At 39.6% G+C, this 144,179-nt stretch overlaps 3 protein-coding genes across 7 annotated transcripts; 2 read left to right on the top strand and 1 right to left on the bottom strand.

The window, feature by feature from the left end:
• Positions 1-34,090: 34,090 nt before the first annotated feature.
• STX16 (syntaxin 16) lies at positions 34,091-56,309 on the top strand. Of its 5 annotated transcripts, none has more exons than XM_026697439.2 (8): positions 34,091-34,787; positions 43,096-43,203; positions 44,750-44,890; positions 46,711-46,873; positions 46,976-47,067; positions 47,856-47,999; positions 49,582-49,662; positions 50,530-56,309. In XM_026697439.2, exons 1-8 carry the CDS (start codon positions 34,707-34,709, stop codon positions 50,632-50,634), a joined length of 915 nt encoding a protein of 304 aa, XP_026553224.1. In that variant the 5' UTR covers positions 34,091-34,706; the 3' UTR covers positions 50,635-56,309. The 5 variants fall into 5 exon arrangements, 4 of the variants coding, with proteins under 4 accessions (XP_026553224.1, XP_026553222.1, XP_087785082.1 ...); XM_026697437.2 differs by having other exon boundaries at positions 34,177-34,841; XR_015742681.1 differs by lacking the exon at positions 34,091-34,787 and adding an exon at positions 36,339-38,806 and having other exon boundaries at positions 49,582-50,396; positions 50,530-50,611.
• Positions 56,310-57,329: 1,020 nt separating this feature from the next.
• NPEPL1 (aminopeptidase like 1) lies at positions 57,330-80,650 on the top strand. The gene is made up of 12 exons (XM_026697435.2): positions 57,330-57,539; positions 63,373-63,558; positions 64,816-64,986; positions 66,882-66,971; positions 68,622-68,703; positions 69,530-69,672; positions 70,106-70,183; positions 73,859-73,959; positions 74,850-74,973; positions 76,302-76,478; positions 77,300-77,410; positions 78,820-80,650. Exons 1-12 carry the CDS (start codon positions 57,390-57,392, stop codon positions 78,976-78,978), a joined length of 1,572 nt encoding a protein of 523 aa, XP_026553220.1. The 5' UTR covers positions 57,330-57,389; the 3' UTR covers positions 78,979-80,650.
• Positions 79,215-143,753, bottom strand: LOC113434536 (piezo-type mechanosensitive ion channel component 2-like). The gene is made up of 45 exons (XM_087928753.1): positions 143,736-143,753; positions 143,027-143,141; positions 141,257-141,390; positions 139,964-140,227; positions 139,447-139,552; positions 137,944-138,125; positions 137,123-137,271; positions 135,034-135,207; positions 131,366-131,407; positions 130,404-130,432; positions 128,598-128,761; positions 127,949-128,125; positions 127,320-127,463; positions 126,646-126,846; positions 125,667-125,871; positions 125,380-125,481; positions 124,825-124,990; positions 123,713-123,956; positions 122,763-122,859; positions 118,933-119,095; positions 117,262-117,351; positions 116,389-116,480; positions 115,486-115,557; positions 114,761-114,873; positions 114,000-114,129; positions 113,685-113,756; positions 113,608-113,614; positions 112,480-112,696; positions 111,605-111,771; positions 104,804-105,046; positions 103,886-104,144; positions 102,423-102,611; positions 101,380-101,536; positions 97,765-97,891; positions 96,540-96,687; positions 95,120-95,331; positions 92,312-92,470; positions 89,990-90,137; positions 88,462-88,644; positions 87,757-87,849; positions 85,654-85,823; positions 84,895-85,011; positions 84,433-84,512; positions 83,356-83,581; positions 79,215-81,942 (listed from the first exon to the last, which is right to left on the bottom strand). The coding sequence occupies exons 1-45, from the start codon at positions 143,751-143,753 to the stop codon at positions 81,687-81,689; spliced, it is 6,603 nt and encodes a 2,200-aa protein (XP_087784879.1). The 3' UTR covers positions 79,215-81,686.
• Between the last annotated feature and the right edge of the window lie 426 nt (positions 143,754-144,179).

Below are 144,179 nucleotides of genomic sequence, written 5' to 3'. Positions count from 1 at the left end.
TTGTGTCAGGGGCCTTCCAAATCATTGTAACAATTTTCCACCACCTAATCTTTCATTTCCTTTCCTTTCCTCTTCTACTTCCTTCCTTCCTTCCTTCCTCCCTCCCTCCCTGCCTTCTTTTTATATATAAAGCTTATATGAGAAAAATAGTATGTGTCCCTGAATGCTAGGCACAAAGTAGGGAATTACATTTTTAAAAGGTGATGATACACTGGGAAAATATGATACAGTGATTTAAAGCAATGGGCCAGGACTAAGATCTGTGTTAAAGTCCGATCTCAGCCACTGAAAGTCAATGGGTGATTTTGGGCTAGTGTTCTCTTTTTAGTCCACTCAGCCTGCCTCCCAGGGTTGTTATTGTGGGTATAAAATAAAGTCACTTTGAGCTCTTGAAGAAAACATGAGATATAAAGATAACAAGTCTGTACTGGAAAAATTTCTTTTAAAAATAACAATGTGGAGTTAACTCAACACTGAATCCTATATGTTTGAAGACACTTTAAAAAAAAAAAAAAACCAGCTCTGATGTTAGGATATAGTAGTTGGCAATTAAAGTGAATTCAGATTTTTAATTTTGTTTTGTTTTTAAATAAAAACAGTGGAATGGAATACTTCTTTCTAGCCAGTAAAAGAAATCAGATATTTTTTCCTGACCAACAAGAGTTCATGGCATTTTTTTGTAACACCAAGCATTTTTGCAAAATTAGGCGTATTGTTACAATGCTTTTCTGAAAATTAACAATGCTGCTTTTCATACGGGTGAAAAGTCTTGAAATAAACTGGAATGTGCATGCCTGCGAATGCATAAAATATGATTTTCCTCAACAGATGGGGAAGGGTTTCTTTCCCTGTCTTTTTTAATTACCCCAGATCCTTATTTTCATATTAGATGTGCAGATTCCTGATATGGATTGAATACGAACCCAGCTTTTCTGGAAACCAGTGAAAAAGAAGAAAATAAAATTTGTTCAACCAGGCCGTTCCTTAAAACTGAGTTCAACCTAAGATGATACGCTGCTCATAAATTTTCCATTGTTCTTGAGTTACGTTGACTTGATTTTACATGAATAATAGTTTTATTCAGCGTTTTAAAATATGTGTGCCAATTTGTGAAGCTTTCCAGGAAAAGAAATGGAGTAAGAAAATTATAGACTTTTTGTGGAAATTGGCTCTTCCAATGCTTGGCAAATTCAGAATTTGGAAATCCAGTGTACTAATTTATCAGTAAATCAGATATGTACTACCACACAAATTTATTTTTAGGATACGGCCATTTTGATCTGTTGCAGTGGAAAAACAACAGACCCCCATCACAGCATAATAACTAATGTACTTTCTCCAACTTTTATAGGTATGAAAATACATTTCCCATTGATTACAGCAAATGCAGTGGAAGCTGTAATCCAATAACTGATTGCACAATTCAGTGGCTTAAAACCTGACTAAAATAATACATCAAATCACCTTCATAATTAAACCATTCAAAAAAATTAATTGAGGTAATTGTATCTTAGCACGTTTACACATTTAATAGGTTTCTGAAGTATACAAAAATAAAAAGATATACAAAAGATGTAAATGCTCTTTTGACCAATAGAATAAATATTAATGGATTCAAAAGTGTTCCCTGTATTCTACTTAAAATCTTTAAACTCAAGATGGATCTTCATTAATTATGACTCAAGTATCTCCAGAAAGAGATGGCTGGAACAGTGGTGGTCCCTGTTCATCTATATTTATAGTAGTTGTCAAAATTCAATAAATGTTTTGTAATTACTTATTGATTCACCTCTCTGCCCTGTATGTCTTTCAAAAGGGCAATGAAGGAGAATGTCTGTAACCAACTTGAATGAATAGTTCTACTCCATTTTTCAATATTGCATTAGGCTGCATAAAGAATATTAGTGATGATATTAGCTCTTAGGATTATGTTTTGTAACAGGTTCTAACAGATTATAAAACTAAAGACAGATTGAATTCAGTTATGTAAGACTGGATTATGTTCTCCAATTATTTTTGATTTTTAAAAAAGTGATACGGCATTGCCACCACTGTAGTTCTCAATTTATGAAGGGGTGCTTAGTCCCAATTTGCAGTTACATCTAACCCCAAAAATGGCACTTTAACGTTTGAAATTCTGACATCGGCCTAACCTGCCCATAGTCATGTGACCACATTTTGGGCCCTTAGCAACTGGCCCAGATTTACAACTTTTTGCAGCATTCTGCTGTCTCATGATCACAACTTAACAAAGTTTTTCCACCCCAGAAACTTGTGTTTACTTTGAGCAAAAAAAAAAAAAAGCCCCATAGCAAATAATGGGTTCACTTAATGACTGCCACATTCATTTTACGATGGCCACATTCATTTAATGATGGCTATATCCACTTAATGAATTCTGTGAAAAAGGTCATAAAACCAGGCACAGCCACATGATGAGCCACTTTTCAATGAAATTATCACTCAATGAAATCATGTATCAAGGACCATAGGTTTGTGTTGAATTTATATTTACTGCGGAAGCAATATGCTCCATCCCATATTTGGGTAGATCAGGTTACCCTCACTGGAAAAAAAAACATTCAAGGACCATAGGCTTTCTGCATTGTGACACCTTTCTAAATGTGGAAAAACTCATCACAATATCCCAGAGAACGTATGCCTTCGTTTGGGAATAACACAGCAGAAGAATACGTAGGAGATGACCAGACTGAGCCTGAGGGAGGGGTCAAACGCATAATCAGTCATGAATCCCTGTGCACCCACAAGAGATCCAAGTCCAGTACACTTTGAATGTCTTTCTTATCTCCTGCAAATTTCCCTTGATTGTTAGTAGCTCAGATTCTTGTAGAGAGCTTAAGATTCCAATAAATCTGTATACTCATCTGAATTGCCTGATTCTCCCGATTTCCCTGACAGAATATCCTCTTCCATGTAGTTACTATGTTCCACTGCATATCAGGTAATTTAGAATAGCCCTAAAATTTAGAAGAGCCCTAAAAAATTTGCAATCCTCCAAGCAAGAAGTTTATTACATCCACAGCAAATGAAAACAAATGGTAGTTGGTTTCAAAGACATTGTCATCTGCTGTATCCCATTCTGCAATTTCCAATGCATCAACTCTTCTTTAAGAACCACCTTTTGAGAATATAGAAAGAGCTACCTATTTCAATAATAACCAACAATACAGTAATAATTATTACTAAGTTCATCATAGACGTAGTCCACAACTTACAATCATTCATCTAATGACTGCTTGAAGTTACAATAGCCCTGAGAAAAGAGTGATCCTTCACTCCCTTCCCAACGCAGCAGCAAGAAATTGACTCGTAAGGCATAAACATAGTCTCCATCTTCCCATATTTCTTCACAGCAGCCCTGTAAGGAAGGTTGGACTGAAAGTCATCAAAGTCTCCATCTGTGGCAGAGGTGGTATTCAGCAGGTTTTGACCAGTTCTGGAGAACCGGGTAGCGGAAATTTTGAGTAGTTCAGAGAACCAGCAAATACCACCTCTAACTGGCCCCGCCCCCACCTATTCTCTGCCTCCCAAGTCCCAGCTGATCAGCTGGCTTTTCTTTTGTTGCCCTGCACAGGAGAATGGAGCTGGAAAGCAGGTTAGTGGGGGTGGGGAGGGAATGAGATTTTGCAGTAACCTTCCTCCAGGAGTGGGGACGGAATGGCAATTTTGCAGTAACTATCCCCTGCCATGCCCACCAAGCCACGCCCACAGAACCAGTAGTAAAAATATTTGAATCCTACCACTGATCTGTGGCTACAGATATAGTAGAAACAGAATCTCTCTGGTATCGGTCAAATACATTAGACTCTACACCTCAGTTCTTGCCTTTCCTATTTCATTTTTCAATGGTGTCCTACTTTGACGGGGTGGAGCGGAGGCTCAGCAGTTAAGATGCTGGGCTTGTCAGCTCGAAAGCCAGCAGCCCAGCTTCAAGACCCAAGAGCCATGCAACAGTGTGAGCTCCCATCCTTGCCCCAATTCCTGCCAACCTAGCAATTCGAAAGTATGTAAATGTGAGTAGATAAATAGGTACCATTTTAGTGGGAAGGTAACAGTGCTCCGTGATGTCATGCTGGCCACATGATCATAGAAATGTCTTCAGATAGCACTGGCTCAATGGCATTGAAACGGAGATGAGCAAAAAAAATTTACTATTCCTTGGTGGGCTTGGCTTGATGGGCATGGCAGGGGAAGGATACTGTAAAATCTTCATTCCCTCCCACTCCGTTCTCCTGTGTAGGGCAACAAAAGAAGACCCAGTCAATCAGTTGGGACTCGGGAGGCGGAGAATAGATGGGGGCAGGGCCAGTCTCAGGTGGTATTTGCCGGTTCTCCAAACTACTCAAAATTTCCGCTACCGGTTCCCCAGAACTGGTCAGAACCTGCTGAACACCACCTCTGACCCATTCCCTATAATCAGTAACTATTAGCAGAGTAAAATCCACAGGGTTTCTTTTTTTGTTTTAACTTACTCTGATGCTGAGTGTGGACTACCCTTTTCTTTGGTTGCTGGAGATCAGGTTGACTGGTCCCACCCTACCCCTCTGGATATCCTGTGATCCTATTTTTAAGGCATCAATGTTGCTGAAAATACTGGGTGATGCCACAGGAATCCATCTCTCCTAACTTTAGCAAGGATCAAATTGGAACCATCTCTGAAAGGATAGCCGTGAGTTGTCTAATAAATATTAAGAGGAACAACTGGTACCTTCCTCTCCTGCTGGTAGCTGATGCTTTGGTGGAAAAGTGGGGAATGACATTAAGGAATCAACCAGTCACTTTCCTTCACTTGGTCCACATCAAAAGCATAAGGCCAGTAGCGTTTAACTCTTGCAGCTTAATTCTTGTAGGCACTTTTCTCTAGCAATTTGAGCATTCAAAGAATGGTTTAAGATTGAAGGATTAGAAAAGGCCAGGGGTGGGATTCTACTGGTTTGGGCCAGTTCTATACAACCGGTTGTTATGATTCTATGCAGCTTGGAGAACCAGCAAATCGTGCCCCTAGCTGGCCCCGCCCCTCTCTGCCCACGCCTCCCCACCCAGTCATCGTGCATGCGCAACATTGCACACATGCCTGACATCGGTGACTGGATTCTTCTCTGCCCAGTCACTCCTTAAAGTATTCCTTTTATTTTTTTCCCCTCCTGACCATCAACCATTCCTATGAACAGATGTGCCAGGATTCCCCTCACTGTCTTACTGCTTCACCCAGGCTTCCCTGAGGCCCAGGAAGGCAAAAAATGGAGGGGGCGCGCAGCATCACCCCCATCCCACCCCGCGCTCCATTTTTTTCCTTCCTGGGCCCCAGGGAAACTTCTTGGGTGCAAAAATGCCCCCAGAAGGCTTTCCTGAGGCCCAGAAGGCTCCAAAATGGAGGAGGGGGGGTTGCCCAAAAACCCCAAGCCACGCCCACCCAGTCACATGGCCATGCCCACCTAGCCATGCCCACAGAACTGGTTGTTAAAAAATTTGAATCCCACCCCTAGAAAAGACTAAAATAATTGTTAAAGAAGAACCCTTCAATAGTGGCTATCCTCCACCATTAGCCATGCTTAGTTGAAGTTGCTTGCAGCTGGTTCTCCCATTCCTTACATCAGAAGTAGGTAGAGGCTTAGGAAGATTCTTGCTTTTATCTGCTCCGGTAAACCCAGCAGTTGACTTCAACAACACCCTGACAAACCACACAGATTCCATCAATTTCCTATTTCTATACTATGAAGCACTGCATACATGCGCAAACTTGGCCGAGCAAATTCGAAAACGTCTTGATTTTCCATGATTAGAGTTTAACATTTCCTTTGGCTAAAAACGGATGGAAAAATACGTCCAGCTATTTAGCCAAATCTTACTGCAGATCTACTCCCAGCCCACCTGATGTCAGAATAAGGAGGAGCAATTACATTGCAATAAGGATTTTCTCTTTATTCATTTGTCATGCTTATTGCATTCCCCCCAAACCTCAGTGGCTGTTGCTTTTTTGGATGCGCTCCAGAGGTTTGGCCCAACTCTCATTTTACTGATGTCACATTGGGAAGGATGAATGGAAATGTAAAGGGACACAGGCTTGCATCGTTTGGGGCTGATGAATCATTTCAGGCTTACTTGGGGAGGGGGTGTTTGCAAGTGGGCTGGGGAGGCTTGGCCACGGCTTACATGAAAATGTAAACAGGCACCCTGAGTACAATGGACTTGAAGGGGGAGGGTCTTCCTCACTGTTTGTTTTTCTGAAAGGAGGTTGGAGTTGGGCGGGGGGGAACTAAGGGGGAGCCCAGCAAAAAAAAACCAGAAATGGCAAAATGGCTGCTAAATCATAGCAAAGAAGAAACTGGGGAGTAGGTAGAGTGCTTATAAACTGTTCAAACTGCTTTCATTTCCCCTTGTGATGTCAACAGGAATCCTTTGCATGGCCATAGAGTTGTTATCAATCATCCGCCATCTGCTTTTCCTCCCTACTGTACGGTATAGTAGGAGGCATTGGGGTGAAAACAGTTTGCAAAGGCAGCTGGAATCTCTAAGCCTTGAATGAACGCCAGTGGGCTGTGCAGATTGCTCCGAAAATCCAAGCAATTAATCTCCAAAGTCTGAAGATAACGCAGCCCAACTGTTGTAGGTTGGGATTTCCAAACAACCCGATAACCCTCATTATTAAGTGAAGATATCAATGCTATTATTAGGAGTTGGGGGATGATTTAAGCCCATCTAGATATAGCTTCCAGGGCCATGAGTAAATGAGTGGGGTTTTTTAAAAGCAAGATATGAGTAAATAACACAATACAGAGCTTCATTCTTCAAAGGCTAGTGAGTCTATTATCGTTTTCTCTCTCTCTTTTTTTGTCCCCTATTTTTCCTTTTGTTGTGGTCACTAGCAAGACCTGCTATTGCAGTACAGGTCTGCCTCGTCTTATGACCACAACTGAGCCCCAAATTCCCGGTGCTAAGTGAGACATTAAGTGAGTTTTGCCCCATTTTACGACCTTTCTTGCCACAATTGTTAAGCGGATCCCTGCATTCGTAAGGCAGTTAAGTGAATCTGGCTTCCTCATTGACTTGGCTTGTCAGAAGGTCTCAGTAGGTGAACACGTGACCCCAGGATATTGCAAACTTCATAAATATGAGTCAAGTTTCCAAGAGTCTGAATTTTAGACTGTGGGGATTATGCAATGGTCATAAGTATGAAAAATTGTCATAAGTCATTTTTTTCAGTGCCATTATCAACTCATAAAACATTCCTATGCCTCTTTTAGTAGTTGCCATAAAAAGGCGGTAAAGGAAAAGTACATCCCAATCCTTATCTTTAAAAGATGGTAACTCAAATACCAGAGTTTTTGCCCATGAATATATTTAATTGGAGAACACGAACGATGACACCCAGCCTGTGAACAGGCACAATTGGAGAATCTGGTTTATGAGACATCTGGGGGAGTGAGGAACAGGGTCACAGGTGACTGTAAATTAGGTATGCCAGAGTTGGCTTCATACAGGGCAGTGCCAGTATGTGTTCTGACACAATCCCTTTTCTAATAAAACAAACATGAATCAAAGAGAACAGAAACCTTTTAATGATTCTTACAAATCCCCGGTTAAAAGGCTGCTGCCAACTAATTAACTTTGATAAGCACGAGCCATGCCAAAACTGTGCGAGGCTGCCAAGAATAACAGATAAGGTTACCTAGAGATAACAACAACACAAGAGTCTTCAAATACCAACTAAGAGACTGCAATGTCCACAAGGCTCGAGTTTCAAAACGTCTTTGCTTCCTACAAAGAATGTTCAATTCACAGCTGGTTTTTTTCTTCTTGAAGGAGGGGCCATTACCTTGCAGCCTTATTCCCGAGTCACCCGTGCTGCTGCAACTGCTCTTTCCTGTAAATAGCCCTGGCACACTTGGCACAGGCTCCTCGGGAACCTCCTCATCGCTGTTGCCGGCCCCCACAATTTCTGAAGGCAGCAGTCCACTCCCTAATGGTCCTGGCCACTCATCTGAATCCTCGCTCTCTTCAGCTGTCCACACCTGCTATCGGCTAACGACAACAGTATGTCGCCTCTAATGAATCCTTTGAAGTTTATTGAAGTTTGGCTCAAGAATCATGATTTAATTAGAGAGATTGCTGGAATCCTGACAGCCGTTGTAACTTTGAATGGTCACTAAACAAATTGTTGTAAATTGAGACTACCTGTACTACTGAAGATAATGGATGGTGATTTGGGTTTGGACTTCAAAGGGACTTACATCCTTTTCATTTTTGATTCATTTTAGTGCATTTTAGAAAGGCAAACAATCTTCACTGTTCTGCTTTGCAAGGGAAATTTTCAGAATTCACAGTGGTTCTTCACTTCATAAAGGTAAAGGTAAAGGTTCCCCTCGCATATACGTGCTAGTTTTGTCCGAAGACGTCTCCATGGTCATGTGGATGGCATGACTAAATGCCGAAAACACACAGAATGCTGTTACCTTCCCATCAAAGGTGTCCCTATTTTTCTACTTGCATTTTTACATGCTTTCAAACTGCTTGGTTGGCAGAAGCTGGGAGCTCACCCCATTACGTGGCGCTAGGGATTCGAACCGCCGACTTTTCTGATCGACAAGCTCAGCGTCTTAGCTGCTGAGCCACAGCGTCCCCTTCTTCACTTCATACCACCAAGTAATTACCCTCTGTTTTTTATTCTAATTACAGTGGGGGGTTTTTTTAAGAAATGTTTTCATTTCAGTTTTATGAAAGAGCCAGGACACCTAAAGGCACCATCTGCTTCCTGGTTTATGATAAAAATTATTCAAAAATTCAAAAGGCTAAATCTGTCAAAATCTTGTGAGGCTTTGAAGATTCCATAGAAGATGTTTTGAAGCCTGACTTGAGAACAGCTGAACTCCTGCATATAATGTGGTCGAATACCACCATCTCATGCCCAGATTATGAGATTTCAGAATTCCGTTTTGGAGTGTTACGAGATCGGGAGTTTTGACAAGTGGCTTAAAGATCTACAAGTTTTAAAGCATCTCTTGTGCTCCTTAAACCCTCCAGTGCCCCAGGTTCAAAAAAAAGAAAAAAGAAAGTCAATATTTCTGGCACCCATCCTACCATCTGGAAAGGCTGAAAAAGAAATGGTGGCAGACAGCAAGTTTTTTGCACTCCTATTCTGCACAATGCAAAATGGCAGCATCAAGCCAATTTTGCTCAATCTTAGAAAGCTGAGTAGGTTAGTTCTTGGATGACTGACACCCAAACATTCCCAGACTGTAGACTAGACTGGGAAAGAAACATTCCAGCATGGCAAATCACCTCCATACTGTTGCCAACAAATTACATCGATGGGCCCAGGAGAACACCAAAAGTCCAGCTCAGTTCAAAGGAGGTTTTATTTATATGTACGATCCAGACAATTGCAGGTCCTAAGCTATTGATGAGACATCATTGGCAACTTCGATGCTGGCAGTTTGCCTTACCACCTGCCACTTTTCCATTAAGTCTTTGCCTAAAGTAAAACTTGTGACTGTTTCTGTACTGCTTCAATAAACACACCTGGATCCCACGCTCTGCTTCCCCTGCTTTCAATTTCTTCAAAGAGGTTTTGGAGATATTGAGGACTTGGTTTTTTTGCAGCAAAAGGTGCCACAGGATATGGGATACCCACTTTTGATCACCACATTACAAAAAACATGTTGAGACTTTGGAAAAAGTGCAAAGAAGAACAATTAAGAGGATCAAAGGCCTGGAGACTATAATATATCAAGAATGGTTGCAGGATTTGGGTCTGGCTAGTCTAAAGAAAAGAAGAATTAGGGGTGACATGGTAACAGTATTCCAGAATTTGAGGGGTTGCCACAAAGAATAGGGGGTCAAATATTCTTTAAAACCCCAGAAGGCAGGAGAAGAAACAATGAATGGAAACTAAATCAAGGAGAAAAGCAACCTGGAATTAAGCAGAAACTTCCGAACAGTGAGGACAATTAACCAGTGGAATAGCTTTGCCTTCAGAAATTGTGGGTGCTTCATCACTAGAGGCTTTTAAAAAGAGCCTGGAAAGCCATTTGTCTGAAATGGAATGGGACCGTGATGGCGAACCTATGGCACACACGCCAGACATGGCATGCAGAGCCACTTCTGCCGGCATGCAAGAGGTCACCCAGAAGAGCCCCACTGCGCATGTGTGTATGCGCCCCACCAGCCAGCTGATTGTCGGATATCTGCCGTGCATGCGCAGGGGGAGACGCACACATGGAAATGCATGCGAATGCACAGAGGCATGTGGCATGCGGGGGGGTTGTGTGCGCATACGCGGGGGGGGTGCTGGCACATGAGGGCACGCGCACGCACTTTTGGCATGCAACGTGGAAAAGGTTAGCCATCACTGGTATAGGATCTCCTGCTTAAGTAGGGGGTTGGACTAGAAGACCTCCGAGGTCCCTTCCAGCTCTATTCTGATTCTGATTCACTTTTGGCCCTTGCCATTGTCATCACACTCAGCTGTGGCAGCCCACAGTTGCCTTCATTTTGGAAACTGTCATAAAGAAGATGAGTATCGTTCTTTGATACACACTAGGTAACCTTGGCCAGATGCCGTCGCAAACCAGCCAAGCCAGAGCATCCAACCGCTGCTCACTAGAAATGTAGGGAAACTTTATCACCCAGAAAGGAGAAATGAGGTGTACTCAGCCAACAGCCATTTCTGCTCATTGACTGGTTAAAAATGTAATTGATGGCAATTTCCATAACAAAAATCCAGAATGTAGAGTCCAGTGAAAAGGTATGCAAGCCAATGCTAATGGGAATGGAAAGATATTTTATTTCTTGTAGACTCTGTTAACTTAGGGGGAGATTTGAGATGATTAAAAAAAAAAAGCAAACAGATCTGGCAACGTAACGAAGACTTCTTTCTTTTGGGCTGTTATTTTTTCTTTCTAAGAAGTCAGAGTAAGGCTACATGCAGTCTTCAACTTACAACAGTTCATTTAGTGACCATTCAAAGTTACAACAGCAAGAAAAAACTGACTTATGACCATTTTTCACACTTACAACCTTTGTAGCAGCCCCCGATCATGTGATCAAAATTTAGATGTATGGCAACTGGTTCATATTTATAACCGTTGCTGTGTCCTAAGGTCATGGGGTCATGTTTTGCAACCTTTTGACAATCAAAATCATTGGAGAAGCCAGATTCATTTAACAACCGGGTTACTAACTTATCAACTTGCAGTGATTCACTTAAGAACTCTGACAAGAAAGGTCGTAAAATGAGACTAAAACTCACTTAACAAATGTCTCTGTTAACCACAGAAATTTTGGGCTTGTGGTTGTAAGTCAAGGACCACTTCTACAAAAGTATGATCTCTTCCTGATATTGGCAACTGAGTTTGGAATGAAATTTTTTTTTACCCATTTTTAGTCCACCAAATAAGGATTTCTGTCTGTACATTTAGAAGCAGGAAGTTTTGTACAAGTAGTCCTCAACTTATGACTGGTCACTTAGTAAGTGTTCAAAGTTACGACCAACTTGAAAAAGGAGACTTACAACCAGGGGTGCGATTCTACCAATTAGGCCCAGTTCGGCCGAATCCCTTTCCCCAAAAATCAGCTGGCAGCAAACTGGTTCGCTGTGACTAGCTGGCCTGCCTGCCCACCCCTACACTTTACCTACCTATATCATCTCAACTGATTAGTGCAGCACAGTGGATTGCCACTTCTCAGCTGTGTTACTCAAGTGCTATGCATGCATGCAAATTGCGTGATCAGCGAACCGGTTGTTAAACCTGGAGAATCCCACCCCTGCTTATAATTCAGGTTCGGAACTCCAATGGCTGAGCCCCCTCTCCAGTCACGTGATCTGAGCAGATGCTCAGCAACATGGCTGCATTTATGGGTGTTTACAGCATCCTGCAGTCACATGACCATGTTTTACATGGCTTTTGCCAATAACAGGTACTTACTTCCATTTTTTGGCAAAAGTGCACCCAAAGCAGGCCATTGATTTCCTTAAAGACCATTGTATTTGCTTAAGGACTGTGGCATTTGCTTAACAGCCATGATGTTTTCTAATGACTGCCACAAAAATGATCTTAAAATTGGATGGGTCAGTTTTATGGCCATCACATCATATGACCGTAATGGGCAGGCTCCATTACAGTCATATGGTCAAGGATTACCTGTATGGTTGACATAGGTACAATTGGGTGCAAAATGGAATTATCTGCCATAAACCATATGGAAAAGAGTGTTATGAGTCTTTTGATGTGATATTTTTAGGCAATAAAAAGTCTTAAAATTATATTATAATAATGCTAATTATTTATATGCAAAGAATCGCTCAGAACAATTTGCCTCAATCTGGCAGCCTTTCAACCTGTTAGATTATAACTCAACTTGCAACCAGCATAGCCAACACATCCTCAAATTACAAATTACCTATTGTTCAACTGAATGAGTTGTATCAATCATCCTCTAACTCTCATTCTTTTTTTCCCTTTTGGACTCAGTTGTGAGACATAGCTGAAATTTATTATGTTATGGACTTTTAATAAAGGTGAATTTAAAATCACATTTTTTTAAAAAAGGAAACTAATTAAATACTTTAAAAAGCCAAATGTAAATGAATGAATGAATCTACCTACCTACCTACTTATCTATCTATCTCAGCTGGTATATTTGTAAGCCAGTAGAACTCTTTTAGTATCACAACTCTCAGCTTTAAAACTAAATACACATATTAAAAATAAATACATATTCTAGTGGGACAAGCACAACCATCAATCCTTCTAAAAGCCTAGAGGACAATTTTGTCCCCATTCTTTTGGTTTCTACTATACTGTAAATGTCTGCTACTCCTAACACTGAGTAAGTTATCCACTTGAGACCTGATAAAATCGTTACAGGGAAAGGAATTGGTCATGGGGTTGCCAGCTTTCTTTTCCAAATTACCATTAAGGAGATAAAATGGTGTATTTATTCAAGAAGTTTTCCTGCTGGGGATCTAGATGAAAGGAAAGGAAGTGGGAGAGAAGGGATTGAAGAAGCAGTATGAGCTTGAAATGGCTGGAGACCTTGCAAATTACATCTGAGCTCTTCTCCTAAAGCTCTTCTTTATACAAGTTGGGGGACATATTGAGAATTAGTCATAGTTCAAACCCCCTACAGACTGCACTTAACAGAATAAGAGTTGAAAGGGACCTTGGAGGTCTTCTAATCTGACCCACTGCTTAGGCAGGAAATCCTATACTGTTTTGGACAAATGGTTTTCCAATCTCTTCTTAAAAACCTCCCATTTTGGAGCATCCACAACTTCTGAATGCAAGCCATTCCACTGGTTAATTTATTTTTATTTATTTATTTATTTTATTTTGTCAAGCGATTATAAGATAACAGGTATAAGTATAAACATAGTTATGAATACATGAAATGAATACATATAAGAAAAAGAAACAATAGGACAGGGATGGTTGGTGCACTTATGCACGCCCCCAACAGACTTCTTAGGAAAGGGGTGAGGTCAATAGTAGACAGTCTAAGGTTAAAGTTTTGGGGGTTTGGGGAAGAAACCACAGTCCGGTAGAGTATTCCAGACATTGACCACTCTGTTGCTGAAGTCATATTTCCTGCAATCAAGTTTGGTGTAGTTAACCTTGAGTTTGTATCTATTGTGTGCTGTTGTATTCTTATGATTGAAGCTGAAGTATTCATTGACAGGTAGGACATTGCAATGTATGATTTTATATACTATACTTAGATTGGACCAAAGGTGGTGTAATTCTAGATTTTCTAGGTCTAGAGTTTCAAGTCTGGTGGCATAAGGTATTCTGCAATGAGTAGAGGAGCATAGAACTCTTCTTGTGAAATATTTCCGGACTTTCTCAACTGTGTTAATATCAGATATGTATTCTCATTGTCATGAAATTTGTCCTTAGTTCTAGGTTGGTTCTGTCCTTGATTAGTTTCCATCCATCGCTTCTGGTTCTGCCTTCCAGTGCTTTGGAGAATAGTTGTCCCCCTCTCCTTTATGGCAGTCACTTAGATATTAGAACACTATCATGTCACCCTTTTGCAGTTTATAGTATAGAATTATAGTTATAAGGTGTTGGCCAAAAATTAAGGAGACCCAAGTTAAAAGCTCTATGGAGTTTTTTGCATGGTTGAGCTAATCACTATTTTCAGCCCAGCTTTCATAGAGGAATATGTTTTTAGAGGAACATATCCTCTCCATCATCTTCTGTCTCATGTCATAGAATAAGGATGGGATGAATTTTGGGCTGCCTCAGCTCTGTTGAGGAAGTATTCTCCAGACCTATTGGGATTTCAGCTCCCAGAATCCCTAGTCCCTAGCACACTTCTGGAAACCTGGGAGTTATAGTATCTCATTTAGGGAGCACCAGACTGAAGAATTATATAGCATGTATAATTTATCTCTCTTTTTGTGAAGTAGTTAATCCTTCCTATATCCCTGGGATGGAAGCTCTCATTGGTACCAGCAGTTTCCCATCTCTGTTAAAGAATGTTATCAGCAGATACATATTTCATTCTTCATATACCCAACGATAGGGCTGAGCTATTGCTAAGCCTTAGTTTATTTATTTTTCAGGTTTGCCCTCTACCATAATCAAAAGAATCTTAACAGCTGTCATCATGAAAGCATAGAATATTTGGCAAGTTAGCAGAATCTCACAAAATATTACAATAATAATAAAATATTCATCTGGGCTAACAAACCAAGATCCTGCAAGCCCCACCATTCTCTAGATATTCTCCATTCTGTTTTAGCCAACTTCCAAAGCCATCTGCTGCATACCAACCTGATTTCAGCTCTTCAAAGGGCCCAGAAATTAAATCCAAACTGCTTGAGAGCCACATAAGGAAAGCAGTGGAAGAGGTCAAAAAGTCAACAGTGAATGGAGCCATCTGGATCAGTATGATGAAGGCTCTTGGAGACTGAGCCAAGGCGAAGAGCCATTCCTTCTGCTCTAATGAGGAGGCGGCTTAGGAAAGCACATTTTAATATTTTAACATTAATTGCAGAGGGACAAACAGAAAAAGAGAGAGGTCAGAAAAGGAAAATTTCTTCACATCTGGGTCAAAATTTTCTTTTTCTTAAAATAAGTTTAGGGAGATTCTCAATCATCAAGGTCATGGTCGTCCCAAAGGTGCTTTTCAAGAGGCAACTGGACTTTCTAGTTTTTCTTTGAAGACATTTCACTTCTCACCCAAGAAGCTTTTTCAGTTCTGAGTAAGTAGTGGGGAATGGAAAGATTTCCTACTCCTTGTAGACAGCTGGTCATTTGCATTCTTTTCCCCCCTTACAATAAAGCTGTGGGTGAGTAAGACTGTCCAATTCTCCATTTATTTAATACAGGTGGTCCTCACTTTGCAACTATCTGTTTAATGGCAATTCAAAGTTATGAAGTTACATTGAAAAAAATAGCTCATCCTTGAAGTTATGACTGTGGCACCATCTTTGTGGTCATATGATTGAGGTTTGCAGCTTCCAACAAGCAAAGTCAATAGAAGAATTTGGATTTATTTAACAAGCATGATGATTTCATTAAAAACTGTGGTAAAAATGATTGTAAAATCAGATCTAGTTATGAGATGAGTCAACAACGGCATTACTAAAGGACTGAAATTCCAGTCCCAACTGTGGCCATAAGTTGAAGATTACATCTGACCACTTAAGGGCTTCACAATGAGGGTGCCCTTACAATATATGGACTTCTTTAAAAGAAAGGGAGAAGATTTAGTCCCCCAAATTAAATTGACTTTCATTTTGCCTCACTGTCCTTTTCTTATGTTTTTCATTCAGTCATGCTGCGAACTGATATAAAGCTGTCCTTGCCCATGTATAAAGATAAATTTGCTTGTACAAATCTGAGTTATTTCACTGATTATAGGGATAATCATTCACAGAATAACAGAGTTGGAAGGGTCCTGGGAGGTCTTCTAGTCCAACCCCTTGCACAAGCAGAAGACCTTGCACCATTCCAGACAAGTAGCTGTCTAATTTTTTTTCTTAAAAACCTCCAGTGATGGAGCACCCACAACTTCTGGAGGCGAGTTGTTCCACTGATTAATTGTTCTAAATGTCAGGAAATTTCTCCTCCGTTCTAGTTTGCTTCTCTCCTTGATTAGTCTCCATCCATCTGTTCCCTCTTGTCTTGCCTTCTGGTGCTTTGGAATATAAGTTGACTCCCCTCTTTAAACTTATACGCCACACAATTAAATTAAAAATTAAAGAAGATGTATATGCCACACAATTCCCAGTGACGATGGGTAGTTTACAAAGGGTTAAAAACATACAAAAGGAAACACACACACACCAAAAAAAAAAAAAACCCTCACAAAAACAACAAAAGCTGCATGACTGCTTTTCAGCAGAGATGGTATTCAGGAGATTCTGACCAGTTCTAGAGAATCAGTAGCGGAAATTTTGAGTAGTTCAAAGAACCAGCAAATCCCACCTCTGCCTGGCCCTGCCCCCATCTATTCTCTGCCTCCCGAGTCCCAGCTGATTGGCTGGGTCTTCTTTTGTTGCCCTGCACAGGAGAACGGAGCTGGAAAGCAGGTTAGTGGGGTGGGGAGGGAATGGAGATTTTACAGTATGCTTCCCCTGGAGTGGGGGTGAGAATGGAGATGTTAGAGTATCCTTCCCCTGCCACGCCCACCAAGCCACACCCACCAAGCCACACTATGCCCACTAAGTCACGCCCACAGAACCGGTAGTAAAAATAAATAAATACCACCACTACCTTTTAGGTACCAAATGACCCAGAGCTACTTGTTGGAGAAAATCCATGTTTTCCATTTTTAAACAGAAAAGAATTTAAACCCAGCAGTAACATTCTGGAGTTTGACCTTACAGATTAGACTGGCCCCACTCTAATACTTTCGGAAGGCCCCGAAGATGTGGTTCTGCCAGTGGGCCTGGGGAGCCCAGAGTGAAATGGAACCCATTAAATGGCCAGGATGAATGTATGTTGTTGCCAGGGTCCAGGGTGTGTTTGTGTTATTATTTTTCTTTTTATTGTTTTTATTTCTTGTATATGGCATTTTTATATCCTTGTCAACCACCTTGAGTCGCCATGTGCAAGTAAGTGATAATATAAATTTTCTAAATAAATCAATAAATAGTACTTTTAATACTTGGGGTGGCGCAATACCCCAGCAGTTAAGAGACTGGGCTTGTCGGCTGGCAAGCAGGCAAGCCAGGTTCGAGACCCGAGGACCAAGTGACTGGGTGAGCCCCCATCATTTATCTCAATTCCTGCCAACCTAGCAGTTCAAAAGCATACAAATGCAAGTAGATAAATAGGTACCACTTCGGTGGGAAGGTAACAGCACTCTGTGAAGTGGTGGGATTCAAATTTTTTTACTACCGGTTCTGTGGATATGGCAGGGGAAGGATATTGTAAAATCTCCAGTCAGAGGTAGTATTTGCCAGTTCTCTGAACTACTCAAAATTTCCACTACCAGTTCTCCAGAACTGGTCAGAACCTGCTGAATACCACCTCTGGCTCTGTGACGTCATGCTGGCCACATGACCATGGAAATATCCTTGGACAGCGCTGGCTCAATGGCCTCTAAACAAAGATGAACATCGCCCCCTAGAGTCGGCGATGACTAGCGGAGTAAAATCTACAGGGACTCCTTTACTTTAATACTGGTTTTTATTATTCATGGTTTACTTGTGTATCAAGCAGTCTTCTCTCCAAACTGATCTCCCTATTCAATTCCTTTTTCAATATGAAGTTATTTTTCTTCCTGGGAAATTTTTTATGAGTCTATTCTCTCACTCTGCACTCTCCTGGCCGGCATCCAGGAGTTGCAGTTTCTATGTGCAACTGAGTGATACATTTTCCAGTCTTTTGCTCTTCTGCCTCCTTACAGGAAGATGTGATTTTAAAGCTGAAGAACCCGTTTTGCAAGAATTTTCACCGCCTTTCTCCTTCAACCTCAGGAAAGGGAAGAGAGATTTACAAGCAAAAAAATGAAAGTTGTTCGGTTTACCTTTTGCTTTATTTTATTGTACTCTTTTTTATATTATGTTTATGCAGCAAGGAATCCATACACAACTTTTTATTTATTTTAAAACTGTATTCCTGCAGTTATGCAGTTGACAAATACTGAATGGAACATTTTATAGATATATTGACTTAGCACCACAATTGAACCCAAAAATTGATGTTGCTAAGTGAAGCGTTTGTTAATTGAGTTTTGCCCCATTTTACGACTTTTCTTGCCACTAATCAGCCATCTAATCAGTCTTTGAAGAAAATATGAATGGAATGTACTTTTGATGCCATACTGTTGCCTGCTCTTTGAAACTCCCCCACCTTCTTTCGTCAACTATAAAATATGTATACAAAATGTTGTATGTGTTGACATTGCTATTAAGTGAGTCATTGCCATAGTGAATTTAGTATCCTGGTTGTTAAATGAATCTGGCTTCCCCATTGACTTCGTTTGTCAGAAGGTCACCAAAGCTGATCACATGACCCTGGATACTGCAACAATCACAAATCTGAACCAGTTGCCAAGCACCTGAATTTTGATCATGTAACCATGGGGGATGCTACAACAATCACAAATGTGAAAAATGGTTACAACAATCAAAAGTGTGAAAAATTGCTACCATAAATCACTTTTTTTGGTGCCGTTTTAACTTTGAATGGTTACTAAATGGACTATTGTGAGTGGAGGACTACCTGTAATAGGCTGTGGCTTATGGAATGTGATCAGCAAAAGGAATGCACTGATGTCTTTGGCACTAAGTTACATTATAATTGAGCTGGTACTCACACATTCATTGGAATATGCCTAGGAAAAGCCATTGCTTTCAGAAAACAGACCATTCTAGTAATGCTTCAGATCCTATGTTACGTTAGCCAACTCTGGCTAAAGAGACCATTTCACCAAGGCTGCTGTTGGCGGTGACATCTTGGCAACCAAACAAGACAGACACAGACTTCAACGGATAATTAGGACTGCAGAAAAAACAATTGCTACCAACCTGCCTTCCATTGAGGACCTGTATACTGCATGAGTCAAAAAGAGGGCTGTGAAAATATCTACAGACCCCTCACACTCTGGACATAAATTGTTTCAACTCCTACCCTCAAAATGACGCTATAGAGCACTGCATACCAGAACAACTAGACACAAGGACAGTTTTTTCCCAAACGCCATCACTTTGCTAAATAAATAATTCCCTCAACACTGTCAAACTATTTAGTAAGGCTGTATTACTATGATTCTTCTCATCTTTCCTATTACCTATCTCCTATTCTACTTATGATTATAACCTTGTTGCTTGTATCTTTATGGTTTATATCGTTTTATTTAGTTTCCTAGTATGATTTTGATTGTTATTTAGCATCCTATGACTATCACTGTCGTATCTTATGATTGATGATGAATGTATTTATGATAACTATGATCATGATTTATCACTTATATCTTTTATGTACACTGAGAGCTTATGCACCGAAGAGGAATTCCTTGTGAGTCCAATCACACTTGACCAACAAAGAATTCTATCCCATTCCATTCCATTCCAACTCTGGTCAATGACCCTGGATGACCTTCAAACAGCTATGCAAGTTTGATATGGCTACTGTATAAAAGGGAGGCCAGGTTTGCAAGACCAGATTGAAGAACTGAAAAAATACCCTGAAGAAAGGCAATTCCAAAAAAGAAAAAGAAAAAAAGGACCCCAGAGTTTCGTATTTTTGCTAGAAAGAAGAAACACAGGCTGGATGTCTCAATGGTGTCCTAAGAACTCAAGAGAGATTTCACCTTTTTAACCACAATGTCCTCACTACATTGTCAAGTACGCCTGAGAAAGAACAATACTGGAGTTGTTTGCACTCGCTTTTCTCCTCTCAAACTTTTAATGGCATGTTAGAGATTAAGCTCTCGCTCTTCTTCGCAGCCAACAATTGTTATGTGACACCTCTGTGCAACATAAATAGAAGCAATCTCTGTTTTTGATCAGAGCATGCTGGAATGCTGTCCAATCACGCATTCTGATTCCTCCAGTTTGTCTTATTTACTTAGCACCTGGGAAGTGAAATGTTGTGATAGGTTTTTTGGCAGAGTTGTGACTAGAGAGGCTTCCACGGAGGTGTGGTTGCTGGTGAGGAATGCTACTTATTTGTCTTTTTCACTTGAGGACAGCATCCGTGCAGGATTTGAGGCATTTAAACATGCCACTATTGGGGGCTGTTTCCAAGAACATTAGATGCAGAGCCCCCAAAACAGAAATGTCTTTCTATAGGGCATTTTAACAATTGATTTTTTTCCCCAACACCTTGTAGGCCATTTGTGCATATCCCAGTCTTGAAACAATAATGCAAGACTCCATCTTTGCATAACCAGATGGAAGGAGAACAACGGCTATAGTAGTGCTGTATTTATTTCAATTGGTGTTTTTCAAACTTTACAACTTTAAAATGTGTGGACTTCAATTCCCAGAATTCCCCAGCCAGCAACTTAAAAGTTGGCATATTTGAAAACACTGATTTAAATTGTGGTGATCCTATTGCGTGAAATGGGATCAGGTTGTGAACAGCTGTCAAAGATTTATATTCAAAAAAAAATAATCTAAAAGGAAACAGGTTCATACAACTGCTACAAGGGGAAGATATTTCCTTGATGGTGGCTTCCGTGTTTTTTTTTAAAAAACCTTTTCTGTAGTCCTCGGGATACAGGTAGTCCTTGACTTATGACCACAATTTAGCCCCAAAGTTCCATTGCTAAACAAGGCAGTTAAGTGATTCGTGCCTCATTTTACAACATTTTTGCCACAATTATTAAATAAATCACTGCAGTTTTTAAGTGAATCCTGCCGTCATTAAGCGAATCTGTCTTCTCCCACTGACTTTGCTTGTCAAAAGCCAGCTGGGAAGATGGTGATCACATCACCCCAACACAATCCAACTGTCACAGTGCATAGAGTCACGAAACGGTTGGCGTTAGGATTAGGGAAAGAGGTTAGGGTTTATTGAAAGGGAAAGGAAGGAAAAGATTTTCCTCCACTTGTCATTGCTGACTAGAGGGGGCAGTGCTCATCTCCATTTCAAAGGCCGCTGAGTCAGCGCTGTCTGAAGATGTTTCCAACGTCATGTGGACAGCAAGACATCGCGGAGTGTTTTGTTTCCTCCCACCGAAGTGGTACCTATTTATCTATCTGCACTTTCATGCTTTTGCTGGAAGAGATATCTTTCTGGGTTCAGTTCCAAGCGGGGAAGAAAGACACCAGAAACATAGTGACTGCCTGGAAAGATGGTTTAATGGTGAACAGGACCACATGGCTTAGAGCTCCAAAGTGAAAAGGATGATCACATACTTCAACGTGTTGGGTGAAGTAAAAGAAAAGGGGCAAGATGCTGAGAGACCCTTAGTTTTATACGCCCTGTTGGGCCACACCTTAGTATTTCCTGTTCTTGTGTAAGAAATGTATCCCACTGGCTGTCAGACTCCCAGCAGCAGGAGTCTTACCTAACTTTGTAGGCTTCACCTGAGTGCTGGCTGATGCAATCTTCCCAGGACAAGTGGTGAGGTGGATAGAGGGCTTTGTTATGTAGAATACTCTGGCCCAGGCCTTAATGGCCCACCCATTAACAAAGGTGGGGATGAGCTTCTGCTTCTGAGGTGAGTTTCTGCATCTGAGTTTCTACTTCTCTTTTAGGGGAAATATTCTGCCTTTTTAATATATCCTAAAGTATTTCATTTTTCTAGGAGGGGGGTGGGTTATAACTTCCAACACTTTTGAACTGCTAGGTGGGCAGGAGCTAGGCAAAGACAGGCGCTCACCCTATTGTGCAATGCTTGGGTTTCTAACTCAGGTTGTCAGCTTTCTGACAAAGCCCAGCATCTTAACCACTGAGCCACTGCGCCATTGTTGAAAAGACAGATCTGAAAATGAAAGAAGAAATGCAAGGTAAAGTACAGGACTTTCTTACTGAAAAAACAAAAGAAAAAAGCAGTACTGACCTACTTGTTGTAACAATGCCTTTCTGCATAATGCCAAGAATGGCATTTCAGTGGAAGTACTTTATGCTTTGCCAGTTTGCCTTTTGGCACTGCATCGCGTGCCCAGGAAATGTGTGAAACATTAAGCGTTTCATACTTTTGACATTCCATTTTTGGCACGCTATGCATTTCCTGGTATTCTATAAAATGCCTAATTTCACACACATTGACGGTAACATATATACTAGGCTAAACCAGCAGCATTTAAATTCTGCCTGCTAATAAGCTACATTTAACTCATTGTCCGATGCTATACAATAAAGTGATTTTTCTCACCATTTCCCAGCAACCCATAAACTATTATTCTCATCCAAGGGATGGGAAAAGATGATATTTCCCAATTTTGGCTCTGCAGATAATGTCACACCACAGCAGCCAAAGCTCTAATGCTCCTTCATCGCCCCTCACCTCATAAGTTAAATGACAGGAGAAAGTGCAATCAAGAGTGACCATCCTAGCTGGCCAAAGTCAACCATTTCTCTTCTCTCCAGCTCCCAGCCAAGTCATTAGCAGCAAGAGAATATAACTTATTGCTGCTTACAAAGAATTGAACAGCTTCTTTGTTGCCTGAAGTTCTCACAGCTCAGCTCAGAATATTTTGGACCAAGGAGCCAGGGGACAATAAAATCAGTAGTGGGATCCTACCTTAATAACTACTGGTTTGGTGGGTGATTGATTGCGTGCCCCACCCCCAGTGGTGGGATTCAAATATTTTTACCACTGGTTTGGTGGGTGTGGCTTGGTGGACATGCTTTGCGTGTACGCATGTGCCAAACACATACTTTGCATAGGCATTTGCACAGAGGCGTTCTAACTCACCTCCTGCAAGCCTGCACAATCCTGGTCGCTTCAGCAGCTGCCGCACGCAGCACTCTTCTGTGCCACGCAAAGCAGCTGCGCTTCCAATTCAGAAGATAAATGTGAGTATGGGAGCCTGGGCAGGCAGGTGGGCCCAACAGCAGCTCAGCCGAGATGAACATTGGGAGTCACCTTCCCCGTCCCCTCTCTCCATTTTTTCTTAATTTACACCAATGATCTCTTCATCAGATATCCCCTCTCTTAGCAAATCCTTAAAGCATCATGATTTCAATCTTGGTGTCAGCAAAAGTCCTTTAAGAGTCAGAAGTAACGTATTTTAACATTGATCAAATAAACCAAATAAACCATTCAAGTAATGTCAATAAAATTTGATTTCTTTTCTCTTCTTTCCTTTTTTTTGCAAGATTCATACAAACTTTTAAAAAACCACTTTTGCAAATCCAATATATAAGAATTATCCAAGTCACTCTCAGTTTTTTATTTGTAATTCCCTTTTAAATTTTAAAGCATCGACTGATTTCTTTTGTATGTCCAATGAGACATCTCTTTCCATGTCATTCTTGTAGCCTTCATTTGTAGATTCACTTTCATTTCAACTGGGTCTCTCCTGTCAGTTAAAACTTGTTCTTTTTCTGCCAAAACATATTAAAATTTGTTCCTTTTCTTCCAAAACATATTTTAGACACAGTCTACCGATAGAAGCAAACATCACTATTGACATTGTTGATATTAACATGGTTCCATTTTTTAAAAAGTGTCCATCAGTATTTCCAATGTTATAATATTTTGTGTTATTTTATAGCTGTCAATTAGATTTATGTGTTTTTCTCCTTTAATTAAAATCTTTAGTTTCCTCTAGTGTCCAATTTTGAAAATGGCGTAGCTTTGTTATATTTTAGAAAAAAATTCAAACCAAGTCCATTTTCCCGTGGGAAGATTTCTTCATAATTAATTCTGAAATCTTATTTTATACTATCTGGATCCTTAATCCATTTACAACTTTCTAAAATGCAAGTCTTAATCAGCTTTCTGCTGTTTATATCTTTTTTAAAAAAAAATTCTTAAGCTTGTAGTCAATTTTTTCTTTCATTGGGGATTGAAATCAGACCCAACTGCGTTTTTCTAGACTTGTTGATCCAAAGATCTCTAAAACCTGAAAAGTAGTTAACAAGCAAATTAAAGTTAACAAGCAGAGGAAAGATCAGCAACCAAGATAACAGTCGGATAACAGAGATTTGAGTCCAGGGCAGAATTGTAATCTGTGTAAGCATCTCAGGCAAGACTCTTCCTTGTTCTCACAAAGAGGAAAGAAGCAAGGAAGCAACAAATAACAATAGCACTTAGACTAATATACTGCTTCACAGTGCTTTACAGCCTTCTCTAAGCGGTTTGCAGAGATAGCATATTGCCTTCAAGAACCTGGGTCCTCATTTTACCAACCTCGGAAGCAGTGGTGGGATTCAAAAAAATTTAATACTGATTCTGTGGGCATGGCTTGGTGGGCATGGCAGGGGAAGGATACTGTAAAATATCCAGTCAGAGGTGGTATTTGCTAGTTGTCCGAACTACTCAAAATTTCTACTACGGTTCTCCAGAACTGGTCAGAACCTGCTGAATACCACCTCTGCTTGGAAGGATGAAAGGCTGAAGCAACCTTGAGCCAATGGGAATTGAATTGCTGAACTGCAGCTGCCAGAAGTAGCCTGCAGTACTGCATTCTAACCACTGCGCCACCATGGCTCACCCATTATCTCTGAAGGCTCAAAATCCACAGGAAACTGCTGTCTTTTGGTTTCCTTGTGAGAAGCAACTGTCTGCAGCACTTGTGGGTGATCTCCTGCCCTCTCTGCCTGGAGAAGATTGAAGCACCAGTCTAGTCACCTATTCTTTGTTGTTTTCTGTGGTTGTTGGCTCCACTTTTCACTGGAACCATCTTCACACTTTATGACTTTTTTCCCTCTGGAAGTCCATAGCACTTAAAGTGTTAAAACAACAAGAAGACATTAGTGACAATATGGGAAGAGTTATATTATTATATTATATAATATATTATATAATATATTATATTATTATCTTTCTTTCTCCCGTAGAACACTACTGTATAACATAAATATCTGGTAAAAGTGTTCGGCACTGAATCTGCAAAAAGAATTTTATGGCAGCAAACCCTAATGATTTATTGTCCACACACACACACACAAAAGAGGATTTGGACTGGAACCTGTGAGCAAGTGTCTTCACATAGCAATCTTAAACTCCTAAATTGTATCAGATGAAATGGAATCTTTAATGCTCTTGGCTAACATCTTCCATCCAGGGAAGGAAGCGGTGGTCCAAATAAGCAAATTCCTGACCATTAAGATGTTACAACTGGTTTCCTGCTGGCATTGCAGAGCATTACTACAGCTGCTTCATACTTTCAGAATGAACCCCTGTAAAATGTGAAGCAATGAGCAATAATTAGAGTAGCATCTGTGTCCTTGCATTTCTCTTATTTACAAAATCTGCCTCATTTGCAAAAAACAACAGGGCTTAATGGACATAAATATTCCTCATCCGCTATCATGCTGAAGAAAAGCAGGTGGTGATTTGAAGGCCCCATCCCTACTGTTGGATGCTCTTTGCAATCATTTCAGAAGCTGAAGCTTTCTTCATTTCCTAAGGCTTTAACGAGTCCACATGCCCAAGTATTCAAGGAGTTCATCCAAAGTACAAAATGTACTAAATAAAAGGAAAATGAATCAGACTTGCTCTTGCCTTCCCGTCCTCTTCTGATTCACTTTGGGAGGTGAAGTTTGCTCCCGGGTTCTTCAAAATCTCTTTCTCCAAAATGCAAATTGCTTTGAAAGGAAAATTTGGTACTTTGGTTTTCTTCAGACAGAATTCCTTTGTCATTCAGGCTTTATTCAGGCTCTTAAAAGAAAGGCACAGAGAGACAATCTGGTTCTCCTCAGAAAATATTTGAGTGCTGTTGTAAATGTCCTTCTTGTTTTAATAGTTTATTACTGTATAGACTGCCTAGAGTTGCTTTAATGAATGAGGCATCTAATAAATTTGACAAACGAGCAAAAACAAACCCAATTTACTTTTGAACTTTCTTTCCTTTCAGCTATACGTTTGTGCAAAGCTGCAACCAGACACGTGAAATGCTGGATCTGCAGAGATGAGAATGAGAGTTGAAGCCAACGCTTCATTCTGCCAATACATTTATCCTCTTCACTTGTTCTTCCAGATATGCAGAGAACACAAAGATAAACGGAATTGGGGTGATGTGCCTAGTGGTAGAATGGGACAACTTACCATGGCCAACTCATTGTGAGACAGCTCATCGAGGGACATTTCAACAATTCAATGTAATTATTTAAAATAATATATATTTTTATTGTTATCATTCACATTTCATTTTGTCCGTCCACCATTTCTTCAATATATGTAATTCTTGTCCTACAGCAAGCTGTCCCACAATGAGCTGGCCATGGTGAGTTGGCCATGGTAAGTTGGCTGCAGCAAATTGACCACTGCAAGCTGTCTGTGGTGAGTTGGCCATGGTGGGTTGGCCATGGTGGGTTGGCTGCAGTGAGTTGGTCATGGCAAGCTGGCTGGGGTGAGTTGTCCCAGACTCCTTGGTGGACAGTTGTACTCATTGCCCAAGGAAGAACATCTGCACCTCAAGTATTTTTTGGAAGCTAAAGAGGTTCTCCATTATAGTCTTTGTAAGAGGAGAGTTGTGTTTGTCTTTGGTGGCAAAAAATAAAAATAAATCAGAAGTCCCACAGCAATTTTTCTGACAAACTTTATTAAAAAGGCATAAGGTTTTGTGAGTTTGCATCTGATCAAGCAAGCTGCAGTCCACACAAGCTTATGCCTTTTAATAATATTTATTAGTTGAAAAAGGGGTTAGCATATCCTTTTGATTTCTACTAAAGTCCAAATGTTTTCATTTACAAATGATTAGTTTTTCAGTGAGAATTAGCTATGATACCTTAGTAAAACCACACTTGGAATATTGCATCCAATTTTTGTTGCTATGATATATATATATATATATATATATATATATATATATATATATATATATATATATATGTTTTCTGAGGTTCTCATGGTATTTATATGTGGATCTTTGGTTGTTCGGTTTTCTCCCGCAGATTTGAAGTATCTAGGCAACGTTTCGATGAAGTCTCATTCATCATCTTCAGGCTTCTGTCTCCGGCTCTGTGCTTCTCAGAGTAATGGAGATTGCAGCTGCTTCCTCCTTTTAACTGCCAGTGGGGTGGGACTTGATTGGGTGGGGGCTTGGCTGTGTTCTGATTGGTTGGGGGTTAGCCGTCAATTGGAAGCTTGTGGGAATTAAATTTTGATCTCGGCAGTTGCATAGGAATGCAAGGTCACATAAAATGGAGGCTCTTTGACTTCAAGTTTTCATAAGTCCTGGTCAGATGGTGGGTTTCCTCCCGTAGAGGTGCAATATTTGTTTTCTGAGGTTCTCGGTATTTGTATGTGGATCTTTGGTTGTTCGGTTTCCTCCGCGCAGATTTGAAGTATCTAGGCAACGCTTCGATGAAGTCTCATTCATCATCTTCAGGCTTCTGTCTCCGGCTCTGTGCTTCTCAGAGTAATGTGAGATTGCAGCTGCTTCCTCCTTTTAACTGCCAGTGGGGGTGGGACTTGATTGGTGGGGGGCTTGGCTGTGTTCATGAGAGCCACACAAGATGCCACCACCACACTTCCATGTAGAAAACAGACTCACACCCACTCAGAAGATGAGACACCACCATGGACCAGAAGCTGCACTGCAGCTGCATCACTACCCACTTCAAACCCTCCGAGCCATACATGAAGCAAACCGACACCCACTATGAAGATGCAGCACCACCACGAACCTCGAAGCCAAACAGCAAGATCACAGCTCACCAGCTCAAATCCCCCAGCAACTAAGACTAACCTGAGCACAACCAAGCCCCCACCTGAACAGAACACGCCTCCAACCAATCAGAACACGCTAACCCCCAACCAATCAGAACACAGCCAAACCCCTACCAATGAGAACACACCCCCACCCAATCAGAACACAGCCAAGCCCCCACCCAATCAAGTCCCACCCCACTGGCAGTTAAAAGGAGGAAGCAGCTGCAATCTCCATTACTCTGAGAAGCACAGAGCCGGAGACAGAAGCCTGAAGATGATGAATGAGACTTCATCAAACGTTGCCTAGATACTTCGAATCTTACGCTGGAGAAAACCCAACAACCAAAGATCCACATACAAATACCCGCGAGAACCTCAGAAAATATATATATATGAAAAGACTTTAGAAAGAGTGCAAAGAAGAGCAACAAAGATGATGAGGGGACTGGAGGTTAAAACATATAAAGAACACTAGACATGAGTATGTCTAGTTTAATAAAAAGAAGGACTGGGGGTGACATGATAGCAGTGTTCCAATACCTGAGGGGTTACTACAAAGAAGAGGGACTCAAGCTATTCTCCAAAGCACCTGAGGGCAGGACAAGGAGCAATGGATGGAAACTAATCAAGGAGAGAAGCAACCTAGAACTAAGGAGACATTTCCTGACAGTTAGAACGATTAATCAGCGGAACAACTTGTCTCCAGAAGTTATGGGTACTCCAACACTGGAGGTTTTTAAGAAGAGATTGGACAACGATTTGTCCAAAATTATATAGGTGCAGGGGGTTGGACTAGAAAGAAGACCTCCAAGGTCCCTTTCAACTCTGTTATTCTGATCGTCAGTGCACAAAGCGGTCTATCTCCAAAGATTGGAAGCTGATGGCTATAATTGAACTGGCATGTGTGGAGTGAAATTGGCTGTGGTGGACTTAATAGGGCAATTCTTCTTTTGTTTGCTTTCTGGCCCAATTTATTCTAATAGTCTTGGTTGTAGTTCCAAGAATGGCAACCTTCCCAAGATGTTCCATATTTGTCGTCTGGAATGTTGTTTTCCATGATGTACAGCTATCTTCTTAGTCCTATGGGACACTATTTGGGGCAGGAAAATTTGAAAGCCTTCTGCCTTCAGACATCATCATCATCTCTTAAATGTATATGTCACTCAACTCCCAGCAACACATACTGGTATGTGCTTTACTTTCAAGTAAAAGTCATTACAGTGTGTGTACATGAGTATAGGCAATCCTTCAGAGCATAGATCATAGAATAACAGAGTTGGAAGGGACCTTGGAGGTCATATAGTCCAACCCCCTGCTTGAGCAGGAAAGTCTATTCCAAATATTAGCTTCTAGCATTCAGTTACTAATGGTTCAAAATTACAACAGCCTTGGAAAAAATGACTTACGACCAGTTGCAATATCCTGTAATCACGTGATCATGATTTCTTGTCTGTTTTGCTGATTTCTGGCAAAAAAACAACCATTGGGAAACCTGGATTTGCTTAATGACTGCAGGATTCACTTAACATCCATGGTGATTTGCTTAACAACCACCATAAAGATTGTCATAAAATTGGGTCCAACTCGACTTATGACCACAATGATTTACGATGGAAATTTTGGTCCCTGATATGGTCGTAAATCAAAGACTACCTATAGTTCTCCTTCAAAGAAGCAGAACAGACATATAGTCTATGTCTGTGTGTTCTGTGTTTTCACTGTACGTTAATGTTCTTAGACAAAGAATTCTGATTAAGGCATATGGTTTTGTAATAAAGCATCCACGTTACTCAACATTTTCCCCAATGTTCATTCACTCAACATACTTATCTTCTCACCTTAAATCAGCCAAATCATCCAAATCCTAAAACTCTGCAGCATCTCAGTTAAGGGGAAGGGGCTGCATTTTTGGGGTCTTGTGGCTGTGATATATTTGGAAGTTGGAGAATGTCTGGATAATACCACTGATTGTCATTTATTGTACTGCACAGACTTCCTTATTCTTTAATAAAGAATTCAAATCTCTACAAATAGTGTCCATTCTTTAATGTTACAATTATCAGTGCACATGAATTCTTACAGAAAATAAAATTTAAATGCACGGCAGAGGTAATAAAATTTGTGCTGCACGAGGCAAATGACACAATGGAGTACAGAATATATTGATCAAGGAAGAGTCAAGCCCTCAAACATCATTCTTGCACACCCCCTGCTGCTCACAATGGGAAGTACTAAAAATTGGTAGCCCATTTTTCCAAATTCCACTCCTGAAAAAGGCTACTGGTGAAATAACATTTGATATAAAACAGAACGAAGTTGTTTTCACTACAGCTCCAAGAATAAAATAAACATTATGCAATCTTTCTGAATGTTATATTTTTATATTTATTTTACATTTAAATGGCTAGTAATAAGTAATTACTTTGGAAAGACGTCTTGTTTAAGTAGGATAGAAATCTGCCTTGAATTTGAATTATTATTCCTGGAATATTCTTATTAGCACAAGCACTTCTTTATCAATCAACTTGCTCCATTCTTCTAACAATGTGAAATATTCCGAGGCAAGAATAGTGGGAAAGGAATTGGACATTATAATGAAAAAATATTACGGGATCAGAAAAACTACAAACACAAATAGAGAAAACACAGGCATCTAAGGTTATGTTTCTCACACGTACCCAAAAATGTGTTTTCCACTGGCATAGATATGAAAGATAGAGTACAACTCAGTGGAGGAAGATCACACTTTATTTATTTATTGTGGAGTTCTAGCATGCAAAGAAAGAAGAATGGAGAACATTAAAAAAAGAATGATTATAAGAGTTTTGAATTGTGGGCAGAAAATTCTAGGACTCTGATTTGCTCTCAGGATCTTGGGACCATTTAGGGAAAACCAAATAAGTCTGATTGTGTACTATTTATTATGAGATATTTTTTGCTGTTAAGGAGAAAATGTATTTAGATGCAGCAGCTATGCTGAAAATAACCTCTGTCTCTTGTTCATACTGTAAGCGATGGATGTGGATAGGATTTTGTCCCATCAACAAATTAACTTTGTTACAACCGCCTTATGAAGCCTGCCTTAAATTAAAATGAACTTACCATAAAGTTAAAGGCAAGAAAAAAAACAAATATACAGGTAGAGAAGAGGTGGTATCTGGTACAATAGTGTGAGAGGGATCTTGGAATCATAGCAGACAATTATTTAAATATGAGCCAGAGGTGTGCTGCAGCTGCCAAAAAAAGTCAATGCAGTCAGTCCTAGCCTGTATTAACAGAAGTATAAAATCAAGATCAAGTGAAGTGTTAATACCACTTGATAAGGTCACACTTGGAATACTGCATCCAGTTTTGATTGCCATGATATAAAAAAACCTTGAGATTCTAGAAAGAGTACAGAAAAAAAAGAATATTAGGGACTGGAGACTAAAACATATGAAGAACAGTTGCAGGAATTAGGTATGTTTAATTTAATAGAAAGAAGGACTGGGGTGACATAATAGCAGTAATTACTTATTACTAGCCATATTTGAGTGGCTGCCACAAAGAAGATGGATAGCAACTAATCAAGGAGAGATCCAACCTAGAACTAAGGAGAAGTTCTTGCCTTCAGAAGTTGTGGACGCATCATTACTGGAGGTTTTCAAGAAGAGATTGGAGCATAGTTTGCCTAAAATGATATAAAGTCTCCTGCTTGAGTTGGAAGATCTCCAAGGTTCCTTCCAACTCTGTTATTCTGTTTTTCAGTTATTCTGTTAAATGCACAGGACAATGGTAACTTGGGGGGCGGGGGACTTCAAGTCCTGGAAGTCCCACAGCCAACATGATTCCTTTGGGCCTGACAGTGTTATGTAAAGTGAGATTTTGAATCTTGTCCCTGTCACATTTGCAAGGCCTGGGAGAAATATCCTGGACATAAACTCTTATGCTTCGGGCTCTCTCCGCCAGTCAGGGAAGCAGCGCTGCGATCACCTCACCTCCCTGTCCGCGGACAGGTGGGCGCTATCACTGCCTCGGGCAGCCTCTCCCAGTGGCCCCTTCGGGTTCGTGCTGGAGGGATTTGGGAAGGAAGCCAAGCTCAGGTCAGCTCGGCTCTTTTGCTTGGCAGGCAGGTGCGCACCTGCAGCTCGTTTTCCTGGCTCTGCCCAGCCCACACTGTTCAGGCGGGATGAGCAGAGGCCCCAGCAGGGAGGCACTCGCTGCCTTGGCGAGAGCTCCGCCACTGGGCAAGATGGCCTGCCTGTCAGCTGCGCTGGGCGCCCCAGGCGAAGCTCTTCACGCTCTGCCTGGTGGCTGGGCACTTCTTCTGAGGTGGGCCAATCATGCGCTGCGGCCCCAGGAGATTCACCTCCCCACGTGGGGTTGGGTTGCCTTCTTGGGCAAGGGAGTCTTTGTTGTAGTAGGGCGTCGTTTTTAAAATAATTGGCTTTACCTTCGAAGGCAAAGGGAAGGCGGCGACAGGAGCTCCTGAAGCCGAGTGTCTCCGCAGGGAGGAGCCCTGGCTGGCTGCATGTGGCTGTGCCAAACACCATGGTGTTGCTCTAAATGCCACGGCGGCAAGGGAGAAGGGAAAGCAATGGTGACGGAAGGTCTCCTGATACAAAGTGCCCCACCAATGCTGAAGTCAACATCCAAGCTGTCGCTGCCCGCCCACCCGAGGATGCAAGGGGGGGAATTAAGTCACCCCCGAAAAGATGGCCTAGCTGTTTTTGGGGGGGGGGGTCAAAAAAAAATAAGGCCCGGCCTTATTTTGTGAGAAACACGGTAGCAAAGCATGAAATAAATCCTCTATAAATCCTGTGAATTTATACAGCCTTCTTCGAAGTAGATCTAATTTTGGAAAAATATTAGAACCAAAATGGTAAATTCTATATTTTAGCTCCATCTACTGTCCTTTCAAACTGTGTATAAAAAGTACAAAACGAAAGTTGTAAGAACTTCCAACAGAAAAATCAGATGTGCATTTATTTTGACAACTGCCCGAGAAGAACAGAGGATATAACTTCCTAATGATGATCCAATACTGTAAAAGACTTGAATGGAATTGTATTCCCAACACATCTCTCTGCCTAGTAAGTAATGAACGTGAATAGCCGCTGCTATTCAGAGGAGGGCAAGTTCACTTCTCTCCAGCAGCCGAATCCACACAAGACTAGGCCCAGATTTACAAACTGAAATTGCATAAAGTGTTATGCCAAATACATTATGTATTAACAAGCTGGCCTGGCTCCTATAACATGCTATGACCAAAGCTGCATTCTCACATTTAAATTAATCAGAATAGAGCTATTAGGGACCTTGGGAATTCTTCTAGGCCAACTCCTTGCTCAAGCAGGAAACATGCAATTTGAGATGTGTCTCTCCTCCTCCTCCTCCTCCTCTTCTTCCTCTTCTTCTTCTGTATTAGCGTTTATTTAAAGCGACATCATGTAAAGGAAGTAAAGGTCTACTAATTTTTCAGAGCAAACGTAGCTACATCATAGCCTGTTATACTGGTAGAAAATATTTGTGGAAGCTTCGTATTTCTTCTTAAAGACCCCCAGTTACCCCGATTTCTTTCCTGAAATTTCTGCTAGGAGGATGGGCAGAATGCACGATTAATATTTACAGGGAGAAGGATCAATTAATTTTATACATGGGATTACAGTGGTAAGATTCAAAAATTTTTACTACCGGTTCTGTGGGCGTGGCTTAATGGGCGTGGTGTGGCTTAGTGGGCATGGCAGGGGAAGGATACTGCAAAATCTCTATTCCCGCCCCACCCCACTAACCTGCTTTCCAGCTCCATTCTCCTGTGCAGGACAACCAAAGAAGACCCAGCCGATCAGTTGGGACTCGGGAGGCAGAGAATAGACGGGGGAAGGGCCAGTCAGAGGTGATATTTGCTGGTTCTCTGAACTACTCAAAATTTCCGCTACCAGAACTGATTAGAACCTGCTAAATACCACCTCTGATGGGATGCCTAATTTTTCAGGCCATTACTTTCAATCAGTGGTTACTTAGATTTGATCAGTTACTTCCGTAAATGAAAATCGATTCTACTTAGCCTTGTCTAATGAGTTGCCTGAATTCAGTGAGGCTTGCAAATTAAGGCGGTTCTGAACCGGTGACTTAATCTAACCGAAATCTCCCATTCAAAATTGCTGAGGTTGAGAGAAATACCCTCCTTAACCGGACTCTCCCCACTTTCTCCTCCTCCTTCAGGCCACGCAGGCGGACCGAACGGGAGCCAGCGATAGAGGGTCAGCCCCAAAGCACCGAGCCTCTTTATCCCGCCGCGGCTGCTGCTCCTTCTCCTCCTCCTCCTCCGGAACTTTTAGTAACCACGCCTCCTTCGGGGAAGGATTTGAGCGCCGGACTAGGCGGAAGTGAGCCGAGCCGGGCCCGTGATTGCAGTCGGGGTGGGTGGGGGGGAAGTAAGCAAGAGTAGGGTAGTCGGAGGGACTCGGGGTTGGTTCCCTTCTCTTCCGTGCCCGGCCAGCGGCGGGGAGGAGGAAGAAAACAGCTGCATCGCCGCCCGCGGAAAACCTTCCAGGGCTTGCCTTGGAGGTGGGGGGTGGGGGAGGTTGCTTGCAGGGAGACTAACACGGGGAGGCTCCGCGGGCTACTCCCGGGGGCGTCTGGCTGGGGAAAGGGAGCAGTTTCCCCTTAGGAGAAGGCACTTCCTTGGATGAAAGGAGCAGTCCAGTGGAAGGGCTGAAGAACCGCATGGGGAACCCTTGCAGGGAAAGCCCCCACGGGAACCCCTTTGCAACGGCCGCTCCACAACACCGGGGGCCGTTTTAAGAACCGGGGTCCCGCCTGGAAACTACCCCGGTTGTGGGGGTGGGGGAGGATCCCTTGGGGTTAAGCCTGAGTAGTGGGGCGGAGGCGGGGGCTCCTGCAGTCTCTCAGCGAAGCGGGTCGGGGAGGGGGGTGGTCCTACAAGGACCTCTAGGAAACTTTCAGGCATGGCCACCCGGCGTTTAACAGACGCGTACTTGTTGTTGCGGAACAACGCGATCCAAAGCCGGCAGCTGCTGGCCGAGCAAGTGAGTAGTTACAGCTCCTCCAGTCCTCTGACTTCACGTAGCATGGCTGCTGCGGTGAGTCTCCCTTCCTCCTACTGTATCCCACATGACGCTTGTTTTGTGTGCCAACCGCTTGAGATAGCGAGCATGTCTTTAGGGGTTCCCCACCCCCCCGGTCTGAATCCTCTCCGATTTTCTCCCATCTATGAGATCTGGTTGACCGTCCAAACGGGTTTATTTCGCGTGTATTTTCCCCTTTGATGCTAGGCAGCCCTAGGTAGCGTGTGGACTTAACTATAAATGCACCTGGTCGGCTTCTGGGTGACACAGAATGCTGGATTAGATGGGCCTGGTCCAGCAAAGCTCTTATTTTCATAATGTGGGCTGCCAATCTGGTTCAGTCTGATCAAAGAAGGTTGGACTGATTAGTGGGTGTTAACTGGGATCAATGGCTGTGTTATGCCAACATATTGAAGGCCATCTACTGGGAGACCAGTGGGCTTTTTTAGGCAGGTGGTTGCCCCCCCCCCCCAAAGACTGTTGAATGTAGGGATGTAGTCCAGCAGGGCACTGGTTTAACTTTTTATGTTTTTATTGTACTCTGTGATTCCATAATAAAGCTAATACGGCTTTTTCTAAAGATGGATCATTCTATACATTTGTTGTGGAAAAACATGATCTGTAAAGATGTGGTCAGTTTTGGTTTTTAACCAGCTAAGGATAATAACAAAGGGACCAGAAATAGAAGGTGTTCTTTAAGGCCTGGAAAGTAAATTCCCCCAATATTTAATTCATTTTGTTGGATTGGATTTTTTGTTTTTGGATGAGGGAATATTTATTTCTTCCCCATTTTCTAATCAATAGTGTATGTATAATTATTTTATAATGCAAAATGATCAATCCTTATTCATCCTATCAATTGAAACTGCTTATTGCCAGATATTGGTATAGCTCAGAAACTGAGAGAGTTGAAATAGACTTGCCTGGCTGATTTCTTTTTCTTTTGATTTGCCACCCACCTGGCAAGGACACCTGATAATCAGTTTTCTTTTCTCTTGAACACACTCAGAAAAACCCAGGGTTTTTTTTAACAAGCATTTTTATGCCATAACTGTGGAGGTGCACTAAAAAATAAAAGTAGTGAATACTTGTCACTATGATTGGAAATATTTGTGTGGACCTAGGCTGTGTTTCGTTATGTTTGAAATGCCTTTTATAATTATAAAGGGGAAGTTAAAATTAATATAGCCCTGTACTTTCTCATGCCTTCTTTAACCAATTGATTGCCCTTGAACAAGCTTCTTAGCAGTATGAAATGGCCTGTTTCAGTATCAAAATAGAATGTGTTGAGGTCAGGATATTTCTTTTAAAGTTGGAATACCTGTTTCAAACTCCTAATGTTCCTGGGCACAACTATTAAGAGTCCATAATGGGGAGTTTCAGGCTCACAGTAGTATTAATATTCATTTGATATTAGTATTCATTTGAACACCTGAAAACCTTTTATTAAACACAGAAAGTTGATGGTGCAAAGTTAGCAATAGTTCATATGGTTCTATTGATATAATGCTGATAGAATCACATTTTTCTTGAGAGTGGATGTATGAAACTAATTTATAGCTGAGGTGCAGACTTTAGAAAATCATCTAATTTATCTTCAAATGTTTTTGAATTAGATTAAAGAAGGGCTTCTCAAATTCTTCAGCTCATTGACCTCTCCATGAAATTTCAGATTGTTTATTGACACCCCCAAACATTTATATTTGAAAATTTAATAAATACTATTTTAACCTTTACCTCTTTTTACCTTTACTATGAATGACATCAGCTCCTTGAATAGTTCAATCAGCCTTTAGGGTTGATATTGACCACTTTGGAAAACTGGGAACTAGAACTTAGCTTCCTCATCCTTTATATGCAATGGATCTGCTAATGGAGCCCAGAATTCCCATCATAAGTCACAACAGTCATAAGTTGAGGCACTTGTTGAGGACCACCCCTGAGTTTACAACTGAAATTTTAATAAAATAATCCCTCACTTTCCTCCCCAGCAGGTAACTGGCAGGATATATCATTTTTTCATTTTGCTGTCTTTTAGCTGGCAGTATGAAAATTTCCAAGGTTTAAGCAGATCCATTATCCAGCCCTCTCTCCTTAAGGGGCTGATTCTTGCAGTGTGCATTCAGAATAGTTGTTGTTATTTTGGTCTTGTATTATTTCCAGAATTATTCCTCAAGGGGGTAGAGTTGAAATGACTGAAAATGCTGTATAAAGTCACTATGGAGTTCACAGCAGTTTTGAAATGCTGGAGAAGAGTATAATCAATCAGTTAAAGAAGACTATAAAACAATAATCAGCTTAATGTAAAAGGCATGCCACATTGCCTTTTGATGTGGACTGTGCTCTGTGGGTGTGATCAAAGGAGGCAGTTGAAGCCAGAAGAAATAGCTGAATAATCCTGATGCATTACATTTATAGACCTGAAACAAAAGGAGTTTAAGCAAACAGGCATATTGGTGTTAAAGGAAGACAGACAGGTATCTGCAGAATAGAGCAGCATTCTTAGTATCAGAAATTATTGGAATGAACTAAATTGTTAATAGAAAGAAGGATGGACAGCAATATAAGCTGACAGGCTTCATACATCCATCTATCATTGTTCCAGCACTAATGAAGAGCAGATTAAGTTTCCATAAGAAGCCCTTAGTAAGGCATCCATTTCTGTCTACGTCAGGGATGTCAAACTGGCGGCCTGTGGGCCAGATGCATCACGTGCAGGCCACACCCACCCCAGCTCCATGAATGGGGAAAATGTCATGAAATGTCACATTATGGCATTGTGATGCGGCAAGTTTGACTCCCATATCTACATGAACCAATTATACCTGTGCTTTCCTTTTACTTTTTAAACTGGCCTAGTTTCCCCCTCCCCCAGTGACATCACCCCTACAAGTTATGCCTTATTTCTCATTTCCTTTTTTGACCAGCTAGAAAGGATAATTGTTTAAACAGGCAAAAAAACATAAGACTAAATGAGGGATGGAAGTTACGACTAGACAGCAAAATTGTAGGATCGAAAGTATCCTCAAGAATTCATCCTGTCCTCCTAATTGGGAAATCCATTAGTGCAATTCTCTGAATTAAGAAGAGAAGCCTTCTTAAAAATAGGAACAGCGCTGAATGTGAGAATTCTTTTGGCTTCCACTTGGCCACATCTGATTCTGAAACTAATCCAATTTAGAGATTAGTTAATGAATGTTGCAAATACAGACTTTCTGTAATGAATGATCTGCATGTAAACTTTGACTTTTTTTCCTATTTCATTACAACGTCGTCATATGTACATAAGCCAGTAGATTCTTTTTAGACATCTCATGGCTACATAACTTAAATCTTAAATTTAAGATCCCCTACTTATTGTTTCAGTGTTTATTATGCATTTTAATTGAATGTTTGTAAGCCACCCTAAAGTTGCTTTGGCAAGATTTACCAATTCGGTAAATAGTTGTGTTATTTTCATGTAACTGCATTAAGATCAGAACTGAATCAGATCCTCTAAACTAGGAATCAGTGAACAAGTTTGGATTGAATGATTTCTTTTAATGGCTAGGTTAAGTAGAAAGTTCTGGACCCACTATCATACTAAGCATTAGCAATTTATGCTGTTTGTGAGAGTCTTTCTTGTTTTTTTTTTATTTCCTTAATGAACTTTTAAAAAGTTTGTTTTGTAAAGCTCCTAAAATGTGCATTTCTTTACAGATCAAGAACATGATTAGAAATATATTGAAAGGAAAAAATACAATATGCAGCTATTCCCCAAGGCCGAATGCCAAATCCACTTGAAAACTGATACTGCTTTAAAAGACTGTTTTGTTTTCTGTGATAATCTGCCAATGTTGATCAATAAAATACTTGCATTCCTTCATCTGACTGTACCCTGTGTTCTGTCCTGTTCTTTATGTTTCCCTCTCTTAAAATTTTTGCTGTCTCTATATGGATGGGCTGATGTGATCAACAAACCATCTCAGGAGCTGGATGAGGTATAGTGCTGTTTGTCTAATCTGTTCTTTCAAATAAAATGTCATCCAAAGTTGCCTTGTTCTGGCAAGGCAACTACTGCATTTAATTTAGGGTTATCCTCCTGGGGTTTTTCCAAAGAGAAACCAGGAGACGGCTTTGCAAATAGTCATCTGGAATTTGTCTCTGGTTTACTTCATTTCCTCACTTACAGTCGTATGCATGGATATTTTAAGTGGCCAGGATTTAAAATATTACTGTTTAAACCAGGTATATCCAATCCATGGCCCACAAATCGCATGCAGACTTGGCAGCTAGTAATATGGGCCCCACAAAATAATAATAACAATAAAAACCATCCTACTTGGAACAGCTTATGTCCTCTGACACTATCTGAACAGTTCCTGGGACCTTAGTTAGACTTGAGCTGTTGAGCTACCAACCAGCCCCGAAGGCTGTGAATCTCACTAAAAATAATAATAATAATAATAATAATAATAATAATAATAATAATAATAATAATAATAATAATAATAATAGTAGTAGTAGTAGTAGTAGTAGTAGTAGTAGTAGTAGATACCTAGGATGCTGGCAGCAACCCATATAAACCATCAGTGCCAATCAATGATACTTGTGATACATTTTTAAATGTTCAGTTGACTGAGTTTCATGTTTAATGAATAAAAGATGATGATGATGATGTTAATAATAGATATATGATATCCAACAATGCAATACAACTAGAAATACAATACAACGTAACTAAATAAAACAATACAACTAGAAATATAATACAAAATAACGAATATAGAATAACAGAGTTGGAAGGGACCTTGGAGGTCTTCTAGTCCAACCCCTTGCTCAGGCAGGAAACCCTAGACCATTTCAGACAAATGGCTGTCCAATCTCTTCTTTAAAAACTTCCAGTGTTGTAGCATTCACAACTTCTCGAGGCAAGTTGTTCCATGTATTATATATGCAGCCCAGACAATTCCCCTTCACTCAATGTGGCCCAGTCAATCTAAAAGGTTGGATAACCACTGTATTTTATCACAACTACCTCCTCTGAAATACTATAGTTCAGAGTGATTAATGCCATAGAGTGGGCTTTTTGTAGCGAATGCCACAATTAATGCCATAAAGTGGACTTTTTGTAGCTTTTTGATCAGTGATTAATGCCAAAGAGTAGACTTTTTGTAGCGAACCTGACTTTTATGCTTGCTAAACATACTGTATATAGTGGTCACAAATTAAAATGTCTAGTAGAAGAAAGTTCAGACTGGTTCATTCTGATTTTCTAAGGATTTCCCAAATTTTACAGTGGTAATCCTAAATGCCTATACTCTAACAAATGTGCATTGCTTAACTAGCATGCTTGCTATTAATGCAGTATATCTGTTAGTTCAGTTATGTGCTTATTTGCCTTCTACTCAGGAGATAATGTGACTTTGTTTTTCTCCTCATGAGAGTTGTGTGAAGCACTGAGTTATTTCTTAGAATGTTTAGACTGGGGAAAGTAGAAGATGATTGCCTGGTGTGTTAATAAATTTAAGTCTTCTAAGTTCCATTCTGATGCCTTAATAGAAATCTTAACAGTAATAATAATAATAATAAACAACAACAACAACTATAACTATAACTATTATTATTATTATTTGTGGCTTTTGAAGTGGGAGCAAGGGCTGGGAATAATACCTGCCCTCTGGGCTAGGCTCTACGCAACACCTGTGACTGCTCCCTGTGGCTGTACCAGGAAACCAACACAACCTAGCTGGACCCTGCAACCCATATTTAAGAGTCCAGACAATTCTTCCCCAGGGCAGAAGTAGCTCAGTTAATTTTCTGCTTCCTTGCACTCCTGTCCCAACTATGTAAAATGCAATTGGCACAGGCGGATGTGAACATTTGCTGTTTACCCAGGTATTTATATTTAGAGGAACAAAAACTGGAGCTGACTATTGCCCCAAACATTTTCCCTTTTTATATTCTCTTTTAAAGCTATGGATATATGGAGACACTTTTTATTAGCTTAGCTTCAGCGTAATTGCCATTTCCTTTTTCTAGAAAGGACTAAAGCCTAACAATACCCAAATGTCTTAACTGGAATGTTCACTTGGAAATGAAAGAAATATAGAGTTTGACTTTGCAGGTAGGTTTTTAGGCTTAAATATATCGCTAGGAAGACCCTGAGGGCCACTTTTAAAAACATAGCTGCCACTGCAGATGAGCCACCCTGCCTAACAGGGTGGATTGTTTTAAAAGTTCCTTAAGTGCAACATTTTCTCAAACCAGGAGCTAACAAGGTCTGAACAAAAGAGGTTGTAAGCTATAAATAATTTTAATATATCAAGCCTACCACTTCCTTTAATTATAAAGCCAACTGTAGATTTTTATATAGCTTCCTGAAGAAACAATACCCTTTCATGGGTTCTATTGTGAGAGGCAGCCAGCAACTACTTGCCCTTAATAAGCAGATGTTGCCTGGATGTTAAGTGGAAGAATGTAGTGCCAGTATAGACCGGGACCCAGAGCTAGCTAAATTCTCAGATCTAAAGATTAATTTGGAACGGATGCCCCAAATCAGCTCCCTCTAGTCTTTTTTTTTCCCCACTATGCTCTTTGGGCTTTGGTTTCATTCACTCTGTGTGGCTTACTGTGCACATCCAGCTAAGTTGTTACTTATTAAACCATGACTTGTTAAATAAATTATATTAGGATGGTTTTGCCCAACTTGCTGAAACATACAGTTTGCTAAATATAGTGGCTGGATTCTTTCGACATGCTTTGCCAAACCACATTTTGGCTAAGTCCAATGTGTAAACCCAGTCTACTAGATTTGTGCTTTTTAAAACCCCATTATTCCAAAGGTTAAGCATGTTATATCAAATGTAGAATTTGCTTCAAACTCAATCTTGGTTTAAATCAGGATGAAGGTATTTATACCTATCTTCATTTTTGATGAAGTTGATAATGGATAGACAGCTAAGCTGGTACATAAAATGTTCCTTGGTCTTTGAAAACAAAATAGTAAAATAAACTTGTTTAATAGTTACCAACTTGGCCCAAAATAATTTATCAGGTATTAACCTCACTTCAATTGCATAAAAAGCAGATGTATGTTTGGAAAGTAACATAGAAAATAACAAAAGCTGAAATAATTTCATACTACCTATTTTGTTTTCTTTATAACTTTTTGAAGGGGTCCAAAACTAAATTTTGCTTCAATCAAATTGCAGTGTGAGCCTTCTTTCCATTTGCCCTAAATTCTTCAAGCCCTTCTTTTTCCTTGTGCATCTACTTTTCTTGCCTAACTAGATTTACTTTTTCAAACTTGGCTTCTGTTTTAAGTAAAACTCTGCATTTATATGCAGTGTATTTAACATCAGTGTAAAATGAAGCTTGGCCTGGGAATTTGTTTGTCAAATGGTATGAATGAATCATAAGTTCAAATATTTTAGGTATTATGTACAGAGCCACAGCCTTTCCCTTACGCCAATGGTTTTAAACCTGAGATAACTTTGTACATCAACTTGTCTGTGATTTTCTGCCATAGAACCCTTGCAAATTGCAGAGTTCTGAAGAGAGGACACTGGATGCATGTTTGTTTGCAAGTATGTTGGCCTAGATTGTAGGTTCTTATAATGTCTTACATGACTATCTCAAGAAATACATTCAGCTCTCCTTTGCAAATCTAAATTAAAATGGAGTGATCTAACAATGGTCAGACTTCACTTGTCCCTCATTACAGTTATAGAGTCAGTTTGGTCTACTGGTTAAAGCACCAGACTAGAAACTGGGAGACTCTGAATTCTAGTCCTTCCTTAGCCACCAAAGCCAACTGGGTGACTTTGGGCCAGTCACTCTCGCTCTCAGCCAAACCAACCACACAGAATTGTTGGGGGAGAAAATAGGTGGAAGAAGCTGCATTGGATATGTCTGTTGCCTTGAGTTATTTGTCAAAAAAGGTGGGATATAGCAATAGCACTTAGACTTGTATACCACTTTACAGCCCCCTCTAAACTGTTTACAGAATCAGCATATTGCCCCCAACAATTTGGGTCCTCATTTTACCCACCTCAGAAGGATGGAAGCCAACCTTGTATTTATACAAGTCAACCTTGTATAAATAAATAAATAACCATATTTCTGACCAGAGAATCTTGATTAGCATCCAAGAAATCTCAAGAGTTGCAAAGAATCAGAAAACCATTAGCTTGAGTCCTAAATGCTCAAGTTATTTTCCTCTGAATATGGAAGCTGTGTCATTTTGATTCACAACAGTCTAAACACATTTCTTCTATTTTTTCTCCAGCTTGCAGATGATCGCATGGCGTTGGTATCAGGTATCAGTTTAGATCCTGAAGCAGCTGTCTGTGTATCTAAGAGGTTATCTCCCAAGTGGATTGATGGTATAGAAGAAGTAAGTATATAAAGAATGTAATCACATGCATAATTCTGGAAAAGCAGTAGTAAAAACTGGCAGTATTTTGTTCACTTCATTTTTATCTTCCGATGTTCAGAGCAGAATGTAAAATTTAAAAAATGATGTTTAGAGTTACAGTTCTAAAAATAAAACTCCATGAAATAGTCAAAGGTGAATTTGCTTTTTACAATTTTGAAGTTGTACAATTCTTTACAATATATTACAGTAATTCAGGTTTTAAGACAGAGAAGAATGGGGGAGCATAGTATAGAAATATATGGTATTTTATTCTCCCATTTATAAAGGAAGTTCAGAGTATTGCAGCATAAATTCAGTGCCAGAAAAATAAACACAGATGACTGAGGCTTCATTTAACTTCTTTATAAAGATGTAAAGTAAATTTTGCAATACCAGTTGTAGATTTCTCCAACATGGAGCAAACGCAAACAGAAGCAGATATGTTACAGGTTCAGAGCAGAGCTCTAGTTTTCAGCAAGCAAGTTAGTTTCTCTTTCACTTTAGAGCTGAGTATGGAACAGAGATAAATCACACCCAGATTCTCTTTTTTAGTTTCAGCCCTCAATTCAGCTCTCATTGGCTGACCTTGTTACTGAGCTGTATTCCAGTTCTTGAATATACTCTGACAAAGGAGGAGGGTTTTGATAGGGGGATCCTTTTGATTTACAAAAGTTCAAGTTGCTAGCATTAACTGGAAGAGGAAATGCATAGGGTTGAAGACAATAAGATTCCTAAGGCAATAGTTGGATTATATCTTGTTGAAATTGCACTTAAAAAGGAATAAGTGAAATTACAGGTAATGCTTGACTCATGACCACAACAGAGCCCAAAATTTCCATTGCTAAGCAAGACAGTTGTTAAGTACATTTTTCCCCATTATACGACCTTTCTTGTTGAGTTGTTAAGTGAATCCCCTGCGGTTGTTAAGTTAATAACATGGTTATTAAATGAATCTGGTTTCCTCATTGACTTTGCTTGTGTAAGATGGTCGCCAAAGGTGATTACATGCTCCTGGGACAATATAGCCATCATAAATAAATGCCAGTTGCCAAGCGTCCGAATTTTAGTCATGTGACCGTGGGAATGTTGCAATAATCATAAGTGTGTAAAACAGTCATAAGTAACTTTTTTCAGTGCCATTGTTACTTCAGATCGTCACTAAATGAATAGTTGTAAGTCGAGAACAACCTGTATTTCCATCAGTTTACTTTTGACTGAATTCAGTTTCTTGGTCAAGACAGTGAGAGATCAACCATTTCGGAAGTGATCTGAACCCAAAATATGCTGACTTCCCCCCCCACCTCCCAACCCCCATGGATCCAACCCTAAGTCTGAAAAGGGTAAAAGGATTCCACTTCTGTGTATATAGCTGAAATTGAATAGCATTTTTTAATAAAAAGCCAATGTGATCGTTTGAAATATAATCAACTTTTTTTTAAATTTTACTATTGTCTGGAATGTTTTCTTCTCTTAAATTTCTTTGTTTCTAATTTTGCCCTTATTTTTTTTTAAATTTCATTTTAAGATTCAATATGAGATATCCAGGATAAAACAGAAGATGAAAGAACTAGCCAGTTTGCATGACAAGCATTTAAACAGACCGACTTTGGATGATAGCAGCGAGGAAGAGCATGCAATAGAAATAACCACTCAAGAAATTACACAGGTGCCACTGTGGTTCTCTTTTCCAAATAGAATTGGGTTTTACCAAATGCAGATATGTGAGTAAATTGCCCTTATGCCCTCTTGGATAAAGGGAAAAATCCAGCAGCCAGAAGTCAATTTTGTTTTACATTTTAAACAAAAAAAATAAAAAATTCAATATTGTACTGATATATGAATACATATGTAATTTTAAGAAGAAAAATGCAAAGATTTTAAACATTCACAGTCAAGAATTCCAACCAAAACACATTTGTGTAGATTGATGGTAATGGGAAAATGTTATTACTATTTTAAACAATGGAAACCCAATTTGAATAAAACAGTACTTAAGATTCTGTGCTATAGATTTAATTGTTCAGCTGTTGCAACTACATATAATTTAAATGCCACTGATGCAAATAAAGATTTATTTCAGTTTAACAACATTTCGCAGCAATCTAACACTTTGAAGAAGAAATTTTTGGGTTGCCTGGTTTATAAGACTTGGGATTTCCCACTTTTCTTGAAAAAAAATCAAATGCGCTCTGCCAGCAAAGATAATAGAATTTGGTTAGAAACCCTCTGACACTAAATCTACCTAATCTTATGGATTCTTTTGCTGGGCCGGTATTGCAGATCCCATGGTTACTTGTCCTTGGGGATTTCAGTTTCCCACTATGTGACAAGGAGTCTGGAATTTCTCAAGCCATGAAGCTTGGTAGCTCCAGAGCAACCATGGACTTGCCCCAGGTCATTGACAGTCCAGCACAAATTGGAGATTGCACATTGCATCTGAGTTGTTGTTTTTACTTGGAGCAAATGTGGCACGATTTGGTTTTAGAGGACATTACCATCCATCCATTGCCCTGGTCAAATCACTTTCTGATTGCTTTTTGGCTTGCTGGGGTGAGCCATCTTGAATATGAGCCATCTTGAACCCACTGGCTCAAGATGGCTCATGTTCTACTGGGGAGGAATAAGACCTAAGAACTTCTATTGAACCCTTATATAAGGATTATTTTTGCTACGGTATCTTGCTGGCAAATAAAGTCACTGTGATCTCCTCCCAGTTGAAATCCAGTGGGCAGGCCCTGTTGAGATGCCGGAAGTGGAGTCTTGCAGTTATCTGGGGCAAGTTTGAGATTATGACTCATGAGGAAGTGGACATAGTTCTCCAGATTGTGAACCCGGATATCTGTTTGCTAGATCCAGGTCCATCCTGATTGGTCAAATCTTCCTGTGAATTGATCTTTGAAGTTGTTTCCTGGGTTTTGAAAGAGGTAATGGTATACCAGTCCTTCAAGAGACCATTGGTGGACTCAGTGATTCTGGACAATCTTCATCCAGTCTCCATCCTTCCCTTTGAGGACAAGGTGGTTGAATGGAATCTGCTTCCTGCACTATTTTGAAACTTTCAAGAGAGCCTGACTAACTGTACGTAGGCTCCTTATTACTGTATACCTCAGTCTGGATTTTGTTCTGTTTTTTCATAAAGGTCAACACAGCTGCTTTTGCTTTTTATCAAGGAGATATCACAATAGCTTCAGTTATTGTGATAAACTATATGCATATTCTCAACTCTGAGATGCATATATTCTCTTCTCTTGGCTTCAGTTATTCTCCACACAGTGAAAATCACCAGATACTCAGCACAAAAAAATTACTGTGCAATTCAATTAAATAAGCCTTTAAGACATAGTTGAATGCTACAGCTCTAGAAGATAAGCTTAGTTTAAAGAAATAGTTTCTTAGGCATTCTTTGTTGTTGTTAATTGCACGAGCACTGCTTGTTCCTGTTTCACTATAAAAATGATTTGTCTTCACTCTCCCTCTCTTCTGCAGCTATTTCACAGGTGTCAGAGAGCAGTCCAGGGTTTGCACAGCAAGTCTCGAAGCTGTACGGACCAAGAGTGCCGTCTTCTGAAGAACGTTGTGTGTTCCTTAGCTCAGTGTCTGCAGGACCTCTCCAGCAGCTTTAGACACGGGCAGTCTGACTATCTCAAACGTAAGCCATGGACCATTTGCCTCCTTTTATAACAGGGCCTCTTCCCTCTGTGGCTGAGAATTCTTAGTGACTTCTTAGTCAATAATCTTCTTGTTCCTGTAGGCATGAAAAATCGAGAAGAAAGATCCAAACATTTCTTTGATACCTCGGTCTCTCTTATGGATGATGGGGAGGATATGACACTCTATGACAGGGTAGGCACCAAATTGTCAACTGGGTTATTTTTTTGTGAAAAAGTACAAAGGGTCTGGTGTTCATTTGCCTGCTATGAAGAATTTGAAAGCAATGATTGCATGCATCAGTTAAAGTTTAGTGAGTCTCTCTTGTATTAAGGTACAGATTTCTCAGAAGAGATGAACTTTTAAAAACTACATGCTATTAGCTGGCATGCCAAAGAATCAAGAGTGCTAACACCACCCCCTTCTCCCTCTCCTTCTCCCTCCCTCTCCCTTTCCCTTTCTGACATTTTTCTCTATTTCTGATTACCCAGCAGGCTGCAAGGGAAATGATAAATCACTCTTGCAGGAGGGCTTTAGAATTAAGCTGAGAGTCCCATATTATCCTCTGGCTTAAGGCTGACTACCTGCTGTTAAAAAAAAAAAAGGTCTCTAGGATATCTGCCAAAAATCATCCTCACACTTGCTAGGAAAAATTGGGTTGCTGCTGGATTTTTGGACACTTGGTTATAAACTGATTCATTGGAACTCTCAAAGGGTGCAGCTGGGCTCAGAATTATGCCACAATTATAGTGCTTATCTTTTTTAAAAGAGAACTTTTAAGACAAAGATTAAAGAGATTGCAGAGAGTGGGGGGAGAACAATGTTTTAAAAAATAAAGGAGGAATATTACATTGTATATTTGTATGGGAAGCTATGCGTATCCAGTTCAGTTTCAGAAAAACTTTTGGGTTTTTTTAATGCATTTTGAATGTTGCAATATTTAGCTATTTACAGTCTGACATTTTTGTTTTTATTTCAATAAGGGTTTTACAGATGACCAGTTAGTATTAGTGGAACAAAACACTATGTTGGTGGAAGAGCGGGAACGAGAAATTCGACAAATTGTACAGTCCATTACTGATCTTAATGAAATTTTCAGGGATTTAGGAGCAATGATAGTTGAACAGGTAAGTGGTTCCTTGATATCAATGCTGTTTGCATCTTATAAGATCTTGGGTTAGAACATTATATGTCTTCCTGGAGTTCACCTGAAGAAAAGCAGGATGGGAACATAATAAAAAAACACATTGAAGTAGCATCACTGAAACAATGGTCTGTTAGATCTAATCATTTTACTTTGACTTATCAGCTGAGGGTAATTCTGAAACTTGTCCAAACCTAATTAAAATTAATCATTTTATTTTGTATTTCTGTTTGTGTTTGCCTTAATTAGGAATGATTACTACTGTCAGGATTAAAACATTTCTGTGCATGTTTTGGAGTTGCCAACTACTTTCAAACATTGTCAGAAATCCTGAGTTTTGCTAGGTATCTTGTCTCTAATTTTGTACCAACTCTGTGAATACACTTAGAAAGCATGCTGATGGAGTCCTATGCATTCAGAGGCTATAATAAGTGCAGAGTGCAGCAGTGTGGGCAGTTTTGGGAGTGGCCCATGTAACACCACTACTCCGTAAACTGCACTGGCTGCTGGTTTGCTTCCAGGTTGGTAATCACCTTGAAAGCGCTTCATGACATGGGTCCAGGCTACTTGCAGGACCATCTCATCCCACTGGGATTGGCCTGCCCCATCTGTGTCAGCGGATCCTGCAGGCCCCATCACCCACGATATTCTGGCTGGCGGGTGTCCAGGAGAAAAGCCTTCTCTGCCATTGCACCTTCCCTCGGAACATCTTGCCACCTGGACTGAGGTTGGCTCCAACTCTCCTGACCTTCCGCAAGAGCTTAAAGACCAGGCTGTGCCCAGTGGCTTGGGGCTCCAATGAGGCTGGGGGCGGGGGCTTCGCATGGGGGGGTAGTTTGACAGACTAATAACACATCCCACCTCCCCAACACGCACACCCCGCTGGTCCTATTCTGTCTCTCCCCATCTTTTAGTTAGGGTTGGGTATTTACCTTTTTATATTATTTGGATTTTGTAAAGTGTTATCCATTTAATATTGACAATCACCCAGAGTTACCTGGTGATCAGATGGGTGATCAGTTAGATGGATGGATAGATGGATGGATGGATGGACATCCTAAAGTAGGAGGGTCTCATTTGGATCATCAGAAAGGTTGTGCGCAAAACTCACTTAACTGTCTCACTTAGCAACAGAAATGTTGGGCTTAATTGTGATTGTTAGTCACAATTGTATGTGTACATACAAGAAGCAAGAAAAGGATGAATTATATGTGTTTGGTTCTTCAATTTATTTCGATATTGAAATATAGAATATTAAATATTTCTATATTGAAGAATGTGTGTGTATGTGTGTGTTTATATATACCTGCACGGGCACACACACACACATTATTAGAGGTGTAGAGGGAAGCTTCACTTATTTTTGAACATGCTTTATTTTCATGTGCTGGTTTACCATCATATGCTGGTTTTCCAGCATTCAGTAGCCAACCTTTAATTTATATTAATAGAAAACGTTCTATAATTTAAGCCTATCTTAATACATATTGCATTTCAATCAATCTTTATTATGATCACAGACCAGCATTCCAGTCTACAGAACTGATGCATATTTTTTTCTTCAGGGTACCGTACTTGATAGGATTGACTACAATGTTGAACAATCATGCATAAAAACAGAAGAAGGATTGAAACAACTGCATAAAGTAAGCAGATAATGTGTTTCCGATGTCTTATTCTGAATGCCACCATTTCATACTGTTCTGGATCTTGTTATTACCATTCCAGAAATGTGAGGCATAACATTTTCTTTTCCATAGCTATTGTTTTAGAAGTTAAAAGGACAATAATGGGAGTTAGCTCAAATTAAGGAAATGAGACAAATGGCTCCTATCCTAGATATCTCAATATCTAGCATTTAATGATTGCACATGAATGTGATTACGTATTTCCTGATTATTCCTCTGTGCAGTTCTCCCCCAAATCTCTTTGCAGTTGGCAGATGAGTATTGTACCCATTTCTTTTTACCCACAGAACTGTAAAATAGTCTAGGTGTAAAGGTTGAGTTCACCTTTGAGTTCATAGAGTTGAGTTCTATGAGTATTAAGATAATTCCTTATCTTATTTGTGGGATATAAATCAGTTATTAAGACTTACACTACATATACTTGTGCCAGAAAGGGAAACACCACTGATGTATTTATAATCTAATAATAATTTTGTCATAGGACCAAACTTCCTATGACAGTTTACATAAAGAAAAATAAGTGCAAATTTATTGTCTGTCGACAAAACAAAGTCCAGAAAACAACAAGAACAAAAAAAAGTTCATAAAACAAAGGAACTATTAGAAATAAACTCAAACTGGTTCTGTCCTTACTCCATGGGATATAAGAGGAGTGAAGAGAAAATGCTATCAGGCTTTTTAAAGACTTTGAGGTAGGTCATACCAATCAGTCTGAGCCCATTATTTATTTCTGTCTTTTCCAAACTTAAAGAACATTTTTGTGCACATTGTCATCATCTCTACAGGAAAGAATCTGTGTTAAAGTCCTCTTTTCTGTATCTGCAGGCCGAGCATTATCAAAAGAAGAATCGGAAGATGCTCATCATTTTAATTTTGTTTGTCATAGTTATTATCCTTATCATTGTCCTTATTGCTGTAAAATTTCGCTAGGCGATGTGCCAGTGATGCTTTCCTTTCTCTCTGTGTTTGTCTGAGAGGTAGCCACAAATTTTTGTGTGTTGTGTTTCTCCCGTTTTGTTCCTGACAGGAATGGTTGAGCCTCTCTGCTCTTGAAAGCTGCCTGTTGGATGAATGTATGGGATCTAATGGTGCAAAGTCTGTGCAATGTTCATACAGAAAACCTCTGTTTTACATGTTCAGTGAATATGGAAGGCAGTGATTTGTAAAAAAAATCAGAAATGTGCAGAAACGTCAGAATTTCTGAGAAAAGCTACCAAATCAGGCATTACCCAGGCCATTGAAATGCTAGAATGCATTTTTAAAAATGATTTAAACATTTCAGAAAATGCTTTTATTAAACAGGAATAATAATGTGCTTTCTGTTATGGCTTAGCCTACGGTTAATTTTAGGGTAAACTGTCCAAATTGTGATTGTGGACATCATTCGCAAGATTATTAAGTTGGAGATTTTTAAAAAAAAATGCCTTAAAGGTAAGATATTTCCTCTTTACCATCTTCCCCTCCAAAGTTAATATTAGTATGGGTTCACAGAAGTAAAAAAACGATTTCTAATTTCATTCTTTTATCTCAAAAGTGGCTGTTGGCATTATCAGTAATACTCTAACCACAGAGAGTATTATTGTTTTAAGATTATTTTTAAGTTTTAAATAATCAGGAATGTGTTTTGATTTTTTCCACCCCTTCACGCTATTGAGCTGAAAGGTGTTTCTCTGATCTTTCTGAATCTTCCTTCCCAAACTGAATCTGTTAATATACAGCAGCAGTTAACATATTTCATCTTATTATTTTCACAGCGCAAACGGAAAAAGGCATGGTACAATTCACACAGAGTTTAAATTGAACTCTAATGGCAGTATCAGGAACCTACATTTAAATAAAATCACTTTTGTTCTCAGCTGTGAGATCTCAGGAGAATTTGGAATCCTGTTCAGAGCAAATGTTGCTTTGCTTCAGTATTTCTTGTTTCATTGTAGGTGGCTCTGTTTAAAAAGAAAGTTTTCGTGATTAAAAAAAAATCTCGTCCTTTTAAGTGCAACTTAAAATTGCTGCACTATTTGGGTGTTCAGTCATTTTTGTTAAAGCATCCTCTATTGAAGAATTTAAAAGTTGTACTTTGCATCTCTTTTTGCTGTGATTTAGCAACACCAATGGCCAACTTTTTTTTTTAACTGCCTTAGATTCTTATTCATTTGATCGTGGAATAATTGCAATGCTGCCTGTATACTTGTTACACCTTGTTTTCTTCCTTTCATCCAGCTCTTTGCATCATTCAGATTTCTTGTATCTGATGACAGGGAAACAGAAATCATAGTCCTACTTTGGGTCTCTGGAAGATTCTGCTTGCTAGATAAAGGAAAAATCCAAATCTGTAGTTGAAACCCCTTTGACATAAAGAGGATTTTCACAAGAGAATTGTGTTTAGCTGCTGCTGTGATTCTGTCAGTGAGAAGGTGAAGAAGTGCTCTTGGTGAACTCTGCTCAGCTATTTTGACTTACCTCAGTGGCGCAGTGATTAGAGTGTAGTATTGCAGGCTACTTCTGCTGACTGCGGGCTGACTGCAATTTGGCAATTCAAATCCCACCAGGCTCAATGTTGACTCAGCCTTCCATCCTTCCAAGGTGGGTAAAATGACCCAAATCAGTGATGGTGAATCTTTTTGTTGTAGTGTGCCGAAAGCGTGCGCGCATCAGCACCCACAATGCAGTGTGCCCTGCCCTTCTTGCACATGCATGCACACACACCCCTTACCTGCACTGAGTATGCGTGCGCCTCCCAGCTGATTTTCAGACCGTTTGAGGCCTTTTTGTGCTCTCCGGAGGTTTGAGGGAAGCCTCTGCAGCCTTTGGAGGCCGAAAAACGGGCCCGTTTTGGCACCTCTGGAATTTCTGGAAGGCGTGTTTTTCAACCTCCAAAGGCTGCAGATGTTTCCCTCGAGTCCCCGGGAGGATGAAAAAGGCCTCAAACAGGCTGAAAATCATCTGGGAGGTGTGCATGCGCAGTGGGCTCACGTGCCCACACAAATGGCTCTGGGTGCTACATGGGGCACACATGCCATAGGTACGCCATCATAGACCCAAATTGTTGGGGGCAATAGGACTCTGTAAAACCTCTTAGGGCTGTAAAGGACTGTAAAGTGGTATATACTGTATAAGTCTATTGCTATTGCTATCTCCTGTTTACAGAACTTCTGCAGAAGGCTGATTTATGCCTTCCGATACAGTGGTCCATTGCTTCCTGGAAGAATGGAATTCAATCTCTTTATGTTATCCTTTGCAGCAACTACAGTATCAGTTGTACAGGTAGATTTGTGACTTGAACAAGTTCTATTTGGCCCAGCAAAATAGCAGTGAATAACAAAATACCAGATAGCATGAGAAATATAGAAAATAAACATACTGTACTTTATGCACGTGCAAAAATCCATTTGCTCTTTATGCATGCATAAAATAGAGAAAAATGTGCCACGAATGATAGTTGCCAGAGTCTGGTCTGTATTTTCCAGCTGGATAACAAGGGCCACTTATATTTACTGAAAGTATTATTTTGTTACCTAAAGTAGAATACCAATTACACACTGGACTTCTTTCCTTTCAAAACAAGGAAAAGCTGAGCATCAGTTGATTTACATTTCTCCATGATTTGCTCAAGATAACAAATTTCAGCAGGCCATGCTTAACCTCCTTCTGCCATTTATGCAGAATATTATTACTAATTATATATCATTAACATCTTTAATCAACTTTATTAGGTTTCATAACAAGAAAAAATATTTATAAACACGGACTTAAAACCAGTGGCATGATTTGGAAAAGGCCATCTTGGCTGCAGTCTAAATCGGGTTGCCAAACTTTTGGACCTCAGGGACCACCAAACTCATAATTTTAAATGCCAGGGACCACTAATATTAATTTTGACTGACGGTGGCTTGCTGGCATTGGTGGGAGGGAGGGAGGGGGAGAGAGAGAGAGAGAGATCTGATCTAACCTCTCTCTTTCTTTCCCTCTCTCTATCTCATACACACGCACACACGCACACAAACACACAGAGGCAGGGGTGGGATTCAAATTTCTTAACCGGTTTTTGGGCGTGGCCTAATTTTTGGGTGTGACTTGGTCATGTGACTGACTGGGCATGGCTTGTATGTAAATATTATAAATATTTATGTAAATATTGAAGTTTTTATAAAAAAAGAGCAACTTTTACCCAAAATCAGGCAAAGCAGGCAGATAGATTGAGTTGCTCACAGAATCACAGATTCAGAGATCTATCTTTATGCCATCGGCTACCTGAGTCAGTCACAAAAAATTTGCTTGCAAGCAAACTCACAAAATAAACTCACAACACACCATGTATGTTAATACAGAATTTTTTATTAAAAAAAAGTAATTTTTACCCAAAGCAGGCAAAGCAGGCAGGCAGATTGAGTTGCTCACAGAATCACAGATTCACTTAGAGATCTCTGTTTCTGCCATCAGCTCTCTGAGTGCACTGAATAATAGAACCTTCAGTCCTAAGGGAGGTTCGGCTCTGTTTAAAAGCAGAGCCGAAGATGTAAAGATTAGCTAGAAAGCAAGAAATCCAACGATTTCCTACTTTCTAGCTAATCTAAATCTCCCAGCACAGCAGAACAGCTGATGGTTGAGGGGGGGGAAAAAAAGGAAAAATAGCAACTTAGCAGGCAAGTTTGTGAGGTAAGGAGTGAGTGGGCGGAGAGGGTTCCCATGGGCCATGTGGGCAGGGCAGACTTGTGTTCCTGCACAGCTTGGATTAATTTCTTTGGGGGTGCTCTGGGCGTGACATTTCTCTGCGGACCACCAAAATTTTCTCACAGATCACCAGTAGGCCCACCAGTTGACCACCACTTGTCTAAATTGGTGCATGTCAATGTGTGTGTGTCCTTAAAGTCAACCTTTAATCCTTGACTACTCTGTGGATGCTCTGCTGTCACATCTCTTCAAAAGTATATGAAAATGGTTTATCGTTGCCTTTTCTCTGGATGATTTCTAGACTTCCTAGTGTGGCCTACACCTTGGAGACCCCCCTGACTTAGCTCTGAAAATATGCACACATGTATAAATATTGCAATCTGTGTATCACTGTGGGTTTTATTAAGACTGGATCAATTGGATACAGAAACAGATTTTACTTCCTTCTCCTCCCTCTTCCCCCCAGAAGAGGACCAGGAAACAGGTAATCATGGAAAAGCATTGAGCCAAGAGAGAAATGTGTTCTCTAAAGAGGATGGTGGATAGAACAAGCTGGATGTTTGGAAGAAAAAGGTATTTTGCTGCTAAAAAAAATCACTGCTATTCTCCTTACAGGAAAAAAGATGTCTTTTGCAAGAGAAAAAGTTATTTTCATGCCACCACCACCCCAACCGTATGTTGGTTAATATAATTTGCCACGTTACTGCCACTAAGGTTATTTGTGGATACTGTTTTGAAGGTTCATTTGTATATCTGTCTACTGCAATATATTTTTGGAATTCTCCCCAATCCACAGATTCTCTAGTCTTTTTTTAAAAAAATTTAAATCATGAGAACAAATCAGTGTAAGATATGTACATTCCAAGGGGTGGGTTTTGCAGTTTGGAGATTCCTTGTGGTCATTGGTTTCATGTAGCATCACAGTACTTTGGGAAGAATTTTTTTTAAGTTTATTTAAAATTATTTATTTAAAATGCAATAGTTTAATGGTGGCGGGGGCGTTTCTACGTTGAAGATTTGTCTGATCCATTGGTGAAAAACTAAACTTGACTTGTAGTTTAACTGGACTGAAAAAGGGTCAAGCAAGAGATAAGTTAGCAATTTATAAAAGAGTGGCCTGAGATTTGATCATTCTTGTCTGCCTTATTTGGTGCTTCTCTGTTTGGGTAGATTTGTTGCATAAAATTTACTGGGATGTTTTCTCTGTACCAACTCCCCCCAACCAGCAACTCCTCTAGCAGACTCGATCTCCAGAAAAATTGCTGGATGCTTTATTTCTCAGGCTAATATTATTCTTGGTAAGCCTTTTTATTTCCTAAATAAATTGGCTCCCTACAACCCTGCCCTCTTTGCAAAACTGGAAAACCAAAGCTGAGAAGTAGTAGCACCCTTTTACCCAAAGAACCAGTGGTTACAGCCTGATTTGAACCGAGTCTATTAATCGGGTGAAAAAGAGATGTACAGTAACTCTGACTTTCGTGTGACCGTTCACTGTTGAATGTGGCTTGTGGTGTGTTCCGGAAGGTCTTCCCTTCAGCCTGCTTCAGGGTTGGATGCATTTGGGATTAAACAGGATTTAAAGCTACAAAGGAAATCTCCACAGCCTGTCATAGAGGTTCAGCCCCGTCGCTTTGTGGTATTGCTGCCAAACAGCCTTTCAGCAAAACTCCACACCTTGGTTGGGCCCAGAGTGAAGGCTCCTGATACACCCAATAAAGGAGAATCATCCTTAAATGAGAAGTCATTAACTGGATACATCGCGTAGGGACTCCAGTAGGACCAATGGTGGTTTCAAGCAATGATGGATTTGCTTTTAAATCAAATGTATTTATGGTGTATGTAACGGAAGGGATCTGTTTTTACCCAACAATGTACAGTCTATTTTCATCCATTTCTGTGGACAATTTGTAATGTATAAATAAACTATTCAACTCTAACTAGAAGCTGATTTCTTCTCCTTTCTTCCCCTTTAAAACTCGTCACAGGAGGACCACTTGGTCTTCGGCAAGCACCACCGGCCCATTAAAATCTAGTATTTTCACCTATTAATTTGTTTAACAATAATCCAAGGGGGTCTTCTATTAATTTGTTTAACATAAAAATCCAGTGGAACAACTTGCCTCCAGAAGTTGTGGGCGCTCCAACACTGGAAGAGACTGGACAACCATTTGTCTAAAATGGCCGGAGGTTGGACTAAAAGACCTCCAAGGTCCCTTCCAACTCTGGGTCTACTACTGGGCTCATTGCTCCCCTTTCCTTATTTTAACAGATTAACAGAATTGGAAGAGACCTTGAAGGTCATCTAGTCCAACCCCAGTCCCCAAGCAGAAGACCCTACATCATTTCTGACAGATGTCAGTCCAGTCTCTTCTTGAAAGCTTCGAGTGATGAAGCTCCCACAACTTCTGAAGGCAACTTCTGTTTCCATTGGTTGATTGCTCCCCCTGTGAGGAAATTTGAAAGGCTCCATCAATTCAGTTTTGTCCTACTCCCTGTGAAAACTAGATTTCAATCTGGATTCAACTTTGGAACAGTTTTTTCGTGGGCAGTGCAACGAGGGTGGGTGGGGGGGTCACAGGGCTGCTGTTTCCGGCCCACGTGGTGTAGGATCTCCTGCTTGAGCTGGGGGGTGGACTAGAAGACCTCCAAGATCCCTTCCAGCTCGACTCGAGTCTTTCAATACCTTCCAGTGAAGCTTGGCAGAGGCACGTTCCTCTTTGCCTGCTGCTTCTCCTACCTGTGAATTTTCTAGCGGGACCAGACTTCAGTTTAATCTAGCTGGGCCCCCAGGAAACAACCTCCCTGACCCTGACGATGATCCACTGCAAAGAAGGCCAACGGCAGCCGCCGGTGGCATATCGGGATGGCCCGTTTCGACGCGTGGAAACCCGGCCGACCCTGCGGCGGCTCCAATCGGCGGCCGCCTCCGCCTCCTTCCGCGCTGCCCTTCTTCTTACGGCCGCGGGAGGCAGGCGCGGCACCTGCCTGGGAGGAGCCGCCGCGCCGCAGGCAGAAAGATGGCGAGCGTGCAGCTGGAGTTCCAGGCCAGCGCTGGCGAGGCGGACCCGCAAAGCCGCCCGGTGCTGGTGCTGGGCCAGCTGCAGAACCTCCACCGGCTGCCGTGGGCTCACGTGCGGGGCAAGCTGCAGCCCAGGGTCACCGAGGAGGTAACGCGGAGTCGGGCTGGCATCGCTTCGCCTCCTGGGGCGGGCTTGCCTGCCGAACGCCCCCTTCGCCCTTTGGAAGGGGCGCTGCCCCCACCGCCGATTTGCAGCCGCGGCTTCCCACCCCAGCGCGTTGTTCTTGCAGCCGCGGTCCCTGCTTGCTTCGAGCCGGGGTCGTCCTCCCCTCGCCCTTTCTCTTTCCCGGCAGGCCTAGGCTGAGCCGGGAACCGCTCCAGCCGCGGCGATCGGGTTGAATCCCTTCGCCTCTCCCGGCGCCCTGCTCGGAGCGGAGTTCCTTCGGTGCTGCCCGACTTGGGTGGTTTGCCTGCAGATGTTTCATTATCTGAACTAAACTAGAATAGAGTAGAATAAACAGAGTTGGGAAAGGGATCTTGGAGGTCTTCTAGTCCACCCCCCTGCTCAGGCAGGCAGGAGAGCCTATATAACCATTTCAGACAAATGGTTGTCCAGTCTGGCGGTTTTTTAAAAAAAAAACACCTTCCAGTGTTGATGACTAGCACCGATGGTGTTACCTTGTGGGGTAATGAAATGTCACCAAGCTCAGAGACAACATGTGACTCCTCAGTTCGACCCTGACCTACAGATACTCACTTCCATTGGTAGAATAGTTTTCTGCCTGGGGGTGGGGGTGGGGTTGCAGCCCTTTGCCCCCATGGAGAGCTTTGCAAGATGGAGAGAGATGTGTGGAGAGCAGCTGTGCTCTGGTCTTCATTGCTGTTGATTCCGCATGAAGTGGATTTTGAAATTGCTAACCTCGTGGCAATCTGCTGCCTGCGCTTTATCCCCCTCCCCTGTTCCCCCCCCCCCAGCCCTTTCCCCCCCAGTTAATCAGATAGGCTTCCAGGTGTTTGCCTGCCTGTTTTTCGTATCTTCCTAAGAGATATACGATGTCCTTCAGAGAGATTTATTGCTTGGTAATGCTATGTGAAGTCAGAGATTTTTGGGCTGGGCCAAAATGTTGCTTGCTTCTTTGAAGCGTTGGGTAAATCTAATCTAATGCCTAGTAAAGAGTTGTTTGTGGTTTAAGGTGTTGTGTGAGTTCGGCCAATTGTGTTTGAATCAATATGATTAAGCAAAATAAATAATATAAGATGTGGTGTGAATGGAGCCTTAGATCATGCTGGCTGGGGGATTTTCTGAGTTGAAGTCCATCCATGTGAGAGTTCCTGAGATTGAGAAACACTGCTCTAGATTTTATTCCATTTTCCCCAAGGTTCTTAAATTAAGAAGGAAATTGAATGGATTTCCTTACAGGTGATCCTCGACCTAACAACCATTCATTTAGCGATCATTTGAAGGCCACATGAACAAAATTTGGGTTTTTGACTACTACTATTTACAGCTGTTGTGACATCCTGGGGTCATGTGATCACCATTTGCAATCTTCCCAGCTGGCTTCTAACAAGCAAAGTCAGAGGGGAAGTCAGATTTGTTTAACAGCTGCATGATTCACTTTACAGCAGTGGCAAAAAAAGGTCATAAAATCAGGCATGACTTATTTAACAACCGCCCCGCATAGCAATGGAAATTCTGGTCAACCGGTTGTGACTGTAAATTGAAGATTAGCGGGATTTTTCAGCCTCAGCACTCTGAAGGCAAATAATTTCACAATGGTAGTATGAAATTCAAGCTTTTTAAGATTTAAGGTGTTGAACTAGGGCCTAGGGCTAGGCCTACCCTCAGCCATAGAAACACATGGAGGATATGCTGCTTCCCAGTCACTCACAGCCCAATTTACAGGATTATTGTTGAGAAGAATTGAAGAATGCTACAAATGCAGGCTTGACCTTCTGTTGAGCTTTAAATCTAACAAACGTTAGATAGAGCTGAAATAGAACAGTATTTCTCAACCTTGGCAGCTTTAAAGCGTGTGGACTTCAACTCCCAGAATTCCCCAGCCAGCATGCGGAGAGGAAGAATGCTCATTGCCAGCACAGACAGACAGACAGACAGACACACACACACCAGTAGTGGGATTCAATTTTGTTTTACTACCGGTTCTATGGGCGTGGCTTAGTGGGCGTAGTGTGGCTTGGTGGGCATGGTGGGGGAAGGTTACTGCAAAATCCCCATTCCCTCCCCATCCCACTAACCTGCTTTCCAGCTCTGTTCTCCTGTGCAGGGCAACCAAAGAAGACCCAGCTGATCAGCTGGGACTCAAGAGGCAGAGAATAGATGGGAGCAGGGCCAGTCAGAGGTGGTATTTTCCAGTTCTCCGAACTACTCAAAATTTCTGCTACCGGTTCTCCAGAACTGGTCAGAACCTGCTGAATACCACCTCTGACACACACCATCCTTACCCTGTCAGCAGGCATGTGAGATGCTTCCTCATTTTTCCCCTCAACAGCTACCACTATTAAAAGATGCCCAAAGCAGCCAGTGGCCACTCACTTACTGGGTCTTGCTACCAGCCAGTTGAATACAGGGGCCAGAGAGAGTCGGGAATAAAGGTGGGAATACACACCTCCCATCTTCCCTTGTGCTATGCAACCTGTGGGCTTCTGGGAAGTGTTGTCAGAAGCTTTGGCACAATTCTCATCCCCACAGAAATTATAGATCACAGCATTCTTTAAACTAGCCCATTTAAGTTACTGTAGTTCAATCACTCTTACCCTATTCTTTCCCATTTTGTCTCATGGAAGGTTACAAGGCATCAGGCGCAAGAGTTTTAGCATTTTATATATAGGCAGAGTGCCACATAAGCCATAATTTGCTCTGCTGAGCCAGGAGGGACATGTTTTGATTAATCAGGATGTTATTCTCCCAGTTGAGCAATACTGGCAAAGCATCAGGGCCATATCATATCATACACTTGAGAAGCATTTTGTGAAAGTGTGTGCCAACAGTTACATTAAGGACACTTCCCCTTTTAATGACTTTCCCCAGCTATTTTTATTTACTTTTCAGCAGCTGGACTTCCCCATGATTGGAGAATGGTTTTGAATCTGGACTGAAGCCTTTGGGATCCTGGTGGTGTATAAATTTAATTGTAATAATAATAACAGCAACAGCAGCTTTTTATGGCCTTTTTTGAAACAACCCCCTTCTTGGGGATTCTTTAAATAGGCCCATAATTCTTCAGGGGAACTATTAATAGTTAGTATTTGCTTTCTCTAATATTTCCTTCCCCTTTCTCTGAAAAAGATGGGGACTGCCATGAGAAATCCACGTTTAAAATATTGTCTATCTGGGCTCTCCCAGTGGACTAAGACAGAGATAGGCTTGACTTAAAACCATATCTAGCTTTGGCCATTGCAATTTATGAATCATTCGCTTTCACCCAGCCAAAAGAGTCTAACCAAAAAAAAACAAAAACCTATACTTAGCATGATGTGCAAAAGCAGCCACTTAAATGCAAAAGAATCTTCAGATTGTCTAGAAAAGGATTACACATGCATACATTTTTAAAGAACTATAAGTTAGGACTCACTGGTAAATCCCCCAGCCATAGAGGGGAACTAATGAAGGGTTCCTTTAAATGCCCACACTCCCATTGCACTGGGGGTAATGAGTGATTTCTGTTTCCTGTATTAACCGCTATGGGAAGCACTGATGCTGACTGCTATTCCTACATTGACTGCTGTGCCAAAATGTAGGGCTGCAAAAGTACAGGTAACTGCTGGATAGCAGGAAAGAGCTGGAATTTTCCATATTTCTCTGCTACCATCTTGTACTCATCTGGACTGATAGGGTACAGATCTAATAGCTCTATAAAAATTAGATTTTGGAGGCTCAGACCAGTAGGGATGACAGCCATATGTGTAGGTTAACTCAAATGACTTGATTGCCCCTGAATTGCCCAGAGAACTGTCCCTCTCTCTGGCCAGTGGACCTATAAGAGCAGTTAATCATAGCTGCAATTTTTTGGGGGGGACAGGTTGATTGGTATAATTTTGCTTGATAAAGCCACCCGAATTCAAAGGCAGCTCTGGGTAGCATACAGTTAAAACCAGCGCACTCTTTAAAAACAGCAACAAAAACTCAGAACATTACATATTGTAATCAAAACCAGCACTACCTGTCAGATTGCCACACCATCAACTTTTTGAGGGGAAAAAACAAGTTCTTAAAAGAGGCTTGTACGATTAGAGGGATCTGAATGTTGGGAGGAGATATCATTCCAGAGGAAAGTCCGCTTCTTAAGTGCTAGGACAACATTGCTGTTGGTTACATGCATACTTTACATCAGGGCTGTTAAATCCTGGCCCACAGGCCGGATGCATCACATACCAGCCACGCCCATGCCCCGTTTAGCGAAGGGGGGGAAGTCTCAATATGTCACGTGACGACGTGAGTTTGACACCCCTACTTTACATTGAGGAGCATATAACAATGTGGTAATTAAGTGGCAAATTAAATTGCACTATTGAGCCTTGTTCAATCTAGACATCACCCAGATATTGTACTTTAATTCCAGATAACAGATAATCAGAGTTGGAAGGGACTAGTAGGTCATCTAGTCCAACCCTCTGCCCAAGCGGGAGACCCTACACCATTTCTGACAGATGGGAGTCCAATCTCTTCTTGAAAGTCTCAAGTGATGGCGCTCCCACAACTTCCGAGGGCAACTTCTGTTCCAGGGGTTGATTGTTCTCACTGTCAGAAAGTTTCTTCCCAGAATCCCCAGCCATTGCCAAGAATTCTGGGAGTTCAGGAGAAACCACTTGGCAACCGTTCAGTCTAGAAAAAGAACATTATTGACTTTCCAGTATCTCATGATTTCTAACTTTTGGTAGAGGGATGAGAAAATAATCTCCCATAGACAGTAGCAAATTGTCACTTGGTAAATGGTTGCATGCAGATTTACCCCATCATAATAAGAGTACACTTTAAAAAAAACACCTTGAGTTTTAAATGCTCCCATTATCCCTGCCAGTTGCATCAGTCGTTCCTGTGCAGGAAAACCTTCAGGCATCACAGAAAGAAGAGTCCCAACACTGTTCAGATCAGACAAGGGTATCCATCCCATAAGAGCCCAGGTGGCACAGTGGTTAGAATGCAGTACTGCAGGCAAACTGCCCACAGCCTGGAGTTCAATCCTGACGGGGCTCAAGGTTGACTCTGCCTTCCATCCTTCTGAGGTCGATAAAATGAGGAGCCAGATTGTTGGGGAGAATACTCAAATAATGCTTGTACATTGTAAACCACCTAGAGAGTACTTCAAAGCACTACGGGGCGGTATTTAAGCCTAAATGCTGGGTATGGTCCAAAAAGGACCATGATGGCAACCACAAGGGTACAATTGAAGCTCTGCCTGTTTTTTTATACACCACACACATAAAAAAATGGGCAGAGTTTCAGGTGCACCCTTGTGGTTGCCATCTCGACTTTTTGGACCTACCTTTGAGGATTTCCCTGGGCTGAAGATTCTGCTTAAAGAACAGTGTGCCTGCAGAAGACCTAACTGTCAACTCATAAAATATTTCTATGGTCTTTTTAGAGTTGCCAACAGAAAGGGAGGGGGGCGCAGTGCAGCTACTTGCAAACTGAAACTGCATTCCATAAATGTTTTCAAAGATAGTAACTAGGTGACCAAAGTTTTTGCCGTGAAAAATTCTAACTGGAGAGCATGATTGATGACTGGGCTAGGGATATGTCCCTTTGGAGAATATGAATTACAATACACCCCGGGGGAGGGGTGAAAACCAGGGTGAAGGATGACAATGAATTATGTGTCTCATAGGCGGCTACACTGAGGTAGTGGTGGACATTTTAACTCACAATAAATCCTTTTGAAGTTTTGGCTCAAGACTCATGATTTAAATGGGGGTAACTGCCGGAATCTTGACACTAACCTTTTCCCCTCTGTTCTTAGATATGGCAAGCGGCATTAAATACTTTGAACCCCAACCCCACCGACAGCTGTCCCCTCTACCTGAACCATGCCACTGTAGCTGCTTTACCTTCCCGGGTGAGCCGACATAACAGCCCATCTGCTGCTCAGTTCCTGACCCGGGTTATCCGAACATGCTTGCCTGGAGGAACCAAGAGATGCATCCTTGTAAGTGAAGATGGGAGAGAAAGCACTCAAGGTGGAAAGGGGGTGATTTTTCTTAAAAGCCAACTTGTAATTTGGAGGTGTCCTCATTTCGTGATTGTTCTCAGTTATGAAGTCACCTTGTGACCAATCATTGCATTGATAATCTTTGCAGATCTGTAAAGCAAATCTGTAATTAAATGAAACTGCAACTGTGGTTATGATCTGTAATGCTGGAGGAAGATCATAACCACAGTTGCAGTTTCATTTTATGGCCACTTCTCTTAACAACCAAGTTGCTTGTTCCAATTGTGGTTGCTAAACAAGGACTAACTTTAGTTAATTTCTAAAATGAAAGTGAATATATACTTGAGACTAAGTGTGTATCAGTTAAAGGCCTGGCAATTGTCTCTTTGTAGTGTGCAAAATATTGGTGAGGTTTTTTTTCTATGGTGTGTTGTAGTAACCCAGACCAATTGGTTATCTTACTGAGAATATGCTAATCCAGAAACCCATCAGATTAATTGGTTGTGTAAATGCAATTGCTGCGATCTGAATGTTTGCTGTAATTCTCTCTGCAGTCTAAATCAATTCACCTTCTCTGCAATGGACTGTACAAATTGTCACTATTCAAGCAAAGACCAGTTTCTGTGTGGGTGGACTACATAACAACAAAGCAATTATCATTCTTCCAGGAAATTAGCCATCCATCATAATGCTTTGCTTATTTTAATCTTTTAACCTGCTTTCTGTGTCTAGAGACACAGAACGGAAATGGAACAAAATAATTGTCTCCAGCTTCATTGCAACTCAAAAGCCATTGATGAAAATTACTCCTAAGGCTGTAATTTTCCAAGTATAAGTGTGTAAGATGATAGAAGCTTTTTCAAGCTACAGAACCCATTGATTCTTTTTTAAAATCCTCAGAATTGCTGACCAAAAAGCAAAGCTCTAGCGTAGTGTTTTTCTACCAGAGCAACTTCAAGGTATGTAGACTTCAGCTCCCAGAATTCCCTACCCAGACATGTTGCCTGAAGAATTCTGAGAATTGAAGGTCATACTCCTTAAATCTGCCCAGGCTAAAAAAAACATAGCTCTTGTGTTACAAAACGAATATTTGGTTTTTTCTTTGTCTCTTGCAGAACATCACCGGGTTCTTGTGGGATTCAGGGGTTCCAGGAGAGAAGTTTGAAAAACATGGATTAAACTCCTTTTATCTCAGTAAAAGCTAGTTCAACGTACTTGGTGTTTTTTTTAATCAATATTGGTTATCTATTTCAGATGGTATGTGAGCGCTCAGAGGTCTTCGCTTCAGCTTGTGCCATAGCTCGGGCCTTCCCACTTTTCACTCTTCGCTCCAGTTCATCTAGACGTACGGAGAAGAAGACAGTGGTTGTGGAGTTTTTCTTAATTGGGCAGAACAATGGCCCAGTAGAAGTTGAGATGCTGAAAGTAAGTTGACATTTTTCAGAGAGTTCTTCAGATTACAAACAAATTATTTACAGGTAATCCTCACTTACCTACAGAAATTGAAACCAGAACCAAAACCAGGGATGCGGTGGCTCAGTGGCTAAGATGCTGAGCTTGTTCATCAGAAAGATCAGCAGTTCGAATCCCTAGCACCGCGTAATGGAGGGAGCTTCCGTTACTTGTCCCAGCTTCTGCCAACCTAGCAGTTCAAAAGCATGTAAAAAATGCAAGTAGAAAAATAGGGACCACTTTGGTGGGAAGGTAACAGCGTTTAGTCATGCCAGCCACATGACCACAGAGACATCTTCGGACAACCCTGGCTCTTCGGCTTTGTAATGGAGATGAGCACCTCCCCCTAGAGCTGGAAATGACTAGCACGTATGTGTGAGGGGAACCTTTACCTTTAAGCAATGCATTTGTAAAGCATGACATCAAGTGACTGTGCCACTTGGCGTCGGCAGTTTTCGCAGTGCCCGGTTGCCGTTACTAAGCAAATCATTATGGATGAAGTCACATGACTACAATGTCCAACTTCCTGCCAACTTCCCCATTGACTTTGCTACTGGGAAGCTGACAGGAAAAATTTCAATTTGTGATCACATGACTGTAGGACACGGCAATGGTCAGAAATCCAAGCTACTTGCCAAGTGACCAGACTGCAATCACATGACTGGGGAGGCTCTGCAACAGCTAGAACTTCGAGGTTCAGTCATTTGTTCAGCGCTGTCTCAAGTTCAGTCACTGAACTAGTGATCTGTCAGATGGTGCTCCATTCAAAATCCAAGAAAGAAATACTCAAGACTCCCATTAATTAGAGAAGAGATATCTTTTACTGGAAATCAAGCGGTAGCAACAAAAGAATTCTGAATCTGAGAAAATGAGCACGTAAATCACATATACAAAGTGATGGCAACGTTCCCACCCCCAATAGTTCAATTGGCTCATCCAATTAAAAGTTGTGTACCACATCATGTGGGCATCTCCAGGTGGTGAGGAGGCCTCTGTCCATTGACCTTGACATATTTTGATAAAGAGTTGCGTCTGTGCGTAGCATAAGATAGAAGCCTAAGCAAGAACCTCCCCCCCCCAAACTTATACAGTTCTGTTTTGTAAAAACTTCCAGCTCGCTTCCCATAATCATGTCCCCGCTCCTCCCCCCGTTACTTATGATAGCTGAAAGATGCAAAGCAAAGGAAGAAAATCTTGAAGGCTGACATGATCCTTAAGTGAGGACCAGCTGTGCTGATCTCTTCCACCAGGGCATGGTCCAACCTGCCATTAAAATGAACAATGAAATTAAAATGTGTATATATCAAACATATCAGTGGTTGCAAAAATGACCATCAACAAGCTTTTTCGAATATAACATCCTACATGTAGAAGTTCGCATTTCCTGAATAGATACCCCGCAGAGACGTTGGATGATAACACCCATTATCCCGAACATGAGCATTTTTCCTTCCCGGACTCCGAAGGCTTTCCTCAAGCCTCCAGGAGGGCGATAACAGCTTCCCCGGGCTCCAGAGTCTGGAAGCTGGAAACAGGCCCGTTTTCAGCCTTCCCAAACTTCTGGGAAGCCTGTTTTTTGCCCTCCCCGAGCCTCTGTGGGCACCCTGCACTGACATGCATCCCAAATGGGCCGTGTGAGGACTCCTGGGAGGGGAGGCGGGGAGGGGTAGGCCAGCCAGGAGTGGGATTTGGGGGGTTCTCCGAACTGTGAAGAATCTTAGCTAGAGGTTTTCCTGAACCCCCACGAACCCCTAGCAGCCCACCCCTGATAATCCATTTGTAAAAGTCTATGGGCAGTAAAAATGCACTGTTTGGATGAAACAAACCTCCGCCAACACAGACTCCCTTTATTTCTTTTATTCTTTTAGTGTCTAGAAAGTGCTACAGAAGGGGTTAGATTGGCAGCTCGAATCGTTGACACCCCTTGCAATGAAATGAACACTGACAAGTTCCTGGAGGTTGGTAATGCCTTTCAAACATTGGTATTTTTCCAGTGAATTTGAAAAATCCTATGTAGGATTCATTTTTATTTCTACCAAAATAAATAATAATCTACTCCTGGTAGCTCAAAAGGGTGAAGGTCTTTACTTACTATTTTATCCTGAAATAATTCACAGTTACAAACTTAGTTTTATGAAGCAGAGCTTAGAATCGTTATGTTCCCACAAATGGTCCATCCTCCTCTGAATTTGGCAGATCCTTATCTGGCACCAATTTAATGCTGAACTTTAGTTGACCAAATTCCTGTGTATAGGCTTGAATAATTAAATGTTCTAACCTTACGAATAGTCCTGATTCTTTACGCCTGATATTAATCCATTTGTGGGAATACAAGGACTCTAAACTTAATGCTTAACTCTGTCCCCAAATTCTGTGTGCTCTTCTCCTGCACTAATGTCTTCCGGTGCTGGGTCCAAGAAGGCCCCACTGGCACCACAGATACCAGATTGGAGCCCCAAGAGACATTTGAAAACTTGTTCAGTGTGTGTTGAGGTATGAATAGTTGAAGTAGGTGGTGATATGTTTTTGATTATAGGATTTGAATTATTGTGACTGAATTCCATTATAATACTCTTATAACTTTGATTTGTTTTATGAGGATTGTAATTCTTAACACTGTTTTTTGCTGCTTGTGAGAAGCCTAGAGATAAAACACTTGAAGCAGCAATAAAGCACTTTTAATGAATAATAACTGTCCAACCAACAGAATTGATTGAGATTGGACGAGAGGTGCCAGTGATAGAAAATTAACCAAAATATTAATTTGCTTGCCATTTTCTAATTTCTTAAACAAATCGCCTAGGGTGGCTGCCTCATTATTTCATAGTAGAACCTACTGTTGAACTTCTAAATTGTTTCAGGATAATAGTTTATAATTCTGCCATTCCTAATCACTCAAGATCAGAGATTTTTTCATACTGCTTTCTCTTAAAATCAGAACAGAAATGATAAACATTCTTCTTTCAAAGTAGCTTTCCCACCGAATGTTCTCCATAATAACAATGGAAAAATACTATAAAAACCCCCATGTAGAAATTATAATTTCACTGCATATGGGGACTCCTTGCTGTTAGGACATGTTATGGCCTCTAAAGTTTCTCATACATACCCCCACATTTTTTAAAATGAAAAATATTGATCTGTAATATTAGTAAGGATTATTTATTTATTTTTCTAGATAGATGTGTGTGCTTCAGCACATCCTTTTTCACATGGCAACTCAACACTGCAGAGTAGAAATGATATTATTGGCCCAATGGCCCTTAAAGTCCATCATTTTTAACTGACCATGGTAGATAAGACCTTGCCCTTGTCAAAAGGGCGAGAGAGTGGGGACTATAGTGAAGAGGCAGAAACAGTCCCCACCAGCAAGTAAAAATAAATGAGGTAGAAAGAAAAAACTCTCAGGTGAGAGAATTCTGCCTTTCGTGCAAAGAAACCCTGTAATAAGGACCCAGGGGAATTGGGTGTGTAAGGCCCGAGAGTTGCAATGACATAGCTTAAATGTTGGACTTTACAATATGGTTTTGTGTTTTCAACGTTGTTGAAAGCGATTGGTCATTTGATGATGATCAAGTGATGCCTTCTTTCACTTTTTTTTTTGAAAGGAAATCAGAAAAGTGGGAAAGGATTTGGGGATTGTGCCAACTATTTTTCAAAATGAAGAACTAAAAGAGAAAGGATTTGGAGGTCAGTCAAAGCAGTAAAATTTATTTTTCTTTCTTTCTCCTCCCCTATACCCTAGAGAATTATTTCTTAATTCAGCCTTTCCCAGATGGCACTAGAGTTCTTAAGAGTTTGCTGTGCTGGATGAGAACTATAGTCCTAGCCCGATTAGGGAAGACTGGCATCTTATGATTTCAACCCCTTCCTCATTCTGTTGATCAAAGTCATTGATTGATCATGTAACGTCAAGTCAGTCTATAGGTGAAATTGCTTAGTGACTGTTCAAAGTTACAACAGACCCCTTAAAAATCTACTTACAACTTGGTCCAGGAATTCCAATTGATTGATTTGTTCAGTGATCCATTCATTTGTTTTCTTAACTACCATGGGATTCTCAAGAGTCTTCAGCACAAAATTTCAAAAGCATCAATGCTCTTTATCCTGCTTCTTCAAACTCCTCTAATGATTTGGGTCTTGGGTCTTGAAATCCCAAATAAGATTTCACTGGTCATTGTTCTAGACTTAATTCTTAAAATTTGTCCGATGCTGTTCAGAAATTTAAGGCTTGTAGAACAATGTTAAAAATAGGAAAGTGAGGAGCATGGGAGAACCTCAAAGATGTTACAGACTTGGTGCAACTCTTTGAGCTCCTGCCATGTATTTTAGAAGTCCCTCTACCCATCTCTTAAGTAGAACAACGATACCTGATGATATCATGCTTAAAGTACAGATAGTCCTTGTGTAGTGACTGAAATTGATTTCAGCAAAATGGTTGCAAAATGAACCGCACGACTGATGAAGGAAAGAGAGAGAGAGAGAATAATTTCTTAGTATCTTCCTTCTTCTCCAGGCATCTATGGGGTTGGGAAAGCAGCCATTCACCCACCTGCCCTAGCTGTGCTCAGTCATACCCCAGAAGGAGCCACTCAGACTATTGCTTGGGTTGGAAAGGGCATTGTCTATGACACTGGAGGACTCAGCATTAAAGGAAAGGTAAGTTCAGAGTCCTGGAAGGACTTGGCAGATTACTCTAATATCCATGAGTTAAATGGACTCCAAGAAATGTTCTCCTTTCCCTTACTCACATCTACCCCTCGACATCTAAACCGAAAGCATAACTGATGACTAGCTGGCATTAGTTAATTAATTGGTCAAATATGCAGCAGCATCACAAATTAGGATTTATAGTTACCCTTAACCATTTCAGACTAAATTTTGACAAGGAAGGAGAGGCAAAGATAAGCATGGAAGGAAGAGGTGGAAATGTTGTCTTTAGGTCACATCTGGTACCTTGAGTTGGAGGAAGTTCCACTGAACTTGTTGCACTTCGCTTTTGAGAAGAAGGACGTGCAGCTGTTAGCGGGGGATACTTTGTCCTTCAATGGCTTTGAGATAAATGCTTGCATTTCTGATTTTATTTTGCTAGACAACAATGCCTGGAATGAAACGAGACTGTGGTGGGGCTGCTGCTATTTTGGGTGCCTTCAAGGCCACTGTGAAACAAGTAAGTGAAATTCTGTAGATCACTGAAGATAGTTGGTATTAACTATCTATGGTTAAGCCATCTGGCAATAATGAGATTTATTTATATTTCGTGTTTCTTAATTACCCATCTGCCTCAGAGATGGCCTTTTGGGGGTTTTGAAGATACTTTATCTGAATCGGACCCATAGTAAATAAGGGGGTTAGCTTAATAACTCTGATGTTCGCTTAATGACCACCACAAAAAAAGTTAAAGGGCAGGCTCCATTTTGGTTGTAAATTGAGAACTGCCTATAATCCCTTTTCCTCAGATTGTAAAGAAACTGTTTTGGCTAGAGGTAACATGGGTACTCAGGTCCTGTGTATATGAATGCGTGCACACAATTCTCCAAATCTCATCCAAGTCATGGAGCCATATATTCACAGTTCTAAATAAACTTTGCAAGTGGTGTTTCAATATAGGATATCTTTCAGATTCACTTTGAAATGCTTGTGATAAAGTTGGGACATCATTGGAGAATTTGAAAAGTTCTGCGCACCTGTAGACATTTTATTTGATTTTATTGTAATTCTAAATGCTGTGTGCATGTGTTTTTTTTTTTCCTTTTCATACAAGGAAGGCATCTGGAATGGCTTACAAAGAAAGTCAGAGTAAAAAATCAAATGGAATGTAAATCAGTAGAATACATATACAATATATGCACAAATTCAGCCAGATGACAATAGCACAGCAATTAAAGTAATGTCATCAAAAACGTAGCATCCCTTCAATAACATTATGTGCATACTTGGCAATCAGTATGTCTATAAATGAAGAAAAAAGAATCTTCCAAAGTTCTACGTTTCAAAATTTCAACCTTGCAACAGAGAAACCTTAATTCCCACTCCCTCTCTAAAAAATGAAAACTTCCTTATCTTCAGCTTGACACTTCCGGTTAAGCTGTGAGTCTTGTGTGATGGAGTATAGAAGTATGAACTGTAAAGCATATTTGAAGTTCTCAGTAAGGAAATCTAATCTGATAAATATGCCAAATTATGATTTGTTCATTATTTTGGTCCTTCTATTAAGAAGAATCTTTGCTACCAGGCTCCATTTCCCCTAGAATTCATATAGAGGTATGTTCAAGATGCGCAGTGGCCATTTTCATTGTCACTGTGCTCTCAGCTTGTCTGTGTGTGTTCTTCGGTTGAAGTCAGATTTAGCAAATCACTGTGTTGACTTCTGGCTCTGCTGGGAACCCCTGGGAACAACATACGAAGTTGGAAGGAAGCCACCAGCTGCTCCCTTCTCTTGATCTCAATTTATCTTTAAGACCAAGCTTTTGAGTCCATCCATCTCCCCTGTCGGTTGGCAGGAGCCATGCTATCAGATTTAGACAATATTTTTTCCCCCAACCCTACGTGGAAATCCAAGGGATTGAATTTGGGATTTCAACAAAGCACATGCCTTTCTACTAAGCTCCTTCTCTTCCATAGAGCAGGGGTGTCAAATTTGATTTCATGGAGAACCGCATCAGAGTTGTGTTTGACCTGGGTGAGGGGACATGACCTGGGGTGGGCATGGCCAGCTCTATGTCACTCATGTCGGGGGCGCCTGTGGTGGCCCGAGCACTCTGCTAGTGAAAACGGGTTCCTGAGCCCCGTTTTTGGCTGCAACGGCCTCCTGCAAGCTTCTGCCACTGAAAACGGAGCTCAGGAATCCATTTTCGCTGGCAGAGGCACCATGGGCCGGTCCTTCGCTGTTTACAGAGAGGTCCTGTGGGCCAGAAGTAAGCACCCCATGGGCCGGATCCGGGCCCTGGGCCTTGAGTTTAACACCCCTGCCATAGAGTATCATCTTCTATCTTCTTCATTCTGCTGCAGTTTGGAAATGTATGAAAGTGGGGTTGTTCTCTTTGCTAGATTTGACCTTCCTGACATTTTTGTACAAATGTTGACTTCAGAAATTAAATCCCATGCACCTGAACCAAACAAGTCACAAAGATGTGGGCCCAAATATTTTCCACTTGGTCAAGTTTGACAATATCAAAGCTGTATAACAGTTTATTACCAGTCACACCTTCATTTCCTTTTCTCCAAATATTCCCCAGATAGGAGTAGGATCAATATTTTTACATCAAATGATTTAGTGGAGCAGATTGGATCCTGAGATGAATATGCTAATTGTAAACACACTCAATTAATAGGAAAAATTCAGAAGCAAAATTATTTGTTGCTGGTTATTACATAAAATTGAATGTTACATGATTTTTACTTATCACCCAGATATGGAGGATAGATGGAATAGACAGTGAAAACACAAGGATTGGAATATTCAGACATTCGAAGACTTGTTGAAGACTTTTTTTTTCTAAAAAGAAATACGGAAGAAATTTCATTCCCACAGTAAATCCTATTGCTGTGAAGCTTGCTGGCAGCTCTGATGCACTTTATCCCTTACACCAACTGCCTGGGGATCCAGATCTGTAAACACATTCTCTGCAATAATTTAATGAACAGTAGGCCAGCCAAGAAAATTGGTCAGAAGATAACTTAAATGTTAAATTAGCATTTTCCTGGGCAATTCCTTTTAAACAGCATCTCTGTTAGAAAAAGGAGTTGTATCAAAAGTTTGTTAGCAGTCCCTAGTGAACCTTCCTCAAGTGAAAGCTAATTATTTAGATCTCTCCAAATCAAGCCAAATGAAAACATAAGAGAAATGCTTTCAAGTTTTTTAAACATTACATTTAAAAGGAGGGAAGATAAAGGGATGTGTTCCAAGTTAACCAAATTCAGTAGATTCAGCTTTTTTTTTAAAAAACGGACTTTTTGATAACAATTCAGTTTTAATTTTTCTTATCTAAGCTCTTCTATATTTAATTTTTGCTTATATTAATTTCTAGTATTGTTTTGGTAGTATGTTAATTTTGCCTATAATTTTTAACTTTAACTTGTATGTTGTATGGATAGGAATAGAATAGAATAGGAATAGAAATAGAACAGCATATAGAATATAGAATAGAATGGAATAACTTTATTGTCACTTTAAATGTATATAATAATATTAAATGTATATACATTAAAACGAGATTTAGTTGCATACAGCTCTCAAAGGGTAACCAACTCCAATCTATAACTACATAAACATAACAAAAAAAGTATTTATATATCCACATACACACATATGTATGACCCAGAGAAACAACACAGTCTAGTTCAGATGTATGTATCTACAGGGCGAGAAAAAAATCTTGTGAGTTTATCAGACAGATGGTATAGGGGACGAAGCTGTTACAGATTCTGGTAGTCCTGCTAGAAATAGTTCGAAACCTCCTCCCAGAGGGGAGCAATAGAAACAGACTATAAAGTGCGCGAAGGGTTTAAATGTGTAAGTTGGACAGCAGTGTGTGTGTGCATGCACATGTGTGACTCTATTTGTGTAATGTGTTGTCTAGTATTTTTGCATGACTTGAGCCAGGGATACTGTAAAACGCACAGGCTTATATCTATAGTTTGGCTATGGTACATGGACATTTTACATTTCTTTGTATGCCTTCCATTCCCAAAAGCTGTTTTGGAGCAGATAACCAACAAATTTTAAAAGGAGAAAAAAAATGAAGAAAAAAGAAACCTAAGGGAGGGAGCTGTGTCTCCTAGAGAGGTGCTGGTTGAATTCATTGATCCATCATTTGATGTCTTCTTTTTCTTCCTGTAACAGGGCTTTAAAGACAATCTTCATGCAGTGTTTTGCTTGGCTGAGAATTCTGTTGGACCAAATGCAACAAGACCTGATGACATTCACGTTCTTTACTCGGGAAAGTAAGTTTAATCTGCTCACCGTCTCTGCTGCTTTATTAAGTAAATTTTCCACCTGCTTTCTATTTTTCATTTTGTGATTATTTAATTTTGTTAGGTTCCTTCAGTACTCACCAGGGTTGAAACAGAGGATAAAGGAAGGAGGGAGGGAGGATTGGGAATCTTTTTTTTTCACATTAATCTTTAAATTTTCCTTTTCTGGTTGGCTTTTACTTGGACAAATAACTGAAAGAGCCCACATCTCTTTAATCAAAAAATGCTGTAAATACCTCTCAATGGAGGTGCCAGCCCCCTTGAACAAAATTACCATATAGATAGCTGACACCCTACTTTATTTAATTTTTGTCTTTTAAAGACCCCATGATCCCTTACATTGGGGTGGAGTCAGGGCAACTGAGTGAAGCTGAGTGTTTACTGGCTGGAGGCCCTTCCTGTCACCAATGTGGAGTTCGCAGCAGATATATTCTCATTGTGCCCAGAGAAAAATATCTGCCTCTACGTAGGATTGAACTCACAGCCTCCCGATTGTGAGGCAAGAGCTCCACTTCTAGGCCACCGCACCACTTTGTTACCACCCTAATGATGTTCTGAAAATCTTTAACAACTTCACTGTTGTGGAGTAGGATGTTTGCATAGCCCTATAGATGATGCATTTGCTGATATGGGATTTTCTTCTTTTTAATCTGTTTTCTATTTTTAATGTAAGCTGCCCAGAATAATACTTGGGTCAAATGACCTCTAAATCTCATAAATAAATATTCTGTCGCTACTATATTAAAAACACAGCTAACCACAAGAAAGGAAGCCTGTGAAATTAATGTAGGAATGTTAACACTAACTTGGGTGGTGGTTGTGTATAAATGAACCATTACCGCCTTTTGCCTCTTTCCAAGAACTGTGGAAATCAACAATACCGATGCAGAGGGGCGTCTGGTGCTTGCTGACGGCGTCTCCTATGCTTGCAAAGACCTTGGGGCTGACATCATTCTTGACATGGCCACTCTCACAGGTGCTCAGGTACAGTTGGTGAACACATAAATAGCATTGCTCGCCTCCATTCTGCTTTAAGCTGAAGCAGGGGGAGAGATCCTTCTGACACCCCACCCAAGGGAGATGGTGCTTGCACGAGTTTGTGTGCGAAGTCCTTCCTGAGAAACTCAGCAGAGTTTGAAACAAAGGTTCTTCCACCAATGCAAAAAAGCTATCATTGATCTGGTTAATAATATCAAGAGAATAATGGCAGGAGGAAGCAGGGGAATTGTTACTTGTATGGTTTGCACTGTAATTAATAATTCATATCCTGTCATTCAGAACAACAGTCCTCAATTTACAACCACAGTTGAGATTGGAAAACTCATCATGAAGCAGTGTGGTCATTAAGTGAGGCACCATGTGACCACACACCCAATTTGATTAAATGTTTGTCTCATTCGTTAAGTGAACCCCTGCAGCTGTTAAACAAGACACCATGTGATCGTATTTTGCAGTCCTCTCTACTGGCTTCCCCATTGACTTCTTAGAAGCCAGCTGGGACAGTTGCAAATGATAACCATACGATCGCAGGCACTGCAGCAGTTATAAGTGCAAGAACTGGTCATAAATCATTTTCTTGAGCTCCCTTCTAACTTTGAGTAGTCATTAAACAAACAGTTGTAAGTTGAGGACTACCTGTACAATAGCTTAGTGAAGAAACAGGACAGCGTCTCTCTCAACATTAACAGTAGTTCATTAAGTATGTATGTATGTATGTATGTATGTATGTATACACACACACACACACTTATATGCTGCTTATTTATTTTAGTTCTTTAACATATAACAGGATATAAAAGCCACGGTAGCGCAGTGGTTAGAATGCAGTATTGCATGAACTCAATGCTGATTGTCAGGAGTTCAATTCTTACCGCCTCAAGGTTGACTCAGCCTTCCAAGGTCGGTAAAATGAGGACCCAAATTGTAGGGGACAATATCCTGACTCTGTAAACTGCTTAGAGAGGACTGTAAAGCACTGTGGAGTAGTATATATAGTCTAGGTGCTATTGCCATTGCTTGACTCCCAACAACTCTCAGGGAACAAAAATCTGAACCTATGTTTCCTAGGTCCCCAATAGTTTGGGCACCCCCTGATTTACCTACAGCATCCTTTCAGAGTAAGGATCCCGACTTCTTTACAGGTTACAGAGGATACAGAGATACATTTTCTGTCTCCCCATCACATTTTCAGCATCTGAACAAGAAGGAGGAACTCTTAACCCCAGTGCATGAGGAGGCATCTGGCTGAAACACTTCTAAGTGCACATTCAGATAACTTCTGCTTTTACCTTTTGCCCTTATACCCCTTCTAGGGAATCGCCACAGGGAAGTACCACGCAGCTGTCCTCACCAATAATGAAGAGTGGGAACAGGCCTGTATCAAAGCAGGCAGAAACTGTGGCGATCTGATTCACCCCCTCGTCTATTGCCCAGAGCTCCATTTTAGTGAATTTACCTCAGCTGTAGCCGACATGAAGAACTCAGTGGCAGTAGGTTTGCTTCATTTATAATAATTTATCATTTATCAATTTATAATTTGTAATGTCAACTGCCAGGCTGTTTTCTGTCCTCTGGTTTTTTACAACATGGTTTGGGGGTTTTTTTTAGATAGTAGCTTTGCAAATGCATCCTGTATTGTGTGGGCTAACGGCTCCTCAAAATCAGATTATTTTATGTATAAGGCCAACCATGAAAAAAGACAGGGGAAGGGGAAAATTTGAAAAAAAGATTCCAGATCTCCAACTACACTGCCTGAAGGATTTTGAAAATGGGATTCTTCTGTAGAATTCTTCTGCTTTAGCAGCCATAGCAAACTGTAGCATTTTGCAGTGATGGCAGACTGATGTTGTCATCCTGCAAATGCTGATATTGCACATTCCTATTCTCTGATGAGTATATTTACTCATCTCTGCAGAAGTCCATGTCTCAGTTTTAAATTTGATGTTCTAAAGCAGGGGGTCCCCAACCCACAGGCCACGGCCGGGCCGTGGCCTGTTCGCAACCAGGCCTCACATGTGATGGGCCAGTGCATGCATGCATGCGCGCGCGCGCACGCACACACACACACACACACACACACAGAGCTTGACTCACGCAAGTGGCTGGCTGGTGCACATACATGCAAGCTCAACTTGCAGTCAAGCTGCATGTGCATGCATATGTGTGCCAGCTTGCCACTGTCATGGGGTCTGGTCTCTCCACCCCACCCCACCCCCACCCAAGCCGTTAAGCTGCAAAGTTTGGGAACTGCTATTCTAAAGCAGACTGAAATGAATTAAAGGCAACTCCCCTGTGTTGTGTTTTTCTTTAGGACCGGGATAACTCCCCCAGCTCCTGTGCTGGACTTTTCATTGCTTCACACATCGGGTTTGATTGGCCTGGTGTTTGGGTCCACATAGACATTGCAGCTCCCGTCCATGCGGTGAGTAAAAAAGATTTTTCTTAATGCTCTGTCTGGTGCTTGTCTTTCTGGAGCTTTGTCCCAGTTATTTATGTCCTTGACAAAAACTTTTTCCTGATACATAAATGTTTGTTTCTTTCAATTATGATAAGACACAGGGTTTTTTGCCCCCTCTAATGTTATGTCCACTGTAACTGTTTTCCCATTTGTTTTTTCTATTCTTTTATCTAATTAATACATACAGTCTCACTATGTGATTTCATGGTTCTGGATTGACTGCTGAGTTGGTTGCATCTATGACTGTCCTTGACAGTTTTCTGGAAACTAAAAGCCATACATTCAAATCATAACTGGTGATAATTGTAGGCTTCTCACCTGAATCAAGTGCTGGGAATACTCCATTGCTTAAAGAAATACACAGGCTTGCAGAAGGCTTTTGGAATGTGGTACAGATAGTCCTTGATATACGACCACAATTGGGAACCGAATTTCCATTGCTAAGCAAAGCCGTTGTTAAGTGAGTTCTGCCCAATTTTACAACCCTTTCTTTGCCATGGTTGTTAAATGGATCACTGCAGTTGTTAAATGAATCATGTCATTAAGCAAATCTAGCTTCCCCAATTGTCTTTGCTTGTTAGAACCTGGTTGGGAAGGTCACAATGGTGATCACATGACCCTGAGACAGTCATAAATTCATTCTAGTTGCCAAATGCCTGAATTATGATCATGTGACTGTGGGGAAGTTGGTCTGGTTGTAAATCACTTTTTAGTGCTATTACAATTTCAAATGGTTGCTGAACGAACACTTGGAAGTCAAGTACTACCTGTATCAATCTTTAAAGCATTCAAGATTTCCCTGGTGTTTGCATGGATGTCTTTTGGGGGTTCAGCAAACCCAATCATGCTGTATTCTTTGAAAATATTATAAAATATTCTTCTCGGGAGTTATGTGTAGGATTTCTTTATATTAGTTTTAGGAAGAATTTAAACAATTGTTTGTTCTTCAGTGGTAACTCCTAAGTTACAATAAGAAAAAAATTACAATGGAATATTGTGGATGTTACAGATGCTTTCTGCATTTTACTTCTTTTAACAAGCAGGTGGTTGTTCCTTGAATCCTTTTCCCTAAAGTTTATTCTCTCTTGAGAAGAAGGGACTTGTTTGGCTGACAGATGTGCTTCATTATATTTTCTTTTTTTTTAATGTAACTGTAGATTCACGTGTGCACACTTTATGCTACATTTGGATAACTAGAATTTACTGAATAAACCCAAGTGGTTTTGGTTCACACAATAGCCTGAGCCAGTCCCAAACAAGCTGCTTGTGTGAATGGACATTTGGCATCAGTGTTGAGAGTTTTCTCCTAGTGTTTTGTGTGTGTTTTGGGCTCAAAGACTAACCATCTGAGATGCCTTTCTGTTTGCCTCTAGGGAGAAAGAGCCACTGGCTATGGTGTGGCTTTGTTGCTGTCACTCTTTGGACGTGCCTCTGAAGACCCTCTGCTGAATATGGTCTCACCATTGGGCTGCAGCGGAGACTCCTTAGAAGACGACATGGGGAGAGATTGCAAGAGACGGCGCTTAGTTTAATTCCCCTCCTCTCCCTATTTTGGAGCTGGCATGCCAGAATTACCTCACTTTGCACTGATCAATTTCCTAATCCTAAAATAGCATGTGTCAGAAATGGCCATTTCAAGTGTAAAAAGAAAATAGACACAAAAGTTGTGGTTGCTTGTATTCTGGTTTTCCCTGATGATGAAAAGTCCAGTTCTACTGGTTTCTAAGAATGGTTTGCATTACAGTTTTTTTTGCGAATGTGTAACAGCTTTGCAGCTCTCAGCCCTTGTTGAGGAGGGCCAAGAAATGTTTCTCATCTCTTCTCTTTCAAAAACTATCTGAGCCTATTAATAACAACTGCTTGATTTCTTACTTCCTATAGAGTTTTTTTTAGTTGGTTTCTGGATTCTCACTCTTGTCAGGGCTTCCTTAGCCCCTTGTCTTTCACAATATATAAAGTAGAGGGGGAAACACCACCCAGTTGTCACCATACAGTCTAGACCAGTGGTCACCAACTAGTGGGCCGGGAGGGTGGCCCTTGAGAAAATGTTGGTGGTCTGCAGTGAAATGTCACCCCCAACGCAATTAATCCAGGCTGTGCGGGAACACAAGGCTGCACCGCCCACATGGCCCTCAGGAACACCAGGCTTCCATCGCATTGCGAGCAACACGAGGTAGTGAAGGGAGGGGGGGAAAGGCAGAGGGGGGAACTTGCCCCACTCACCCCACGTGCCTCACCTGGCCACCTGGCTGCTTCTTTCCACCTCCTTCTGCTTTTGACTTCATGCAAGGAAAGCAGCAAAAGCCTTTCTTTCTCTCCCCCAAACTCTGCCAGAAATGAGTCTTTGGGGACCCTGCAAGGCCTCCTGCTCCAAGAGGCTGCACCAGCAAAGACTCATTTCTGGCGGAGTTTGGAGAAGAGAAAGAAAGACTTCTGCAGCTTCTGCTGCTTTCCTTGCATGAAGCCAAAAGTCTCTCCTCCCCCCCCCCCAAAAAAAATGGGATCCCAAATAAAGCTCTGTAGGAATACAGGGTGGGGAATCTTCCTGCAGACTTTTTGAGGGATTTTCCAAGGGTCTCTGGTCTGCAGGATTTAAAATTATAAGTTTAGTGGTCCCTGAAGTCCAAAAGGTTGGTGACCCCTAGTCTAGACCAGTGTTTCTCAATCTGGGCATCTTTAAAATGTGTAGACTTCAACCTGGCTGGCTGGAGAATTCTAGGAGTTAAAGTCCACACATCTTAAAGTTGTGACCAAGTACATACTTCATGGTTAAAGGCACTCTGTTTCCAGCCATTCTGCTTCTTGGACATCTCAGCCTGAATTTTTGTCCCCTGCAGGTCGGTAAGCAGGAACTAAAGAGGGAAGATTTGGAAGAAACAATGTCTCTCTTGCCCTGCATCACACTGGGAAATGTGAAGCCCGACACCTGCTTAAGTTGTAAGATGGCAATCGTGGGATAACAATCACTTTGGACTCTGCTGTATCCCATGACATTAATGGAAGCCTTAATCTCTTTCTTTAAAAATAAGCTTTAAACAAAATACTCCCCCACATGCTTTTCTTGCATGATTATTTTATTAGTGTGACCCAGTGCACATCTCCATGAAGTTCTTAACATGCTTGTGCTGATGAATTACATTAATGTTTAGAATTAAAGACCATGTGGGAGGTAACCACGCCAGAATAAAGCTTCTCTTGTTTCAACATTGTTTGGGTTTTTAAATCAGATTTACAATGCATTTTTTGGCTAATTCCTGAAGGTGTTCCAAAGGTGGTAGAGATATTTATGGAAGCATTGAAGATACACAGATTGCTATATTGATGGAAGGCAGCTAAATGCAGCTGAAGCAGTTAATGTCTCATGAGTAAGTCAGGAGAGCAATTGAAACCATGGAGGTTCCAAGAAGAGCAATCTCTCTTGCTCTTCTTGGAACCTCCATGGGGTCTCTGGTTGGCCAGTCTTTTCTGGAAACAAAGAGCTGGATTGGCTGGAATGCATTTTTATTATACCTTTTGTGTCAAAGGCCTAAAGTGGGATCATGCTGGGAAAGTCACTCTGTCTTTTAACCCATTACTAACATTAAAACCTTAGTGTCAATGAGTAAGGACTACCAAGACCATGATATCCAACTAGGCATCCACTGCAGGAATCGCAGCACTTATGACAGATGCTCTGCTTGAATATATCCAGCAAAAGGGAGTTACTATCTTTATAGATAGAATTGGTTCTATTATTGAAGTGCTGTCACTATTTAGAAAACCTTTTAACCTTCAGGCAGACACTTATTTTCCTAGGGCAAAGTCATTCTGTGTTTTATTTTATTTGTATGCCTATGTAACATTTTATTTTGTTCATGCCAAAATTATTTGACAAAGACATAATTCCTAATTCATTGCTAACTTTACTACCCTGTTGAATTGAATTGGTAATTTGGAATCAGACTGCATACAATTAAAAGGGGGGGGGATCATAGGAGCAGTTAACATTTACTGAGGATTTCCCCTGGCCCAAATCACTGTACAGCATTATAAATTCCAATCTCTGTGCAATATAAAACTGCATATCACACCCTGGATATTAAATCTTACATGTAGTTGCACACCTCCACAATGTAGATTAAATATTCAATACACCAAAACAACATTGCCTTGATGTCTTGTGAAGTGATGCCCAACTCCCAAGTGCAGGCCCTGTTTTTTGTAGAGTTTCTTAGTGGTAATCTCCCATCCAAGCTGCTTTTTATTTTTCCTTGCGTTCTCTGGTCCATTTGATCATTGTTTCTGGTGATCTGTACAGAAAAATGAGTTTAGCAAAAAGCTGCTCTTCTAGCTCCAATTCTCCAGCCTCTCTGGCCAAGAAGATATCTGTGCAGAGTTTCAGGATGCGGTCCACATTGGGCAGCTCTTCGAACATGATGGAACGTGAGAGACCATTGAAATACTGTCGGATGAATTTCCCAATAACCAAGACAAACGACATATAGAGACCGGCAATGCTGGTGTTTGGAGAAGAGAAAAGCCAAGGTTATTTTCAGAGTGTAAGATTTGAAATGCATTTTCCTGTTTCTGGTCCTCTGAACTTCTCTTCCAAGGCAAGTCGCTATATCCCAAACTCTTTCTCATATGTTCCCAAATTTGTATATCTGTATGTGTGTCCTGCCTTTGAATTACTGAGCTTCCTGGGCAAGTGAAATCTTAACCCTGATCAACTATCCAAGAGTTGAATCTGACAGTTAACCACAAAAACTATATCAAAATAATATATACAGTCCATTGTCCTTAAGCTCTCAAAGCAAAAACACACGGATGTTACATTAGGTCATGTTCTCATGTTTACATGATTTTAATTTCTCTTGGAGAATTTTTCCTATTTTTACAAAATGTAGATACTATGGGATGCAGGAGGCAATAGTCACCTATATCATGCTGTATTGGAACTAATCAAACAGTCTTATATGTAGAGGCATGACATAATGTAACACCCATATCTGCTCGGAAGTTTAACGATCATGGATTTTATATACCATTCTGACAGACTATCTTCCTACAACATTGGATGGTTTCTGTATAAAGTCTTAAAGTGGAACAGTCCACGAGTTCAATTCCTGGTAAAGTATTAAAACCTCACAGAATAAAATCTGGCTGTTTATGTCTGATGAGTTCCAGTATAGGATGAAACCAGTCGTGCAGTGCTTCCTATTAGTGAATATAAGTAAAAGCTATGTTCAGTAAATTGCTAAACGGGGTTTTCCCAGAGGATTTTATTCTAGAGCAAAGCTATTCTAAGGCTTTAAAGAGGCTAGATTTTTAGTACTTAAAGTTAACCCTTGTTTTTTAATCACAGATTAGCTAGCAGTTTGGTGTAAAATACAATATAAAAATAACAATTATAATTTAAAAAACTGACAACTCCTGCTCCCTTTTTTGAAATTGTACATAGTGGGAAACTTAGAACACTTCTAAGGCTTGTGTGCTACAGCTTGTGAATAAATAAAACATTGGAGATAAGATTGGTGATATAATGAGATTTCTTTTTGATGTTCTCATTAGTTTCTGAGAAAGTTGCCAACTCCGTTTGCATATTTGGATCAACCACCTATAGCACTACCTCAAAACATTGTAAAGTGTGGGCTATGACTACCAAGAAAACTCTAAATCTCTAGGACATGGGTGTCAAACTCGTGGTGTCACATTGCCGTCAAGAGACGTTTTGTGACATTTTTTCCCCTTCATGAAACTGGGGTGGGCAGGGCCTGCGCTTGATGCATCCAGTCTGTGGGCCACCAGTTTGACACCCCTGCTCTAGGACAACTTCCTCAAGTTGGCGGCGTTCAGGTTCATTTAACTCCAATTCTGTCAATGGCTGACTAGGGAGTCAGAGCAGGAAATGTTGGCTCTAAAATCCTTACCCATATCCAGTGATGAATCCCAGGCCAGAAGGACTAACTTTATCGTTACAAATTATAATCTCCATATTCTTGCTGCATCTGTTATCCAAACAGAGAGGTATCTGCTCTTTAACAATCCACCATTCAGAAACGTGACTTGAAGACTTGTCTGGCAAGCGCTGCAGCTTTATGGTTATATTTCTGAAGAAGGCCATTGCATCAATGTCTTCTACCTTCTGGGAATGAACTGTTGAAAGCAAGTTAATTTCTGTTTCCCACACTTTCTCCCTGATAAAGAACAGATGCCTGTGCTGCTCTCAATTCTATTTACATCTTATAATAAGACAGGGAGCAAAACACTGGGTTCTGGCTGGGGAATTCTGGGAGTTAAAGTCAACATATCTTAGTTGCCAAATTTTAAAAACACTGCTTTAGGCTGTGTATAATGCTAAGCTATAATTGACTCTATTTTGTTTTGTTTTCATATGAATATGTGAAACCATTTATTAGGGTTTTTAGGGCATTATAACTTATTCAATTGAAAATGATGATTTAATATTATGTATGAACAGTCAAAAGTGGTTTGCACACTCACGTCTATCTTCTGATTGTACAGTCAAAACTATAGAGCACACTAGCATCCCCCTATTTGTGTGCAATTATTACCAAATGCTTCAAAACACAGGAAAAATGTAGTCTACTACAACTGGACTCGTCCATTCTATTAAATTATAATTTGTTTTAACCATGGTTTGCTAATTAAGCTAGAGTGATCTAGTTCACATGAGATGTTAAACATTGACTATGATTTTCATGCATTGCAATAGCCCCTAACCAATCCAAGCAAACGAATATAGCTCATTGTGATGTGAAATACTCTTTTTTTTTTTCAAAACATAGGAACTAGCTAGCTATGATGGGTAAGCATATGTATTTGATTTTAAATACAAAAAAGGCTTTATATCTTCTCCCAGCTTCTACTCAGCCAAGCAACCGTTATAAAATTTGTCTGTTTCTTAACAGCAGTTTAGAAATTGGATTACAGGACAGTTTCTCAAAGTAGACAGCACATGTTAATCTGCCAATCATAGAACTTACCAACTTTCAAGCTATTTGCTATTTTAGCATCTGCCTGATTAGTTGCTCTGAGATATTTTGGTAGAACACCAGGAAGTATACTTGAGAGGGAGAAAAGAATAACATTGTTATTTTTACAAGCTTCCAAACCAATGCTAATGCTGAATTTCATTTTTTAAACACAATCATCCCGCCTACATATTTTACTGCCTAAAGTGGAGCAAAAATGTTGTATCTTCTCCATCCAGATCAAGAAACATTGTGCCTAAAGCTAGAAAAACAATTATAAACTTGAATCTGAAACCCAAGAAGCATTAGCCTTAACACTGGAAATACAAAAATAGCCTTCCCCAAAAAATCTAATAATGATATTGCATTATTTGATCATGCAATTGCATCACCACCTTGGCTTGTTGCAGACATTCCTGGTTATTGGCCAGAGTGAACTTTTAGATTTAGACTAAAACAAAAAATACTACCTACATTGGTTCAGTCCGAGTCCCAGAGAGCATGTGAATGATTTGATCCCTTATTTCCTTCTCTCCATATCGCATGGTATGTACGCCAGATGCTTCAATATTTGTCACAAGAGAAGCATTCCTGATTTCATAAGGAAATGAACAATAATCTTAAATTGACATCACAGAAGCCATTTGGGGAAGGTCTGATGCATCTTTCTGATATTTTCTGGACTGTACATATTTGTGAAAGCATAACGAATAGGGATTTAAGAAGGGTGCCTCTTTTTGGAAAAGAATATTTGCCTTAGAGGAGGATTACGAGTCTGATGTACATCTAATGCTGCAACATAATATGATTGCTTTGGCTTCAGTGGAATTTGGGAAACCACCTCAAGATGTTTGTAGACAGGGTCAAGGGCAGACAAATGATGGAAGCAGCATTACATGAATATAATGCAAGCCCCACTTCTTCTACATAGATCAGCACATTGCATATACAATGTTCACAAAGAGGCAGGGCTTAAGTTGCAATAGCACAATACTGGTTTCATCCTTTTTAGAAAAGTACAAAGATGCCTCTGAATCTGCTTGACGTTGTTTAGTGTTACAGAGGAACCAGACCAGGGTCCCTTGTTAACCATCTATGGTTTAAAAAGAACCTAATAAACATGGGAACCAGGCCACAATGTAAGGAAATTAATGCAATAACTAAGGACTGTATTTCATTTTCTAAGCTGGCTTCAATATGTGCATAAAATACTTTCTTTTGTTTTTCTTTTACCTGGTAAGTGTCCAGTGGAAGTTGACATAAACTGCAGAGGAATTGGAGAGCTCTGCGATCATAGCTTTCCGATTCCCTGGACTGATGCTCCAGAGCAGGCTGGCATTGCCTTTTATTTTAGCAATTACAATGTCCTCTGGGCTATACCGATCTATAAAGTACGAGGCAGACTATAGGGAAAATAAAATAAATTTGAAAACAGTTTTAAAAGCACAATGTAAAAGTCACAGTTTACCCCAACCCAAGAACTTCCAAAGATATTGGAATTGCAGGCCTTAGGGTTTCTAGCCAACTCAAAACAACAAGAAATTTTCTATCAATCTATGAATCTATCCATCTATCAATCAATCGATCTATGAATCTATCAGTATCTATCTAATTTAGGTATCTCTCATCTCTCAGCAATTATTATTATGGCTGGTTGCACAGTCAATCAGATGCTTACACTGGATTTGGCTTCCCAAGAACCTAGATATCTTTGTGTATTGGTGTAGTACATATGCAGATCCAAGCAGTGTTGTCTTTTGTAATTGTCAAATGGAAATTTTGTCAATGTGCAGATTTTCAAAGTATCATTCAAGATTTTGTGGATGGGTGTCAGTGGGCCAATAATCGCCAAGATCACAACAACTGGTATATGCCATTATCTTTCAATTCTGATGTTCAGATCTTATGATTATATCATTTTATTCGTAGTTTGAATTTTTTTTTATATCAAGAATATGCCAAGAGAGCCCAGAAACATGTGAACAGTCTCAATCCTGTGTCGTGCTGAATTGTCTCATGCCAATTTTGAGATCCAATTGTTACATTTTCTGGACTTTTGTGAGCTGGTTGAGTGTAGGCTAAGCCATAATCATTTATTGATGGCATGGCGTGGAGCCAGCAGAGCTAGTTTGAATGCATTTAACAGGACACCACTTCCCCAATGTGCCCTGCTTTCTATTTCATTATGAAAACATGATAGCATAAGAAATAGGCTATAGTCAACCTGGGAAATTCCTTCCAGGCATCTGGTAACCAACACATTTTACGCTGAATGCAAAGGAGGGGAAGAATACAACTTCCAGCCAACAGCTCCTGCTTTTCATTATGAAAGCAGCTAGTAACTGAAAAAGGGAAGATAACCAATAACAACGTGCATTGTCCCTGCTTCTAAAGCTGTAATATGGACAACACTCCCTAAGAGAGTTGGTTCAGTTTGTTGTACTGATTCAGTTACATCTTCTTTTCCATAATTCTGTTGTTTTAGGGCTTGAATTGAATTTAAATCAGAACTCACCAACACCCTGGGCCAAGAAATGGTTTCTCAGACCAGGATTAAAACCAGGAATAATATGAAATTAACAGTAAAACGGGATGCGGAACGTATTTTTCTCAAAAATGAAGTAACAAAGCCAAATTTGGAGATACGTTGTAATATACGCTGTATATATTTAGTTTTGGATTGTTTCTGTTGGTTTTAAGTGCTTTATTGTTTTAGAATTGTAAGCCACCTAGAATCATTTGGTTGAGATGGGTGACCATAGAAATTAAATAAATTTCCTTGAAATCTGCAATGTGTTTTTGTGGGGCAACTGGAAGAAAAATGCCAGGGAAACATGATCCCTGCAGTTCACATTGTCTTTGTGTATGTATGTATATACAGTACATATATTTATGGTATTCAGCTTTGTTCAGGTATTTTCCCACGTCATTATAGTTGTGCTTTTAAAGTTGTAGCAACGTTTCGGCAGAATCTCATCTGCCATCATCAGGCTTCTGTATTGTGTTCGTCTTTGAGTCAGACTCTCACAGCCGTTTCTGTTTTAAATTTAAACTAGCTATGCTAGTTATGCTAGCAGAACACAGCAAACTCCAAGACCAATAAACACAGACCAAGATTCCCAACCAATCAGGATGAAGAAAAAACCATTCTGACACAGCAGCCTGATGATGGCAGATGAGATTCTGCCGAAACGTTGCTACAACTTTAAAAGCACAACTATAATGACGTGGGAAAATATCCGAACAAAGCTGAATACCATACATATAAATACCCGCAAAAACTTAAGAAAAGAAAGTACATATATTGTGCATATACAAAGGTACATATAAACTTACAGGGTAGAGAGCATATTGAGCGGTTAATTGGTTATATGCTGCACGAGTGAAAGGAACCAGATTTTGTTGCTGAGCACTCATGGTGAACAAGGACTGGGGGGAAAAAAATGAAGACTATATTACAAACTTTTGCAGTGCTAGAAATGTAACTCACTGTATTAACTCTTGTAAATTGGCTTATATTAGCCTTGTGTTAATGCAGCAATGCAGCTCTTTGGATTCATCTCCAAATAATGTTCCAAAGGTGTGGGCCAGGAATTTCACAGCATTGTTTTCCAAATTACACAACTTGTGTTATTTATGTGATGATATCATGACACCTGTGATGTCATCATGGCTTCTATCAGACATTTAAGTCTCCAGCTGACCATTATCTCCTCCACTCATTCTTTTCAGATGTGCTGAATTACAATTTCCAGGATGGGCTCCCAAATTTGGAACAAGTTGGGGAAAAATTATCTATTCTGATCAGGAAGAAAAATCTTCCACATCACCAACTGTGTAATTCTTTCTGATAGAGATAACAAAGACTGAATGAGGCCTTATTAATTTAATAAGTAAAAATGTTTTGCAGGCAAGGATCTGCTTAACCACAGACCCATAGCTCCCTTCTTCTTTTAGTTGATTTAAATTGAGCAGTGGAAATGGAGCTATGGTACTTGTAAAAGCTTTAAATGTTCTCTTCTCAATTGTCCTCTCTGTTACCTCATAACCACTGATGGTAATTTTGACAGAAATATCCAGGGGCTGGTTCGTGACATTTGCCACAGATTTCAATGACATAAGAAGTGGAAACCATACAATGAAGACAAGTAAGAAGATAGTGAAGCCACCCATCACAGATTTCATAATTGGTTTCTTCTTCTGTCCAGGAGGTTGGGGATATTTCTGGAGGGGAAAGAGGAGTTAATTGTCAAAGACTTTGGTTACCCCATATACATACTGAAATAATAGCAATAGCAATTAGACTTATATACCACTTCATAGTGATTTACTGCATTCTCTATGTGGTTTACAGAGTCAGCACATTGCCCCCAACAATCATTTTACCAACCTTGGAAGGATGGAACGCCGAGTCAACCTTGAGCAAGTCAGGATTGAACTTCTGGCAGTGGGCAGAATTAGCCTGCAAACTGCTTTCTAACCACTTTGCCACCATGGCTCAATAAGTAAATAGTACAACCAATATATACAGTATAGAGCCAACTGAAGCCAGAACCAGGAGCAGCAACCTTAAAATTCTACACAAGTGCTTCAGCATTGCTAATTTTGATTTTGAAGGTGATCAAAACTAGCAACACAGCATATTCTGAATTCTATTTCCTAAGCTCTGGTGATCAAAGCGACACTGTTGGTGGTAATATTCCAAGGTAATGCATGACTCAAATGTTTTTCTCCCTTTCCCTTCTCCCTCTCAAATAACAAGGCAGGGAGAGTCAGCTACAGGATCTAAGTAAATTGTGGGAAGTGGCATATAATTTGAATGTTTTTAAAAGGGGACTGGAGAGGTTCATGGAAGATAGGGATAACAGTGATTTCTGCCTTCTGAATTATGAGCAATGGGCCTTAGTACTGACTGCTAAGAAATTTCAGTAAATTGCCTTCTGGTCCAGGGTTGTTAGTTTCCCCAATTATCTAGTTGAACACTGGAGGACACAGATTTATTAATTTATGTACTGCTCATAACAACACTGGGCTAGATGGGCTTAGGGTCTGATCCAGAAGAATTCTGATAAGATTTTTAAGACTTTTTTTTTCTTAAAAAACAACAAAAAAACCCAGCATCCAGGACATACACATAACTGAAAACTCTATCCCTGCTATTGATATGCATCAAGCCCAGCAACCAAGGAAAGCATTTTTTTTGTAGTATAATACAATTTTTCCAGTGCCAAATATTTCAAAATCCCTTTATGATTTATCACACAAACGTACAATGATCTCAGTGTTTTCATATCAGTGTTTCCACAAACCACGTTGCCATATTTCCATATATGAGCAAAAAGATGGCTATCACAGAAGTTGGAAATCTTAAATACATTGTTTATTGTAATATGGCTAATGAAAACCAACCATTTCAGAGGTTGACTACTAGATCATCCCAGACTTCCCCACCCACCCAACCTGACACTTTGTAGAAGTTTTACTCTACAATTTCCAGAGTTCCCAGCAAGTTTATCCTGTGTCACCTGCATTAAGAGGGTTAGCAAGAACCAGAAAAAATACCACTCACTTTTTCACATTCTCTCTGACATTTTAGAATGAAAATATTTGCATAAATATCCTCTAGGCAGATCCAACTGGACAAGCTGAGTGTAGAATCAGTCCAGATCCAGTCCATGGCAGCCTTCAGCTCAATCAAGAAAGGCATTACGCGGAATCTATCCATGAGAGAATAAAAAAGGGAAATTGATATTGGGACTAGCATTTTGTAATAAACAGTTCAAACATAAACATTTGATAAATTAATTTTAGGAGTTTATTCAAAGGCTTTCCTCTAAAGAAAAATCTGCAGAGAACTATCGATCTTTAATTTGGATACCAATAATATCCTGATATCGGTAATTCATCTTTCAAAGAATTACAAATCAAAGCATCTGCACTCATATTAAATGTACACTGCAGAAATGTTCTGCAGATAAATAATTTAACCAATGCTGCTAACACTGGAGCTTCCCTATATGTTTTCAGGTACAAAATATTAAGACAGAATGAAAACGATAAATTGTACTTTTTTACAAGTGGCGTAGAGGTAACCCCAAAAATCATATATTATTGATTGACTAATTGATTGATTTTAGGACCAGTCAATCATAGATTTCCATTTATAACTTAAACAGAAGGATGGCTCATAAAAAATTTATAATCGTAGTTTTATGGCTGTTTATAAAAAAATCTATTCAAATTGTCAAAACTAAGTGACTTATTACTACATGAAAAAGGAAATGGGGATAGCCAGGACTGTTCCTTGATTCCATTGTCTGGGAGCCACAGAGTTCTGATTATCATTCTACTTAAACATAGACATACTCTTGAACATAGACCTACTAGTTCCCCCCCATAAATCATATTCAGTAAATCAATCCCAGTGCATCTATGCTAAGCAAATGGCTATCCAATCTTTTTTCTTGAAAATCTCCAGTGATAGAACATTTACAATAGGTGCTGCTCTCAGTCAGGAATTTCTTCTTATTCCATGTTTGGATCCCTCTTGCCAGTTTTGTCTTGCCCTTAGATGCTCTGGAGAAATAAATCCAGACCTTCTGATATTCCTTCATGCATCTGAAGACTGAAGATTCCTTGTCTTCCCTGATCTTTCTCTTCTTTAAGCTAATCCTATTAAGTTCCTTTACTCAATCTTCAGAGGATTTAGCCCTCAAGCCTCTTGCTAGTTTTGTATTCTTCTCTGCAATCTTTCCAACTCTTCAGCATCTTTTTTTCACATTGTGAACTCCAGATGCTCAAGAGGGCATGTTTAGCACTTTTTCCTCTAATTGCCCCTCCCGCATAGACACATAAACCCTCTAAATCTAGGAAGTTTGATTGAAAGAAAGAGATATCAACCTAAAGACAACTAGTGACCTTCCTTAATTGAAGGTGGAGTAGATCTTGGGTCTTCTAATTCCTCATTCAGTACCATAACAACTTACTGGTTGTTGGGCTGGAAAGAAAAAGTGATCGAAAGTTACCTAGTGAACTTCTGTGCCTGAGGGAGGAATAGTACTTGGTCTTCCAACCTTAGTCCCACATTTTAACCATAAGGTCATATTGTTTAGAATATTGTTTAGAAATATGTTTGGAGTTGTAGAACAGAGCTCACTTTCCCTTCCCACAGTCTATATCAGTAGAATAGTTTGGGCCAAAGAAGAATCTTTTTGCTGCTGAAGTTATTTTATTAGTATGAGAGTCTAAAACCTACCAGTTAGTTCAGTGGTGGGATCAAAAAAATTTAACTACCAGTTCTATGGGCATGGCTTGGTGGGCATGCCGTAGCTTGGTGGCTTGGTGGCTTGGTGAGCGTGGCAGGGGAAGGATACTGCAAAATCTCCATTCCCACCCCACTCCAGGGGAAGGATACTGCAAAATCCCCATTCCTTCCCCACCCCACTAACCTGTTTTCCAACTCCATTCTCCTGTGCAGGGCAACAAAAGAAGACCCAGCCAATCAGCTGGGACTCAGGGGGCAGAGAATAGATGGGGGCGGGGCTAGTCAGAGGTGATATATGCCGGTTCTCTGGACTACTCAAAATTTCCGCTACCGGTTCTCCAGAACTGGTCGGAACCAGCTGAATACCACCTCTGAGTTTGTTCCAATCTCTCTTTGGCCACCTTTTTCTAAGTGAGCACATCAGATGTAGTATTCAGCAGGTTCTGACCAATTCTGGAGAACCGGTAGCGGAAAATTTGAGTAGTTTGGAGAACCAGCAAATACCACCTCTGACTGGAGATTTTACAGTACCTTCCCCTGCCACGCCTACCAAGCCACAGAACTGGTAGTAAAAGAATTTGAATCCCACCACTGGAGCACATGTCCTGTCATGAAATTACTACTTACCCTTGGAATAAGTAGAGGTTTATATAGTTGTAATTCTTGGTTAAAAAGTGGCCTGTGGTCCGATTTGCGTAGCCACATTTGATCTGATATGCAGACAAACCAAAATAAATGCACTTGACCAAATACCACACCTGAGCCAATCTATTCCTGTTAAATCTCCTGCAAAGGAACAGAAAAATAAAAATTTTCTTAGTTCTTGGATGTTACTTAATTTAGTGTCTATGTACAGCCTTGTGAGGCGACAGACAGAATTGTGATTAATTACATAAGAATTACATTATGTATTCACAGGGGAAGAGTTCAAAATCTGCAGGATGGCAGGCACAACATCACAATGAAGCTCTTCCACTTTTGTACATGTGAGTTAAATAGATGCATGGACCAAGATGACAGGGGTACTATTGCCACACTGTGCTTGCCATCTTACAAATTTTGATAGATACTGCAGACCAGTTGTGGATGCACAGAAGAGAGAAAAGAGAAGAGTTAAATCCTCTTCTTCATTCCCTCAATAACAACCGAAGGCTATATAAAGTAAATGGTTACAGCTTTATTAGGGACATGAACTACATGCAGATAATTCTGTATCTTATATTTATCAGTTAATGAATGAATTGAGGGCAGATTCTATGAAGCATTAGGATGGCTATAAATATAAGCCTTTTTTTTCTCCTGGAGAATTGTTCATCAATATACTAATGTAAGCATGCACAATAAATAAACAAACAAACAAACATAATCCCCAAGTACAAATATATGCTCTACTGCTTAGATCTGGGTATACTTTCTGCAGCACAAGTATCATAAACTCAAGTTCCTTGTATACATGGCTATCAAAAACTTTAGGTGCATCCCCCAAAGATCACAAACATTTTCACCAATTTGCATTATTTTAATGTGGCAGAAGAAGAAACATATTAAATACATACTTGGAAAGTAATCTGACTAGTTACCTATATACTACCATGTTTCTCCAACAATACGCCCCCCCCCCAATAGGAAGACCCAGCATGTTTTCTAGGCATAAAATGAAATTAAGCCCCTCCCCCCAAATTTAGGCCTAGTTTAAAACACGCGAAATTGGGGGAGGGAGGTGGGGGGGGGAACTTGCCTCACCATCAGCCGCTCCTAACACCATGGTGGAGCATGGAGGGCTCCCTTACCTCTCCCTTACTCAGGTCAGCAGGCGGGCGGTGTCGGCGTGGATGTCCAGCAGCATTTCAGCTGCTTCTGAGGCCTCCGTAACTTCCACAGTTCCCATTAATGCTGGCACCTGTCTTGCCAGCGCTGTCTCCAACAACAGCATCTGAGTCGCTCCCGCTTTTCCCCCGACCCCGTAACAACAGGAAAAAAAAAAACATTTTGAGGTACCTGGGAGCGCTGCGCACTGCGTTTTGGTTTAATCCCGAGCAGCTGGGTGGGCATGAGAAGAGCCGAGCGAGCGTTTCTGCTGCTGCTACCCTTGGTGCTCCACCCTCGGGCTCTGCAAGTTTGCAAAAGTCCCAATGCGCAGCCTGTTCCTGCATTCCAAGTGCCCAGGCTGAGCTGCAGCTGTCCCTCTCGCTCCAGCGCCATCTCCAATAACTGTGGCAGCAGTGGCGGGACCCGTGGAAGTGTTTCAGCCACTTCTCGGGTGGGGGAGCCGCCTCTGTAACTTCCACGGTTCCCCCCGCTGCTGCTGCTTTTATTGGAGATGGTGCTAGTGAGAGAGGGACAGCTGCAGCTCGGCCTGGGCACTTAGAATGCAGGAACGGGCTAGACACCGGGACTTTTGCAAACTTGCAGAGCCCGAAGCTGGAGCACCAAGGGTAGCAGCAGCAGAGATGCTCACTCAGCTCTTCTCACACTCACCCAGCCGCTCGGGATTAAACCAAAACGCAGCGCGTGGCACTCCCAGGTACCTCAAAATCTTTTTTGTTCTTGTTGTTACGGGGGATGGGGGGGGAAAGTGGGAGTGACTCAGATGCTGTTGTTGGAGACGGTGCTGGTGTGCAGGAGGGGAGAAATTAATTCACCCCCGAAAAGACGTCCTAGCCATTTTTTCAGGGCTCAAAAAAAAATAAGGCCCGGCCTTATTTTGTGAGAAACACAGTATTAAAACTATCCTGTCTTTTTTTTCATTTCAAATGCAATAATATTTACTTTATTACTTTATGCCTGAAAGTAACTAAAGACACTAAACAGAATCATCAATATCGAAAATAGTATTTAACACTCTCAGTCTAAAGAACAATACATATTTCAAACAATCTTTAAAATCATAATTAAAGCAATAAATTATGAAATGCCCAATTACACTCAACAATGACTGAAGGAACATTCCACAATGTGGGTGCAACCACCAACATGAATCTAAAACAGAACTAGGTAAACCATAGGCCATACACAGTACCTAAAGTTGAGTAATCTCCAGAATTCCTTCTTTCATTGCTTCTGAAATCTGGTAGCACCTTTTTGGTATTTTTTTCATTTCTTAATCATTTGAAACCATTACATCTATTAATTTAAGTTTCATGTTCCTATAAAGAACACTTTCACTATAATTCAGCTTTGTAAAGGGTCTTTTTCCTGGACCTACTCATGACTTTTTGTACAGCCCACCACATCAAATTAATACAAAATATAATATTCAACCTGAGAAGACTTGGTTATCCTTGAGGACTTGAAGTAATACCTCGAAGCACATAGAAAAGACACATATAGAATAAAGGCCATTCCACCCACTGAATATATATCTCCCATTTGAATTGAGCCCCAAAAGATCTTTGCAGGAAGCAACTCCAAGTTCCTTCCTGGATGTTGCCATACCTTTGTGTTACTTGTGGCAAAATGAAACACATCCAAATATGAACGCCAAAGACCAAGATCATTTGGAAAACACACTTCCCAAACGTGTTCTTTCTTAGGTAGAGTGCCCTATCAATTATCATGGTGCCAAACTGTATCAAGAGTATCACAAGCCAAGGTACAGGGACTTCATCTTCCAAAAGGGATTCTGCGAAATCATCCTCCGAATGTTTCTGAAATATGTTAAAAAAAAATAATAATAACACTGTGACAAAAGAAATCAAAAGACAGTATTAATAGCAATAGATACCTTGCCATCCCAAAACATGTGAAAGACCACTTGAATACCATCAGCACTGACAAAAACCCTTAACATCTCTGCCTATCCCAGGCCCTTGGGAAAGACTCCATTGGTGGATAAAAATACCAAATTGAATCTAAACATCTAGCTAAATATATATGACCAAACACCATCATAATAATGCCAAATAAAACTAGATTACGTTAAATTTCCTCTTCTTTTTTTTCTGAACTCCAATTTCTTTTGTCTATGACTTTTTATACAGTATTCCTGCACTTTGCTTAGTGCTGTTTATTCCAAAGGAATAGTATGAGACATATGTATTAATATCAATAACCATAACAATAAAAAATCAATGTATTCACATATATAATGGTTCCACACTTTAGACTGGCATTTAAAATCATTTAAAGTTTTAAATGCAAATACTTGCATTTTATTTTCAAATTCAGCTTCATAAATTTATTTAACAAGTATTATCTCTAATTTCCATTGTATCATATAGAAGCCATATTGCTCCTATGTTCCATAGACTCAGTTCCAAATATGCTTCATCAACTTCGGGTTTACTTGTTGCTTTAAAGCATTTGAGTCCTATCCTCTTTGATCTGTAGTGTCTTCTAATATCATTTTCCTTTCCTTTCCTTTCCTTTCCCTGCAAGGTAATCATCTTTTATATTAGGGTCACAATGACTGCATGAGCTAACAGTTCTTAGCTCAAGGTCACCTAGTGGGGATTTAAAGTGGGGATTTAAATCAAGACCCAATAATCGAAAACTAAAATTACTACCCCAAATTGGTTCTTGAGCACTCATACATTCAGAAGACATCACATATTCTTGCAACAAAAATATCTAAAGATATTTTTATAAGAGCATTGATTTCATTGAACTTGAAATTGTTCTGGACTGAAGAACTTGAAATTGAAAAGCATTCATGGATTTGGAACTTTTGAAATAATAGCAAAATAGTAATAGCTTTTGAGCACATCATGAGCATATGAGTATTTCTTCTTCATCACTGAGGGAAGCATTATCTGTTTGAAATTCTGGAGAGAAAAAAAAACTTTCTTCCAGACCCACCAAACATACTCTACAAAACCTTTCTGTTAGAATCTCAACAACGCACATTGCTACTTACCCCAAATGCCCCATAGCCAAAGATGGTAATAATAAAATTAATCACATCAGCAATAAAGATGTAACCATAGATATCGCAGACTGGACTGCTCTTGGGATAAATGATGTCATAGAAGAATTGCTTGATAGGCCGATAAATCCAAAGCACACTGGGGGTAAGAATTTATCTAGATCCGTCAAAGTGCAAAGTGCAAAGTAGAGTCATATTTGTTAAGATAAAGTCCTTGCTTAAAATTCAAGAAAAAAGTGATAGCATTATAGCAGACACTGCAGAAAACACATATGCTAGCTAGTTGAGATGAGGTTGTAGACCCAAAAAGTGGTCTAAATGTGGACTAAGGAACCTATCATTTCAGGACCTCCTATTTCTAGGGCTGGATACCTCCTTCTCCATCTGTTCTTTCACACATACAGTAGTTTGATGCACATTACTTTTTGGTTGGGTCAGATATCTGATTTCATTCTAGGACATCTCAGCTCAGATAACCATGAAAAGGCAGTTATTGTAATCATAAATGAAAGCAAACCACAGGATGTTATTCTATTTTACATCATCTATCTTTATGACAAAAATTTCATCCCGTCTTATTATGGCTAAATTGGAGAGCAAGGTGTGTGAGGGAGGCTGAGTCTGTTTCTCAGCAATTGACTGATTTGTCTATTCATAAAGCCATGATCACAGAGGCATCCCCAGAAGTAAGCAAATGACAAAATGAGCATTACACTGTTGTGATTAAGCTCTGCCCATTTTGTCCATGCATTGTGTTGTGACAGATACATACAAAACATGCAGAACTTAAGTACAACAGTGCAGTACTTCTTGCATCATTCTGACCCCAGATCTTCTCTCAGAGCTATGTTTTTTGCATCATCAAGTCAGCTAAACAAACTCTCAAAGATCTTGACCATTTTATAGTCAGAAGCAAATGTAGCATGTTTCTTTCTTGTAGAATTCTATGTAGAAGCATTATTTTTTCAGGCATGGTCATCATCAGGCAATGTCTACTCTTCCTGACATCCCTTGCCCTACTTGCAACTCTGCTCAATCGGGTTGCAACATCTTACTTTCTTTAGGTCAGTGTTTCTCAATCTTGGCAACTTTAAGGTGGGTGGATTTCAACTCTTAGAATTCCCCAGCCAAGGGAAGTTGAAGTCTACCCATCTTAAAGTTGTCAAGGTCAGGAAATACTGTTTTAGAATAAAAGGAAAGGAAACCCTCCATTTACATTTTAATCAGCAATTTTTTAGTCTTAAGTATCTTCTGGTTCCTTGTTTCTTTAGAATGTCTCTTCTTGCCAGAGGGAGGTTTTCTGAAAAGGCTGCATGTCTTCTGGGCTTCTTTCAGAGATTTGTCTGTCAAGAGTAAAGGAAAACATTCATTATGCTATCTGAGAAGCTTTCACATGACAGGATAATTTTTTTAAATGCTCCCCAACTTCTGATGCAGTTCCATTCCCAAGCACATAACAATTGATCTTCAGTCCAATCATGTCTTCTGAAACATTAAAATAAATGCCCCTGTGCAAATTCCTGTGTGGGAGAATCCCTCCCCAAGTGGCAACAAAAGAATCTAATGAACACAGAGCGATCAAACTTTCACTTTTTGATTGCAAAAGAAATGTGAAACTTCTCAACATAAACCAAACCACAGCAATAACAGTAAAAGTGAGCAAGCTGTTAGGACAGGGAGAGGCCATTCGGTGGAGGTTGAGAGACACAGTGGACAGAGTAATTAAAAAAGGGAAAACCCTTGGATTTTCTATTTTTATTTCCATTTTTAAGGTAGGGGCTACTTTTGTTTCTCAAATAGATTGAGTTTATTTTACAGTTTAAGCTACATTTGTCCTCTCAAAATGATGGGAAATCACACTGCCCATTTTCAGCAATGGCACTGTAGCTGGAAAAGTTTCTAGAATCACAAAAGGGGATTCCGAGCCTATGGTTACTCACTCTAAGATATGATAACAACAAATGCAAATGGACTTCCAGTTTGCTCCTCATTGGAGTTGGAGCAGAATCCGCGATTGTGCGCAGTTTCGCCTGAGCTCACTTGCTGGAGGGTCTCGATTGAGACCAGAACCACCCTGTAGGGGTGGTGAAGAAGGGGGGAATAGCCTGGAGGGTTGAGGGGAGCCGCAACTCCCCTCCCTAACAGGGAAAAACCCTTCCAAAGGCAAGCTGCAGCGGTAGTCTTAAAATGGCCACCACAAAGACAAAGAACACTCCAGGAAATTAAGTTTTGTGCTGGAGCAGAGAAGTTGCGTGCAGAGTGTGAACCAGGCAAAAGACGTCATTTTTGAGGTACCCTGGACTTAAAATAAAGGGCTATCTTGGAGGTAAGTATGTGGAAGTGGTGACCAAAGAAAATGAGAAGGAAATTGGATTTTATAAAATTCAGATTGAATTACTGTATTGGATTAATTTGGAGGAGAAAATTTAAAGGAAAATACTTTAGCACAATACAGGTTTAGAAATTAAACTGGATAACTACTGAACTACTAATGCTAAAACTGAGTGTGTTGAAAAGAAAAGAAATAACAGCTAATGATTGAAGTTAGCGAACTTAATAAAGGTATTACATTTAATAAAGAAAATTAAAGGCAAAAGACTCAAGAGTGCCATCTGATGGTACAGGAAAGTTTTAGTATGTTTTAAAAAGTGCCTGGTCTTCTCTATAGTTTGGATTTTGGAACTTAAAAGAAACTTTATTATTGTCATAGAACCACCTGGTTACTTGCGAAATAGTTGGGGCCAATTAGAAGACCTGGAACAAAGGATCAAGAGTATGGATTGTTGAAAATAAATTGGCTGAAATAATATACTGGACTCTGGGGACTGAATATATCTATTAAAGAAGAGGATTTTAGCTATTAAGGAAGAGGAAAGAAAAAGAGAAAAAAAGAGAAGATATAATGGAGGAACTTTTTGTTGATATAAGACTGGACTTACAAGATACAAGATTGGACTTGCAAGATATAAGGGACACGATAAAAATTAAACTTGACATGTGTAATTACCTATTACAGAAATTAGAAACGGTGACTCAGCATACACAAGAACAAAGTAAACCAGAGGGGGAGGAGTTCTACAAAGAGGAAGCCAACTTTGAAGGACAAATGGAACAACAATAACTTAAACAGGGGGGGAAAGGAATTAGAATTAAAAATTTGTGGTCTGATGGGATGGTAAAAGGGAGAATGGTTCAGGAAATGGATAAAGGGAGAGGGAAAAAGCAGAAAAGAAAAATGCAAAAGAAAAATCGAAAGAGTGGGAGAGAAAAGTTCAAAAACTGGAATGAGAAATGGAGGGGAATAAGAATAAGAATGGGGGGGAAAGGGAATTAAGAAAAAGGACTAGAAAATAAAGAGGAGCTGGAAACAAACAAGGATGAAAAGAAGTTACATTGTCCAAAGACTGAGAGATAATGGGTGAAAAAAAAGGATAAGGAAGGAGATTCTGCAAGGTAGTGCATATGTTGTGATGTATAAGACTATATTGAGAATAGTATTTTTTAATGTATAGATGATTTATAAAGTGTTTGAGAAAATGTAATAAGAATCTGAGAAAAATATATATATATTTATGTTATAATCTAGGTAGAGAGATTAATATTAAGGTAGAATGAAGGTGGTTGGCTCGAATTATTAATTAGAGGGGACAATTATATTTATAAATAAGGATTGATAAAATGACAATGTGACAGAAAAAAGTAATATGAGAAATGAATATAGAAATGTGATGAGAATTTTAGATAACATGGTAAAATAAGATATGAGAATATATTAACATAACATGAATTGGAACTGGATAAGGTAAGCTTAATATTTAATAATAATAAGGATGATGCAATATGAAATTAAACAAATAAAATGAATAGGTAACTATGGTCATGTCTGTATTGAGATGTGAAACCTGGAACCACACTGCTTGCCAAATGAGAATTTTTTTATTTAAAAAAATAAAAGCAGGGAAAAAATTGAATAATGGAATTCCTAGGTATGTTTAATTGATATGGTGGTAGGCATTTGGGGAGAGTATTGAAAGATTGAAAATAAGTAGTGAAGGATTATGAACTAATGTCAATGTATGCATTGAGAGATATGATTGGTACTATTAATTTGCCTATACTAAAATGTATGATATATTGATGCCACACTGCTAATATATCATTGTGTATGTGTAGATTGAAATAAAAATATATATAAAAAAGAACAAATGCAAATGAAATTTGAAAGGATCACCTCAAATTATTCCCTCTCTCAATAAGAGAGAGCTTAAGACATTTCTTTAATGGGCCCTCTTCCTTTGAGAGGCAGATTACAATCATCACTGGGTTTTCTGATCCCCACAGAACAGAAGAGCAGAAATCACAGGCAGGAGGCTGTCAAGGGGAGGGCAGGTTATTATTTTATATTTCTGTCAGATCTTAAGAGTGAGTTTAAATTAAGGATATATATCAGGTGCCAAAATATAACTAGTCTTTTGTATTCATCTTGACTGAGTAGGAAGCTGCTGTTAGCTTCTGCCACTCTGGCAATAAAATGTTCACTTCTCCAGCTCTTCTTGCCCTCGGAAATTGTGGGAGTGTCATCACTTGAGACTTTCAAGAAGAGATTGGACTGCCATTTGCCAGAAATGGTGCAGGGTCTCCTGCTTGGGTGGGGGGTTGGACTAGATGACCTACAAGTTCCCTTCTACTTCTGATTATCTGTTACCTATTTTATTAATATATTTTTGACTTTTACTCTTCCTGATGATCAGGAGGGTCAGGATTACCCTTTTCTCTTCCTCTCCTCCTTTCATAGCAAGAATATTTTGTCCACATATTTGCATTTATCTACCTCTATTAGTCCTCTTAAAAATGTTCCTAGAGAGATGCCATCGTTCTGAGCTAGACTGGGGTTCCTTCGAATGACCTTTGCAACCTTTCTTCTTAGATTTCTTGGCCATGTCCTTTTGTTTAGGATCTAGTATTTTAGAATCCCAGAGACCTTGACACTGTGGGACAAAACAAAGTAAAAGTTATTCATGTGGGAATCTTAAACCACATTTAAAAGAAGTGAAAGAGAATGCTGGATCTATACATGCATAATTCCCATACATGTCAGAGCACAGAGCAGGAAAAATAATTGGAGCTTTCACGAAGAAAGTTGGCTGTCAAATAACCACCCAAATTTCGGTATTTGAGGGAACTCAGACTGATGCTTTAGGACAGAAAAACATTTGAAGAGATAATCCTTCAAATATTATGACCATAACATTGACTACATTTGCTCTTGTCACAGAGCAAATGTATAGAATTAGGGAAACTTCAGTGATATAGCTGGAGGAGTTTTGTGTTAAAAATTACAGCTTGGGAGATTTTAGTTGAAAAAAGAAAATAATTGGGAAAAGAAAGAAAGGTGTAAATAATTATACACAGTATGAAGAATATCCAAACAAGGAACATCTCTCTTTCTCAATGGTAGTACAAAACAACTGGCTACTCAGGACAGACCAAAAGAAATGTTTTGTTACAAAATATTTGGCCAAACTATAGAATTTTTTGTTTCCAGAAGCTGAGAAGTTAGAGACATTAATGGAACATAAGGCTGCCAATGGGTATTAGCTGCAGTTTCAAAGGTAATATATTAGCAATGACATTTCCATCTGCTAGAAAACCTCAGTGTCATTCTCTACTGTATTCTCTATTGCATCAATGTTCTTCTGCTGGGACATGGTTGATCACTATGGGAAAGTGACCGAAAGTGACTAGACTAGATAGTTTTTTGATTCACAGGACTCTTCTGAGGTTATCATAGACATCTGCTACACATGTTAACAAATCCATGCTTGAAAGGGTGGATTAAAGTCTTTCTTCCTTATTAAGGATAGTTTGCAGTACCTTCAAGATGTACCTGTGCAAGAACAAGGCTAGGAGCTGCACTAGATCATACTGTGCATATCCGTCTTTCTTCTCCATCCCAATTAGATTTGGCAAGGCAAATGGTGCTTCTGCATTGATACTGCAATATAACTTAGAAGACCAAGGAAAGAATCCAAATTGGGAAATACATTTGATCACAATCATTATCTGGCAGAGGAAGGAAACATATGTAGATTTATTATTATCATAAAATGATAATTCTTCAAGATTTCTAAAACAGTGAGCAATGCTAAAGTGCGGGGTAGTGATCTGTTCTACGACACAGGCTTCGTATTTTTATCCTGCTTATTAATAATAATCTTTTCAAAAGGAGACAGTCAATAGAAACTGTGGGACAATATTAAAATTTATCTTGTAGGATTCAGCTGAAATCAGTGTTTTCCATTCTTATCCATGTGTTTTCCCAGGATGATTAGCAGGACATATATTCCAGATACAAATCACCAAAAGGCCTGTATTGGAAGATGCTAATAAGAAGTCCTGTTTTCCTAAACTTGTATAAGATGTTTTATAGATGGCATTTTGCACCAGCGCAGTTGGCAAGGATGTTTAAAGACAAATCAGCTAAATGCTGGAAGTGCCACCAAATACCTGGCTCATATTATCATATGTGGTGAACTTGCCCAAAAGCAAAAAGAATACTGGACAAAAATACATCTGTAGTTGGGAAAAAATGATAAAACAGCATATTGATTTAAAACCAGAAATATTTCTATTGGAGATTCTACCTGAAAAATACAGTTAGGAAAATGCATATTTAGTTAATCATATATTAACTGCTCCTAGAATTGTATTTGCACAAAATTGGAAGAGTGAAGATGTGATTAGGAAATGTGCAGAAATGAGTAGATTAACATTGGCAATTAAGGAGAAAGAGCAAACTGAATACTATATGGAATGGGATCTATTTTATCAATGGTTACATAATAAAAATGGAAGTTAGAAACAGGGAAACAAAATTAAGAAGATATGTTAAAAGAGATAAGTAAATATGACTAGTATGTTGAATATTACTATTTTAATATTCTAGAATATATGGAATATTACTATTTTAATATTATAGAATTAATATTAATATAAAAAATGATGTTGCAACTCTGATTGTTTAAAAAGATATTTGTATTCAGACAACACACTGTTCAATTAAAGATGGAATTATTACAATAAACTTTTTTAAAAAATAAAAGAAAAAGATGTCCTGCTTTCCTCCTTTTTGCCTGAGACCTTGTACCATGCTCTGTTCTAGTTTTCTTTCCAATGTGACCAGTAGTTGCTTCCAAGTCAGAGACTAAAATTCTCAGGTAGGCTTGTGACCTCTTAGTATCTAGTCAGTTCTTTATTTCAATGAAGCTCAAAGGGGAGTGAAAATGATGTACAGGGAAGACTAAAGCAGCTAAATGCAGCATCTACTGAACACTTACCTCAGTGTAAATGATTGCTATCATCCAAAAGAATTTGGTAGGCCTTGGAATGGACAACATAGGCCACAGGAATATCAAGATGGAGAGAACCGAAGTAAGAATGGAAGCAGAAACCATGTGGTTGATAATGATAACAAAATAACAAAGCATTTCTGATGTAGAGACCATAACATGGTACAAAGCAACTCCAAGCTTCAAGGGACAAGGAAGGCACTGGTAAAATTTATCGGACTGCTCCAGCTCATTGTTATGAAGAATGCTAGACCATATTTAAGGAAAAAGCACAAAAAATGTCATTAACTAATGCTACTTATTTCCCCTTCTTAGCATTTTCCCTCAGGTGCAGGGTCCTTTTTTTGGATCAACCAAATATTGATCCATTGGTTGTGACAAGAATTAACAAAGTACTTCGTTGTCTGAGGCTGACATTATGGGCTGAGAAAGACTCACACAGACATCTTTTATGCCAAAGGCGGGATAACTCACAGTCTCCTGTTTCTAGCTTGGCTCCTTAACCATCAGACCGAACTAGCTCACAATTAATAATTGTAACTAAAATAATATATACCAGCACAAATATATTCTAGAATAAATAATATCCTGAACTTTAGATACAGTTCATTATGAACACCTTCTTCATTTTTCTCCTGCACTGGGGATTATTAAGGTAGTAGGTCAGCCTTCCTCAGCTGAAGTCATCTAAATGTGGGATTGTGAATCTCGGCATTTCACCCAGTGTGTTGAAGAACATAATAGAGCTTTGAGATGTCTGCTCTGGGTTATGTCAAAACAGCAAACAAGAGGCACTCACTGAAATACTGTGGACCTAAGGATTTTGCAATCTTGAATTCATGCTCTTTGAAAGCAAAGTGAGGTCAGAAGGCAGTTTTAATAAAAGCATAATGGGATATGCCTTGCCTGTTAAGCACCAGCTCACTGGTTGTCATCATAGGAGATATTTCACCTAATGGCTTGTTGGCTTTTGGACTTCTAGTAAACAAGGAATCTGCAGACTCTTGAATTTCTGATGGAGAGCTGGAAAGAACGGCAGGTTCTGCACAGGAAGTGGTCAGAGTGAATCCTTGGGAGAGGGCTCCTTTTTCATTTTCCCCTTCTATCTTCTCAGTCCCCATTACATCTTTGTCAGTTTCACTGGCTCTCCTGATTTCCAAAGACATAAAAAATTGCCCAGAAGTCTTTTAGTAGCATCAAGACTGAGAGGCATTTTTACAATGGTGCTCCTTCCAAAGAGCTGTTAAAAACAATTCATTATCCTTCACTTCTGAACCATTTTTTACCATCAGGGATTTATGCAAAAAAAATGGAAACAAACTTCTTGATAACTATGGACATTTGATTCCTCTGTTAGAACGAGGGCAGGCAATATTTCTTTGCTCAGAAATTCCATATTTGGCCTCCTAAGTAAAATCTCACCATCAAAAATTTGGTGTTTTTACCACCCAGTATAGTTAGGCTGGGAGAGACCACACATTTGATCCAACAGGTTACTTAATCTTGTTTTAAAACATAAAAATCTAATGAATATTTTCTTTGTTCAAAGCCAAGTTGAAAAATCTAAAAAAGCAAAGCACCAAAAAATGGGAAAGTGGGTTTTGTGTTCCTTCTCAGTGTGCACAGAATGTCTCTGTGGGAATCATAAAATCATAGGTTTGTAAGGGATACTTGAGATCATCTAGTCAACCTCACAGGATCCAGTGCTTTTGGAGATCACCTAACTGTAACCTGCCCAGTGTAGAAATCCTCATGCTTGTTTATTTATTTGTTTGTTTATTTCAAACTCCTGTGGCTGTCCATCCTAAAAGCACAGTTCTAAACAGTTTACAACCATTATATGAAAAATCAATGAAAGCAAAAACAAACAAACAATAACTCAGAAAGAAAAACCTGACATCACAACCACTCTTCTATTATGCAGCCAGTGCTGGTACCTTCTGTTAGATCGGTGGATTGGGTCACATAAGAGACGAGACGCGAAAGTGAACAATCAGCTCTTTATTGTAGCTTCTGAACAAGGACAGTTAAAGTGTGCGAGCCGCTTGGCTTTATACAGCCGGCGGCGGCTCGGCGACCAATGGCAGCGCTTTGAATCTCCGCAATCGGCTCGGCCAATCGCGTAGATTCTTAGCGCTCCAATCACAGTCATTCAATGGATCAATCGGGTTGCGGTCCGGGTGGACCAGTCAGAATGCGAGTCTTCAAGAATGTTAATACAGAACACCCCTCCCCTCATGGTTTCGTCCGACGCAGCGTCGTGACGTAGTCGCGCAGGTAGGTGGGGCTCCGAATCTGTCTGGCTGACCTGCGCGGTTCAGTCTGTGTGTGATCGTCGGCCGGTTTGGACGGGCTCCGCGTCGCTCTCAACTTCGTTGATGGAACCGCCTGGAAGGGTGAGCCGGGCCTGTCGCCGCAGCTCCCGCCCGGGCTACCTGGGTTGGTCGAGTTGCGGTTCCTGTTGCTCTCGCTTGGTCTTTCCGGGCTGGTTGAGCTGGCTTGGCTGTACCTTCCAGGTGAAGATCCCGTCTGCGACAGTTCGCGGTCTGCTGGTGAGTATGGCTCGTTATTTGAACGTTTCTGTCTTCTGGTGGGGGTGTTCGGCTTGCGTTGGGGGTATGCCGTTGATGATTCCGGCCTTCCGTCGTTTACCAGCTTGGTTGTTGAGGCTTCCCCTCCTCTCTGCTTTCCTTGGTTGTTGTTGTTGAGGCGTCGGGGTGCTGGCGGCTAGTCTGGACCGTAGCTGGTCGATGTGCCGCTTCCAGCTCCTTCCGTCTGTCGTTTGAAGTCTGTATGATCGGGCCCGGTTACCTGTGTTATTTGTGCAGGTACCCAGAGGGGGTCTCCCATGAAGTTCTTCGCGTGAGACCGTGTCCCCGATGTTGAATGCCCAGTACCGGCTGGAGGAGTCCGGGGTTTCTCTGGGTTGTAGGTGGGGTGTAGGCGGTCCAGTGGAGACCTCAGTTTCCTTCCCATTAGTAACTCCGCTGGGCTCTTGTTCGTGGTTGTGCTCAGCGTGATGTGCTGTATGAAGAGTAGTTTGTTTATTTTCTCCTGGATGTCGCGGTTTCGATTTTTGGATGGCTTTTTTGTGTATTGGACCATCCGTTCCGCCTACCGTTCGCCGCCCGGGTGAGCCGTCGAGGTTAAGGCGTGTCGGATGCCTCGTTCGGCCAGGTATTTCTCAAATGCCAGTGCCGTGAACTGTGGCCCGTTGTCTGACACTATGACATCCGGTAGCCCGTGCGTTGCAAAGAGTTTGTTGAGCTTGTCGATGACCGCTTCTGTTGTTGTTGCCCTCATAGTGCTTACCTCCAGCCAGTTGGAGTATGCATCTACGGTGATGAGGAATGTATGCCCCTTGGTTGGCGCGGCGAAGTCTATGTGTATTCGCGACCATGGTCCTCTCGGGGTTTCCCATTCCAGGATTGGGGCGGCGGGGGGGGTTGGCTCTCGACTCTTGGCACCTGCTGCAGCCGGCGACCCATGTCTCGATTTGTTTGTCCATCCCTGGCCACCAAGCGTAGCTTCTGGCCAGGGGTTTCATCTTGACAACCCCTGGGTATCCCTCATGCAGCATTGCCAATACTCTGTTTTGTAACGCTTCCGGTATGACTACCCGGTCGCCCCAGAGTATGCACCCCCTTTGTGAGAACAGCTCAGTTTGGCAGTTTCGGAAGGCTTTGAACTGCTCGCCGCCATCATTTTCTGGCCACCCCCGCTCTACCCAGCTCAATACCCGCGCCAGCCGTTTGTCTTTATTTGTTTCATGGGCAATGTCTGGCGTGGTTAAGAGTGGGCTGGGTAGGGTCTCGATTTGCAGGGTCATTGTTGTGGGCGCTGGGTCGTCGTCTAGGTCGGGTAGTGGTGACCGGCTTAGTGCGTCATCGTGTGGAATGTTCTTGCCGGGCCGGTGTGACAGTTCATATGAATATGCGGCAAGGAACTCGGACCACCACGTCATCCGGGTGACAGGATGTTCGGAGTGGCCTTGTTCCCTGCGAGTATCCTGAGCAGGGGCTTGTGGTCCGTTATGATCGAAAAGTTCCTACCGTAAAGGTACTCATGGAACCTTTTTATTCCGGCGACGATGGCGAGGGCTTCTTTGTCCAGTTGACTGTAATTTCTTTCTGGCTTGGCCAGCGTTCGGGAGAAAAAGGCGATGGGTGCTTCCTTCCCGTCCGGGTAGGGTGTGGCTGAGGACTGCTCCGATGCCGAAAGGTGATGCGTCGCACGTTACCGTGAGTGGGAGGGTCTCGCTATACTGGATCAGGACTGCGTCCGATGTCAGCAGGTTTTTTGTTCGTTGGAACGCAGTCTCCTCCCGCTTCCCCCAGGTCCAGGTGGCCGCTTTATCTAGTAACCAGTGTAGGGGTTCCACCACGGTCGCCTTTTGGGGTAGGAAAACATTGTAAAAATTAAGCAGTCCCAAAATGCCTGTAGTTCCGCCTTGTTTGTTGGTGTGGGGGCTTCCTTGATGGCTCTGAGTTTCTTCCCGGTTGGGTGTATTCCGTGCGGTCCAGGAGGTACCCCAGGAACTCGACCCTCTCGGTGTGGAGTTGGCATTTGTTTCTTTTGACTTTAGGGCCAGCGTCTTTGAATTTGTTAAGCACCGCCCTTAAACGGGTCTCCAATTGTTCTCTGTTGGCGGCTGCGATCAGCACGTCATTGAAGTAGGGAACCACCCCTTTTATTCCCTGGAGGAGCCTTTCCATGAGACTTTGGAAGACTCCCGGGTGACGCTGACTCCAAATTGGAGTCGGTTGCACAAAAGCCCCCAGTGTGTAACAATCGTTGCGCTTCGGCTGTCTCCGCATCGACCGGCAATTGCTGATACGCTTGTGCCAAGTCGAGTTTTGCGAAGACCCGCCTCCCCAGCAAGTGCAGAAGGTGCTGTACTACTGGGACTGGGTAGGTGCTTTGTTGCAGCGCGTGATTGAGGGTGGCCTTGTAGTCCCCGCAAATTCTTATGGAGCCATCGGGTTTGATGGGGGTGACTATGGCGTTTCCCACGGTATGGTCGATGGGCTCTAGTACCCTTCTTGCGCGACGAGCTTGTCTAGTTGCTCGTTGATTTTCGGCTTGAGCGCAAAAGGCACTCGCCGGGGTTTGAGGCGGATTGGGGCGATGTTAGGGTTAAGGTTGAAAGATATAGGGGCCCTCGGTACTTGCCTAGCGAGTTGTCGAAGACCTCCTGGAATTCTTTTACGGCGCTTCCCAGTCGGCCTCGTCTGTGTGATGAATGCCCATCACCTCGATGCCCAGCGGGCGAACCATTGCAGGCCGAGCAAGCTGGGCGGTCCCGGTCCACGATTGTGAGTGGCAAGATGTCGGTGTGGTTCTTGAACGTGACCTTAAAGTGCCCGATGCCGGCCACAGGGATGCGGTTTCCCTGATAGTCTTTCAGGATTAGCTTCTGGTCGCTAGTTCGTTTCGGCGGATGGTCAGGACTAGGCGCTTGATTGTGCGCCAAGAAACCATTGAGAGGTAGGACCCGGAGTCCACTTCCGTCTCGCAGGGCTGGTCCTCGATGCACAGGGCCACGTGTACCTTTCGGGCGTCCATGGTTGAAGAATGGCCGATGGCGACCATCTGGTGGGTTTCCTCGCGCCGCTGTGCTTCGCTGAGTCATCTGCTGCGGCTGTCGCGGCTCCACCGGCTCTCAGTCGGTCAGTCTCGGTGCCTGGGGGTGCCGTCTCGTCGTCGTGGGCTGCTTCCTCGTCGCTGTGGGCTGTAGCTCTTTTTGTTCCGGCACACTTGGCGATGTGCCCCGCTTCTCGCAGTGCCTGCAGATGGCGTCGAAAACGGCATTCGGAGCGGGGTGATCGCCGCCGCAGCTGGCGCAATGGAAGCTCGACTTACGCCCCTGCGATCCCGGCGGTCGCGCTCGGTCTGCAGCCGATGGATCTTCTCGTCGTCCTCGGTGTCGGATTGGGGTTCGAAGTCACCATGATGCGTGGTCGTTTCTCGCCGGCTGGTTTCCCGGCTTTGTGGTGGCTGGGGTCGCTTCGTTGGTCGGTGGCCGTTCGGTTGTGTTGGCTTGCCTCATCCGGGCTGCTGACTGGCGGGTGGCCTCGGCGGCGGTAGCCTCGGTGAGGGCGTCGGCGAGGGAGATGTTGCCTCTGGCCATCAGCCGGCTCTGCAGCACGGGGTCTCGGAGTCCGAGGACGACTCGGTCCCGAAGCGCCTGGTCCAGCTCGGGGAATTCGCAGGGGCCTCCCAGGTTCCGCAGCTGGGCCACGAAGTCGCCGATGGTCTCGCCTTCGCGCTGATCTCGGCGGTAGAAGTCGTGCCTACGAATGAGGATGGGCACGGTAGGGGCGTAATGGCGGCGCAACTTGGGCTCGAGGTCAGCCCAGTCCATCTCCTTGACGTTGGTAGGCTTCGCCAGCGCCTTGGCCATTTTGAACATCGCGCGCCCGCAGTGTGTTAGGAATACTGCCCGTTTTCTCTGGCCGTTGGCGTCCTTGAGGTTGCTGCACTCCAGGAACATCTGGAAGCGGTCGATGTATGACTCCCAGTCTTCGGTTGCTGGGTCAAACGGAGCGGGCGGCAGGGTGCTGGCCATCTTGTAGGGCGTTGATCACCGTTTGCCACGTGCTAGTTGGTCCTCGCCTCACGATCCCACCTTCGTCGCCAGTGTTAGATCGGTGGATCGGGTCACATAAGAGGCGAGACGCGAAAGTGAACAATCAGCTCTTTATTGTAGCTTCTGAACAAGGACAGTTAAAGTGTGCGAGCCACTTGGCTTTATACAGCCGGCCGGCGGCTCGGCGGCCAATGGCAGCGCTTTGAATCTCCCGCAATCGGCTCGGCCAATCACGGTAGATTCTTAGCGCTCCAATCACAGTCATTCAATGGACCAATCGGGTTGCGGTCCGGGTGGACCAATCAGAATGCGAGTCTTCAAGAATGTTAATACAGAACACCTTCCAAATCTCACTTCTCTCTATCCTAGTGTTTGCCAGTGGAGCCAAGAAAAATGGCTGTGATGAAAGATAGTGTCATATTGCAAAACTCACAATGTTTCTGCTTGCATCAACATGTACAAAGGATGTAAATATGCAATGGAGGGATGTGCACCATGACATTGATACCACAGTGTGCATTTCGTCAATTTAATGTAATTTTGGTGCACCAAAATTGTCTTTGTTTGCATGCTCCTTTTCTGTCAAAAGGATTTTCTTACATACACCTTTTATAAGTTGGTAGAAGCAATATCTGCCATCCAAGTCCAAACTTATCTTAAACAGTCATATTATCTGGAAAGGCAGCCACCTTTGAAGGTTTCCATTTATGAAGAGCACTTCAGCTCTCCTTCCCCTGTATCTGCAGTGTGAAGACTGCCAGCACTCTTTGCTTTAAAGACAGCCTTCCTCAACCTTGGCAACTTTAAGATGTGTGAACTTCAACTCTCAGGAGCATGCTGTCTATGGAATTTTAGGAGCTGGAAGTGCACACATCTTAAAGTTGCTGAGGTTGACAAATACTGCTTTAAAGGATCAAAGACAAAAGCTGTGATAATGTCTTTGTGGTTATGTTTTAATGGGCAAAAGAGATATTACAGATTCAAAATATATATAAATGTACATTATCTGTTCCCCAACATCACAGTATATTTCCTAATTTACAGGAATATTATAAGAACCTGAAGAAAATAGACTGGAGGTTTCCATCTTGTGGCAGGTAATTACCGGTACTTCTTACCTGAGTTGCAGAGATGAAGGCTCGGTATTCTCAGTTGGTGGAGATTCAGATACCTTGCCTTGGCTTTCCTCAGTTCTTATTACTTTGGCTTTATATTCTCCATAAACTGACTGATTATTCTCAAATCTGTAATGTTGTAGAACCATATCTACTGAAACCTCATTTCCCTTTAGAAAATAATCCAGAGCACAGTTAATTGGGTGGAAAAAGAACAGTAAAGGAGAATTAAATGGAATTGCTTCAGTTTATGAAAGCTCAAAAGAAATTAGTATTATCTGGAATTGATCTTATAATTATAGAATAATAGAGTTGGAAGGAATCTTGGAAGTCATCTAGTCCAACCCTCTACCTGAGCAGGAGAGTCTATTCCAAATATTAGCCTCTACCTAGGATGCAAAAAATTCCAGTGAAGAGAAAAGCTCAACACATTCCACTGTCTTTAGTAGAAATTAGTAGTTAGTCAATGGTAACTAACATTGCCTACATTATACACTGAGAAATGCATATAGCTGTCTTATTCCTGATAATTCTAAGTAAAAAAAACATAATACATTAAACTGCACAACAATATTCCATCATAGTACCACAAAGTCCCATGCATTCTACATTTATACTTGCTGAATTCATCCTAGCAGTCTGAAAGCAATCACTCCAGCAAAGATTGGCCATCTGAGCGGACACCAAATGCAATTCAGGACAACTATCTACAAAGTCACTATGAATTGACATCAACCAGCAACAATACAAGCCCAGTAATAAGCCCAGTAAAAATAATAAAACTCAAATCCAATTTCGTAAATTCAAATTGCAACTAAAACACAAAGCCTCTATAAACTGAATGTAAGCTACAGTACTTCAAAATTCAGGAACCTTACCTTGTTCATCTGCTGCCAAAGAATATGTTTTTCCATCCTCAATGCATTAGCAATGTCCAAATTATCTTTAACAAGGGAATTAAGGGCTTCTATAGTTCCATACATCAATGCATGCATCAAGATGGAGATAAGCTTAATAATGTTGATTATTCTTTGCACAATACTTTCTGTTGTGAAGAGAACAAGCATAACCCACATATTATAGTTATAAAAACTGCTTCACTAATCTTGCTCTCAGGAATACTCATACACATATAGAGAATATTTCAATCTCTTTAACATTCAGATTTTCAAAATGCAAATAATATTAATTAATCTGGTGGAGCTACAGAAAGAGAAAAATTTATCTGAGTATCTTATCCTACTACATTCCTTGGGAAAACCCTTTCTCTGAAGTTGATACTTTGGGGAAAAGTACTCTAAAACTGTCACTGTGATTTTCTCCCAATTCTCCAAAAATTCTTCTTTTACAAAGAGATTTTTCTGAGTTCACCAGGAGAGTTCACCAGGAGAAGAAAGAGTTAAATACCGCCCTTGCTTATGATTTTAATAATTGCTATCAACTGTTGCAAAGTGCAAAAATGCATTTAATGTGATATCCATGGAGATATCTTCATATCTCCATGGAAATTTTTATTATACCTGCTTGATCAAAGTTAAAATCCCTGCAGTTAAATATACCTGCAATATAATATTAACAAGAAAATAAAGTTGGAGACACATGGAATAATAATGAAATAGACACTGTGTCAGAAAGTCATGATTATTCTTGGTAGATATGGTAAGCTTATTGACTCAAGATTTACTGTAGAATCTGTCCCTTCAAAGCAGCATAAAAATGTCACCACTATCACTATCATGGAATTAATCCCATTAAAATTTAATTTGCAGGGCATTTGTACACTGTAGCCTTCAGCTACTTGTCTCCCATGCGTAAACTGGAAATGAAAACATCTTAAGAAATCCCAAATAGACAGAATAATAGCTAGGTGTCCTGTCTCTACTGCAATTAGCACAGATCCTCATTGCTGGATTCCTCTGCTTCCCCTTTGATGACATGGCCTTCTTGCCACCCTTCCAAGACCGGTAGGTTGAGTTATAACCCTGAATACCTTGATGATTACTCACCTGTGACCTACATGAGAGATAGATGATTGACTCATTAATTTGTACGCTAATAATTTCTGTACAATGGAATTAATTACCTGACTTATCCAAGTCCTCTTCAGAAGCCAGTCTCTCGATATTTACATCAGAGGATTCCAAACTGACATTAGCTAAACACACAAAAACAAAACAAAAACTAAAAAATCAGAACAGCATCCCAGAATTATGACTTAGGCCAATGCCCTTGATGAAGGGACCAAAGTTATATATTGAGGTTTCCACCTTTCCATCAACAAGAATTTAAATTTATTTTTAAGTGGAAAAGTTTCCAAAATATATTAATACGTGGTGGTAGGTGCTTTAAAATACAGTATTGTCCATTTCTAACCAATCATAAGTATAAGTACTCCTACCTTTTTCAATCCCTGGCAATTGCTCGTTTTTCCTTTCCTCCTCTTTTGTATTTTTTTGACTACTGATTTCATCTTGCTCTCTCATATTTTGAGCTGATTTTGTATTCCTCATCGAGGCTTCATATGCAAGCTGCAAAGAGGACAGAATCTTATTGAGCAATGGCTAACCTGGGGTAGAATATATTAAATTATCTCCTACTGAATTTCTGCCCATCTTTAAACAAAATGGTGAGTTTTGTACAACAGCCAAAACAAAGAATAAAATTGATGTACTGAAAGAAAATAGAATCTAGTTCCTCTCCCCAGTTTAACTACTTCTGAAGCCATTAGGGGAGGACAACCATTGACATGAGGCAGTTGTTAAGTGAATTGCTGCAATTGTTAAGTAAGAGTAACAGTTAAGTGAATCTAATTTCCCCACTGACTTTGCTTGTCAGAAGTCAGCTGGAAAGTTTGCAAATGGCCATCACATGACACTGGAATACTGTAATTTGGGTTGCAGTGATCACATGACCCTGGGAATGCTGCAATGGTTGTAAAGGCGAGGATCGGATGTAAGTCACGTTTTTCAGTGCCATTGCAACTTTGAATGGTTGCTAAATGAATGGTTGTAAGTCAAGGGTATAGAATTGTATCCCCACAAAGTGTGAATGAGCTGTTTTTCCTACCATTTAAAAATAACTACATGCCTATGTGTTATTTTCATTTGTTCTCAATCACTTCCCCAGCACAGTTTTTTTCCCTTCAGAAATTGGTCACACCTGCCATGCTGTTTTCTTTTTAAATAATTCTTTTTTTTTCATTTCAGAGTGTTCATGTTCTTCTTCATCTTCACTATCTGTATCAAAAAGGCAATAGCTCCCACTTCGAATCACTGAAATTGACAGGAAATCCAGATATTAAAAACCTCTTATGGAATTATCTGCCACATGGACAAAACTCAGATTTTTCAGCCAAGTTTTCTGCTCTTCAAAGATTGCAGCTCTGCTGCCACATTGCTTACTCACAAATACTAAAACCAATTAAAATAGCTTTTTATCTAATCTGGTGTCCTGCAGATGAAATTAACTTCAGCTCCCTTCTATTCAAGCCAATTGTAGCCTAACCCATCAGAAGAAAATTAGGTAGAAAAGATGGAAAACCGTAATTGTTTAGCCAAACATTTCACTGTTAAGCTACTGCACTTGCATGAAAGAGAGCTATATGCAGTACCTGAAGATGACACCTATATTTTTTGTAAGTCCTTTTCATTACATATATTTTAAAAAAAACCTTTGACTATTAACTCAAAGACATTTTTTGATCCACCAAAATGTTTTTAACCAGCTGATTTAACTCATTGATCATGCTGTTTTAAGCCTAGTAATAATCATTTTACAACATAAACGTCAAAAAAAAACCATGGACAAGTTGAAAAGATGGAAGATTCTGTTCAAAGGGGATGCCAAGTAAATAGACCTTTTCTTAGTAAGCACAGGTAATTTACCTGAATTATGTGTCACCCATGGCTGCCACCAATTATTTTTATTCTTTTTTTCTATCTTGCTGGTATCATCTCCTGCAGAAAAGACAAAAAGAATTGCTCAGTAAAAAGTGCCTTAAGAAAAAAAGAGAAAAACTTTACTCAACCTGTCACTTTCCAAATATCTAGAAATTGGAGTTCCCAGAATTCCCAGATTTCATGACCAAGCATGGGCATCTATAGGGTCAGGGGGTAAGTAATGATGTGCAAATGACATTGTCACACAAACATTGTGGCTAATACAGTCATTGTAGCAACAGCAAAATTTGAGAATGCCATCATTACCAAAATACCCATGACATTTTAGTGTCGTTTATTTTCAAGATAAACAGAAATAATACTTGTTATATATCAGCATCGAGCTGACCTTGGTTTATCTCAAAAGCTAATTTGGTAAAAGCCTTTTTCATGTTTGGAATCCAGTGGAATTCCAGGACTCTAGACTGGTTTGAGAAGTTGAAAACAATAAAAGACAATCCATGTCTATGTTGATAAGAAAAGTACGCAGATGTGTTCATGAAATCAATGGGATTATTCAAAAGAAATTTTAGAAGCGCAGTCATTCACACCAAACAAATACTTAATATGTGTGTGAGAGATATATACAGATAGTTCTCAACTTATGACCATAATTGATCACAAAATTTATGTTGCTAAGTGAGACATTTGTTAAGTGAGTTTTGCCTCATTTTATTACTTTTCTTGCCATAGTTGTTTAATAAATCATCGCAGCTGTTAAGTTAATAACCTGGTTATTCAGTGGATTTGATTTCCCCATTGACTTTGTTATCAGAAGGTTGCAAAAGGTCCGGGATTTTCTAAGCAATAAGGCTTAGATGTTTTGTGAAAAAAAATAAGGGTTTTTACCTGGATCCTCCTCTTCCAATTTCTGATCAGGTTCTGCTTCTAGTATTTTGCAGGAACTTTGGTTTTTAAATTTTGGTTTAATCAGGTCCATCCTCAAAAAAATCACAAAAGAACAGATAATTTCCTGCCTCCCCCAAAAGTCAAGGATCCTTTTATACTAATATAACTGAAATTTTTTGAAAGACTATGCTAATATTATGGTTTCTCTCCTTTCTTTCTTTTGTGGGCTTCTCTTGCTTGCCAATGTAGAATTGAGCATATATTCTTCCTATGAAGCCTAAAGTACAAGATATCTGAAATTTGAGCTTATTTTTTTTCACAATAATCTGTACCACATTTCCGTATTTGTGATGAGTGCTATCAAGGAGCATAATTTCCATTTAGCATCTTTAATATATCAAGATCCTTTCATCGAGAAGATGTTTGGGGGATATTTCACACCAGCTGTAAGTATTTTTTGCAGTTATGATATGGATTTAGACATGCAGGCTTCTTTGGACTACTGAAGACAACAATAAATATGTATCTGTATTTGTAAATTGTCTCAAATTTCACAGATTTTATCTCATGAACATGTTGTATGAGATAACTACAGTTTATGCTACAGCTGAAGAAAAAGCTGCCACAAAAACAAAATTTAAGAAAGAAAGACGAAGTATCTATCCAATACTTCTGGTCACAAAGAACAATCTGATTGAAAGCTATCCAGCCTACATGGGTGACATTAATAATATTGACATACTAAAATGAAACTTTTTGCCTTTAAGCTGAAGACCCATCTTTACTGCCTTTCCCTACCTCAGAAGAAAATAGGTTTGTCATATTTCCTAGGTATGTTTTTTGATGCTGCTGAAACTGAATGAAGAAACTTACTGCTTTTTCATGATTTCCGTTGCTTTTCTATCTTGTTCCATCCGAGAAGTCACCTTTTTTTCCAGCTTCAACTCAAACATCTCAGCTGCCCTGTTTTGAAAAATAAGTTGAAAAAATCTTTCCAAAATTGTGCCTTGTTAGATCAAGGATCTAATTTATCCAGCATTACTTTTTTTTTCTACATTAGAATGGTAGCCAGTGAGCTGCCTTTGTAGGAAATCTATGAAGCTTACAGATTGCTATATTGATAATATTCAGATGTGTACTATCTCCAAACAGATGTGTATGCAAAGGAACTATTTAATTAATATTGCTAACAGCAGAGGAATTTACAACAAAATTTTAGAACATGGAATGCACCTATTATTTTCTATTGTCTGTACCATGTGGCTTTTTCTTCCAACAATAATCAACAATAGTCAATAAACATGCCCAGTCTTTGCTCTTTTGGAATCATCTCCCCTTAATCTTGGCAACTGAAGATCAGAACTGTTATGTTCGTAGGCTGGATCCCTCAAATATGTGGGGTTGAAATTTGCGGAATTTTCAGGCAGCATAAACTGAAATTCCCTACAATTAATTATTTGTATAATATTAAGATTTTTAAAGATCACATAAAAACTAACAAAAACTATGAAAATCCCTACTCAAGCCATTTATATATATGTGTGTGTGTATGCCAACCAATTAAAAAAATCAGAATCCATTAATAATCAGCAATTTATTAGACAACTGCATTTATAGAAACTTTAATTCTCCAAAACCTCAAAATATTATTTTCATAAAGAAGATAGTTCCCCTTATGCATAACAATCTAATTAAAAATGTGCAGTGAAATTCATTGTTGGAGAATTATTTTCCCTTATATCACATCTGGAAATAGAACATATTAGCAACCAACGGTGCTGAAAAATATAAGCAAATCAAAGCCTAATCAGGAATGCTATAACTTGAAAAAATGATATATTATGACTAGAGACACACTTCTAAAAAAAGCTACTCCTTTTTTTAGAAATTGTGGGAATGATTCCATGATATTAGGAACCCACATTTGCCCAGGAAATTTGAATAGGTAATCCATATTAATTAAATAATTAATGTTGTTCTGAAAAATCACCACAATCCTTGCTCAATCCTGTAGTGGTTTTAAATACGTCACGTGATTAGAAGGACATAGTCACCAGTTTCCCTAGTAAATTCAAGAAAAGCTTAAAGAGAATAACTTTAAGGCAATGTTAAAATTTTCAGGGCACTAGATTTATTTTATTTATTTATTTTGTCAAGCGATTATTAGATAACAGGTATAAGTATAAACATGGTTATGAACACATGAAATGGATTACGAATAAGAAAAAAAAGAAACAATAGGACAGGGATAGTAGGCACGTTGGTGTGCTTATGCACGCGCCCCCTATAGACCTCTTAGGAAAGGGGTGAGGTCAATAGTAGACAGTCTAAGGTTAACGTTTTTGGGGTTTGGGGAAGAAACCACAGAGTCAGGTAGAGTATTCCAGACATTGAATAGATGCTTTAACATCCCACTTAGTTCCATGTCAGTTATCTGCTTAGATGTTAATTACATCAGTTCATCTCCCATCTTTAGCCTTGTTTCCATCTCCACTTACAATAAACAATTGCAATATTTTAAATTCAAATATTGTTTATAAATACCTGGAGGCTAAGAAATCTGTAGCCTTGAGATCAGTCACAATATAGAGATAATAGTGGCTCATAAAAACTCTTCTCTGAATCAGCAAGAATGTGAAACATACTGCATCCCACAGTATTCCTGCTTCATTTTTGGGCAATTCACATATCTCATTATTAGGTGGATCTGTGCAGAAACAATATATACAAACTTGTTTTTCTAGGTGGTAAGTTGGAAATGTACAGTTTCCCTACATACAGTTTCCCTACAGGAAGAATCACGTTGTTGTTGCTGCTGCTCTTGCTGTTGTTAATATTAACAGATTTATACAAATTTGCATTTTGTGCAATGTAATGTGAATATTGTGGAGACCATGAATGAAATTATTTTTCAGAGATAGCAAAGATAACTTTAGCTCTCCCAAAGAAAACAAATCACAAACTATGTTTACTTTTATTTATCCACAAAACAAAACAAATAAATTCATTACGGCTTCTCTATCACATTATATGGATAAAATTCCACAAAACTACAAAGTATATCCTATTGTAAAGTAACTCTAACCCTCAACAGAGAATATATTTTTGCATAGAAATAATCCAAGCTATCACCTTCCATACATTTGATTTAAGGGAAAGTGTCCTTTTAGTTAAACTTTATTACTGGTGAACATAAAGTTGCTAATTTCTTGGTAATGATACAGAAAAGATTTACCATTGTTTTCTTTCAGGATATGTTTTCAATTTCCAATCTAGTCTAAAGTCTTGGGAATTCTTGATAGTCTCTATTAATCCTACAGAACCTTTTTGATCTGAGTTTAAAAACTTGCTTTTCTGCTTAGGCAACACGAATCTCCTGAATCTATAGAACATATTTATAAAATTCAATCAAATCTTGTATAGCAAACCTACATTACTATGTATGAAGGCTCTCATAATTTAATGTACCAGTGGAGAAGTTTCCAGCTATCTGTATCAATCTGAAACTCATGAAGGAGCACAACAGATGAATGAGTATAGGCAATTGCAGGTGAAACTCGAAAAATTAGAATATCGTGCAAAAGTTCATTTATTTCAGTAATGCAACGTAAAAGATGAAACTAATATATGAGATAGACTCATTACATGCAAAAAGCAAGATAGTTCAAGCCGTGATTTGTCATAATTGAGATGATTATGGCTTACAGCTCATGAAAACCCCAAATCCACAATCTCAGAAAATTAGAATATTACATGCAATCAATAAAACAAGGATTGTACATAGAACAATATCAGACTTCTGAAAAGTATAAGCATGCATATGTACTCAGTACTTGGTTTGGGCCCCTTTTGCAGCAATTACTGCCTCAATGCAGTGTGGCATGGAAGCTATCAGCCTGTGGCACTGCTGAGGTGTTATGGAAGACCAGGATGCTCCAATAGCGGCCTTCAGCTTTTCTGCATTGTTCGGTCTCATGTCTCTCATCTTTCTCTTGGCAATGCTCCATAGATTCGCTATGGGGTTCAGGTCAGGTGAGTTTGCTGGCCCAATCAAGCACAGTAATCCCACGGTCATTGAACCAGGTTTTGGTGCTTTTGGCAGTGTGGGCAGGTGCCAAGTCCTGCTGGAAAATGAAGTCAGCATCCCCATAAAGCTCATCTGTGGAAGGAAGCATGAAGTGCTCCAAAATCTCCTGGTAGATGGCTGCATTGACCCTGGACTTAATGAAGCACAGTGGACCAACACCAGCAGATGACATGGCTCCCCAAATCAACACAGACTGTGGAAACTTCACACTGGACTTCAAGCATCTTGCGGTGCGTGCCTCTCCATTCTTCCTCCAGACTCTGGGTCCTTGGTTTCCAAATGAGATGAAAAAGTTGCTCTCATCAGAAAAGAGGACTTTGGACCACTGAGCAAGAGACCAGTTCTGTTTTTCTTTAGCCCAGGTAAGATGCTTCTGATGTTGTTTGTTGTTCAGGAGCGGCTTGACAAGAGGAATATGACATTTGAAGCCCATGTCCAGGATCCGTCTGTGTGTGGTGACTCTTGATGCACTGACTCCAGCCTCAGTCCACTCCTTGTGAAAGTCCCCAACACTTTTGAATGGCCTTTATCTGACAATCCTCTCCAGGCTGTGGTCATCCCTGCTGCTTGTGCACCTTTTTCTTCCACACTTTTCCCTTCCACATAACTTTCTATTAATGTGCTTTGATACAGCACTTTGGGAACATCCAACTTCTTTTGCAATTACCTTTTGAGGCTTTCCCTCCTTATGGAGGGTGTCAATGATGGTTTTCTGCACAACTATCAGGACAGCAGTCTTTCCCATGATTTGCTTCCTACTGAACCAGACGGAGAGACCATTTAAAGGCTCAGGAACCCTTTGCAGGTGTTATGGCTTCATTAGCTGATTAGAGTGGGACACTTTGAGCCTAGAATATTGAACCTTTTCACAATATTCTAATTTTCTGAGATTGTGGAATTGCGGTTTTCATGAGCTGTAAGCCATAATCATCTCAATTATGACACATCATGGCTTGAACTATCTTGCTTTGCATGTAATGAGTCTATCTGATATATTAGGTTCACCTTTTAAGTTGCATCACTGAAATAAATGAACTTTTGCACGATATTCTAATTTTTCGAGTTTCACCTGTACTTTCAGAATAATTATCTGTCTTATTCTGGATAAGAGTTCTTATCTAGCTGCCCTCACATTATCTACTGTGATTGGCCACTGCTTTTTAAGATTTTTCCAAGGACTTAGGAACAATTGAGACTAAGATTTTTTGCATGGAAATCAAACATTCTACTATTAAGCTTCTTCCCCAGATGCAACATTTTATATTCTTTTTGGTTACTTGTGGTACTTATCCATATATACATGAGTGCCTGTGGTGACATCTATACATGCAAATGGGAAGATTAGAGAAAGAAAAAATAATAATTAAAAACTTTTCTGCCAGTTTCAGACTAAAATTTCTATTTTCATGGCAAGAGTCATAATCATTATACTATTAGGTGTTCATGCTAAGGGAACTCAAAGGTGCTTTTTCAAAAGGCTACTGGGCTTTTGTTGTTTTTTCTTGAAGATGTTTCACTTCTCATCCAAGAAGCTTCTTTAGTTCTGACTGAATGTGGAGAATAGAAGGATTTATATTTCTTGCAATCATCTTGTTATCAACACTCTCTCTGAGAGTTGTTGAGGCCACTTGGAGTTTTATCTGTGTCACCTGAACAGTGCAAACGGGTGTGGAACCTTCTTGGAACTGCTGAAAGGACAGTGTTGTAAACATGTGATAGGTTGTACTGTATTCCTCCCCTTCTGTTGAGAGACTGTTCAATTTCAATGTAGATGGCTTCTTTGACCCCTCTTCAAATCAGCAGTCCTCTCTGTTCAGAATGTGGACTGTCTTCAAAAGAGTGTCTTCAAAAGAATGGCCTTTGTCTTTCAAACGCAGATGGACTGCTGAATTCTCTCCTGATCGGTTTTTTCTCCTATGTCGTGCCATGCTTTGTTTCTCCAATGTATTGTAGAATTAACACCACTATATTGAAAGACCATAATCTACCATCCAGGTCCAGTGCAGATCAATAGATAGATTATTTTGACTTTCTAGCCCCAGGCTGAGGGAAATGCCCCAGAATCACTCATTTGGCTTTTGTGCCCAAGGGAGGACTAGAACTTGAATCTCTCAACTCCTAGTCTTACAACTTAACACACACAAACTCAGGAAGTAAAGTGGAGAAATAATTTTCTTTTAGGAATATTTGGGATGCCTTATAATATAAAGACTTATTGACAAATCAAATAAATAAATCAAATAAATAAATAAAAGACACTCTTTCTATTGAATTGCTTCCCACTTACCTACTTCATATCCTGGTATTGTGCAATACATAGCAAAGGTCTGAATTAGCCAACAATAGTTTATTTGTAATTTATTAAGGTATGCACATGATCCAATCTGTAGGGAAAAAAAGGGAGGAAAAAGAACAATTTAGCAGGGATTAGGACTCCAAATCTTTTATCAGTTATCAGAAATAACCACCTATCATGTATTTCTCTTTTAGATTTTGAAAAAGCATGTTGGAAGCTGCATAACCCCAACCTCTGCAACCAATTGTACTACATCCCTTTAAGAATTATGAGCAGTGTCTAACATGTCTTATTTCCCAATGAGAATTACAATGTACTGCACTTAAATTGCTCCTGCATCAACAGTGGTTCTAAACTATATTTCTAAAGATTATGCCAAAATATTAACATTTCTCTCATTACCCCTTAAAAAAGAGGCTTAAATTTCTCTTTTTCTACCTTCTTCTTAGAATACTTGAGAATTTCCTTTAAATTTCTCTTCTTGGTACTTTGAAGCCTAGTTAATTTTGGAATTGCTATCTCTGTTGTTTTCTGCTGCATAGCTTTCCACCATTCTCAAGCTTCTTTAGCCATCCTAATTTCTCAATTTCAAAAATGCCCAGTGGGATAAATTACTTAAGAAAATGTCCTTGGGATCAAATCAAATTCCTTTAAGATTTAAATATAAGAAGCTATGAAGATTGCAGATCTCTGAAAATCAATTTGTATGCCAAAAAACAGGACCTCCATATCTACTTCATATCTAAAAAGAGCAAAAACATGAGAAACTCTTCTATCTTTTGAAACACCATTTCAAAACAAATAAACAAATCTTTTTCCATCCAATTAAAAGAGTGTTAGAAATAAATGTAGAATAGCTGTTTTTCTGAGGCAGTTTACAATAAAGAAATACTTTTGCCCAGCCTCACCCAGTTGATCACAAACATTAACCCACTACGTACAGCAAGAAGATTCTTTACTGTTATAACCAAAGTAGTGTAGCCAATCAAGTAGTCCCATGGTCTAAGAATGTCTCTGAGGGGCTTCAGCTGAAGGCTTCGTCCAAAGTGCATAAAGTAAAAGCAGGCAACAAAGTAGCCCACAGAGAAAATATTGATCCTGGCTGTCGCAGTCACAAAAATTAGGCAAAGGGCAATCCAGAAGAGGTACTTGAATATAAGCACTTTCATCAGATCCAAATAAGATCTGTTCAGAAGAAAATCATGAGAATAGAATTAATGTCAGCGTTCCAACTAAACTCTCCATCCCAAATTCAGCACTCAGAGACAAAGTCCATCCAAGTAAGAATGTATTGAGAAGTCATATTGGCACATCTGAGGGAAACCTGAATCTGAATTCCCACATTTTCTGCCCTCTGCACTAAAACTCACACCCTGCCCTATTGATGACTCTCAAGTCACACTCTCCAATCCACCTCAATTCTGAACTCTCACCAAGTCCAGTCACTCCCCTCTAAATCCCAGTGACTTGACCTTGAGCTATGATGAAAGAATGTTGTTGCAGCTGTCCTCCCTTTTCACTACTCTCCCATTCCCTGTAGCGTGCCCATCCCCCACTGTGGCAGCCCTAAATCTGAATCAAGATGGATCTGACAATTAATAGAAACTAGATTGTATAGTAACAAGGAAATCAAAGACAGAATTGGCCATAGGTTCTACAGAATGTGCTGATTCAATTCACTCACTGTATAAAGTAAGTTTGTTTATAACTATGGCCTTTTGGGATTAGGGTTAGGGTTAGGGTTGACATAAGGTCCCAAAATGTAGGAGCCACCAATGCTGCCACTTCTTCCAAATTATTCTAAAAATGAAAACCTGTGCATTAGCAGGTGGTGGCACCACCAGTTAATGGCACCATATACCTTGAGCTGGCACTGCTCTCAATACCTGAAAAAAATCCACATTATATTAAGAAGTAGTCCCAAATTCCAATAGTTGTACCAGCCAGGAATTATGAGAGCTTTAATCCTACATATCTAGAGGACAGTATATTGTAAAGTTGGTCTGTTCCTGGAGAAAACCCAAACATAAACATGTTTTCCTTTATTTCTTACCTGCAATGGATAAAGTTTGGTACCCAACTGAATTCACTGAGACCTGCTGGGCCCAAATCTTGATTAATCTCTGAGTTATCTCCAGCTTGCAGCCTGACTACAAGCTGATCCTCATCTTCAAAAACTTGCCATTGTAAGGAAGCAAAAAGCAGAAGAAGGAAATCATCTGCCATAAAGAAGGAAAGTTATATATGTGTGTAAATATATATATATTTGTGGATCTTTGTCAGTTTCTCACAGATTCAAAGTATCTAGGCAAACGCGTTGCCAGATACTTTGAATCTTACGCGAGAAAACCCTAACAACCAAAGATCCACATACAAATACCATGAACCTCAGAAAACATATATATATTTATATATATAAATAAATCTGGAAGATTTCAACTCTACCTTCTTACCATAACATGTTTCTCCAAGAAGGCACTTTTTAGCATCTGTGATAAGTAGTCATATAAAAATGTCATCTTGCTATCAATTACAGAAAGGGCCATGCTCTAAAAATAAGTTACATTTCCTCATTAAGCAGATATTACCCTTTCCAAATTATACTTACACAGGAGAAAACTAGTATTGGGTCTTTCAGCAAAATCAGGCAGATAAAGCCACTTAATCAGATTTGATGGGAACAACCAATGGGAACTTCTCCATGGATAATCTGCCAGCAAAGAGATCAACCTCATTATAGAAAACTTCTTAAAGTAATTTACAAATTTGCTGTCCATATAAGTTTGATGCAAAGGAAGCTGCTGAACATCAGTGGCAAAGCCAGCCCTCTGCTCAATTATGGCTATTACCCTCCGCATGACATATCTCTGCTTCCCCACACAGTGCTGCATTCACCTTGGCACAAAGCAGGTGGGAGACCAATACAAAGCAAATACTGAAAGGCCACAATGCTGGCAAGGAAGAAACAGTATTTTGGCCAGACTTGGGCTATTGCTTTCCTCTGACGGTAGCTCAACAGGTAAGTCAGCCAACTTGCATGGATAAGTGCATAGAGGTCCATGCGTTGCCCAATCACATTAACTGCCGCCACAAAGCATATCTGAAAAAAGGAAAAGAGGCAACTGAGCTAACATTACAATGGCTCCAGGCTGAAGGGACTTAACACTGAGTGCAAGAACTGAATCTGCATACAGGTAGTACTCAACATATAACTATAAAGAGTCTGCCCATTGTGGTCATATGTTGTGATGATTATATAACTGGTACGTCACAATGTTTCTTGTGATGGTTGTTAAGCACTGTGGTTGTTAAGCAAACCAATGGTTCACTATGGGCATTTTTGTGTGTTACCTTCTATAGACAGACAAACTCATAGTACTTCATTAAATGAATTATATACAAGTAGGGGAAAGGGCAATTTTGATACACCAATGACAGCAATTCACCATCTGTACAATCCAACATAGATGAATTCAGTATTTCCTAATCCAGTAACTTTGAGGTCTGTTATGATTGTAACTTCCAGAGTCCCCAATTAACATGCCTAGAAGAGAATTTTTTTTGTAACATGGCTAAAGAATTGTGGATATCAGTCTCAAAACATTTGAAAACATTGGACAGGAGTATGGAGTCTTATCTACATGTTTGTAGGGAAGACAGATGGATTTCTCTCTGAATTCCCAAAACTATAAACTGAGATAGTCCATAATGTGAACCAGGTGTCAGAAAGCTTCACCTTGCCACAGCACTTGGCTCTCTAGCGCCACGTCAGATTATTTCCTACTTGAAACCGAACATCTTTTGTCTTCTAAGCTGCCTGTCTCATTCCCCAATACCAAGAAGTTATGCTCCTTTCTTACCAACATTTTCTCACCTCCAGTCCAAATTTGTAAAAACTATAGTTGAGACAGTATTTAATGCAGTTGAGTAGCCCTTCGTCCAAGTTCTCCCGGCCAATATTATTAAAAAGGCTACCTGTGACAGGTGGTAATATTTGATTCTGAGTCCAGTAAAAATATTGGTGGCGATACACAGTTGCTTCTAAAGCCATCAGAATCAGAATGGTGAGATGGTTCTAAGAAATATAGGAAAATACATCCTTCATAAGAATGTTCAGTTCCCCAAGTACCCTACCTACCTAAAGCATCTATGTTTTTCCTCTTCAATAGCTCACCCTACTGAGACAACTATATACTTGCTTATGATGGTCATTATTCACGAATCATTCTCTTTGGTGGAAGACAGAACTATCTTTCTTATGATCCTCCTTAATAGTAGATGAATGGAAATCAAGTACTAGTGCAAAAGTATGATTTAGGTCTGCTTCTGAACATCTAACAGACCATCTGTTTTAAATAGCAAAATGTCTTGAATCAGTCTTGTTCCTAATTTTAAAATGATATTACAAAGTTTATCTGATATTATTAGGCAAACATCAGTTTTCTCATTAGAAGAACTAATCTCAAAATCACTGTCTTAAAAGCAAAAAGATACATTTTGTAATATTCTCTTGCTTACCATAATATTAGTGGCTAAATAGAGTCCTACCTTTAGAGAAAGAAAAATATTGTCACTGTACTTCATCAGCCCTCCAATCCAAAGTGCTGGGTCAATTGGTGCTACGTACAAAGATGATTTCTCCAAAAGCTCATCAACATTGATAGAATGGTAAGTTATATTCAAATGCAGATCCTGAAGAAATGGACATTTTATTCACTCATTCATTCATTCTTCATTCATTCAGTTTATATGGCATCTATTAGCCAAATACTTCTGTTTTCAAAATTCTATTACTTCATATTTAATTTATATGGTAGCTCATTGGCCAAATGACTCTACAGTATACAATTGTACTTCTTGTTTTCATTTTTAAAGAAAAAGAACAGGCAAAAAAGCCTTCAAAGGAAAAAATAAGGGGGCTTTATTTCATAAAAATACACTTTCATTTCTTTATTTTCTTCAAACCTCCCCACTTCTACTCCATACTAATCATAAGTCATACAGGTTGGAAATTTGGGGATTGCAATTCCAATATATCTTGAAGATACCAAATTGTAGAAAGTTAAGTTAATCATCCGAAATGTGCAAAACATTCTGTATATGATTAAGGGAGCTGGAATACCTTCAAGGAAATATAAAAAAAATACTTGAGAATTTGGATCTATTAGTACACTGACCTGAGTGCAGTTTGAGGAATAATTCCAGGGCTTGATAAATTTTAGCTGATATAACATTTTACAGATGACCATCACACAAGACCAAAATGTACAGATTCTTGAGGCATACAGACGAAATTTGGAATAAGGAATAGCAAATGTCCACACAATAAAGAAAACATAATTCATCAAACACACCTACAGAAAATTGGAGACAAGCAAAGAAAGTAAAAAGCAACATATTTGCAAACAATTCATTTTCAGTCTTGATCAAGCGAAGCAGATGATCTAATCCAGGTTGGAAAATTTACCCTCAAACTAAGTCATAGTAATAGCAGTTTGATTTTTCATGCATCTGTAGCTAGGTACAATATATAATATACAGATCAAGATGCTGATGAAGAAACACACTATATCTATAATCACAGCTAAATTTTAGAGCCTTTTTAACTTGAAGAACCCATAACATACCTAAATAACATTCTAAGTTATTAATTTATTAATGCAAATCTACATTAAATATTAACAAATCAACTTCATGAAGAAAAGGAGTGTTCTTTTCTTTAAAATTTATATCCAGATTTATTTTGTTCTGCTTTCTTGACTGAATTACCTTACTTCCTGGTTTTTCCTTTGAACTATTTCCCAGATGAGATAGTTATTTACTAACCTCTTGAAGTGTGATCCAGATAGTGCAAGTGGACACAATCTTAAGGATGTGCAGCTCCAGAAATCTCCATGCAAACACCTGCATATCCTGAGCTATTGCTATGATCTTCAGAAGACAAAGTGCCAAATTGTCTACCTCTTCTGCCCATTTGTTCCTCTTTACCTCTAAAAAGAAAAGTAATTGATTTAAAAAAAAAAGCAGAATGAAAAAGGACCTGGGATTTGCTCAAAAGTTTGCACTTTAAAAATGTCTCAATGAATGGATAAATGAATAACATGGCAGAGAGAAATATGATAAAACTACTGCTGTGACCATGGAAAAAATATTAGTTTGATTAAAATATTGGTAATTTTTTTTGAAAATATGCAGTTATGTAAATAAAGTATGACTATTAAACTGGGTTGGATTTGCATATGAATTCATTCGCTCTTGGCTTCTTAGGGAATTCTGAGAATTGAAATTCATACACCTTAAAGTTGTCAAGTTTGAGAAATATTGATTCAAAGTGTGATGCTGTAATCTGCACCAGCCAAGAATATCTGCCAGAAATTCATCAGTGGGGAGATTCATCCCACTGATGAATTTTGTTCCTCAAATCAAAAAACAGCAAAAAAAAAAACCCATGTTGTTTTGTAGTGGGATTGGGAGACAAAATATTACATTTACAAAATGAATGCCAAATGAATTAAAATAAAGCAAACCATTATTTTCTATATTTCAATAGAAGAGTTCACTTTTCCACCTTACCATTTTCTGTGGTATTCTCAGACTTGTCCAGTCCATCTGGAAAAGACTTTTGTAATGGCTCAGGAGCCAGCCTGTTTAAAATACGTTAGAATAGCTATTGCATGGTTAATGAAACAAGATACAAATTAGGTCATTCAGGTAATTTTTTAAAGTTATTTTTCTTTATTGTGTATTTATTGATCAAATTTACATGCTGCTCATCTTGTGTTGTATTACAGATAATGAGAGAGACAATAACGACTGACAAGTAAATATTTTCCAGGAATATTTTAAGAAAACCTAAAGAAAAGGAATGTTAGACTTGCATTCTACATGGCACTGCCCTCAAAAACCATCCGGTATCTTCAACTACCAGTAGTTCAGAATGCAGCAGCACAGGCAGTGTTGGGCACGCTGGTTACTACCTGTAAAGCCCTTCATGGCAAAGGGTCAGGATGCTTGAGGAACCACCTGTCTCCCATTGTGTCTGATCCACTCTGGCAGAGCTGGCATTGCATTATTTAATCAGTAGGATCTACTGATTAAATAACGCAACTTTCAGGACATTGGAAGTGGGCTTTCTCTGTTGCAGCCTCAGTCTTCTGTAATAAGATTCCCCTTAGATTCAAGTGGCCTTGATTCTTCTGGTATTTAGAAAGGCCTTGAAGACATAGCTTTTCACTCAGCCCTCTGTGAATCCTTTTCTTTTTTCCCATTTTTTCTTGCAGTTTCTTATATTTTTTATCTATTTTTAAATATTTTTTAAAAAATGTTAAACTACCGAGAGTTTCTGGGAGTCAGGTTGCATATGTTTAATAAACTCATTCTCCATAGGACTGTCCTAAAGACCAACCAAAAACTTAGTTGGTCTAAATTGAAATGACCCATATAGTTAATCAGTACTACACTGATTAACTATATACTTTCAAGTGCAATTCAAGGCACTACTTTTATAGTATTGAATGGTTCAGAGTCTAGGTAACTTTTTTTCTGATAAAATCTGTCCACCTGACCTGCATAGGTTTCAAAGGTTAAGCAGATTCAAACATTTAATATTTTATGCATTTCAATCTCACCCACTTTGCAGTTTTTGGAGTGTTTCTTTAACCCTGAAAAGATTAAAAAAAAAAAACAAGTGACATTGCCAGTTCAGAATTTCCCAAAATCTGGATTTTAGACAAAGACTTTTCCAACTGCTACCAGAAACATCTAACTGGAAATGCCAGTTAAGGACATCAATAACCTTTCAATGAGCTACAGCTCTTTTAGCAGGATCTTATAGTGCAAGTATTTACATATATATTTAGAAATAAGAGTGTTTGAATTCAAGCTCACTTACTTCAAGTAAATCTACTTATGATTGCAACACTCAGCACCCTAACAATATGCAGAAATGCATCCCTTCCTGGAACATGACATTTCAATAATTGCTGACTCTAATTTCATACTTTTACCAATAGTTTATTTTATCCGGGTTTTAAAAGTACTTATGGTTTAACTCTAGTAAGCAAGTTAATAATCTCTTAACTTTGGCTAGCTTTCAGCTTGATCAATAACTGGCAAAGGTGTGCCAATCCTTTAGTAAAAGTGTTTCACAACACAAAGGAGTGCATGTATAAAGCATCTCTTCAAAGCATTAAAGTCCTGCATCTTTTTTCAGTCTTACACAGCTGCCTCAAAGGCTGCTTCAGGCTGACTCTTCATATGTATGTATGCACATCCTTGTGGAATTTTTTTTGAAAAGGATTTGCATAGCTAGTATCTGTTAAGCATGCATGGCTAAAGTAGAAGCCTGTCAGAGACACAAATGACTGACAATGCAAACAAGAGTTAACATCACAAACTCAGATCTACCTGGAAACATTTATTTTCTTATTTATGTATTAACCATATTTTACACTGTCTTACTGAACACTTCACAATAGTTTACAAGAAGTTGCATATGAAACATAAAAACAGACTACATGAAATTGTACCATTCTTTTTTTTCTAGACAATGTGTCATTTGCAAGAAAAAGTTTCAAGAGATAAAGCTAACTCACCTATTAGCCAAAAGACACACAAGAATTTCCATTTGCTTGTCACTGGAGAGAAACAGAACATAAATCTCAGTATCTATTCAATTCCAATTACTGAAAGCCAGTATCATATTAGCAAAGATATTCTATCCCTTAAAGAGAAAATCCTTCTGGTTTCACTTTCCATATTCTATAGCCCTCCCATATTTGATAATCTGCCTCAACAGACAGCAGCATCCGATAAACCTCAATTGGTCTAGGAAACTAATTTGTGGATTGAAACACTCAAAATGGGAGACCTTCCAAGTCTGTGAGCCAGATTGCCAGTTAAAAAAAATCTAGAAGACTCTGGTAAACCATTTCATTATCATACCAAGAAAATTGCAGGCATAGGTCCATATAAATCCTGTGGACCAGCTAGGTTTGAAGGAGATCCAACTTGACTCTTAACTTCCCAGGTAGATCAACAAATAATTTGGCTAAAAACTCAACATTCTGAAAATAGTAGGAAATGTAGCACAACAGGCCCAGAGAAAGAAGCAAGCTGGAGAAAAGCTGATTTAATAAAAACCAATTACTTCACACAGGAGTTCTGACAACCAATTAGAAATGAAGAATAATAAAAGTTAAGATAGTTGCCTTGCAAGTGCTACTTGTCGTCATGGACTCTAAGAGAGCCAGATTTATGATGAGACAGAAAATTGTGATAACTTTTTGCTGAATGTGAGTAGAACTTTATACTCCAGAGAATGAATGATACCAGAAGACACTGAGGTTGGAGACAGCATGCATAGTCCCAACACGTTTCAGTTTCAAGCAATTACACATTTAAGCAAAACCTTAAATAGGATTGGAGAATAAAAACAAGGTGGGAGAGTATGTTGAAGCCAAAAAAATAACCAAGTATGTTGAAGCCAGATAAATAACCAAATATCAAAAAGAGGAAGGAATAGATGAGAATATTTAGTATTTTTATTTGACATGTACTTATTTTCCAATAACAACCACCACCTATGAGTTAGGTTGGCTTGAGATAAAATGAATAGTTATGACCTGAATGTCCATGGGGATGGAGTAGAAGCTGGGTTTTCCCCATTCCAAATTTAACACTTTAACCACTATGTTGGATCTCAAATTTTGGGCCAACTCATATCAGTGCCATTTTAACAACCCAGTGACATCTCTTTAAAAAACTAAGGAGATCTGCCTCCATGAAGGTTGGCACATATATTTATGGGAGAAAAGGGGTAAAATATAAGCTTATTTTAATAGACATCAAATAAGAGATTCCTTACTACAAACATGGAGAAAAATCAGAAAGAAACACTGCACAAGAATACCGCACTGGCTGTCAGCCATGGAAGCCATGATACATCCTAACACACTAGATTTAGGCAAAATGATAAAATACAAGGATCTATTAGATACCCAAGGAAGATTAAAATCAAATCAAGAATTAAAAGAACAAGGAATTACAATTGATTGGTGGCCATATCTCCAAATTCAAAATAGATACAAAACAGATTCAGAAGAATTTGAGTTTGATATGGGACAGAATCAATTGAATAAGATATTAATTGGACCAGAGCAAAATTTTATATCTAAAGCTTATAAATACCTGCTAGATTTTAGAATGGAAGAAGAAAAAGTAAAAAATACGATGATAGTATGGGCGCGGAATTTCGGTTACAATATAAACTTAGATGAGTGGGAAAAACTATGGAGTACAAATTATAAATTAACAATGGCCGCAACATACAAGGAAAATTTATATAAAATATTCTATCGGTGGCACTTAACCCCGACAAGACTAGCCAAGATATATCCAAATGCCAATCCAAAATGTTGGAAATGCCAACGAGTTGATGGTACCTACTATCAAATGTTGTGACTATGTCCTCAGGCCAGGACCTATTGGAATAAAATTAGGAAGTGGACACAAGAAATTATTGGATGCCAAATTGAATTCAAACTGGAAATCTATTTACTTGGGATTATACAAAAACAATATTAAAAAAAGATTAAATATTTAATTTTACACATATTGACAGCGGCCAGAATAGCTTACACGCAAATGTGGAAAGAGCACAGGATTCCAACTGAAGAATTAATCATACGAAAAATAGCAGACTGTGCTGAGATGGACATGCTCACACTTAAAATGAGAGAGAAAGAAGAATCAGAATACTACTTGATTTGGCATAGATAGTACATGTGGATAGAAAAAGAGGATAAGAATTAGAAAAGATGACTAAATAAGAATTCTCAAGAAAGTGATATACAAGATATAATAGGATAGACAGAAAGATTAAAGATGTATAATAATAAGTGTAATATATGTATTAAAGATAGGTATGAATAGATGTTAAAAGAATAAGACAATATTAAGGATGTATAACAATAACTATAATATATGTATCGATGATTAATGGTAAGCAAAGATAATATATAATAAGATAGGTATGAATAGATGTTAAAAGAATAAGACAATATTAAGGATGTATAATAATAACTATAATATATGTATCGATGATTAATGATAAACAAAGATAATATATACTAAGATAGGTATGAATAGATGTTAAAGTATAAGACAATATTATATGTGGATGTCAACGTTGTTGAAAAAGTATAAGATTTGTACTGGTGGAAAATAATAAAAATTTATTTAAAAAAAACCAAAACCCTAAGGCGATCTAGGAGCCGTGGTGGCACAGTGGTTAGAATGCAGTATTGCAGGCTAATTCAGCTCACTGCCAGGAGTTTGATCCTCATTAGGCTCAAGATTGACTCAGCCTTCTATCCTTCTGAGGTTGGTAAAATGAGGACCTGACTGTCGAGGGCGATATGCTGACTCTGTAAACCACTTAGAGAGTGATGTAGAACACTATAAAGCAGCATATAAGTCTAAGTGTTATTGCTATCTAATTAGCACTTGTCCTGAGGGCTAGCTTTGGAGCTATTTATTTGCAAGAAATTCTATCCCTGAGCAATTAACTTTCCATATAAAATACAGGAGGTATGAACAGAAGTGGGATGCTACTGCTGAGCCAGTAGCTCTGAAGGTCAGCTGAGACCAAACTAGTTCTCTCAGATGATCTGCTGTTGGGCCCAACCGCCTGCCTGGGTTCCCATAATGATCTTTATTTCCTGCTTTTGAAGTGTAGCTGCTTTGTGCAGCACAGCAGATTGCTGTGTGTCAGCTGTTGAAGACATAAGGAGCGTGCAACATTGCAGAAGGTGAGTAGGAAAGCCTCTGTGCATGCGCAAACTGTGCGTTTGGCATGTGCGCGCGTAAGCACACCCACCTAGCCACACCAACCAAACCGGTGGTAAACCACTTTGAAAACCACCACTGGATATGAAGCAAAAATAATCTACCTTGCCATCTCTGTAGAGCAAAAAATAATAGTTCCTAGGGGTTATTAGCTCCATGACCCAATAAGCCAATTAAAAGGGAAGATGTGTGTATACATACTGTAGATTCATTACTAAGAATACATATACTTAAAGCATATTTATTTCTAAAGAGGAGTTTCTCTCTGTGTGTCTTGCTCTCTCCTTTTTCCTTCTCTCTTCCTTTCTCCATTTCTTTTTCTTTTCTGTCTCTGTCTCTCACACTCAAACACCCATCCATCGATATCTTTTCTATTATAGAGTGCAGATTAAATACAGTAGTCTGCATATAATACCTGGCAGATGAAGAAGATGGATTCACAGAAATATTGGTCAGATCTGTGATATTCAGGAAATCTTTATGGAAATAATGCAGTTGAACAATACAAACCAGAAGAAAGGCACAGAGTAATATAATCTTTGTAAAAAGTTCCTTTGTGTTGAACCACTCAAGGCCCACATCTTTTAATCTGCCAAATGAAAAGACAAAAATATATGCAAAGTCAGCTGATGAAAAGGAAGAAAAGAATTATTTCACATTACAGGTATTAAACATATGTATAATTATTAATTTAAAAGAATAATGAACCTAGCCAGTTATTTGGAGAAAAGGGGCATTCTCTAACCTTTATCAGGTAAACATATTTCAGGACAATATGAGTGTGAACCTGCACACCTGTGGCCACCTTGACTACCCATCAGGCCTCAAACTAGCTCATTATATTCCTGTCAACAGCTCTGTACTTAAGAGGTAAATAGGGTGAATGTTGAAAGTTATTTCTGTAAATAATATTCTAAATGTGTAGCTCATAGGTCTTTGTTGGAAAAAACTTTGACAGGACTTATATGTAATAATCTGATACAGCTCTCCAAAGAACACTTTTTCCTAAAGAAGAAGAAATGTCATCTCATTGGATAATGTGTTGATTGAACCTAATTACTAGGCCAAGTAACTTGTCTAACTATTTAACCCTATTATGAAAAGGCATCAAGATTAGCTTAGCCAGTTGTTTCCTCTTACAGAAAGTAAGGGGCTGCCACAGGAAGGAAGGGGTCAAGCTATTTTCTAATGTGCCTGTAGGCCAAGGAATAATGGATGGAAACTGAACAAGGAGAGATTTAACCTGGAAATAAGGAGAAACTTTCTGACAGTGAGAACAATCAACCAATGGAACAGCTTGCCCTCGGAAGTTGTGGGAGCGCCATCACTTGAGACTTTCAAGAAGAGACTGAACTGCCATCTGTCAGAAATGGTGTAGGGTCTCCTGCTTGGGTGGGGGGTTGGACTAGATGACTTACAAGGTCCTTTCCAACTCTGATGATCTGTTATCTGTTAAATTCCTTTAGATACCCTTCTCTGGGCAAAGAAGATAATCAGTGATCAGCCTCCATTTAGAAATTCCAAGGAATACTAGAGGCATTTTTCAACCTTATTGATTTAAAAAGCAACAGAATGTAGCTAAAATTTCCCATTGCCGTATTATTAATCTCAGTAAGCAATTCTTACCTGACACTTTGTATAACCTAACAGGACCCACCATATATGCACATATACATATGAAACCCAGTTTCGTGTGGTGGTTAACCACAAGTTCTAGTTCTGCCTTAGGCATGAAAGCCAGTTAAGTGATTTTTGGTCAGTTATTCTTTTTCTACCTCACCTCACCTCACCTCGCCTCATAGGGTTATTGTTATGGAGAAAATAGGAGGAGAAAGGAGTGTTATATATGTTCACTAGCATGAGTAAAGTAATAAAAGTGGGATTAAAAAAAACAATCTAATAATAAATATATCTGCATTGCCTCATTTCCATCATTTATATGGCCTTTTCCCAATAATTTATTACACCTTAAATCTAATTCCCACAAGGCATACCAGAGCTACCTATCAGACTGAGAAATTGACAAAAAAAACCCACTTCTATATTACTACAGGATGGCAATTGGGACTGGAATTTCAAATTTCAGCACTTCCAGTTCCTACACTTAAGCAAATCCAATGCCATTTTAATCATGATGGCCATTGCCTTTGGTTGTGTAGGTCCCAAATGGTGAGGTGTTGCAACACTGTAATTGCAGGCTAGTTACTAAACACCTGTATCACAATCATGTGATGCAAGTACATTTCAATTACTGGAACTTTGAGGACTCATTGTAAGTCACCCTCATTCAGGGCCATTTGAATGATCACTTAACTATATGTGTGTGCCATGACATGCCCATAGTTGAATTAGATTTGGAGAAGATTTGAAAGATGTAGTTGACTTCATCTAGTACTGGCATTTATATTTTAACACATTCTTTATTTGTTTCTTAACACAAGAGAATTTGGGGGAAAAAATTTCAAGATACATAGCAATATAGAATCTTAAATTAAAGTTCTTACCTTTCCTCTGATATTTCCAAAGATTTTAGGAAAAAATCAGAAACCATCTCAAACTGGTAAGTATATAAAGCAATGAGGATTATCATTGAATAGGAGACACTTATCAGCCAAAATCCCTTCAGGATTCGTCGCCATCCTTCATAATGAATCTAGAACCAACAAATTTAATTTTGTAGCCCTAGTATTGAATATAATCAAATAACCTACTGGAAGGCTTATAGCAGAGTCACAACAAATCAAGCTGAGCTACAGAGTTTTCAAAGTCCATTTGTCTTTATATTGATATCAAAATGCATCTATAGACAAATGTAGTGGATCTGCAATTATTTTCTTTCCTGAGAAATTTCAACTTCTTGTGCAATCCTCAGAAATTTTAAAAAAGAAAACTCTCAGTAATCATAGCTACTTTATGAGGCATAGACAGTTTCTCCCATGTGAATTAAAATAACATGGCTAGACTATAGAATAAGTGGATTATTTTTATTGTAATTTAATATGAATCTATCACAGGCATGCATTTCTGAAGCCAAGGAATGAACTAATTTTAAAGTACTTCTAAGTCACTTTTGCAAATAGAATAGCATCTGGAATGTGATATAAGATTATAGATAGTTTGGGAAAAATATACAAATACATGGAAATGTACTTTTCTGCAAACTTCCACACAAATTGCAAATTAATGTAGAAATAGAAAAAGATTAAAATTTCAAAGATAAAGCATCAAAAGAACTGCAAACTAATGGATTTGATTTGGCAGTCCTTTTTTTCCCCCTTCAGATGTTAGGAATCAAACAGAAGTCTCAAATTCCAGATCTGCTTACCTGATATAAAGCCACACAGAACAGAAAAAATATAACGTAAGGAATTTTATACAGGACCACTTTGCCTTTGAAGCTGACAATAAAGAACATGATGGAACAGAAGTATATCCAGTATTTTACTAGGATCCTCTTAAATATAGAACTGAGTATTTCTATAATCGGATTTTGCGATGTGCCCATTTCTGCAACAGGAATGTACATTCAATCAGGAGCATCGTTAATAGTTAATGGACCAGAATACTTTTTAGGATAAATGTCATTGCATTTGACTAACTATTTATGGTATAATATTATAATCCAGAGTATGCTTATTTAGCCACAAGTCTCATTGGATTCCATGGGATTTCCTACTGAACAGCTCTAAATAAGACTGAGCTTGGAATAAGCACAGAATACCCATTTTTCTTCCACCTCCACTGAAATGCTACCTATATATGCATATATGCCCCCTCTTTTTTCTTAAGAATGAAATATTTTACATCTAATGCCTATGCTTTATTTTCTATTTATACAAAGCATAATGCATATAGCATCTGTCTCATCCCCAACAATGCATATTCTTGTTGTTCATTCTAATAGACTTATTCATTTTCAGACTGTAGAGTTTTCACTCCCTTTCCAACCAATTTTAATACAGCGTCAACCATCCCCATGCCTAGTGGTTCCAAACCACATGAGTCAAATTGTTTTCCCTTTCATTCACCAATAGAAGAGTACAAAAAATGAGACTGAAATATAGCCACTGAGTGTCCCTGGCTTCCAAAATAATACAAATAATTTTGACCTCAGTCAATAGAAAGAAAAAAAATATCTAGCATGCATCCATGGGCGTGCACACATATATGCTTTCAATGCTATGAGATGGTGGTGAGAATAATGGATTTCTTGAACCCAGAAATTGGGAGCAGGTGTGGGGAGCAGAATCTGGTGCTCAACTCACTGATTTTTAAACAGGGAAATCAATCTTTTTTTAAATGAAGGCTGTGAAATAGAGTAGAAAGATTAAGATTAAGTTCACTAATAGGGTTGCCTGTATTTCTCTCCTGACATACTGAAGTTGCAGTGAAGTTGTAGTAGAGACTGAAGTACACCTATCTGCCTTGAGATATGGTGAAGCAAGACCAAAGCCAATAGAAAAACATAGTTTATAAGCCCTAGTAGTGTTTCTCAACTTTGGCAAATTCTACAGCCAGCAAGTTTTCAATTGACAAATACTTCTCCAGAGTTACAAAAAAATCCAAATTGAAGAATTCATGGTTCATGGCTACCCAGGTTCAACCTAAACATATCTTAGAAAACCCCTAAATAGGTTGTACTCTCAAACTGCTTCTACAATAATGTAGATTTTTCCCCTAACCATCAGATAGAATCTTTCTTTGTATAACTTAGGACTATTTCCTAACTTAATTTCTCTGCCACCATTCCTGGACTGAATGAAAACTTTTAAAATCCATTTTAAATAGAGGGGCAAAGGATCAGGGTAATTTTACCCAATGTTCTTACCAGTTTGATGTACTATCACTTCTTTAAGAAATTCCTCCTCTTTTTGCTTCTGTATTTGCATCACATACTGCCTCAACAATAACCAGAAAGTTAACTGATATAAAATCTGCAACAGAACCACATAGGTATTTTAATGAGGAATATGTACATGAGAACTAGCCAGCACTGGAAGCATGCCTTCAATTTTACTGTCTCTTCAGCACCCTGCAACCTCTACTGATCACAAGGACAGGAGGGTATAAAGAGTGTCTTTTGGAAATGTATTTATTTATTGCTTGTTTGTTTATATTGTATTATTTTTTATAAACAATTTAAGGTAGTAAAAATATCTAATAGTTCTTCCACCTCCTATTTTCCCCATAGCAACAATCTGTGAGATATGTTGGGCTGAGTGAAAGTTACTAGCCCAAGATCACCTAACTGGTTTTCATGCTTAAGGCAGGACCACAGTCTCCCAGTTTCTAGCTTAATGCCACTAGACCGAAGTAGCAGTTCATTTTAGCAAGTATATGCTTACCTTGGCTCCCAGATGGACACAGGGAAGAGAATAAGGTTTCAAATCTAAGTCAATGAGTAATGAAGTTGCTACTCCTGGAAATAATTCCTCTTGCGAAAGATTCAGTCCCACAATAAAATTAAGAATCACCAGTACATTTCCATAGATGACAAGAAAAGGTAAACTGCGCAAGGCATAGAGATGACGGTCATGTACCATCCAAATTATACAGGACCAGATTAGCAGAACAAAAGTTAGCCAGCTGTTGTAGGTGATACTCCAAACCTATGGATGAATACATAGCAATTATGTATTTTAAAGCAGACAGATTTTGATAAAATTGCAGTTTCATAGACCAATTGGATAATAGGACAGTAAAAATATAGCCAGCATATAACAAGACACATTTCTTATATTCATTTCATTCTGCTACATTCGTGTCTGATTTCTGGCAACTTTATAGGCAAATGTTCTCCATGTTACCTTATCAAGCACAGTTCTTTTAGTTGTTGAATGTTTATCTTTGTATCAGTTTTGATAGTATCAAGCCATCGAGTTCTTTGATTGCTTCTTCTTTTTGACCCACTAACCATCCTAGCAGTTCCCCAATGAATTTGCACACATGACTTGGCTAAAGTAAATCAGGCGTAGCCTTGTGATTTTGGCTTCTAGTGATATTTCTAGTTTTATACAATTCATAACCTCTCTATTGGTTGTCCCATCTGTCCATGCTATATGCAAATATTATTCTCTCTTAATTGACTATCTACCAGATGCACTTTTAGAATGTACTTCTCTGATGTTCACCTTTTGTAGTGTAACATGTGCAAACTTACTGCATTTGGTTAGTTTATGTTTAGTATATTGTGCAAACCTTGAATGTGGATGCATTCAATAGTTAGATTAACCCTATTTTATGAATGAAGCCATAATTTTAATCTTAACAACTTTATACAAAAATATACCTAAATATAACTCCAGAATAATCACATAAATATCATTATGGATATAATTTTGATTTAAGACATGAGCCTTTTAAATGGAGAAGTGGAAAGCATAACATCATAAGATTGTGAACAGGGTGAGCAAAATCAAGTTCAAAGTAGATATGCATTCAGATATGCAAATTAATAATTCCCCAAATTCCTGTTCAGGTGACTTTGAAAATTTGATTTATTAAGAAAGTACACAGCCAACTTGGAAATGCTTCTGGTCATTTGAAAGGCAATGGGTTCTATAAAACAGCAGTGCAGGGATGCCTGGTTGCTGATGCTGGTAACAGCTCTTAAAAAGACCACAAAAGGAAGTTCTTACCATCATAGTAATCAATGCAATGACATAGCTCTGATTTGCAATGAATTGTGCCAATGCTAAGAATGCACTAGATTTTTTTTCCATGTTACATTTTTCATTAACTTCTTGTGAGGTTTCAGAATATATTGTGTGCTCTGCAAAATATATAAATTTGGAAAAATGACAAATTACAAGTAATGTCCAGGTTTCTTGAAGTCCGTTTTCAATTTATTTTATTTGGTGAAAACAACCCAGTGTCCTTGAAACTCACTTTGAAAAATTCAAAAAAAAAAGGGGGGGGGGAAGAGGGAGGGAGGGAGGAAGGAAATGAGAAACAAGCATTAATTATATATGAGCACTTTCTTATACATACTCATTTCTCCGATTCTGCCTTCTATTTCCAGCAAACTATTGTTACATTGAAACTAATACTTAAAAGGGGTCTTAGGAGTAGGTATTTGAAAGGTAAAACCAACTGACTCGCAAGGGCTCTCTTACTCATTCCCTTATAAATCTCCCTTATAAATGACCTATATTGATCACTATAGGTGGTTTGATGAAACATGACATGCTGAGTTTGATTGAAATTATAGTCCAACACTCCTGCAGGGCATAAATATGAATAAAAATATGTGGTAAGCGTCCACATTTTCTGATAGTAACAAAGAGCTACTGGCTCCTTCAAGAATAATAGATTTAATGTAATTTACTTTCAGGAAAATAAGAAGTTGCCTTATGTTGAATCATACCATATAATTTAGGATTAAAGACCATGATTAGAAGCAGCTTGTAGGCTAGATAGATTTTCTTATAGACTTATTTGGACATGCCTGGGATTAATCCTGGTCCTTGTGTCATGAATATGACATGGTCTAACGCCTAAGCACAGTTATTTATGGATTCAAGTTCATTTCACCAAATGCAAGAAGTATTACAATTAATTGGCAGTGATACATTAGCATTTGTTCAAAACATTCATGAAGATATTCAGAACACAATAGCAGGCAGGAAATATTTTTGCAATAATTCTATGCAAAACTAATGATAGTTGAGTGAAATAACTGTCAGAAAAACAATCTGACCATGCATTCTGCATTTTACATTTTGCATTTGGTTCTGCTTTAACATTCCATGCATCCTGAAGTTCATGCAACAATGTTAGATTTTAAAAAAAATAAATCTATCATATTAAATGTTTAAATATTTAATATTTAAATATTAAATAAATATTACAAAATGTTTAATTGTTTATTTTTAATTATTTACTATAAAATAAATATTCAATTATTTTAATATTAAACAAATATTTCATTAAAATAAAATCTTTTAAATATTTAAATGTTAGATTTTAAAAGAATGGTTGCAGGAATTGGGTACGTCTAGTCTAGTAGTGAAAAGAAGGTTTAGATGATAGCAATATTCCAACACTTGAGGAACTGACACAAAGAAGAGTGGGTCAACCTATTTTCCAAAGCACCCTGACAGTGAGAACAATAAACCAGGAGTTGTGAGTGCTCCATCACTGGAAGCTTTTAAAAAGAGAGTGGACAACCACTTGTCTGGAAAGGTATAGTGTCTCCTGCTTGAGCAGGAGGTTGGACTAGAAGACCTCAAAGGTATCTTCCAACTTTGTTCTTCTGCTATTCTGTTAAAATGATATATTTCTCTCTTGTTAGTATAGATGCTCTATGCATCAGTATAGTAACTATTTCTCTGTACGGTATCTTTTTAGGGCAAACAGAATGATCTGGCATTCAATATAGAACATGCAATATGCTATGTACAGTATACCTGATAGAGAAATTCTGTGTCCTTGATTAATACAGCCATCCATACTGCAACTGCTATGATTCTGATTTTGCAAAAAGAAGCATTCCTGTGGAATTTCACTTGAAAGAGAATCCACCTAGACAAACAATGGAAGTGTTTTTATTTTATACAAAGAGGGAGGGTTTACAGAGGTATCATACTCAAGGTAAAAACACTGCTACACCTTTTCTTTTGTCTAAAAGCACTATTATTATTAAGTTTCATTTTTGTTAGGTCCCAAAAGTTTCATAGGCTCTTAGCACTGTGCCTCTTATGCCTAATCTAGGATACAGGCATGCTACAGTAAGAACTTCTATGGGCTATCTTGGGAAGATAAACTAGAGATTTTGGGTTATTGAAAAGTACAAGATATATGTACAACTTGAACATAACTGGAAACAAATAGCAAACTATCCATGCAAACACTATTCCCAATACCTAATAACAAATCAAAATTCATTGGACCATTTTTTTTCATTTTATCAGTCTTCACTTCATATTGTATTTTTTTCTTATGTACACCTGAAGATTTATTTTTAGACGGCAGCAATAAAGGGCCATAGAGTGTTTTTCTCTAATTATCTCTCTCACTCCAAGGATTATTTGCCTGAACACCCTGGGTTATTGTTAAGTGATATCATTGACAAGGATTATGATCACTCCAGAATTTTTAATACCGGTAGCATTTTACCTTGCCATTGGCATCCATGCTCACCTGAAGTGTAGAACGCATCTTAATTTCTACATAGTCTTCAGATTGAAATTGAATAACTTCTTCTTTGGATCCCTATATGATGCATTAATTTAAATGGAGGAAAGCCATCATGAAAACAATAAAACATACTATTTTTATGTCCATAGTTTACACCTAACTTGAGCTATATGTTTAAACCTGGATCTATAATCATTTTATAGCAGGTGAAGTGATTTCTTTAAGGAACAGAAGGTATAAAAGTAAATAATGTAGAATCTTCTCAGTAGCTAGGACTATCTTCTCATAGCCCTTTATTTCTGCCATTTTTCTCTCAGCTAAAAGCCTGATACTTGATATTAGCCAAATAACCCAGTTTCTCTTTCTTGTGTGCTTCCTTTGCTTTTTAAATGAGATCTCATACAATTAGAATAGATCATCTAG

Source organism: Pseudonaja textilis, chromosome 3, assembly GCF_049901715.1.
Source record: "Pseudonaja textilis isolate UNSWEBS1 chromosome 3, rPseTex1.2, whole genome shotgun sequence".
NCBI lineage: Eukaryota > Metazoa > Chordata > Lepidosauria > Squamata > Elapidae > Pseudonaja > Pseudonaja textilis.
This window is presented reverse-complemented; position numbering and strand designations above follow the sequence as displayed.

Coding starts and splice junctions, on each gene's coding strand:
- NPEPL1 (XM_026697435.2), top strand. CDS start 57,390: ATGGCGAGCGTGCAGCTGGAGTTCCAGGCCAGCGCTGGCGAGGCGGAC. Junction 63,559..64,815: donor GAACCAAGAGATGCATCCTT/GTAAGTGAAGAT, acceptor TATCTATTTCAG/ATGGTATGTGAGCGCTCAGA. Junction 74,974..76,301: donor CCACTCTCACAGGTGCTCAG/GTACAGTTGGTG, acceptor TACCCCTTCTAG/GGAATCGCCACAGGGAAGTA.
- LOC113434536 (XM_087928753.1), bottom strand. Junction 130,433..131,365: donor GTGTGTCTTTTGGCTAATAG/GTGAGTTAGCTT, acceptor TAATCTTTTCAG/GGTTAAAGAAACACTCCAAA. Junction 88,645..89,989: donor GTCAGAGAGAATGTGAAAAA/GTGAGTGGTATT, acceptor TTTCCCCTCCAG/AAATATCCCCAACCTCCTGG.
- STX16 (XM_087928956.1), top strand. CDS start 38,570: ATGCAGCTATTCCCCAAGGCCGAATGCCAAATCCACTTGAAAACTGAT. Junction 38,807..43,095: donor CATCTCAGGAGCTGGATGAG/GTATAGTGCTGT, acceptor TTTTTTCTCCAG/CTTGCAGATGATCGCATGGC. Junction 43,204..44,749: donor GGATTGATGGTATAGAAGAA/GTAAGTATATAA, acceptor TTTCATTTTAAG/ATTCAATATGAGATATCCAG.